Source organism: Arvicanthis niloticus, chromosome 14, assembly GCF_011762505.2.
Source record: "Arvicanthis niloticus isolate mArvNil1 chromosome 14, mArvNil1.pat.X, whole genome shotgun sequence".
In the NCBI taxonomy this organism is placed as follows: domain Eukaryota; kingdom Metazoa; phylum Chordata; class Mammalia; order Rodentia; family Muridae; genus Arvicanthis; species Arvicanthis niloticus.
Genome location: NC_047671.1, coordinates 9,378,026 through 9,521,379, shown reverse-complemented (window position 1 = coordinate 9,521,379; position 143,354 = coordinate 9,378,026). Strand labels below are relative to the sequence as shown.

The window sequence follows — 143,354 nt, the reverse complement described above, 5'->3', positions numbered from 1 at the left end:
AGAGACACCATGACACAGCAGCTCTTACAAAGGAAAGCATTTAATTGGGGCTGGCTTACATTTCAGAGGTGTAGTCCATTATCAGCAAGGTGGTGCGCAGGCAGACTTAGTGCTTGAGGGAAGCTGAGAGTTCTATGTCTAGCAGAAAGTGACTGTGACACACTGGCCAGGCTTGAACTTCTGAGAGTTAAAAGCCCACCCCCAGTGACACACCTCCCCTAACAAAGCCACACCCCTTCCAACAAGGCCACACCTCCTCCAGCAAAGTCACACCTCTTCCAACAAGGCCACACCTCTTCTAACAAAGCCACACTTTTTCCAATAAGGCCACACCCCCTCTAGCAAAGCCACACTTCTTCCAACAAGGCCAATACCTAAGAGCCTCTGGTGGCCTTTTTATTCAAATCACCATACCTACCCTTAAGAGAACAATGTAACAACCAACCTCACCCTGAATTTCTCATGGAATCAGTTTTCACAACCTAAGCTAAAAAATAGCTTTAATCTTTTGTTGGTTTTGTTTTTCAAGACAGGGTCTCTATGTAGCTCTCTGGGTGTTCCATATCTCACTATCTAGATAAGGCTAGCCTCAAACTCACAGAAAGATATACCTGCTTCTGCCTCTTAAGTATGGGATCTGCTGGACAGTGGTGGCACATGCCTTTAATCCCAGCACCTGGGAGGCAGAGAGAGGCAGATTTCTGAGTTCAAGGCCAGCCGGGTCTACAGAGTGAGTTCCAGGACAGCCAGGGCTATACAGAGAAACCCTGTCTCAAAAAACCAAAACCAAAACCAAAGGTGTGGGGATTAAAGACATGTGCCACCACACCCAGTTTTAATCTTAGATTACATCCTTCATGTCCTTCCCCCACCATGTCCATCACCCAGAGTAATGCATGTGTTTATGAATGTGCTGTAGTGACAGGGATGTTGTAGAGCCAGTAAGCTGAAAGCAACCTAATACAGTAAATATCCACCATAAATGCTGGAAACAGCATACAGATGCATTTTACAGCGCTGTTTGTAATAGTTTGCTGTCTGGGTCAGTTGGGGTCAGTAAAGTTTCATTTCTTGTAAAACCCTGTTAAGGACTTCCCATAAGTGGGCTAGAGAGATGGCTCAGTGATTAAGAGCACTGCTCTTCCAGAGGACCCAGGTTGAATTCCTAGTGCCTACATGGTGACTAAGAACTGTCTGTAACGTCCAGTTTCTAGGGGATCCAGTACCCTTGTCTGGACTCCTCAGGCATTACTCACACATGGCTCATAGGCATACGTGCAGGCAAAACACCCATGCACATAAAATAAAAATAAATAAAACTAAAACATGTTTATATAATGCATCTCTTATTCTTTTCCCATGTAATTCTTATATGTAGGGCAAAAGCCCTTTGTTAGGGACAGACTCAGAGAGTCACAAGACAGGATTCATGTGGGCACGGAGTCAGATTCATACAACAGCAGACAGGAGAGAGGAAAGACATGGGGAGAGAAGTAGAGAACTCAAATCTGGGCTTGCTCCTGGCCAGACTTCTCCAAAGGAAAATGCTCTGACTTCTCCCCTTAACACAGCACTGAAGGGCTGGCACAGGCCCGAGCATGGCACACATTGCTGACAGGTTCTGCCCTTTTACCTCTTTTCCTCTCCCTTGCTAAACACACACACACACACACACTAAAGCTCGCCCCCAAGGTCTAGGCCCTTATTTGTCCACTGCCTCATTCCTGAGACAAAACATTAAAGTCCAATAATCAGAATTCATTCTTTGGATAACCTGTCCAATCAGGATTCACCAACTCACCCTAGCACAGACTCGCCCTTCTCCCCTTAAAAAGCCCACTCCTGCAGAAATACCCTCTCCTGTTCTTGCTTTTGGTCTCTTGCTTTTCTTGCTTGCACTTGCTGCCTTTCAGCTACCACCCCTCATGTCCCCTCACCTGGCTCTCGGGGGTAATAAATCTTTGTACCGAGAATTTGGTGTCTGGGTAAGTCCTGTACTGATTCAGGATAGAGAAGGGCTGACTTCCCTTCCAAACACTGATGAATTTTGGATACTGTAACATTCATGTCATTATAGCACCAGTGTGCATGTCTGGCCTTGCAGGTGTTTATCATAGCTTGCAGGATTCATAACACTATGAATACTAGCCAGCAGGGATGAAGCTTCCGACAGCTAGATTCTTTATGTTCTATGACATGAGTGTGTGGTATCTTACTACTAAGTTCTGGAGGGTAGCCAATAGTATCAGAAACAGCCTTTAATGTAGGTGGAGGGTGTCTACAGGATCATATTGGCCAACAACTCAAAAAGAAGTAACAAATTCCTGGGAATTAGAGTTTTGTTTTGTAGTGTATAATGTCTAGTTGGAGTATTGAAGCACCATTATAGGGTAACTTCATTTAAGTTTTTCTCTATGTACACATTTTAGGAAGCGTCTATACTCCAGTAAGTTTCCACATGACTTTTCAAAAGGCCTTTAGCGTTCCCTTCCCTATGTTTCCCTCTTCCACCCTGCCCTCCCATCCTCTCTTGCTATCTTCTTTTTCTATCTCTGTGTTATTGAAAATCATCACTCAAAAGTTCCGGAAGAGAACTCTTTTGGGGGCGAATATTTGAAAGTGTAGATTTAAGTAATTTTGTTTTATTTATCCTAAAACAGTTGAAATACCTTCATAATGTATGTCTGTTTTATTTATTTATTTATTTATTTTTGATTTTTCAAGACAGGGTTTCTCTGTGTGGCTTTGGTTGTTTTGGTACTCACACTGTAGATCAGGTTGACCTAGAACTCACAGAGATCCATCTGCCTCTGCCTCCCAGGTGCTAGGGTTAAAGGTGTGAGCCACCATCCGTTTTACTACTCAAGATTTTTCCTACAAGAAAGTGACACTTGGGATAGTGTACACACACACACACACACACACACACACACACACACACACATACATCTGGGTGGCTTTTCCTTCAGCGACTGCCCAGTTCCATTTATCGTTTAAGAGTGCTCACACCTCACATGCTCACTCTCTTACTATGACACAAAGGAATAAAGGTGGGGTACCCAATGCCAGCCCAAGGCAAGGTCTTTGGCCCACTTGCCCTGGGTTCTAGCTTTTCTCTGATTCTCACACAGGATGGGTATAGCTACCGAATGTGTATAGCCTTGGTTTGTGACTGGAGGCAGAGAAATAGCTCAGAGCCCAGGCATGGAATGGCAAGTGAACTGAAGAAAGCTCAGGGTTACCTGAACAGTGCCAGGCAACAGACACTTGCTAAACAGGTACCAGAGACAAGGTTTGTCTTTGCTGGGAGAAGAAACTACAAAACTACAGTAGCCCAACTTCCTTTCTGTTGTCATGGAGCATAGCATGGCGATGTCAGCCAAGAAACCAGGGGTCAGAGAGCAAAAAGCCCAAAGCAACCACAAATTAGCAAAAGAGTAAAGAAGAGGAGGAAACAGGTGGTAAGGGAATCTCTCTCTCTCTCTCTCTCTCTCTCTCTCTCTCTCTCTCTCTCTCTCTCTCTCTCTCTCTCTCTCTCTCTCTCTCCCATCTTCACTGGCTTTCTCTTCTGTGTGTCCTTAAGTCTGTTCTCTCCAGTGAAGACGCTTGTGGTTGTTCTTAAAGGCTCCCTGGATGGTACCCAGTCTTGAGTACCCAGTCTTGAGTGGGCCCAGCTCAAGGTGCTTAATGCAATCACATCTGCAAAACCGAGATTTTCCCCCCACATATGATAGCATGCCCAACTGTCAGAAATTAGGGAAAAGCATCTCTGGAGGCCGTTCTTCCACCTGGCACAGCTTTGTTGGCATCCTTCTTTGGGAACGTGGGGATTCTGGTGCTAGTGGGGCATCTGTGAAGAACTGAAGGTCCTCGCACAACAGCTAGAGTCTAGACCAAGGCTCAGAACCCAGATTCGGTGATGTTAAAGTAGCTATCGCTCTAGAGATGGTAGCTTGCCTTACCAGAGATTACCATGGTGTGCAGTACCAGACCAGAAAATGCAGGGCTGTGTGCACTGGTCTGGGCTCCTGGAGGTGCCTCTGGTATATGCTGAGTGCAAAGCTCCCATTTGTGTACCCACAACCCATCTAGTATTCAGGACAAGCGAGGTGGCCATACGTCACTCTTAACATGCATCATGAGAGCCAGGAGAGGCAATGGGATCCTGGAGACTCTAGAGCCTTGGGCTGGGGTGTGGGTGTGGGTGGGGTGGGGTGTGTAAGAGGGTGGGGGTGTGTGCTAAACGGGAGCACCTCCTTCGCCTTCACCCAGTCTTGCAATAGCGTCCTTGTGTTTATTCATCTTCCTGTTGCTTCCTGGTATTGAGCCTTGAATGTGTTGATTCAGGAAGTGGCTAGGGGGGCTGTGGGCTCCGCTGGAGGATAAGCGCTTCCTGTCGTTTCCAGGCCCCTGGATAATCAAGGTTGTTTGGAATTTATCTTAGGTGAGTCTTAAAATAATTTCCTGCAAAACGACCCAGGTGGGAAACAGGGCCAGACCTGGTGAGATGGGCGATACCTGGTGAGATGGGTGGGGGTCTCGGGCCGGGCGGGGGTTGCTCTGCCCACGTCCTTCTGCTTAGGAGAATGCCAGGCAGAGTTCGATGTGCTTCCTTATTGTTGTCACCTCGCCTGGCACCTCACTGCATAGGTCCCTACTGACAGGTAGAGCCGCTCGTTCTTCTGGTTCAACTTGCTCAGCCCACCAGGGTCTATCTGAGGTTAGAGATGTACTCGGGAATTCCTATGTTCTTTTTCTGTAAATGAGCACCCAGGGGAGCACTGACCTCACAAATGGAGGAGGCGGCTCAGCAACTGTGGCGTGCTGACGCCAGCCCTGTAGTCGCCTAGGGCAGTCAGTGAGTAGTTCAGAGAACTCTCAAGCTCCAGTTCTTGGTAAGGGTTGCCAGCTCCTCATAGGCTTGTTCAAAGACTTTCAAAGACCCGGGGGTTCCAGGGGCGTCCAAGGCCTAGAGCTGGCCGCTGTAACAGCTTTTTACATCTTCAGCAGCTAGTGGCTCCGTAAGGCATCTACCCTGAGCCCAGCGCGCGGCGCTACCTAGAGACGGTTCACGTGGTCACTTGGCCTGAAAGCGCCTCCCCGTAGGTTTTTCCTAATCTGGGACACACAGCAGAACAGAGATGAGTGCCCGCCACCTCTTCCGTCCCACCCGGTCGTGAACGCGCGGGCGCGCGGGCGCGTTAGGACCCAGCGGGGTAGCCGCGGGACCCCGGAGTGGGCGTGACCTCCATTGTGACGCCATGGGGCGGGGCTTCCTCTGGCTGGGACTGAGGGACAGAAAGACCGACTGGCGCGGCGTGGCTGGTAAGGGACGCGGATTCAGCTTACTTTGGTTGCTCTTCGCTGTCGGGCGGAGCCTCCCTGGGGAACCTGAGGACTTGGGGTCCGGGTTGCTGTGCTTCCCTCTGGGCCACGCGTCCACCCCTCCCCCACTAGCTGAACCCGTTTTGGGGCGGTGTCACCCCCCACAGCTATCGCGCCGGAGCCGTGCACCCCTTCCTTCCCCTTAACCTGGTGGGGTGCACTCCTCCCTGCACCTGGGCGGCCGGCAGAGGGCCAGTTGCGCGTCGCCAGCTCCCTAGCCTTCCTGGGAGCAGGACCGGTCCTGGCTCTGTGGGGAACCCCCGCCGCGCGCCCGGGGAGCCTGGGCTTCTGAAGCTGTGGGTGCGGAACGCTGCGCTCCCAGGCCCTGCCTAGACTTCAGGTTCGGCACAGGTACGCCTTGGTCCAGCTCCTGTCACTGCTTTACCTTTGTTCCCCTTTCCAGGTCGGGACGGTGGCTGACTGCGCAGGATAGCGGCGGCCATGTGGAGGTGACAGTCAGCTTGAGGACTCAGAGAGCCCAAAGGAGCTTGGCCCAGGTGGACATCTCTGGCTGGCAGCGCGGCCTCGGTGCTGGCGATGGAAGCGGAAGGCTTGGATTGGCTTCTGGTCCCGCTGCACCAGCTGGTTTCCTGGGTGGCCGCTGGGGCCATGGTCTTCGGAGGGGTGGTACCGTACATACCCCAATACAGGGACATCCGGAGGACTCAGAACGCCGATGGTTTCTCCACCCACGTGTGCCTGGTGCTATTGGTGGCCAATATTTTACGGATACTCTTCTGGTAAGTTCAGTCTTTTCTACCTGGGAGTGCTGCTGGAGAGATAGATGGCTTTGTTCTCAGGGTTTTCAAGTGGCAGCGACTGGAGCTATCATCTACTCCGGAAAGATCTCTGGAAGAGCAGGCTTATTCTTCAACGGTGGTTGCGTAGCCCGAGCCATTACTGAATTTACTTGGATACGGCATTTCCACGAAGACTGGCAGGGCTGGAGCAGAGAACCAAATATAATCTCCAGATCTGCTTGTTCATTTACTGTGTCTTTACCTTTGTTAACATCCAGGAGCCTCTCCGCGGGCACAGTTTCTGGATCCCTGCCTTTTCTTTCTAGTGTGTGGAGTAGGGTGTCAGGGTAAGAAAGTAATAAATTGAGCTAGTAGAAGGTTCTCCTGGCTTGCTTGTGTGGAGAGCCTCTTTTTCCTGACTTTGTTTCGACATAAGGTTTCTTCTCTAGGTAGCCCTAGCTGTCCTAAAGCACAGCTTTGTAGACCAGGCTGGCCTCAAACTCACAGAGAGCCACCTTCCTTTGCCTCCCGAGCGCGCTGGCATCAAATGCATGCACCACCACTGAGAGCTTCTTCTGGACTTATGTGGCTTGTGTCTTCTTAGGTGGGAAGTTAGACTTTTCCCTGTAAACTCAAGCAGAGCCTGTTTTTCTGACCCTTCCAGGGTCAACTTCCTCTTTTTCGTTTGCATTCTGTTGAGGAAGTAGAAGTTTATTTTAACTATTGTTGAAACCATACATACCTGAGGGTTTTGTTCTTGTTTTGAGACTGGGTTACACTGTAGCTCTAGCGTCCTGGAGCCCACTATGTAGACCAAGTTGTCTTCAAACTCAAAGAGATCCTCCTGCCTCTGCCTCCCGAGTGCTCAGGCACCACCATGGTCGGATGAATTTTCAAAGGAAATTTTTAAAAAAGGCTTCCTCACTGCATGCTAAGATAAGACATGTAATTTTGTCTTCTGGGCCAATCCCAAGACTTCTTTGAACACAGGAAGGCTGTTGATGGAGTTCTCCTGAAGGTAGCTAGCTGCCTGCAGAAGCCAGGGAGAAGGGATCCAGAGAGCTGGTGTTAGAGTTCTTTGCTTTTGACTGTTTTGTTTTGTTTACTGGTGGAAATGGCCTCAGTTTTTACTAACTAGTGTTAAAATCAACTTGATTGATGGGCCAGCAAGATGGCTCAAAGGGAAAAGGAGCTTGCTGTCAATCAACCCTGAGTTCAGTCTCATGATAGGAGAGAATCAACTCCTGTTGGATTTCCTCTGACCTCCACACATGCACCACGACACCTGTGCACATACACATACAGAAAGAAATGTAGTAGATCTCCATTAAATAAAACACACCCACTTTGTCCAGTTTAGTGAGCTGTGTCAAGCTGAGTAGGGAATTCTCTCTGCACTTTTGTGTTCTGTCCCAGTGCTGGCCCCCTTTGTCTCAGGAGTGGGTTCTTGCCTGCGTCACTTAGGAGGTTGACTAGTTGAGCTGACTCTGAAGTGGAGTAAGCTGGCAGCATTGAACGATGCCACCTTGCTGTTTGCCTGGGATCAGGTGACTTCTGAGGAGAAGGACATTGAGATCTCACTTAAAAAAAAAAAAAAAAAGCTGGGGGCTTGCATTTCAAAGATTCCATTTCCTTGCTTTGTCCTGAGAGGAAGGTGGAAGTCCCCAGCTGGGCTGTGACTGTGGCTAGGCTCCGGGAAGGAGCCTTAATGAAATCTAAGGTTGAATGGAAGCAGATCCTTCATTATAAGTGTGCCCATACTATTGATTGCTCTGGGTGCCCAGGATAGACCTTTGATTTCAGGCAGGCTGCCCAGTGTAGCCCAGCCTTACTGTTTAACTTACATACGGCCAGGGTGTTCACTTTTAGGATTGAGGAACACATTTTCCCCCAAGTTCTAAAGTTAAGGACTATTGACATGGTTTGAAGATATCAGAAGTGAGGCCATTTTCCTTGTGTGCACTAGCGGAGGGGGAAGCCAAGATTGGTCTCCTTGCCCTCTGTGCTGGGGCCTCTGAGAAGACCTCAAATACTTTTCACTGTGGGGGCTGGGCTACCTTCTGTGTATGCCAGGCCTTGTCCACAAATGGTCTCTTCGGTACAACCCATGTCCCAAAATGTCCTGTGCCACCCAGGGCTCCCGTGGGCACTGTACACAGGGGCTCAGTTTCCCCGTGCATTCTAGAAGCCTGTGAGGAAGGGAGGAGCTGAGGGTCACGGCCCTCCTGAGCGTTTCCATTTGGGAAGTATCTTTCCAGATCTTCACAGGATAAAAGCCAGAGGTCTGGACAGTGTCTGGGACATGGCTGCCTATCTGTAGAGACCCTGATGCTCCAAAATGATGTGATGGTCCTTCTGTGCTTCTCCACAATGCCTTCCACAGCCTCTGTCTAGGCTTCTCTCTCAAGGTTCCACAACTCAGCATCTTCTTAGATTTCACATAGCCAAAGGCTGTAGTGTTGGTGCTTCATTGGGACTGGAGGATACAACCCTTCCCCATTTACACAACTCCTCCCCCAGTGTGGAGAGCAGGTCCTGGCCGTGGCAGGCTCCAGGTGAGATGGGAGCCTTCCAGACTATGAAAGGGCTGGAGATAGAATCCTCAGCAGTTTTCCAGTGCTAACTGGGACACAGATCTCTGAACTCATTAGAGGTTTGTGGTAGTTCGTCCGTCCGTCCATCTGTCCGTCCGTCCTTTCTTCCTTCCTTTCTTTCTAAAACTGGAAAGTCCTGCAGGAAGAGACTGATTTCACTGTAAACCTAGGGATTCTGAAGCCTGTGAAACTCTCACGTGAAACCCTTATTTCTTACAATCCTCACCATGTTACAGAGCTCACCTTTAGCAGGCCGCTCTCAATAGAATGCGGGTTACAGGATTTTGCAACTTTTGATGTTGGAAGCTGGGGCGGAGTGACCCTTTATCTAATGTTTGCAGGCTTTTTTATCTAAGAAGGGCCAGAGTGGGGCTGCAAGGCTGGTGCCCAGGTTCCACTTGAGCAGCGTTCTCCACCCAGACCTGGAGATGCTCAGCCGCTGCCAGTGCTGGCAGCAGGTCTTGGCTGTGATCTTGAAACACTGTATCTGAGAGGTGGTAACATTACGGTGATAAGTTTTCTTTGGTATGTAGGAAGTAGTTATAGAGGTGTGCATCCTCCTCCGGAGGGGCTTCTCTGTTACTCCGGGACTTGGAGAACTTGTCCATAGAACTAGTTGTTGAACTTGGCCAACCTTGTGTGCCCCACTCCTGCACATGTCTCTCATGATGCGTACTGGCTCTCATTCCTATGAGAATCCTTGGACACACCACCCATAGCTGTGTGGTGGCAGTTGCCACTTCTCCTCAGAAGAATTCTGCTAACCTACAGTCTCCAGCAGGAGAGGAACCATATACCCAATAGCAGATTTCCACAAGGATATCTAGTTATTATTTCTTCTTCTCCTCCTTCTCCTCCTCCTCCTCTTCTTCCTCCTCCTCTTCTAATTCTTCTTTCTTCTCCTTCTCCTTCTCCTCCCCCTCCTCCCCCTCCTCTTCCTTTTCCTCCTCTTCCTCCTCCTAGCATGACTATTTAACAAACTATGACCAGCAGCAACTAACCAACAACCTATCTTAATTCTCGGGGCCCTAGTATTTATATACCCTCTGAAAAGTCCCCAGAATTCTAAATGTCACAGAATCACAGAAAATGATCTTCTGTTGCCAAAAATCATGCCTGAGGCCAGTCAGTTGCTGTGGGCAATCCGAAGCATCCTCATATCCCACACCTGGGATTAAAACAAAAACATATTCTTATATTATTTCTGTGTTTTTTTTTAAACCAAAATTCCAAAATTGTCACTACAGCAGACTGTTGATATTATTATTATTATTATTATTATTATTATTATTATTATTATTATTTTTTAGTTTTTTGAGACAAGGTTTCTCTATATAGCCTTGGCTGTCCTTGATATTAATTTTTAAAAAAAGAAATGGCACTTTTTAAAAATAGTTTTAAAAATTGATTATGTTATACGTTGTTTTTTATTTATTTTGTCCCTTATGTCATTCAAAGTTGTGCTTTTTGAAAGTTTGTGTCCTGTTTTGGCTTCCTATAAAACAAAGCCAGCCCAGTCCCCAGTTCTGTTTTTTGGTTCTCTGTCAGCACCTCCCTTATTGTGACCATCCAGCTCGTAAGGATTGATTATGATGTGGTATACGGGAACTTAAACCTGGACTTTTTTTTCTCTGCAGTCTTCTTCCGAGTAACAGGTGTCAGTTTGTTTGGGAAGCTATGCCTTCAGCCTCACAGCTTTATGACACTGAGGTGGCACTTTGCCGTGTTCATCTCCCCACGTAATCTCTGTGAGCAGATTACCAGCTAGATAACCAAAGAGGAAGAATGGTTTCTAGGAGCCGAGCAACTGAGGGCTTGGTTCTGTCTACCAGGAGCTCTGGGGTTATGATTTACACTTTTCACAGGAAAACACCGAGGTTCCAAGATGGTGGGGGCTCATGATTTGGGCTCAGTGTGGTAACTACAGGATCCAGGGACATATCCTAGGAACAGAGCTTGTCTGCCTGTGCCAGTTCCTGTCCCCACTCCTAGGCCCACCCTTTCCTTTGTCTTCTCACTTGCTAAGCTACCTCACGCAGCTGCTTAGTCTGTGGAGCTTATGAACTCACAGGGACATCTGAGCCTTGAAACCTGCACAGAGGACTTATCCTGCACTTGGAATTTCCAGTCTTGGCTTGCCACCCCACAGGAAGCCGAGCCTTGCCCTGATTCCAGAGGGGAGCCTCACCTGCAGCGTGCCTTCCCTTGTGTAACACCTTACTGCCGTCTCTGCTTATCTGGGCAGTGGCATACCCCATGGGCATCTGTTTAGAAAATGTCAAGAGCTCTCTGAAGGCCCTCAAGCTGGTCAGGATTCTGTCTGACTGTGAATTGTTTGTAGACAGGAACTAAAGGTGGCTTTCAGGTTAGTTAAAGGGCTCGTCAGCGCGACACCCCTCACAGAATGCGCAGGCCTGGCAGAAACACCCTTTGAGACACAGGCGAGGTTGTTTCCCTGTCTCCAGCCGGGTCTTTGACTAATTGCTGTCACACTAGAGTTCTGTGAAATGCTTTTCTCTTAAAACTTTATTGACGGACCTGGCTCGGAACTTGCTGTGTAGAACAAGCCAGCCATGACCTTATGATCCTCCCCGCTTCAGTGTGCCAAGTGTGGGTGTGTAGGAGTGCACCGTCACCCCGCATGTGAAATACTGCTTGGTTTTCATTTGTGAATTGATTTATAGCAAGTTCCTACTGTAGTAGCAACTACATGGATGCTAGAATGTGTCCTGAGCAGACTTGGTGCTGACTATGAATCAGTACTACCTGTGTCCCTCCTGCAAGTTTTACTGGCTGCCCTCCTCAGCCCTGGAGGTAACTGCTGTCCCGGGAGATCCATGTCGTGAGGGGCCACAGACATAGGAGAGAAGGCTGGGAAGGTTGCTTACACTCAACAGCTTTCAGGAGGTAGAGCTGTTAAACTGCTGTGTAGAATCTTTTGAATTTCATGTGCTAACCACCAATTAAAGTCTTGGAAATAACTTTCAGGCCAAACAAACTCTGTGGCCAATTCCAGCCTGCATTTGTGCATTACTGTGCTGGGGTTAAGGCTGCGCTGGGACCTGCCTCTGGAGATGAGCTATGTCAGCTTGTCTGTGTGCTACAGTCTGGTCGTATTCTCATCTGCCGAGGGTGTTATCCACAGACCTTGTTGGTTGCTGAATTGCAGTTCTGCCCTCCAAAGCTTCTGGTCCCAGTTGATGAAATATTCAACACTAGTGGGAACCACTAGAGTGGCTGGGGGAGGGGTAGCCAGGGAGGGAAAGCCGACCTGGGCTAGGAGGCCTGGGGTGGAGGAAGGCTCTTTGGTGGGGCTAGCTCTGGCTGCCCTTTCCTGTTAGTGGAAGATGTGTATAAAGCTTGAGCACCAGGCTGCATGTCTTCCACAGGTGTTTCCTCACCAGGCAGAAAGCAGAGTTACTGTGGTCTGGAAATAGTCTCTTGCCTGGCTGAGATTAGACGTTGACAGGAGGGTAGGTATGTAGGGTCCTTTCATAGCAATATGTGGCCCTGAGTGAGGGGGCTGTGACTAGGTCACAGAGTCCATAGAGGGGGGACATGGGCTTTGGAAAAGCCTCAGGTGAGCTTAGCGTTCCAGGGTCCTTGCTGAGTCTGACCTGGGCCCTTCCCCATTCTAGCCCCGTCCCACACAAACCCTGAAAGACTAGGGCCAGCAAGTACCAGGACTGTGATGCATGCACGAGGCCCTTCCCTGGACTCCTTTGCATTTTCCAGGCCCTGGCAGAGGCTGGTATGTGCGCCCTTCCTGATGCGGGCTCTTTCTCCCTCCCTTAGGTTCGGAAGGCACTTCGAGTCCCCGCTGCTGTGGCAGAGCGTAGTCATGATCCTTACGATGCTGCTGATGCTGAAACTCTGCACCGAGGTCCGCGTGGCCAACGAGCTGAACATCAAGCGCCGCTCCTTTGCAGGTGGGTGGAACATCTAGAAAGTCTCGCTTAGCCATTGGGCAAAGCTTAGCTCTCGGGAAGCCGAAACCACTTCCCTGTTAACCTAGGCAGCTTTTCATTTCACTGGCTAGCGGCGACGATCTGCAATGGATAGTAGTATTTTTCCATATTTGTAACTGAATAAGCATTTCACAGCTTCAAACAGTTAAGGACTTCTTTCCTGGAATATGGGTGAGGTTTTTAACTCGTCTTCTGGACTCTTTTGTGCTCACATTCCTGTAACTGCGTGTTGTCACAAGACCCAGAGAAGGGAGAGTCATTGCTCTGTGCCCTGCCAGGTGACTCAAGCCCCAGTGGTGTGCCTTTTAGCCATGCTTCGCACTCGCAGTCACCCAGCTAAGCTGTAACACGCCTGGGTCTGTGTGTTCTGTGGTCTGAGGATCCCTGGGGTAACATCCATCACATCCTTGACCCTGGACAGCTCAGAAAACACTAACCACTTGCTGTCTTGGCCTCTCCTTTCACAGAAGCTTATGGTATTCTGTGGTCAGTGGGCTTGCAGGAGAGTTAAATTCCACCTCCTCCTCATTCTAATTTTCTTCCTCCTCCTCTCTCTTTTTCCTTTCTTTAACACTAATTCTGTCTTCATAACTCATGCTGGCCTTTGAACTCTCAATCCTCCTGCATCCGCTTCCTTGGTGCTAAGTAGGCACACACCTTCATTCCCAGCAAGAACCTTACTTACTTTTATCTTTCCATTAATAAACTAGCAGAGGTCTCTGGATTTGTCTGAAGTGTGTGTGTGTGTGTGTGTGTGTGTGTGTGTGTGTGTGTGTGATCTTGCATATTATAGAAGTATTTAGTGCTTAGTTTGGGGGCTACTCAGGAGGTGGTTTTACTGTATCTTTGATCATTATTTTTTTTCTCCATTAACCAGATCCTTCTAGATCCTTCTGTGTTTCTGTTCCCACCTGGTTTTAGTTAAACAGGTGATACCATCCTGATTGTCTTAGAGAGTGGCTACACCTGGTTTTGGGGAGAAGCCTATAAGAATAATAGCTCATGTATATTTTCTGGTGCGTTCTCATCCATTCTTCCCCTTGGTATCATCATCCCTAACCTCCCCCGAATGTCTGTTCCTCGTCCTCCCGGTGTCAACTCAAACAACACCAGCACTGGTGCAGATAATACTGAGAATCCTACCAAGACAGGGTATTGTAGAGGAGCTGAGGCTTTATGCTTGGTACTATGGGCTTGCCTCCTAGAAGCATGGCCTGTCATTTCCCTATGCTCCAAGCTTCCACACAGCAAGCTATGAGCCTCAGCCTGCACTGGATGTCATCCTGACTGCAGCATGGTGGGTCCCTCACCACGCTGTCACACATTGGGATACCGAAAGGCTAAGGAGACAGTTGGACACAGGATGCCAAGGCTAAGGAGACAGTTGTACACAGGATGCCAGAGACTCCCTGTAGGTTTGTGCTGCTTCTGTGCTGTAAATATGAGGACAGGTTTGTGACTTCCATTGCCCTGGGTGTTGGTTCTGATGGTGGCCCATGTCAGCTGTCAGGTACAGAGGGTTTGTACACGGTGCAGCAGCCTTAGAGCATGGTGTTCATTTATTGAGAACCGCATTGTCCCTTCACCTCAGGTGATGGCAAGCTGTAAGGTCAGACCTGAGTGCCGTATCACAGCATGGTCTAGACCAGAGAGCATGTGGGTCGTGGAGTCCCAGCTGTTCTCTCTTGTGCGGTGTTGTTCTATGTAAATTTTCCAAGGCACTACTTATATGTTGGTAACTAGGATTGAGCTAAAATAGTGAATCAAACAGTTTGCACGGTTAGGACTGGGATATGAGTTTTTATCAGGGGCTCTTTAAGGGCATAGTAATGACCCAGCGATGTCCTCTAATTTAGGAAGGACCTCTGCAAATATGATTAAGATTGGTGATCTTGGGGAAGAACATTATTCATGGTCCCTTTGTGGCTAATTTAATTTCAAGGGATAGAGCAGGACTCATCCCTGGCCCCAAGAGTCACTGGGCCTTAGACCTCTCCACCTATCATGGGACAGTGGTGTTTGTTGGAGACTTATTTATTTATGCTGTTGTTGTTATTGTTGTTATTATTATTAGATAGGTTTTCGGATGTCTTAGAACTCACCATGTAGGCCAGGCTAGCCTAGAACTCACAGAGATCCTCCTGCCTTTGCCTCCCAAATGTTGGAACTAAAGGCATGTGCTACCACACACTCCTGAGAATTCTTGATATTTACATCTTTTAGTTTTGAGTCCAGTTCATATTTACACGGCTTCGTGTCTGCTTTGTTTAAGACTCTGGTCTTAGTGTATTCCTGAGAATAGCTTTAATGAAATGCGTGGGTCCATTTCCTCCCATCTGTCAGAAGACTGACGGGCGTGGTGTGTATGGAAAAAAACAGAAATGCACTCTGGTACCAGCCCACAGTCACCCAGTCCTGCAGCTGCTGAGGTCCTGGGGCCCAGGAGCTACCTCGCTTTCTTGCCAGCAGCTATATTTTACACAGAAGGTTGGTGACTTCTAACAGACCTTTGGGCACCATCCCAAGAATAAATACGGACTGGCAGTACCGTGAGTCTCATAAGGCACAATTCAGATAGTTTATGATTGTAGAGTTAATTTATGAACAGCTAGTAATAAGGCACTTTCTGTCAACCTTGGCAGTGGGAGTTTGATCCCTGGGGCCCATATGGCAGGAGGAAAGGACTGACTCCTGTATAGGGTCCTCTGAATTCTGCATGTATGCCATACTGTGCATATGCATAAATGTACACAGATGAACAAATGTTAAAAAGTTGGGCCTGGAGAGATGGCTCAGCGGTTAAGAGCACTGATTGCTCTTCCAGAGGTCCTGAGTTCAATTCCCAGCAAACACACAGTGGCTCACAACCATCTGTAATGGGATCCAATGCCCTCTTCTGGTGTCTAAAGACAATGACAGTGTCCTCAAATACATAAAATAAATAAATCTTTTAAAAAAAGTTTTAAAAAGTTGAAAAACTTTGCATATGTGTTGTGTGTATGAGTACACATGTGTAATAGGTGCATACCATGCAGAGGTGAGCGGAGGACTTTGGGTGTTGTCTTAGTTAAGGTTATTATTGCTGTGATGAAACACCATGACCAAAAAGCAAAGGAAGGAAAGGTTTATTCTTCATCACAGTTTACTGTCAGAGGAAGTCAGGACAGGAATTCAAGCAGGGCAGGAACCTGGAAGCAGGAGCTGATACGGAGACCATGGAAGGGTGTTACTCACTGTCCTGCTCCCTGCCGCTTGCTCAACCTGCTTTCTAACAGAACCCAAGACTACCAGCCAGGGATGGCACCACCCACAGTGTGGACCCTCCCCAATCCATCGCTAATTAAGAAATTGCCCTACAGCCAGATCTTAAGGAGGCATTGTCTCAGTTGAGGCTCCTCCTTTCGGAAGACTCTAGCTTGTGTCAAGTTGACGTAAAAGAAGCTAGGGCAGGTGTCCTCTGTTGTGCTTGGCTTTACTACCTTGAGGCAGGTGTCCCAGTGGACCTGAAGCTAGCCTTTTTCAGCTCGGCTGTCACAGCCATGGCATCTTTCTGTGTGTGCCGGGGAGCAGCACTCAGGCACAGCAAATGCTTGTACCCACTGGGCCATCTCCCTAGTCGTATGAAGATATTTTTAGTTTGATACAGAATCTCTCTGTGTAGTTTTGGCTGCTTTGGAACTCACTGTGTAGCCTAGGCTGGCCTTGAACTTAGAGAGCCTTCTGCCTCTCCTTCCTAAGAAAGGCATGTGCTACTACTATCTGGATGAGGATGTTTTAAAATAGTTCTAACTTAATGTTCCTATTAAAAAATAAAAGCTTAAAATTTTTTCTAGTTTTCTTAATATTATACTTTTAATTTTAGTGGTAACTAATTCAGTTTGCCAGTTAAGATTAAAAGCAAAGCAAAACAAACAAATAAAAGAAGCTGGACAGGGCTGGAGAGATGGCTCACTGGTTAAGAGCACTGATTGCTCTTCCAGAGGTCCTGAGTTCAATTCCCAGCAACCACACAGTGGCTCACAACCATCTGTAATGGGATCCAGTGCCCCCTTCTGGTGTGTCTGAAGACAGCTATAATGTATTCATATAAATAAAATAAATAAATTTTAAAGAAAGAAAGAAACTGGACATGCCTTCAATCCCTCCACTTGGGAAGCTAAGTCAGGTAAATCTCTGAGTTCAAGGCCAGCTTGGTCTAAGTAGCAAATTGTAGGCCAGCCAAGACTACACAGTAAACACCTTAATCAAAACATTAAAAAAGGAAGGGAGGGAGGGAGGGAGGGAGGGAGAAAAGAAGGAAAGAAGGGACTGAAGGAAGGAAAGGAAAGAGAGCCATCTCAAACATCAAATAAAAGATCTGTTGTCTTGCTGTAAAGAACATGCCGTGTAGACTCACGGTAGACTTTGAGGAAGCCAGAGGGTAAATAAAGTCGCGCTCACCCCGTGACTGTTTTGAGCATTTTGGTATACTTTCCAAGTTTTTTCCTTTACTGTCAGTGGCTTATCACAAAATCTGTGTAATTTCCAAAAGTAGAATCAAGCTTAAAAATTCCACACATTCCATGAGACTTTTTTTCCTAGCCTCCCTCTGCTCATTAGAATGAGGGCTCTAAGTACTGAATCTGGGGGAGGCAGGGAGCAAGGGTAGTCCTGTGGGACAGTGTGAAGTCTCTGCCAGGCATGTGCTCTGTGCTTCTGGGGCCCGTGGGTAGTGGGCGTGTTCTGTGGGTGCTGGGCGTGTTCTGGTTTTCAGTTTCAGCTTTTAGTATGTAAAATCACTAACATTTATAAAATTGGGAGAAAGTCTAAAGCTGCTTTTATGATTGAGCCCATACCGTGAACCTACCCTGACCCCTCATTTGAGTCTTCACCCTGACCCCCCAACCCCAGTAGGATTGTGACCCAAGTCTGCTCATGCTAGACAGATCCTCTACTATTAAGTGGCTTCTTAGCTCAGTCTAGCATGTTTTGAGGCAAACCCCAGACATCACTGCGTTTATAAATGGCTCAAAGGTATCTCTAGAAGAGCAGTTCTGAACCTGTGGCTTATGACTCCCTTGGTGGGGTCAAAGGACCTTTTCACAGGAGCTGCCTGAGACCGTTGGAAAACACAGATATTTACATTACAATTTATAACCATAGCAAAATTACAGTTATGAAGTAACAACGAAGATAATGTGTTGGGGGGTCACCTTGATATAAGGAACTGTATTAAAGGGTCTTAGCATTAGGAAGGTTGAGAACCACCGCTCTAAAAGGTAATGTGGGAAACAACCAGAATACCCACGCCATTCGTACAAGTGCACAGTTCCATGTAACCAAACATTTACTTTGCGTGGAAGTTTCTGGTGGTTTGTTCTGACTTTTGGCTACTTGGTTCTCTTGAATCAGGGTCTGAGCCTGGGCATTCTGTGAGGGCTGGGGGCCTGTGTTGCTCATAGGTTGGGCTGATGTGTCTTTCTCTTCTTTTTAACATTAATTACTCTTGATTTAGAAACCCTCCCCAGCCCCCTTTCTCCCTGCTCTGATCACCATGAACGGTGGTTTATCTGTTGGTGTCCAACTCCGTGTGAACCTCCAGCATTCTGCAGCAACAGCAGGCCAGAGCTGGAGACTCCTGAGGGCCTCCTGGAGGCTCTGAGGCAGATACTTCAGTAGGCATCCATAGTAATTGAGGCCTCTCTGTCCTTTTTGCCCTGGAAAAGAATTTTAAAGGTAACTGGATCCAGAGGTTGGCCCCAGGAGGTCTTTCTGGGCTTTCAGGACACAGACTGTCAGGATTGTTGGCACCGGAGGAGATCCTTTATCATGGAGGACTGCACTGGGTTTGTGTATGTGTTTGCTAGAGCACCTCTGGGCAGAGGCTCCATGTCTAGTGACTGAGTTATCAGGGGGTTGATGTGTGGAGGAAATGGAAGTCTCCATCAGTGTGCAGCTGACTTCCTAGGTTCTCTTGAATCAGGGACTGAGCCTGGGCATTCTATGAGGGCTGCAATGATGACTTTAAGTTGACATATACATTCCAGCGTGGTTGGCGTCATGATGGGCTTCACTTGGCTGCTTGTATTATATGTGTTGGTGTCCACTTGTTCAGTGGGAGCCCTTGGGTGGAAGCGCTAGGTCTTTGGACTGCAGGACTACTGCTCTGGACTGTAGTGGACTGTGTCTTAGCAGGGCTCTAGTACTGGATTTCTGTCACTGGCACAGGTCATGGGTGTCATCTGGCTTTTTCAGTGGTTGAAAGTGGGAGGTCTCTTTTGGACTTGGAGCCCCTCATTTCTGTACACATTCTTCCTACTGAGCCTTTGTGGTGGCGAGAGCAGCTGAGCTTTAAACATGGTCTGTTTCCACCACCCATATCCCAACCGTGTTTCTCAGGAACCCAGAGTACAATGGTATGTGTGCCATGACCCACGCTGCTTTCACAAGTGGGAATAACAATGCCAGCAGTGTGATTGCTAGAACTGTGGGTAGCTTGGAGGATTACACACTCAGGGTTGAGTGATCTTAGGCTGTGTTCTGGCAGAGAAGAGCCCCAGAGTCCCCATGAGCGGTGCCTTTTCCCAGATGCTCCACCGACTAGATAGGTATGTTCATTTGAGTAATTTTGTTTCTAGTTTACTTCAGTGTTTTTTTTTTTTATAGTTTCAATTTTTTCTTTGTAGTGTATTTTCCATTTTAAATTTCCCTTAGTAGTTATTTGACAGAATTGTGCCTCAGAGTCAGGTTGAATTTATCTGACATGTGTCTCAACTCTTAATACCCTAGAGCTCCAGATTGGGACTTTCTGGGGTAGATGGGTAGTATCTATTTATGGGTAAAGGTTTCTTTCATTGTGATGAAAATGTTCTAAATTGGTAGTCATGGTGATGGCCCATCTGTGAGTGTGTAAGAGCCATCAGGCTGTAAACCTTACAAGGTAAATTGTCACAGAGTGTTGTGTGAGAGGGTTGTCTTTGCCAAGGCTTTGCTGCTGTGCTGCCCGTCTGGGCAGGAGCTTGTGTGTCTGCATCTCAATCCAGTTCTGAGTTTGGCTCACCTCAGTTTTATCTCCTGAGCTGCCCTTGCCATCCATCCCACATCCAGACATTGTCTACAGCCTGTCATGCACAAGTCAACTTGGGTGGTCCTGCTGTGCAGATCTGTCTTCCCTGAGCCTTGGGAAACAGGACACACCTGGATGAGCTTCTTCAGAATTCCCACGTGAGCACTAGGCCTCACCTTCAGGTTACCCTAAATCCGAGGTAGGGAGAAAACAACCTGGGCTGTGTCTTTCTTGCACTTTCTTGCAATCTGACCTTAGAAGTCATGGAGCCATCTGAGGATCTGGGCAGGGGTGGGCGGTGGGGTGGGAGGAGGGGGGGAGGAACCCCCCCAAAACAACTCAGTCTCTCAAGTCACACCCAACACAAGTTACATTAGGGCCCAAGTTACATTTCCTGATGCAGAGCATCCAGCCATTTCTGGGGCCACATCCAGACCCCCCCTCCCCCCCCCCAGTGCCTGTAGAGAACGGAACAAATCTGTGGAGATGAGTGATGGTTGCAGATGTCTCATGCTTTCCTCAGCGTGGACTTTCTCCTGCCTGCCTGCTCTGTACACAGCAGTTTTCAACCCTAAGCCTGGCTGACTGTGGAGACAGGAGACCATAGGAGCTTCAGGTGCCCAGTGGCATGACAGGTCTTGCACAACTCTGCACAGGGTCACTGATGGGCCTTTGCTCTGCCCACACTTTGTGTCTAAATGTTTCAGCATGTTCTCTCTCTCTCTCTGCATTCATGGGTCTTGATCTTTAAAAGGAGACATGGGTAAAATTGGCCCAAATCACAGTCTGTGGTGCCAGGAGGCCTGCAAACCACAGACTCAGTGACAGCAGCACCTCACAGGGAGAGATAGATCCTCTACTGTCAGCTCTGAGTTGTTTACTTCCACAGAATGCTGGTAGGGGCACAGCCTGTGACCTCAGATCTGCTTCAACAATTTAAACCCCAGAAAGGGAGAGTCTGCCAGCTGACCCGAGGCGCCCTGGCGTGAGGTGCTGTGGGCTGTTGACCTGGTGCAGTGCTAGCTGGAAGTTTAGAGTATAACCTGTTGATAGTTTCTGATGTTCTGCCGGTTCCAGGGGAGATGTCTCCCTAGGCAGGCTGAGTGTCTTCATCACGAGGTTCCTGCAACACACCCATCACATTCACTGTTAAACTGCCTGGCCTTTGGCAGTGGACCCGTTGCTGTGTGAACTCCAGAACGACTGTGCCTTGCAGCTCTGGATTAACTGTTCTCAACCCAGACTGCCTGAGCTTCTGGGGACCTGAGAATTGGAGCCTCTCCTAAAGCAGTAGTTAATGTCCCCTGACTGTAGGAAAGAAGTGAGAATGTGTGGGTTTAAATTTTGGTGGGGTTTCTCCCCTCCTCTCCCCTTCCCCTCCCCCTCTCCTTCCTCTCCCCCTGCCCCTCCCCCCTCCTATACTTCTGTTCACTGTCCCAGGATATTACTAGAAGAGGGTAGATTGGAGAGCAGTTCAGCAAGAGGATTTTTGAAAGCAAAGTAACAAAAATCTTCCTCCCCGCTCTGATGTTGTTTTGATGTTGTCATTTGTTTGTTTGTTTATTTGTTTGTTTTAAGAATTACAACAGCACAATTAGGAAATCCCCGCTTCCCAGTGTTAAAACCAGTCTGTTTTTGTCTCCTTTCTTTGTTTTTTTCTCTCTCTAAATGTAGCCACAGACAGTAAGGACGAAGAACTCAGAGTTCCCCCCAGGCGGCCCTACCTGGGTATGTACTACTGAGACCCTGGTTCCATTTCGCCCTACAGCCTGTCCCTCTGTCAACACGTCTGCACTTACCTGTGACCTCACGAGTCCCTTCACCATGCATGGCCTGTTCGAAGCAGGACACACTTAGCCTACAGCCCGCTGCTCTGCCTGGACTATCTAGAACCTGCTGGTTTCACCTGGACTATTTAGAACCTGCTGGTTTCAGGGGAGGGGTGGACCAAAGGGAAGGAAGAACGGATGTGGGAAATTCAAGATCACAAGCTTCGCACTTATCACAAGCTATTCCTATTGCTGGCATGCCAGTGGAGTTACTGCGCTCACCCCCACTTCACGTGTTCACTGCTACTCTGTGGAAGGAACACTGGCTTTGCCTTACTGAACTCTGTCAGCTCTGTCACAGTTCCTGTACTTCTAGACTTCTAGAGATTGTCCACCTGAAAGGTCACATCACCTGCAAGAAGGGACAGCAGTTTGCCTCTTCCTTCCAGTCTTCCCGACACCCTGACTGGACAGAGACGGGACAAGACATGTGCGTTCTGCTTTTAGCTTTACTGAGGACTTCTGGTTTTTTGCAGTTGACTTTAATGCTCACGTGAGCTGAGGGGCTTTGCTTTGCTGTCATGAATGGCACTGACCCTGGCTCAGCGCTGTGCTGTGCCTTTTATTCTGTTTTTATGGGGCTTTGTGGGGGTCGACATTTGTGTGTTGAGCTAAGTTCCATTGATTATGGTGTCTAGTTACCTCTTAACTGCTGGGCGCTGTTTGCTGGTATTATGCTGAGGACTTTTAATGTCTATACTCATGAAAAGTTTTGATCTGGAGTCCTTTTTTTCTTGATGGCTTTGGTTTTAGAATATCCTATATATAGGCCAGTATTATTCTGAATACCAGGTAATGAAGTAAGTTCCTGAGTGTTTGTAAAGGGTCACCATCAATTCCTCTGAAAATTTTGGTTTGGTTTCCTTGTACAGCTGGTTCCAGCTGGGGTCCTGCTCTAACAGCCTCAGCCCCACCTTGTTCTGAACCAATCTTCTGTTCTTTCCTTCACCCATCTCGGCTCATCGGTACTGTGTCCCGACAACCGTCTCCAGTTGTGGGGAGATCACTCTTCTCAGTGTTCTTTTTATTCCGTTTTCTGGTCCTGGGTACTGGTCCTTTTACTCATTATTCTGATTTTAGTCCCATGTCTATCCTTTGCTTCTCTCCTTACAGCTTTGTCGATTTTACTGATCTTTTCGGAGAACTAACTTCTGGTTTTGTTGATTTTTCTCTATCTAGTTTCCTTAATTCCACTTCAACCCCTCCCTTTTGGTGGTTTTTGTTTGTTTGTTTGTTTTGTTTGTTTGTTTTTGTTTTCTGCCTGCTTTTGCCTTAGTTAGCACTTTCTTCTGGTTCCTTTGCATGGAGGAGTGTTGATTTCAGTTTTTTTTTTCCTATTGTACTTTGAAACATCTGTGCTTACAGCCGTGAATCTACTCTGCGAGGGTGGACTGACCTCCTGTGTGTTTTGGTCTGCTGTGCCTTTTTTTTTTTTTTTTTCTGTCTTAAAGTGTTTTCTCGTTTTCTTCAAATTTTCTTGGACCCACCTACTGTTGAAGAATACATGGCAAACTTTGTGTTTGTGACTCCCTCAAATCTCTCCATCGGCTTCTGTTATAATCTACAGTAACTGCAGAGAATGCTTCCATTCAGATACTCTGATGTAAAGCTTATTCTGGGACCTCTCCTGAGGGGTCTCTCCAGGAGCTGGTCCTTCTGCTATAGGAGTGTCTCACTGTTGAGGGGAGGCGGGGTGAGGTTTACAGCAGTGCATGGTTTTCTCTTAGCTCCTGTTTTGTCTGCTCAGTTGTATCCACTTTGAAAGCTGGTATTGAAGCTTCCAAATACCTGTTAATTCTTTCATTTCTGTCAGGTATCACTTTCTTGATTTCAGAGCAGTTGTTAGGTGAATATGTGGTTGTTAGAGACTGGCCCTTTTGTTATTACAGATTGTCTCCTATGACATTTTTGTTGTTTGAAGGCCGCCTGCCTGCCTGGTATTGAATCCAGGCATGGGGCACACTACCACCAAGTTACCTCCCCAGCCTTCTTACTTTTTCTCTTGAGATTGGGTTTACTATGTTGGTTAGGCCTTGAACTGACTCTGCAGCCCAAGCAGGTCTGGAAGGTTTGACCCTTTGCCTCAGTCTCCCAAGGTGCTGAGTAGCTGGCCTACCCCACAGCTGTGTGTGTAGCTTACTCTAATATTAGCATAGCCTCTGTGGGTACCTATGGTTATGCTCTCAATAGAAGGCAGATAGCAAGTTCAAGGCCACCCTGGGCTACAATGCAAGATCTTGTCTCATAACAATAAAAACCCACCACAGGGCCAGTGAGATGGTTAAGCTGGGATTAGGTGTTTCTGTTGAGCCTAGCAACCTGAGTTTGATCCTCAGAACCCATGAGATGGAAGGAAAAGAACCAACTCCAACATTACTGACAGCCGATCCTCACGGGGGCACCATTGCACTCACAGGAGTAGATAAACGGCGTTCTAAAATCAAAACAATCTCTGCCCTATTATCTGACTAACGTTTGCTGTTTTTAATCTACGTTTGTCATCCTTTTTGTTGTTTGTGTGTACCTGCTTTTTTTTTTTTTTTTTTACAATTTTTAATATTAAGTGAACATTTTAATACTGTGGTGTTTTAATTCCTTTAGTGATTTTTAACTATGTAGTTTAAATAACTATGTAGTTTAAATAGTCTAGTGATAACTATTTTTCTTAGTAGTTTTTTTCCCCCGAGGCTAACAATACAGATTTTAACTTATCAGAATCTTTTAAATTTGTACTAACTTCCTTTTTGGTGAGATACAGAAATCCTTGTATAATTCCTCCTCTCCTGTTGGCGTGAGGACTGCGTGTACATTTTGTTGACGGGTGTTACAAGTCTAACCCTGTGTCTTTGAATTGTTAGTTTGTATAGCTTTTACTCCTAGAGAGGATGAGGGAAGAAAGGAGAAGAGTTACCGTGTGGTGTGTGTGTGTGTGTGTGTGTGTGTGTGTGTGTGTGTGTGTACCTTCTTGATGAGTCTTGGCTATCCTCTTTTCTCTGTGGATTTGAGTTACTACGGCAGGCCTTACACTCCTCCTGTGTTGTTTTGGTGACTGTATGATGGAGGGCATGTTTAAACACCCCAAATAGCGCTATAACATACTGTTTTTCTGTAGTTCCTTTATAAGTCAGTTAAGAAAGGTAGGTGTGTGTGTGTGTACATGTGTATATAGGGAATGTTTTTTTTTTTTCTTGAAACATTGCTTTCCAATGCAGTCCAGGCTGTCCTCGGCATCTTACCCTGCCCTCAGTGCTAGAATTACAGGTGGGAGCCACCATGCCCAACTCCCTCATAGTTTTTGGAGTAATCTACATAACTTCTTTTATGCACACTTCATTCTTGTTATATGGATTCACATGACCTCTGATGTCACCTGATTTCCACATGGAAAGAAACAGTTTCCTAGTTCTTGTTTATCTGGGGACTTTGTTTTCTCCTTGTGTAAAAAAACTTTCTTAGGAGCTGCCTCCCTGTTGACAGTTGTTTTTCCTTTCAGCGCTTTGAATGTTATCCCTCTGCCGTCTGAACTCCATTGTGTCTGAAGAAGTCAGTGGCTCCTCTTACTGGGGGTCCCCTTGTGAATGACTTCATTGTTGTCCTGCTGCTTCTAAGATTTTGTCTTTGTCTCTGACATTCAGCCATAAATTGGTGAGGTGTTGGGATCTGTTTCTGTACTTGGAGGTCATGGAGCTTCTTGGATAGGCAGGTCTGTTTGGAACCTGGGGTCCCAGTCTCTGAGTCCTTTGCCCATTTCTTTCTCGGAAGCACTGTTGATTTTCCTTCTTTAGGCAGCATAATCTCCATGGAAGTGTCTCGAAGTTCGCTGACCATTCCATCGGCTCAGATTTCTTGTTGAGCACCAATAATGGCTCTTACTTCAGACACAGCCTGCAGCTGGCTCCAGGTTCTCCTAGTTGTTCTCAAGTGATTGCTTTCCCTTTAGAATCATTCTTCTCTTGGGTGAGATGATTTCCTCATATCTCTGTTGGGTCTTTATATATATTCCTTGGATTCTTTTAGTTCTCACCATATATTTACAATGTTATTTTGAAGTTTTGTTTTACTTTGTTTTTCCCGTGTAGTCTAACATCTCTTTACAAATAGTTTCTTGCTTTTTGTTGTTGTTACACCCTCTGTGTAAAGGCTGCATTTCCATTTGTTTGCATGCTGGACACTGAAAATTAATACTGTGACAGCCATGGCACTGATCTCATGCCTGGGGGAGGAGGGTGTCTTATTTGCCGGTATCCTGCTTTGGTTGAATGGGGCAGCCTGAGCTCACCCTCTTGTAGGGGTGATGCTTACATCATTGCTTACATCATTGCTTACATCATTGCTTACATCATTGCTTACATCATTGGCTTCTATCTGGTCAGCTTTGAGCTCTTAAATGTCCTGCCCTCCCTGGACCACACTTGGCTTCCACTACCTGCAGTGCTGGCTCTGTTGGTGTAACATTCTGGTGATGCTACACCAGCAGCTGGCACGGGGGTCAGTAAGGCCGGTCTAAAAATTGCTCTGCTTTCAGGAGAGCTCTTAGCTGCCTGCTTCTTTCTCCTCAGCTGTCCATGGAGCCACTAGCTGCTGCTTCTTTCTTGTTGCTTCTCCTCTTCTTCCAAACAGGGTCTGGTTATGTAGCCCAGGCTAGCCTGATATCTTCCTGTCTCAGTTTCCAAGAGTAAAAATCATGGGTGTCCAGCCGTTCCTGACTCAGCTTCCACCTGGTCCCAGGTCTTCATTCTTGTGCTAGGACTCCTAAGCCCAAGCTTCCCTATGCTCTGTTCTGAGCATCTGTCTCGTAGGGAAGGCTTTGAAGTCTCTGCTCCCACACTTGTCCCTGGGACAGAACCTCAGATGCTGCTCTGAGCTGGTGGCAACAACTTGCTCTGAGGACAGGACCTGGAAGGTGACCTCTGCTCTTCTCAGCCTTCTCCCTCTGGGATGGAGTCCGTACCCTGTGTAAGGTGCCATAGTGTCACCCAGGATTCTCAGCCTTGCCCCTCTGTGGAGCCCCAACCCTGAGTGGGCTGTCTGGGGTGGAGCCCAAGTCAGAGGAGCTCAGAAGGTGAAGGGCATGCTGACTGTGGCAGGTTAGCCCTCATCTGTCACCTGTGCTGGGAGCATAGCCCCCGACCCTTCCCCCCTGTGAATTTCTGCTATGGTTCCCCAAGGGCTCCTGCTGTGTTTCTAGCTTTTCTGTAAGTGCTTACCTGACTCTTCTGTTTACCTTGAACCCCCGGGGCTAGAATTAGGGAGGATGGTTCATAAAGGCCTACGCATGTTTCAGTGTTGTTCTCTGTCAGTGGTGTTGAGGAATAAACTTGGGATCCATGTGTGGTACTCAGAGTGTTCCATGGTGACTTACTGTTGGAACTGAGCACAGCATTCCTAAGACTGCTGGGAAAGCAGGAACCTTAACACCGCTTTCAAATGAAGGCGCCATTTTGGATGGGAAAACCATTCATTCTGGTGCTCTCTGGGCCCGAGCTTTGCTGGGTCCTTTGTGTTTTTTTTTTTTTTTTTGTTTTTGTTTTTGTTTTTTGTTTTTGTTTTTGTTTTTTTTTTTTGAGCTGTGCTGTTGTGAATTTGAGCGGAACTCTTCAGAACAGAGGTTGCTATCCAATCAGCTACAATGATGGTGACACTGAAGAGAGCTCTGCAGGGTGACATGACAGGTGTGGGCCGCTGTACCCCCATCTTTCCTGGCTCATCTCTCCACTGAAGGGAACGGTGCTAAGGAAAAATGTTGCAGGCCAGGCTGACCTCCATGTCATCGATGGAGAAAGTTGGAGTTGAGTGTTCAATCCTTTGTTGGTATGTTGGTAGGAGAGTCAGAAAGGACTCCTGAAATGAGAGACAGAGGATCAACAGCACTGATAGCCCACACATAATAAACACTACTCACCCCTTCCCTGGCTCTCAGAGTAGCTGCCACAGGGATGTGGTACCTACCATAGTAGCAGCAGTGCCATAACAGCCTCATTTGTATAACCTCAAATCTGAGTTGGGATGCTGGCCTCGGCGGTTGCTTGTTTTGTTTTGGTCAAGCAGTGAGTGTTCCCAGCCAGTTTCCTGGAGTACCCTGTCCGGAAGCTGGGAGAGGGGACCTAACATGTACAGCACCAGCGCTGCTACCCAGCTTCCGAGCCATCCTCTGGCTGAGCGACAGGCTATCCTATCCCTTGTCTATTGGGCAGCGCTGGGTGAGTAGGGACCACTGGTCTGGTCTGGAAGGCCAGGAAGATCATTTCAGCGCTTGCAGGAGGTCTTGGCTGTTCTCTTAAAGTCTGTTGATGCATCTGACCTTCAGTTAGACTGGAAGCTGGTCCTGCGTGGGTCATGTGATTCCTGCCATCTCTCCAGGTGAGCTGCCATGCCCTGGAGGCTTGTACAGGTTTCCTGGGACTTGGGGTTCTGCCTCTTACCTCGAAGTCTGAATTCCTATGAGCATTAGGTACAGGAAGGAGGGCTGTGCGTGAATCTGAACCAGGTTGGCCAGGATTAGACCTGTTTGTTTTCTCATGCAGGGTTAATTTTTTGTATAGATATCATCACCAAGTTAAATTTGGACCACGATGATTGTTTCATTGAGGCATTTGAGGTTGGGTATATTTTCCATAACTACCTAGAATGTTGCTGTCAGCAGGCCTCAGTGTCCTCCAGACAGACAGGCCAAATAAGTTGCAGAGAACATTATTGTCTTACCTCCAGGAGCACCCTGGTCTGTTCTTGACTTTGGTAAACGTGCTGGGGTGTGCTTTTGGCCTTCCTCTGTGCCTGACCTGGGAGGCTCTGGCTCAATTGGTTTTCTGACTAGGGATCTGGCCAGGCTGAGGGTTAGGGGCTGGCCTGGGGCCCTCAGGACAGACAGTCTGAGGAAGATAACTGTCTCAGAACCTCAGGTCATCCGGGCAGATAGTCCTGCTAGGCAGTAGTGAAAGTCAGACATTGCTGCTGAAGAAACAGTGCAGCCAGTGTGTGAGCCATACAGAGAAGTATGGAGTTTTAAACAGTTTGTCAGAAAAGATAAAAGAGCCAGGTGCAGGAGGCCATACCTGAAGCCCCACTATTCAGGAGGCCCAGGAGTCTGAGAGCAACCTGGATCAAACCCCCGTCTCCCAGACAAGTGAAACCAGTGAAGTTACCCTTTATGTTTATTTTTATAAAACATCCTTCCAGTGCAGTCGACACAGACATTGTAGACCTATTCTTTGTACTGAGCCTTTGGAGTCAGGCATGTGCCGTGTTCCACGCCTGTTGGGATGTGTGGCGTAGCATGCTGGTGGGACCCTGGGGGAAGGAGTGGGAAGCAGCTCTGTCATAGCTGTCTAAGAAGGGCCTTTGGGGTTGAAAATGAGCGTGTTTATCTGACTCATGAGGAAGGGGCATGGGAGGTGGCTCTGCCCTTGTGCTGCTGAGACCAATTCTTCATGAGTTCCTGTGCAGAGCCCTGCTCTGGCCTTGACTTGCCCAGCTAGGGGCAGGGTACTGTGTTTCCTGTTTCTTCTGATTGGTTTAAGGAGATCACCCTTGATGCTGGTGTCCCCCCAAGGATGGTGAGAGCTGTTCTGGATTGCTGACCCAGAGGTCTGATGACTGCATGGAATGCACATTCTGTGGCCTCCCTGTGTGGCCTCCCTGTGTGGCCTTGCTCAGTGGTGCTCGGGGAAAGAGTGATCAGTGCTGGTTGCATCTGATGTGAATTCCTCTCTGCTCTCTCAGCTTCACAGACTAAGGAATTCATTCTGGGTGGCCATCTGGGTTCCAGCCATTTCTGGTCTACAGTCTTGACTTGTGTCTCTGCCACTAGGGCACATGGAACAGCATGAGAGCCACAAGAAACCTCTCTGGAGCTCGGAGGCTGTGGCCGTGGCTCCCCCAAGGTAGTGCTGAGTAATTTAGGGAGCTGGAGAGAAGCATTCTGTACTCCCACTTGCAGGAGTCATGAAGTGTTCCATGTTCTGCCGTACTGTCCCTGGGGTGGTCTGTCCTTACCTAGCTCACCAGTTCTAGCAGCTCAGTCTCCTGAGCCCCTACTTCATGTTGGTGCCAAGCATCAGCTGCCTGTGCATCTTCTCAGAGGTGAGTCGTGGGTCCTACTGCTGGTCCAGGTAGGACCCTGGCCCGATATCCTGGAGCACAGCTGTCATTTCTAAGGACTCATTTCTAAGGTAGAGAGCTCTGTATCTTATTCCTCACTGGTTCTGGGGTTCGCTCTGGCTTTTCAGGGGCTGATTGTCATTGGCTTAAACTCTCTCGGGCAGCTGAGAGAGCTCAGACCCTAACTGCCAGGGTTCCTGACACTGCAGAGTTCAGGGTCTGTTCTCTGGAGAATGTGATTTCTTCTTCCCTTGCTTCTAAGGGAGGGGGAAGGCTTTGCCTGAATTGGCACAGACAAGCCACACGAGGGTGCTGGCGGGCTGCCGTAGGAACACAGATGGTACACCACAGGTGGCAAAGCAGTCCCAGGTAACTGTGGGGCCTCAAGGTGGTATCCACCACTGCCCTAGAGATGGGCTGTTAAAGGAGAAACCAAAACCAAAACCAAAACCCTAGCCTGGACTTGGTTTCTTTCTGCTGTAAATGCTGTGAGGCACTCAGGGCCTTTTTCTCCCCATAGCAGCGTTAGGGCTACCTGACCTCAGGGGGTCCAGGAAGACTTGACCTTAAGACTTGAGGATGTTGGGTTTTCTTCCATGTGTTTTGTGACTGCTTTCTGTCTATTCCTTTTGCCTGTTTATGTACTGGGTCGTCCATCCTGTTGTACATCATAGATTCAGAAGGACAGTGGGCGTTCAGACGTGTCCATCTTAGGTTATTAATGTGTAAGTGTCCTGCAGGGCTCTCTATCTTTCTGTCTTCAGGAGGAAACTTGGGGTGCCTTGTCTTCCCCGTTATATCTCTGTATCTTCTCACTGCCTTTCAGGAACCAGCTCTCCTGGGAGCCATGCTTGTCCCTCATGTGACTCTTGCTACCTGCTATTGAAGGGCTGCCCCTAGCCTCCAGGTCCCAGCTACTACACGCCACGTGTGACGATGTTGCATAGGGCTGATGGCCTCTTCCCTGTGCTCCGTTGGGAATCTGTTTGTCTCTGAGGGTCAGATTAGCACTCCTTGAAGGTGCTAGAACACAGAGAGAGTCAGTGTATGGACCCTTGTAGTGCAGGCCAGCTCTGCTTGCCCCTGCTCCCCCAAAGAAGGCTCCTTTCAGGATTGGGCTTCTCATCTGAGAGGCCTGCTCCTTAGGCCATGATCAGGATGCATTGGAACTGTGAATGAGTCCAGGCTAGACCGTCATCAAGAAGGCTCTAGAACGGACCGAGTGGAGATAAAGCTAAGCATAGTCCGTGGGCAGCTAACACTTGGCCTTAGCTGTAGATGGTGACGGTGACGTCTCCATTTCCTCTCAATGGCTTTAGCCCTGTAGAAGGCTCTGAGTCAGATTTCACTGGTGTATTGATAACACATTTAGGCCTTTGGGTCACATGCCTGTTGCTGAGGCTGGGGATGGGAAGACCCCAGAGACCCAAACACAGGAAGGCACCTTTTGTTGTAGAGTTTCTCCTGGGTCCAGGCTTTAATGAGACTTATAGTCTCTGTCAGAGTGACTCCTTTGTGTCTCTGATCCCAGTAAGTGAAGTGGGCATAGGGCAACATCCTCCTGGACTAGATAGTATGTGACTCACATAAAATGCCATTGATAGAGGTAACCTGGTTTCTGCTCTCTGGGGTTTCCCTAGGCTACTCCTTGTTGTCCTGGCCTACTCCCTAGAAACAGAAAAATCGCTTCCTTAGATAAGTAAAATCCTAGAGTAGTATTAGAAATGGCCTTATGTGCTTGTGTTGTCTGAGTAATTGGAAGTTCAACACTCCCCCCCACCCCCAACACACACAACACTGTTTAATGAGTGCCACACCAGCACTGTCCTGATTTCTTCTGGAGCAGAGGGAGATGGCAACCTGCTCAGTCAGATGCAAAAATGCTGATGTAGGGCCTGCCGAGCCTCAGAAAAGCCCAGGGCTGCAGATTTACTGCAATGTGCGTATTAAAGTGGGTCCAGTTTTCATTACAAACCGGGATACCAGGCCCATGATGTGTTAGCTGTTTTCCTCACTACAGAATGTATCCAGTGGGCTGGGGTGTAGCTCATCGGTAGGATGTGTGAAGACTTTTTCTTTCCCAGCCCCAAGAATAAAATAATAAAAATAGAAAGGAAAACAAATCTCACCTCCCTCTCAAAACAGCCATACTTAGAGGAGCTTAGCCTCTCTGGCATCTCTTGGCCCTGCCCACCTACACCTGCTGGAATTTCCTGTCTTGGACTTGTGATGTAAGAGCCAGGTCAGGCCTAGCCACACCTCGTCCTCTCCATAAGTAGGTTCCCTTCTCTTCGGAAGCTTCCACGGTCTCCGGTGAAGTATTTAATTCATTCATGTCATTGCTTGTGAATATTCCACAGAATCCATCATCAAACAGCATGGGCTATTGTGCTGGTGACCAAGTATGTAGAAATACTACTGTGTGCTGACTGAATCCCTCTCATGGGAAAAGAACAGCTAAGACTTGCAGAATGGATTCGTTAACTATTAGATCAGTCCCAGTGGGTTCATTAACCCGAGTGAATGGAGACACATAGTTAACCAGAGTTACAGAGGGCGGAGCTGTCCCTCTGACCCAGGAGTCGGATTCCAGAGTCTGTGTGCTCCTTCCTAGAACCATTGGAATTAATGTAAAGGACTTAATGTTTGGTACCCAGTCCCTAGGATAGTTTCTGTTGGGATGCTCTCATCTGCCCATGCTGACTGCCTTGCTCCCGTCTCTCCTCACTGAATTGAACTATCCACATCTCCCACACTGACTTCCACCCACTCGATTTCCCCCCACACTGACCTTGCCCTGGTCATGTCTCCTCTCACTGATCTTGCCTTGTTTGTACTTCTTCACCACACTAACCTTGGCTGGCCCCATGCATTTCCCCTCACAGTGACTTTGCCTTGTCCCACGGTTCAGCTCCCTTACACTGACTGGACCTGCCTATGCCTCGTTGCTGTATCTCCCCATGAACTCCGGTTTGCTCACCCGACTGAGGCACCTCTCTCCCTCTCCCTCTAGACTTTGATCCTCATCATTTCTGGCACTGGAGCAGCTTTGCAGACTATGTGCAGTGTGTCCTGGCCTTCACAGGTGTGGCGGGCTATATCACCTACCTGTCCATCGACTCGGCTCTGTTTGTGGAGACATTGGGCTTCCTGGCCGTGCTGACGGAAGCCATGCTGGGTGTGCCACAGCTGTATCGAAACTACCGCCACCGCTCCACGGAAGGCATGAGGTAGGGGTGCTCCTGTGGAAGTTCCCACTGAGGCCATTGAGCTCTGACAGGATGGGGAAAATCACGCTGCTTTAAACACATCAGGCCTTTGACTCTTGTCTGAGAAGATATGTTTAGATGGGGCTGGGGAGGGAGGCAGAAACCTTCTGTGGAGGCCATGGCCCATCAGGAGCTGCACAGCTTTCAAGCAGGACCAGGGGTTGAGGAACATGGTACCTATACTACTGGATATGGCGGGGCATATGACCCTGCCAAAGGTACCCCAACTATGGCTTCTTCACAGTGGGACTCGCCATGGCCTACCAAAGCTACAGTGTTTGGCAGACGAGGATAGACTGTTGTCAGGATCATACTAAGAAGTGTCTGGAGACGTCTGTCTAGCGCAGGACGGTTCCCATAGTCCATTGGAAAGTCTTGAAGAGAACACATTTACTCAGCACAGGTCAGCTGGTGAGGAGGAGGGAAGAACACAGCCATGCGTTTAATTTGGCACCATCCTTAAGGAAGCCGTCTGACTCCACACTGAGAGCCTGTCTGCCTCTCAGAGACCCCAAGCACTTCTGAGACTCCATCCTCCTTCTCCCCGAGACCCTGCCCACTTCTCCCTACCCACTCCTCGCTCAAGTTCATCCCACCACTTTTGGCCCCCTTTCTCTGAAGGTTCTTGACACCCTTGTGCACCCCTGTGTATCCTGGTGATACTTTGTCAACAGTAGAATCACAGGGTCCTGTTTTGTTGAGAAAAGCAAGTCCTGGTAAGAAGGGACAGGCAGTGGATAGTGCAGAGGGTTGGGGTCATGCCGGATACCAGGTTTTAATATCCCTCAGTAGTTCTTTTTTATTGGATGCAGGGTTGAAGGGATGGTGCTTGTGTGCACTCTTAGAGTATAGATACAAGTGTGAGGTGTAGAAGTTAGTACAAAGTAGGCTTGAACGTGATGCTCGCATAGGAAGGGCAGAGATAGGCTGGCAGTTGTGACCACAGAGGATCACGTTTCCTTAGTGAGGATGGGTGGAGCCCTGCATTCTGTCTGGATTATTTATTTATTTTTTACGTTTGGTGGAGCTCTGGTTTGGGGCTGGTGGATGTGTAGGAAAGCACCAGCTCTGGGTCCACGTCAGTGCAGATCATGGAGGAAAGCCACAGGGTGGTGTCTGGAGGCCATTAATTTCTTGTTCCAAAACTCAAGTGTTGGGTGAGCCATTTTCAACTGAGAGCAGAGAGATTTTAGAGTTGGTGGTGTGGAGCCAAGGAGAGGAACCAATGTGTGGAGATACTAGGGCTTTCTGCTGGGGCATCTTCTAGGGCAGGGTGCTAGGCTCCTTCATATGCACAGAGGCATTTGCTGACCATGTCCCCAATACTGCAGGGCTGGCGCCCTTATTATTAGGATTTCCCACCAGGAATCCTGGTTGGGGATGTCGCAGGTCCTACTGTGTCCTGCCTTCTCAGTGGAGTGCTGGGCTACCATGGATCTATAGGATTGTGACCCTAGAAGCCATGGAAAGTGCCATTTCAGATCAGTTAGACAGAGTGCAGGTACTTCATGTGATTGGTTGAAAATGGGCTTAAGACATGTATGTGCACACGCACAGACACTTCAACACACGTAAGAATCAGAGGCCGCTGAGAGATGGAAACAAGACCGTGTAGCCTTTATCCCTTGTCTCTAAGGACCTGCCCACACCATTGCCCCATAGCATGGGAAAAATCTACATTAGGACTTCAGTCCAGTTGTACTTTACGTTTGGATTCCTGGGGCTGGGAGTGGGGGAGGGAGGTTGGTGGTGCGGGGGGGAATGGTTAAGAATTGAAAAGAACTTGCCTTCATTCCTTTTTGGCTAATTTAGTAGCCTCTGAGCAGATTTCCTGGAAAGTCTTACTCTACTGTACACATGTGTACAGATTTGTGCACACACTCTCTCTCTCACACACACACTCAACCCCACAGGCACATATACATTTCTTATCTTGGAGCTACTGCTCAAGATACTTTTGAGTGGCTTCCCTCTTGAAAAATATTAACCGGCTGCTGCTTCAGAGCCGGTATGAATGATGACGCTTTGGAATAACTTTACTAATTAATGCAGCAGACCTCTGCAAGGCAGATCCTGTATGTGTGTGGGGGTGGGTGGGTGGGGGTGTTTGCATTCTTCTCCTCCAGGTTTTACTAGAATCGAAGATTGTTCCCTAACAAGTAATTACTGGAGGGTGCGGGTGGCTGTAAACGAGGGAGGAAGCCAAGCCTTTAGCAGCCTTCAACAGCATGGAACAGGAGAGAATAGTTGGGGAAGGCATTGGAAGCACAGAATGGGGAGGGAGAGGCTTGGCAAAGTCTGAAGAATCTAGCAAGGAAGGGTTAGCAAGGAAGGCAGGGCCCTCGGGAGTAAGGATGAAGGCTGTGTGGGAACAGGATGACAGAGAGGCAGGTAAGCTTAGCCCATGGACAGAGGCCGAGCTTCAGGCCCCCGAACCAGGCCACCCTGCAGGATCCGTTGGGACTCTTGGGCTCTCTTGCCATAGTGAGATGCTCCCAGAAACTGGGCTTTGCTTAACCTATGATCATACAGGTCTAGTGTGGTTCCTGGAGCAAGCCCCTCACGTTCATAGCCTTTTGGGAAAGCCAGCATGCTTCTTCTGGGACATGTCTTGGTCACTACCAGACCTCTATGGTCAACCTGTGCTGTTTGCTCTGTGAGAAGACAAAATGCTTCTCATAGTGCCGAGAGCAGAAAGGCCAGGTACCACCCTGGCTAGGTACTCTGTTTACAGTGGAGCACATTAGTGCGTGCTCAGGCTCTGGGGTAGCAGTATGTTCTAATTTCAGACTCATCTCTCCATAGAGGTTGGGAAACTTGAACCCATTAGCAGCCTTGCCTGTCTGACCCAGACTCCTTCACACTGCTTGCTTGTTTTCTGTCTTCCCTGATGTGCCTGCCCTGGTCATTACGTGTCTGTGGAATCATATACTGTGTGGCCTTCTGGGTCTGGCCACATCATTCCTTTCTACGACTTCATGATGTGGATGTTTCAGATGTTTGTCTTCAGTTGACTCATGCTGTCCCAATTTCATAGATAATTTCTTCTGGACATACTGTGTTTGCCTTTATAGAGAAAGCATGTTGGTATAGAATGGCCAGGTCACATGATAGCTTGGGGTGTGATCTTCTGTGGAACTGCTGGCCTATATTCCAGGGAGCACATTTTCACATCCTACTAGTTGTACAGGGCGGGAGGTTGGAAGGTAGGGTTGCGGGGTAGGGACCAACACTCAAGCTTCAACTCTAGGGGTGGGATGGCTCAGTGGGTAGAGCATGCTTTCCTGGCATTCTTTGGAGGTTCGATCCTCAGCACCACATAAACTGTGCCTAGGGATACGCACTGGTAATCCTAGAATTTAAGAGGTAGAGACAGGAGGATTATGAATTCACGGTCATCCCCAGCTATGTTGGGAATGTAATGTCAGCCTAGGATACTTAAGACGCTATCTTAAACAAACAAAAAGCTTTCAGCTCTGAAGACATTGCGTGTATCTGTTTCCCTTTTTTGCTTTTGTTTTTGGTGTCTTGTCTAGGAGAACGTTGCCTAACCCAGGTTACCAAGGGGACAAAATTTGGGTGGGCTTTTGGCCTTGGGGGTGTGGCTTTTGTGTGGTAGTGGTGACTTGGTCCTGGGCTGAGGTCAGCATGGGCAGCGTGTGAGTGGACTGAAGCTGGAAGGCAAGCTAAGCAGGTGCAGCAGTTGGCTTTCCTGTCCTGGGTGCCAGAGAGAGGCATTCCTGTCGGCTGCCAGGACAAGGATGAGGTGAGGAGGTATTTTAAGAGCAGTGATCTGGCAGCCTGGTTGGGAAGAGAAATGCTGGAGCCAAGAGTGAGGTAATGGGAGCCTAGATTAAAACAGTGGGGAGATAGAAGGTCAGGTCAGGAGGCCCGCTGAAGAGACAGCAGTCAGCACCGGGCAGAGGCAGAGGAGAGCGACAAAAGAGGGAGCCACAGCCATGCCTAGGCCACCAGCTACAGTATGATCTTGACGCAGAAAATCCAGGCCTCTGCGATGACAGTCTGCTCCACACCCACACTGACTCCACTGCAAGGCACACAGCTGGGAGAGCAGATATCCTGTCCTGTGGGAATCTCTCCGTTAGAGACCCTAGGCAGGCTGTTTTCTCCTTTCAAGGACAAGGGAAGAACTTGTTGGTATTTCTACCACACTCTCTCACACCCCCTAGAATGCCCTTGAACTCTTCTTTCTTTTTTTTGAGACAGAGTCTCTCTATATAGTCCTAGAACTTGATAATGTAGACCAGGCTAGCCTTGAACTCACAGAGATCCACTTGCCTCTGCCTCCCAAGTACTGGGATTAAAAGCATATGCCATCATGCCTGGCCCAATGAGCATTTGATCCTCCTGCCTGGGCCTCCTGAGTGCTGGGATTTCAGGGGTGGTGCTCCCTGTTTACTCATGAAGATGGTGTTAACTAGGGGCATCCTGGTGTGGAGGAAAACTAGCACCCATTGCCTCAGAGCAAACAAACCAGTAACAGTCCCAGGAAACTGATTTGAGTTTGTCCTGTGTACAGAAGCCCTGTAGCCTCTGATGTGCGGTGTGTGTGTGTGTGTGTGTGTGTGTGTGTGTGTGTGTGTGTGTGTGACAGACACTCTGGTCTTCTTTCCCTCTGTTAACTCCCTGAGCAATTCAGAGCATGTCAGGACCTCAGCATGGTTAGATTCCTGTCCCGGGAACAGAATGATGTTGACGTTACCAACGAGCTATCTTTCCTGGAGGTGGAGGCTGTCCGTCCAAAGGAAGGATCCAGGTGGCTAAGAATATCCCCCAGCACTGGGTGGTGCCATGCTCCAGCAATTACTTCATGTCTCCATTTGCTGCTACAGACACAACTATGTACTTGAGGCCAATGGGATGTTAACAGTGAAGGGTCCTGGGCAGGTGGCCTGGACAAGGGACAGGTGCTTGGGGACACAGGGCTGCAGCTGTATGGCCTGTGCTGCAGACCTGTCTCTGACAGATTTTAGAGTCAAGCCCAAGGGATCCCACACCCACTTAGTGTGACCCTGGATGAGTTATTGAAGCACCCTCTCCCTGTGTCTAACTGGGTCACGTAGGTCACCTCTACATGTTTGCCCCAGCAAATGCTCACCGGGATTCTGTGACTTTGAGGGGCAAGTTGGTCACCTTTGCCTGCAGGTCTTTCTTGGTTTGTTGGTTTCTTTCAAACCCACATGACTCACAGCTAGGTCCAGTTTCTTCTTAGACCGTGATATGTCCTTGTACAGTCCACCTGCTGTCTGACCAGGGCTTTGAGCCACTGACTGTAAGGCTGGAACCTGAGTCCAGCACCTGCTTTCTGTTTATGATAAGTGTACAGACATGACTGTCCAGGCATTTCCTGAGACCTGGACAGTCATGACTGTCCCAGAGGCCTTCTGGAGGTTGGTGGGTATGCCTGTGTGTCCTAGGGGAATCCTGGGCTCTGTCTGAGAGGTAATGAATCAGATGCAGCCCTACCTAAGCAGTGGAGGAACCCAGCCCTCCCTATACTCTCTGCTCCCCTGTTGAAGAACTGAAGCTCAGGTGTGAGGTTGTTGCACGGGTGAGAACCTTGGCTGTGATGGTTAACACGGTCAGCTAGACAGGGTCACGAGGGGATGATGTGCCTGCTTATAAGGGAGTTGCTAGATTGGTTAATTGGAATAGAGAGACCCACCCTGAGACGGTGGACAACTGGGGCCTGGGCAGGATAAAAAAGAAGCAAACTGAGGACAGGCATCTCTCTCCTGTTTCCTGACAGGGTCAGCGGCTAGCTGTGTCTCTCTCTTGCTGCTCTGCCCTCCCCAAACTGTGAGACAAACAAACTGTCCTGTGTATTGCTCTCAGTGGGTACTTTATCACAGTAGTGGGAAGAGTACAGTGTCTAACATAAGCCACTGAGCGGGCTAGCCCAGCTCTTCCCCATCTAAGAGTTTCCTTAGGGCACACTCCTCAGATCCCTGTCTCCAGGAAGGCCTGGGGCAGGCACTTCTCCTAACCCCAGGTTTGCAGATGCAGGACCATGAGATGAGGGTTTGCTGCTCCCCTTGTTCTGGGGCCTCTGAGCTATAGCACTGGGATTGGCATAAAGAGCGAGCCATTCCAGGGAGAAGTGAGCTGGTGGCCCCAAGAGGAAAGGAAGCTTGGGTACTGCAGAGAGGTGGCCAAAGAAAGTGGCTGTGACTTCAGCATGTGGGACTTCTCTGCATTGTGCCATCGGCTGTCTGCCTGGTGCCATCAGCTGCAGCCCCCACACTTGGGCTACATGTCGTTTTAAAGTACTACAGGCTTATTCTGCCAAGAGAGCTAGGTTTCTTTGCACCTATGATGCAAGAAAAGAGTTATGTCTGTGGCCCCTAACACCGTGTGAGAACAAGTGATATGTGGGACAGTAAGAGTGATTCTGCTTCTCTTAGAACTCTCTCTTGAAGGGAAGTCCCAGGACAGCCGCTTTCTGCTTTGTGTGTTGTCTCTCCCTTCTCCATTCCCCTCCCACGTCTGCAGAACCCAGAGTGAGGACCTACTAGGCCAGACTGAAGAACCCTGGGGTCCTGGCTTCCCCGGATACCAACCTTTGTGGCTGTCTGTAATCAGACCATTCTTGGGGCCTTGTCAGAGTCATGGTCTGACTCATGGGGGTCAGAACTGCCAAGTCCTGGTGTGAGGGTAGACTGTCCTTTCTGGGACCAGAGAAAGGCACAAGGTGGTAGGTTGGATAGGCCTGGGTCAGGGTGTTAGATCTCCTTCTGTGGTCTCCATCTCTTAGTGTGCCCGCAAATCCTTTGGGTCACACTACTGACCTCTATACATACCCTCTTCTTGGGTCAACACTGACTGTCCCTTTCTGCTCTTGCAGCCTCAAGATGGTGCTCATGTGGACGAGTGGTGACACCTTCAAGACAGCCTACTTCTTGCTCAACGGTGCACCTCTTCAGTTCTCAGTCTGTGGGCTACTACAGGTCATGGTGGACCTGGCCATCCTGGGGCAGGCCTATGCCTTTGCTCACCACCCCCAGAAGCCAGCAGCCCATGCAGTGCACCCTGCCAGTGCCAAGGCTCTCTGAGGAATCTAGGGAGGGCAAGGACACGTGACCGACCAGCCGTGGGTGCTGAGTCCCAGTCTATGCTTCTGCACCAGGGAGACTGGCCCTGTGCACTCCACAGATGGGCCAGGTGTAGGCAGAGATTAACTTGAGTGCTGTGTCCCCATCAGCCTTCTGGTGGGGGACTCAGGGTCAGGGTCAGTGGAGCTAGGGCTGGCTCTGTGGTGTTTTCAAGGTGATTGAAAAGGCAGGTGTCTTTTCTTACCTCCTCCAGAAAAACTCTGGGCTGATCCTGAAATAGGTTCATGCCACTAAGTGAGATGGCAGACAGGGGCAAGCAGCTAAGTTCCTTCCTCTCAGCCATCTCTCAGTGAGCCTCTGGTCTCCTAGCAGAGCCTGTGGCATTCTAGATAGTATGTAGTCATGGCTGCAGGCAGCTTGTCTGTCCTTAAGTTCTGCCCTGTCCTGCCCTAGTATGCCACGGGTATGTCTACTGCACCTCGGGGAGATAGAGGCTGCTGGCCTGACACTGGTCACTGTATTTTGCTCCTCTCTGAGCTCATCATGAGATCATGGTGTGCTTGGCAGCATTGTGCTGACCTGGCTGGCTCCTGGGTCCAGAATGTTCTAGATGCTTCTATATAACAGTATCTTCCCTTCTGCTGGGCAGAAGAACTTCTTGTGCACACGATGATGCCATCCGGTTAGCACAATAGCTCTGACAGTCATGGTGGCTCACCAGATGGCCAAAGAGTCCACACTGTGCCACCTTCAAGCTTCCCTTGGATAATTTAAGTGTGTGAGCAAGATTCTTGCTTACTCTCTGGCCTGTAAGATGCTTGTAAGATGTTTATTTTTTAAAAATGAAGGGAGAGATGTCTGTAGTGGTAATTACCTCCAAAATAAATGCCATCGATGGCAGCCCCAGCTGCTGAATAAACACGTTCCGTGTGGTGTATGTAAGTCAGTAAACAGCATGCGGGTCCAGGAGGGAGGGTTGATCACAGCTGGTGGACAGGGCAGGAGGCGGAGAGATGTCGGGTGGAGGGTGGCGGTACAAGTCAGGGGGGAAGGTAACTTGTAGAAGTTGCAGAAATGGAAGCTGGCACAGGTTCTGGTGGGGGATTTGGGGTTGTATTGGGTTGGAAGGCTCATGTAGCTTTTAGGGATGTGACCCAGGTCTGGGTGGATGAGGGCATCTCTCTAGCACTTGAGGGTATGGCTATCTGAGATGAATGGACTCAGATTGTCCTCCATGAGTACCACAGAGGGTACCAGGTAAGCCACAGAGACACAGTCATGACTGGGTTATAGTTCCTAAGCTGTTGAAGCAGGGGGTTTGGGGATCACTCTGGACCAACAGGGAGGAAACAGAAGTAGTGAGACAGTGACTGGCTCAGGCTTCCAAGAGACAGTAACCTGGAATTTCCTTCTGGGATCTTCAGGGAGGAAGCTACCTAGCTTCCTAGCAGGTATCCACCATGCCTAGCAGGTGTCCATACCATTCCTTGAGAGAAGGGGTCCACCTTGAATGTCAGTCTGACACAGAGCCACCTCTGGCTGGATCTCTGTCTGCTGGCACCAAAATCCCTGTTGGGACCTAAACAAGCCTGAGGCCATTCCTACACAAAGGGCGGTTCACCTTGTTCACCTTGGAAGTCTCCGGTCAGTCTTCAGTGTGTGGTCAGGGTCTACCCTTGTTGTTACATATGCTGGTGAGGCAGGCCTGAGCCCAAGGTACACTGGGTAACTTCTAGCTCTGCCTCCTGTTAGAGGAAAGCTCTGGCTTTTCTCATCCCTGCACTTCCTCGTTCCTCCACTATAAGTGCCTTAAAAGACCCTGCTGGCCTTGACCTTGCTGGATGTGGGCCCAGCATTAAGGAAGCTCAGGTCTCAGGAGAGCTGCAGGAAAGGGCTCAGCACACCTCATACCAGGCTCCCGGTTTCAGCCAGGCTTGGCCAGGCCCATCCTCAGTAGTTGTTTCTACACCTGAAAGAACATTCTTTTTGCTCCAAGGAGCTTGTGCAAAAATCCCAGGAAAGGGTGAATACACAAGAGGAACACAGGAAAAACGGGAGATTTTCTTGCTTAGTTCACTGGCCTCCACCTCTTGCTTGGTCTAGGAAGATTGCTGCTGGTGAACCCAGGTTACCTGTTTACTTCCCAGGATCATCCTCCTCATACTGTGCCTTGACAGGTGAAGCCCATTTGTGTGCATGTCCGCCACTCCATGTCACCCTTATCCTCAGGGACATGTCGTGGATATCTAAGCCCTGAGTCCTGCATTCAGTTCTCGACCTGCCACCCTGAAACTACCCACCTGCCCTGGGAGTGAGGACCATGTGATGCTGCTCTTACTGAACTGTCGGGGCAAGGGTGTTAGCAAAGTAGGGTTGGGGTGCTCTCTTCTCCTGCGTGTTCTGTGGGCCTCCCAGATCACAGGAACCCCGTTTCTAGCTCTAGAAGCTCGAGGCTCAGTATGGATCTCACAAAAACATAAATGACACCTAACCGAGGGACTCAGCCTAAGGCCATGAGGAGGGGCTGGCAGCTTTTTATTTGGTTGCAGTAAATTCTTGCAAAGCCTGTGGTGCAAGGGCCCCAAATGGGCCTGTGCTGAGCTCACATAGGGGCCTTGCCGAAAGCTACTATGTAGTAGGTGATGATGGTGGCCTGCAGACTGAGGGCCTTACTTCTTCTGATGGACAGGTCTGTGTAGTGGTGTAGTGGTGGGGCTCACTGAGCTTCTGATTTTCCTGTATCCACATCCCAAGGGCCGCAGTTGCAGGCATATGCCACCACCTGTGGGCTTGGTGAAATAGGGCAAAGCAACACAGTTTGGGAGGTTCCATTTCCCTTGCCTCCAGGGAGTAGAGAAAAGCCGCTCTTTCTCCTGGTGGTGCCCTCGCTGTCTTCTCCCTGAACCGCCTCCTCACCCCACTAGGCTTGCTCAAGGTTTTTGGTTTCCACTTGAGCCACGTCTGAAGGAAACATCCCAACAGACAAGTCACCAACATCCCCTGGAGACTGGTGACCTTCCTGTAGACCAAGGGAGGGCAGGGAAAGGGTTAAAAGGCCACTATGCAAGTGATCTGATTGAGATGGTTTGGAGGAACAGAGGTCAACTCTTGAGATTTCTTTCTCCCTGCAAAGGGTGGATAGGCAGAACTAGGGGGCTAAGTGTCCCGTCAACTACCCCAACACTTGGCAGGTGATGTGGACGCTGGCAGTGACAGATGCCAGCTGCCGCCCTCTTTTATATGGGGTATTGCCCACCAAGGATCACAAGGTAGATGACATCCTCTGTTCCTTGGGGCTACCCTAGATTTAGAGCAAAGGGCAAAATTTAGTCCAGGGTGGCTGGTATTTGCTTCAGACTTGAAATTGCTGGGACTCAATTATTTTTAATTAACCATAGAAAATTTAAAACTGGAGGAAAAATAAAAGCAACAAAGAAAGACCAGGTTGCTATATCCTCCAGGCTACGCGAAGCTCGGGGGTTGCTTGGGGAGCTGAGCCAGCTGCAACGACATGCCAGGCCAAGTTTGCGACTCCTGGGTCAGCCAGCGCTTGGTGTCCTCCGAGGCTTTGACTCTCTGAAGCTCTCAGTAAGAGCTCAGGGTCCCACCCGGCCCGGTGAGCTCCCTGCCGCGCCCGCGGTCTCCTGAGAGCTGTCCTCGGTGGCGCTGGCCGAACGCGTGCTGTCGTCGCGTGTGCTGTCCTCGCGCAGGGCCGGTTCGGGGCTGGCCGCGCGCTGTTGCTGCTCCTTGAGCTCCGAGTAGGAACGCGAGAAGGTGTGGAAGATGGAGGTGACAGGGAAGGCCATGAGCAGGATACCGCTGAGGATGCTGCTCAGCGCCACCACCTGGCCCGGAAGGCTGCGCGGCACCATGTCTCCATAGCCCACGGTGGTCATGGAGATGACTGCCCACCAGTAGCTGGCGGGGACGCTGGAGAAGTCGCGGTGAGCGCCCAGCTCGCGCTCAGCCAGGTGCACGAGCGGCGCGAAGAGCGCCATGGCCACGCAGAGGAAGAGCAGCAACAGTCCGAACTCGCGCGCGCAGCGACGCACGGTGAGGCCGAGCGAGCGCAGCCCCAGCGAGTGGCGCGCCAGGCGCATCACATAGAGCACGCGCAGCGCCCGCAGCAGCCGCAGCACCAGCCCCGCGCGCTCCAGCATCTTGCTGCCCGTGGGCCCTGCCGCCAGTCCCGCGAGCAGCGACACGTAGAAGGGCAGGATGGCCAGGATGTCGATGATGGCAAGCGGCGTCCGGAGGAAGGCGCACTTGCTCTCAGCCTGCAGGGAGCGAAGCAGGAACTCGAAGGAGAACCAGGCCACGCACACCGTCTCCAGCACGAACAGGTTGCGACACTTTGTGGAGCACTCGCCCTATGGAGGAGAGGAACACCGGGTTGGCGGATGGGCAGTGGCCACGAGAAAATCAGGAAGGGAAGCAGGATGTCACACAGACACGCACCAGGGACATCTGGGAGTGGGGAAAGGGTATAATAGAATGTGGCTGAAAAGGCCCAATTCTACTGCTCCCACCCCGTTCTTTTGAAGATGTATTTGACACCATTTTTGTACGTGAGCTGATGAGCAGGCTGACTCAGGAAACTGGAAATGCATTTAAAACTTGGGATCACTGACCACGGAGCATCTCTGACTTGATCTGTGAGATGTCCACAAAAAAAGTTCTGGCTGAGACTCTGATTCTTTTTAAAAAGACCAAAATCGACACATTTCACACAACTAGAACAGGAAATACAGGTGGGGGCACGGCTACTGCCACCAACAAGGAAAAGGATATAGGACACATTGCGATGTATATAATGTGCCTCCAACTTGGATAACTTGGATGCAATGGACAAATTCTAGAACGGTAAAACAGAAAGGGACCTGGGAAGAAAAGAGCGTCTGAGGCAACCTGGAGACAAGAGTCAGAGGCCAGGAGGTTAAACAGCAGTGAGCCCACACAGAGATCAGCGGCCCAGACAGCCCTATATGGCATCCCACAATGTCCAAGTATTAACACCGAGTTATTAACACCAACCACGACAAAACAAGAGTGAAGGAACACCTCTGAGCGACACAAAACTCAGACAGAGTCATCTCCAGAAAACTACAGAAGCATAAGAAAAACAGGGTCTCTGGTCTGCCCTCTAACCCCAGCCGCTGGAAGATAGAGGCAGGAGAATCAGGAATTCAAGCCCATCTTCAACTGTATATTGAGTTGAGGCTAGAATCAGCTACCCTAGGCCATCTCAGAAACAAAAGTGAAAACAGCAACAATAAAGTTTAAAGTAGTAACAGAAGCCAGCAGCAGACAGAAGACTTAGAAACCACGGTGGAGGCCCTCCGAGACGGGTCAGCAGGCACACACACTGGTGTAGGCCCTCTGAGACAGGTCAGCAGGCACACACACTGGTGTAGGCCCTCTGAGACAGGTCAGCAGGCACACACACTACCTCTGAGATGGGTCAGCAGGTGCACACACTGGTGGAGGACCTCTGAGACGGTCAGCAGGTACACACACTACCTCTGAGATGGTCAGCAGGTACACACACTAAGCAACAAGGCTTAAAACCTGAGTTTGATTCCTAAGAGCTACATGGTGGAAGGAGAGAACCCACTTCTGCAAGTTGACTCCACATGTGGGTCATGGCATACGCAGGTCCTTCTAATAAATAGATACATGAAATAATTTTTAAAAATCAAGATGGAGAAAGGTTTTTGCCAGGGAAGCAGGGCTGACTTAGCACTTGGAACTGATTAATTCATAATAAAAGCATCAATAAAAAATCAGATAATCAGGTCTTGTTACTCCTAGCCAAGGAGTTCAAGCCAGGACAGCTAGACTCCTCCCATCCACCTCCTAAAAACCCTCTAGTGTAGAAAAGAAAGAATAACCCTATGTTTACAGGTGAAATGCTCTTGTATAGAGAAAAGCCCTAAGAATCCACTAAAATATCACATTAGAGCTGATATTAATTAGCTGAACTAATTCAGTAATATTGAAGGATATACAAAAGTCAATTTTATCTCTATATAAACTTGCAATAAATAATATGAAAATAAAAATCCCATTCACAGTACCATGAAAGTATACAAATAGCTCATACACACATATACTCACACATGCACATATACACATATATACACATACACACATACACATACATATACACACAAATACATACACACATATACATACACATATACACACACATGCACACATGTGTGCATGCATGCACAAAGATATCTGATACCATTATTTCTGAAGGAAATGCCACAAAATAAGATAAAGTCAATGAGTCTGAAGCAACAAGTGTCGGTGAGAATACGGAGAGACTGGAACTCTCACACACTGCTGATGGGAATACAAAACGGTCCAGTCACTCTAGAGATCATTCTGGCAGCTCCTCAGATAAGTACAGTGATCAGACTCCACAGTGCTACTCATGGGTCCCTGCTGGAGAACACACGTCTCCATAGAACTTGTACACGACTTTACATCAGGAGGCAAAGTACTCCAAATGTGAGTGGATGGCTGAAGGATAAACAAAATGTACTTGTTCACATGTCGGAATATTTAGTCATCAGCTGACCCCAGCGTAAGTGGACCCTGAACACGTGATGTAAGAGAAGGCAGGCACAGAAGACATACTTGATACTTACTCCATATCAAAGTTCAAGATAGGGAAATCTACAGGAAAGTGGATTAGTGGGTGACAGGGGTTGGGGTAACAGGCATGGTTTGGGGGACATGTCATTTCTCTGTGATGATGCAATTACTGCTGGGAATAATGGAATAGGAAGATACTACAGGCATGTTACAGGTATGGTATGTGAATTATATATGTGGGATATTTTCACTGAAAATACTTAATCTCTAAGAAAACCCAAGAGATTGTGGCTAGCTGGGCTACAGAAAACAAACGCATAGCAACAAGTTGTGATGGCCATCCTACTGTTGGGATATATTCTGGGGCTCATAGCTGCATCTTTCTATGAGAAGATGGCAGAGAAGACAGCCATCTTGCTGGGAAGTGGGGCAGAGATAGCAGCCATGCACAACCTCAAGGCTGCCACGTCTTGCCTGATGATTCCCCACCACAAAACCACGCAGCTCACTGCCCATCCTTGTTCAGAGTATTTGACTCTATGATAGACTCTGTCACCAGGTCACCTCCACTATGGAGGAAGTATGCACGGTGATGCTTGCACGACTCTGTGCCCTTTTATTCTAGGCTCTGGTTTCACCTCTTGCAAGGAGCCTCTGGGTCCACGTGAGCATCTGGAGACAGGAGCTTTGTGTCTAAGGCCCAGTGGCAGAGTGATAAGGCCTACAGCCTTTGTCTCTAGTGAAACCTCTACTCAGAAGGGGGCTCAGTGGTCATCAGGTCTTGGCTTAGCAATGACTTGCAGGTATACACCAACAATGACTGCTGTGTACAGAGGGATGTGGGTAGGTGGGACACTCAGGGATGTGCAGGCCATCCTGTGTGTGTAGCTGGGACTCTAGTCGGTGTCTAGAGAGCTGGCACCCAGACATCTCTGCTCAATTCTTCAAACTCTAGTGTGCCGCGTGTAACTGGCCGTCCGTATCTAAGGTACTATGTGCAGAGCCCTCTGCTTCATCCACTCTCTTCAGCATTAACGAGCTGCCAGGGCCCCCACCTTGACCTAGACATCCGCCACCATCCTGTTGTGAGTCTGGAAATGCCACCCTTATACCCAAATTCCAGCCAATGAGATGGGTGGAGGCTGCACTGAAGCCCAAGAAAGCTCTGGCCCTGGCCCCACAGACTGCTGCTCATTGAGACCAGAGTCCCTATTTCCAGACATCTAGGGCAGGAGAGACTCTAGCTTCAGCCTTGTTCAAGGAAACACCGATGGAGATTTCAGTTAAGACACTGGGTGTTCATGAAGGTCTTCTGTCTGTCTTTGTCTCCATGTCCCGTTCCCTGGGTTCTTTGGGAAGCTTGCCCAGGTCACACAATGGAATCTGAATTGGGCACTCAAGGACACTACCCTAAAGTCATTCTGGAGTCATGGCTGCTCCCACAGAGCAGAAGGAAACAAACCCTGTGCCCCCGATGAGTTTAAAACCACAAAACGGGGGGTGGGGGGGGCACCAGAGGCCAAATCACATCCTCTGAGTCCCCACAGATCACTGTGCCCTCACCCCCTGCTGGAGGAAGATTCAGATGCTGCAACCAGGGATCCAGCTCACCTTCCTGGCTAGAAATTACCAGATAGAGAGCCAAGGGTGGTGGTATCTTCCAGCCTGACGTTAGTGTAAGGGAGCAGTTTCTGGGAGAGCTTTCAACCCAGAAGGCAGGCCTCGATTCACCATGAGACGACATATCTGCCCTACTTGGAAAAAAAATAAAATAAAATAAAAATAAAAACAGGCCAGATCATCTCCACTGCCCCCTGGAGAGCGTCCCTCTCACTGTGTAATTTTATTTGACTTTTGCTTGTACTTTTCCTCCTTCACGTTCTGATTATTCTGCAAGCTGCCAATGTCCGCATGCAGTTCAAGCTTCGAAGGCCTGAGGGGGAAGGCTGGATGGAGCCACAGTCGGAACAGCAAACACGCAGTGTCCAGGTGGAGTCAGCATGGGCAGCTCTGTCACCAGGACTAGCCGTACTCCAGTGTCCCTAGCAGCAAGAGCACTGACCAGCTTTCATACAGCAAACAACAGTAAAAGAAATTCCAGATTCCAGATTCTAGATTTCTCTTTCTCTTCACCGATGGTCTCCACTAGGCTACAGTCCTGTCCTGCCCTGTCTCTGGAACCCCCTTGGCCCCTTCAGAGGTTAGCTCCTTCAGTCAGGGGAGACCAGGACAGAAAAAGAGCTATGGGATGTCTGTATGAAGAGGCCAGGCACTAGGCTAAGGAGCACAGAAGGGGCTTCTCACTGAACTCAAATGTAGAAAGGAATTAAAGCTGAGTGCACACTGTTAAGTGTGGTCAGCCGTATCTGGATGGGTGAGAACAGATACGTCTCATAGTTTTCATATCCATGTCAGGAAGAGGGTCGTGGCTGCACTCAGCCACTTAGCTGGAGTTGGGGGCTCACATAGTTGCAGCCTCCGTACACCAGAGCTCAGTCTACCTGGGCTTGCTCCTGGGCTAGCCAGTGCAAGCTCTGCATGGGCCTGATAGCAGTGGGTACCTGGCATCTTCTCTCTTTTCTCTACCTGATTTACCTGTTTGGACTCTGGAAATGATAACTGTATTTGAATATTTGGTTGTATGAGCAAACCCCCTCTCCAGGAAAAGTCACTGTGAGTCCTTCCCTGGTGACAACTTCCCAGGTGACAGATTCTGGGGTTACTTGGCTAAGGAAACCAAGGTCAGCCGTCTCCCAGGGAAGCAGTTCCGTGATCTGTAAATCAGACTAGACACTTGTGAGACCATGGGAAGCAAGGTCTACTTAGGCACCTTTTCCTCTGTGTGTAAGAAACACTGAGCTGAGTTTCAATTTGGTGCATTTAATTAAGCCTCATGTGGAATCATCCACTGTCAGGCCATGGAAGGGTATCCTGTCTTGGGTTGTGGGTTCGGCCACGCCCCCAGAACCCAGGCTCCTGACACGAGGTTTAATCTCCATTCAACCTGTACCCTTCAGTCACACACACAGGTGGAGGGCGTGATAAACAGGCCCCAGGCTCTAGAGAAATTTACATACTAATGAGGTACCTGAAGGCCAGAGGGTGGAGTCAATTAAGCATTCCTCCCCAGCCCCTCCCCCCTCTTCCCCTCCCTATTTAACTCAGGACTGCCCTGAGTTTTGGGGGCACACATCCAGATCCATCCACCATCTGCCATGCCAATAAACCCGTTTTGGAAACCCATGGACTTTCTTGTATGTTGGGGCCGTGCCGTGAGGAACCGTGGAGAGGCCTTTAGTGAGCAGCTGGGCCTAACTTCCAGCTGGAGGAACCCAGGGCATTCCCAGCCAATTACATACAGCCTGGTGTGAGGAACCCTGGGTTCCCCAGCCACTTTTACCTACAGCTGGCACCCAACGTAGGGCACGGACACCCATGAGTCTACAGGAACTGTCCTGGCCGAGTCTGCTAAGCAGGTATACTTCCCATGAGGCTTGATGCCAGAGCTCTCCCTTCACAGTGTGCGCCATGTGCTCCCCGCCTCCATCCTCCCATGTGTCCAAAGACCCCAAGATGGTGGCCAATCTTGGCACATGGACCCGTTGCCATGCTCCCCCACAGTCTTCATCCTGCTTTGCGCCCAACCCCGCAACGGCTGGGGCCCAGAAAGGAGATTCTCACTGAGAGCCCTGTGCCTACCTTTCCTACCCTGAGACGTCCACCTCTGACAAAAGATGGCTCGACCAATGTGGGACTCGATCACCCATGCAACCAAGCAAGTACAGTAACATTTCTTCTGTGGGGTGCTGCCAGAGCCTCTTTCTTCTCCCCTCTCTCTCATTTCTCTCAGCTGTAGGCTAGCCGGTGGAGCTCCCACATGCCCCCTTGTCTCGGTCCTTCTGCAGCCTCTCAGCGGTCTGAGAGCCCAAGGGCTTGAGACCAGTCGGTCACCTCCAGGGATCCCCAATCCAAGAGCTCTGCACCCCATGGAACTTCAGACTGAGTAAAAACTTCCCCCACCAAATGGGGCCCATAGCTTCCTCCAGTGTGTTGTGGAACCAACTCAGTAAAAGCTCCCACACTTCTGCTCCTGCCATGCTGAGCCACAGTTCCAGTCAACTGAGCTGTGACATACCCACGGACCCACAAGACAACACAGACTCACACCCACACACGAGCCTACATCATTCCCTACAGGTGGCAGAGGACATGGGAAGAGCCAACTCCAAAAGCCCTCCTCTTCCCCCTCCCCCCCCCCACTGGTGCCCACAAAAAATCTCCCCACGAAACTCCAGGACAGTGAGTAACCCCCAGCCTAGTTCACAAGACTAGGCAGGCTTCTTTCTGTCTCCCCCCTCTCTTTCTCTCTCTCCAGGTGTTTCTTGCTAACATCTTCTCTCTAACTCCTAGCTACCTCTAGCTCCTGCCTAGTTCAAAAAGACCAGGTCCCTCTCCTTCTCTCTCCATGTGTTCCTGGTCAGCTTCTCTGCTTTAACTCCTCTCTCTTCCTCTTTCTGTCTGTCTCCCCCTCTCCACATGCTCTCCAGGTCAAGGGCAAGATGGCGGACTCCCTAGCTTCCACTTTGCCCATCCCCCCAGCTCCACAGAGAGGGCTCCTTCACAGCTAACAGCTGTCTTTCAAGTTACAGCGCCTGCTGTGACCCTCCTTCTAAGACTCTTTCCTTAGGTGAGAGATTCCCCTTTCGTTTTGAGCTCTCAGGAGTGCAGTCTTCAGTCTTTGCACACTGCCTACTAACATAAGTTTCTTTCTCTCTTTCTCCCCAGGAGTTCTCCAACTCAACAAGATGGCATTGACTTCCTAATTTTTGCTCTCTGCCCCTCCCCCCAGGGGTGCCTGCTAGCTTTTCAAGAGCACTGCCTCTAAACTCTAGTCCCCAGTGTTTTCCCCCCAGGGAGTCACACAGCCTGCTAACCTAGGCTAACATAGGCTTTTCCCCTTCGCCTCCTCGTCATTTGCAGCCAACTGTGACCATTTAGTTCAGCCGGTTTGCTTGAAAAGCAGCGGGTCCAGGACCCTGCTTGTTCCCTTCCCCACCCCTGCCTTTCTTCCTCTCAGCTAAAAACACCAGGCCAGGCCTGGTTGCCATGTGTCTCTCCCATAGACACAGCCTTTCACTCTCTCTGACTCTTGGCTCTCCTATCAAGCCTATGTGTCTCTTCCTCTAAACTTTCTTCAAGTTAGCCTTTTGATCCTTCTCTACATTTAAGATTTCTAAGAAAGAAAAAAAAGAGGGAATACAGGACCTCTCTGCCAGAGCACCCAGACGCCACATGGCAGAGCAAGGCCCTCCCACACTGCTTCTAAACCCGCCATTACTGTTTCTTCTCCACAACAGGAAGACCTAATGAAGAATGAAAAATTATTAAAAATCATTTTTATAGAATATATACATATATAGATGCCTTTTAAGTTCTTTTAGGGACATGGAAACTTTTCTCTGAAACAAGCCAGGCCAGTTTCAGGAACTGGCTGTAAAGAATGAAAGTCATTCAGGTGGTGAAACACAATGACAGGGCTGTGGCTCTACGGCTGGAGCTAGTGAGAAATAGTTAATAGATAGTTGACAGGGTAGGGCAGTGATATGGTAAAACCACATTTTTGAGAAGAATGAGTGTACTGAGTAATTTCCATGGCTATTAGCCTTTCAGGGTGGGTTTCTCTGGAATGTTTTGCTATTCTCATGTATCCTTGTCAACCCCTCACCCCCTTCCCACTTCCCTGGTTTGTGGTTTTTCCCTTTAAAACCTTCCTCGGACTGGCTGGCGGGGGTCGAACTCTACTCCTGCTCGAGTATGTAGTCAGACCGCTGGCTGCCAGCTCTCTTCCCTAATAAACCTCTGCTGATTGCATCCAGGTATGGTTTCTTGTGGTTTTTGGGTGGTCGTGATTTCTTGAGACTTGAGGAAGGGTCTCCCGAGTATGGGGGTCTTCACTACAACACTGTTCCTGTTTTTCAAGCAAAAATTTTAAAGGTTTCCTTTTTCTCCCTAACAGGAACACCTACAGCAACAATGTTCGTTCTTCTCAACCAAAAAACATTCTTGTTTTTTGTTTAAATGTCTCCTTTTCTCTCTAACACTCGTGATATATGTCCAAAATTTTCACTAAAAGAGAGTGAGACATTGGGCTGTGAAGAGATGGTTTGGTCTCCCCAGTAGAGCACTGGGTTTGAGGTAGCCAGGGACCCAACAGGACCATGGCCTGTCAGGGATGGCATATATCTCCCCATGCTCCCGGATTCCAGACTCCTCCATGTGGTCCACATCTCTCATTAACCTGCACCTTGCAGACTACAGATGATGCAGAGTTGCCCCTCCTTTTATGAAAGAAAAGAGAGTGGGATGTCGGCCGTGGAAGGGTATCCTCGTTCTTGGTTTGAGTGTCCGGCCACGCCCCCAGAACCAGGCTCCTGACACGAGGTCTGATCTCCATTCAACCTGTGCACTTCAGTCACGTAGGGCACAGGTGGAGGGCGTGATTAACAGGTCTCCACTTCCAGAGATTAAAATATTAATGAGTTATCTAAAGGCTGGGGGCGGAGCTAATTAAGTTATTCCCTCCCATTTTCCCCCTCCCTATAAAAGCCAGGCTCCCCTGGCTTTTGGGGGGAAGCGAGAATCATCTATACCCATCCACGACACCATGAACAATAAAAGCTTTCTAAAACTGGACTCCACGTGTCTCCTGGGCCTGAACCTTCCTGAGGCAGCCGCCGGCCCGCCCACTGCAGCTTCATGAATGTGGGACCCTCTGCCAGTGGTGTGGAAAGCTCGCCCAGGACCCTGCTGCTGGACCACTGTGGGACCCCACCGCCAGACTCCCCCCCAAGGTTTTTTTCCCCACAATCCACAATTACTAAAACCAAACCAAACAACAACAAATAAAAACACCCCCTCCCCCAACAAAACAACTTACAAAAGCAAACCTGCTGGGCATGTCCTGTGGCCACACATTAGGGGTTCTCAAGGGTTGTTGGGACTGAGCTTTACACAATCACCTTTGTTAGAAACGTCCGAGTTGTTCCCTTAGCCTGTCCATTCCCTGTCACACGTGGGTCAGCTAGATCTGAGGTGACAGTTTTAGACTAGGGCAGTCCAGGTGATGTCTAGACTGCTGGACAAAACGTGTAACGACATAAACCCTGCAAAGATATACTTCGAAAGCTGTCAAACACTGTCCACTTTGACCTGAAAATTCCATCTGGGGACCACTCTCTTAGGGAATGTCAGAAATGGGTCCGCAGACTTCTGCACAAGGAGAGCCCCACATCCCAGAGTGTAGGTCTGTGAACTTAGTACATGAAGGCAGCTTCCAGGAGGAAGACTCATAATGATCACAACCAACAGAGATTCCTCAGGGATGGCCAGTCCTTCCAAGCCTGATGACCCTGCCGGCTCCAGATAGGCACGTGGCTGGCATCCAGACCTTGGCCCACGTTCCTGTTCAGGGAGGTCTGTGGCTCACTTGTGTTACCCTGTTAACCTCTGTTCTTTTTTTGCTATTGGCTGATGGATCCCATTCTATGATTGTGTCAGAAGATGTCCACTGTCCATTTGTGGATACGCATTTGCGTCCTGGGGGCTTTTGCAAATAAAGCTGGCACGAAATGTTAATGAGTCAGTCTCTGTGCGCATTTGCTTTTCTTTGGGGCAAATCCTAGAGTACATTGTCAGACCATGTACATCAGAGCACACTACTTCCCAAGAGTCATGTCACTTGCCTTTCCACAGAGCGTCTGGGGATCCAGTGCTCCGATTTGTTCCAGATTGTTTGTTTGCTTTTTCAAATCACAGCCCACCTACACGCGAGTTCTAATTCTCTCTCCCCCTCATCGCCCTTATAAATAAAGTGTGTGGTCTCGCACGGTCATTTAGTTTGTATATCCCTAGCAGTGAACAGCATCCAGGATCTTCTCATGTGGTGTCATTTATGTCTTGTCAGTGAGTATCTGCTCGAATCCTTGGTTCCTTTGTTACAGCTGAGTTTGTACAGCTCTTTGTATCATCTAATTGCTAAGGCTTTTGTCAGATCTGCGATTTGCAAACATTTCTCCCAGTCTGAGCTGAGCCTTTTCATTCCCTTAGCAGTCTTTCACAGGCAAAGTGTTTAACTCTGATGAAGTGCAATTTACCAGCTTTTTCCCCCTGTAGAGGGCTTTTGATATAACATCTGAAGCCTCCAATCTAGGCAAGCAAAGATGGTTTCCCAGGTTTTCCTGTAGAAGTCCCACATTTTATGTTTTATGTTTATATCTGCTGTCCATTTTGAGTTGACTTTTTGTGTAAATATAAGGCAAGAAGCTGGAGAGATGTCTCAGAGGTTACGAATACTTTCAGCTGTTCCAGAGGACACAGGTTCAATTCCTAGTGCCCACCTGGTGGCTCACACGCATCTGTAACTCCAGTCCCAGGGCATCTGATGCCCTCTTCTGGCTTTCTCCGGCACTGCCTGAACATTGCACACACACACACACAAGCGAAACATACACATAAAAATATAAAGATTCAGATGACCTTATGCATGCATGTCTGCTCTCTGTGTTGACTGCAGACTGCAGGTCTCACCTCTCTCACAGTGCTACAAAGTCTGACTGGAGCTTGGTAGGATATCCTGAAGTTAGGAGGTGTGACTATTCTATTTAGTTCTTTAAAATGCCTCCACTGTTGTCCCACAAATATTTTATAATCAGCTTGATGATATTTACAAGTACCAGGTTTGGAATGAGAGTCCACAGACCCTACAACTCAGCTACGATGAACCCCAAAGCATCTGATCTCCCAGTTCATGGCAAGCATGTATCTCTCTTCACTTTGGTCATAGATGTCTCATCAGTGGTGTTCCTCTGCCTCTACCCCTGCCCCTGCTTCTGTTTCTCCTCTTCTTCCTCCTTCCCCTTTCTTCTTCTTCCTATGTCTTCTGTCTTCTTATCTTCTTCTTTTAGACAGAATCACATAGCCCATGTTGGCCTTGAACTCTTAACCTTCCTGCCTTTACCTTTCAAGTGTTATAATTATAGGCATGTGCACTAGCTTGGCTGTTTTGTAACTTTTGGTACATAGGAAATCCACACATCCATCCTTAGGCTCCTGGCTCCCTGACAGGTCTGTTGACATGCTCAGTGCAACTTAAGCACAATTTCCAGTCCCATTTGTTCATTGTTCATTTGTGGTCACACAGTTGGATTTATCTGTTAATCTGAGTTCTGTGGTTGTACTAACTCATTAACCTGCTCTCTAGGCTTTCTGTGGATTGCTTGGGTCTCAAATCACATGCTTTCCATTTTCTTGCTTCAATTCCCTGAAGAGAATATCTAGTATATCATAGCCGGGAAGGAGAGCAGGCATCCAGGAGGCGACTATTCCATCTTTCATGTTTACCTAGTCTTAAGTTCTCCGTGGAAAGATGAGAAATGATGCAGAAGACTTTCCTGGCTAAGCCAGGCAATGGTCTACTTTTTCCCTTATGAGGTGTGACATTTTTTGGCTTTATTATAAAATTGTAAGTCCTGGCACGTCTTTTCTAAGTGTGCTTGCACACAAGACAGCAGGAGCTCCTCATCCCATCTTCTTTCTCTCTGCTGTGGTCCTGGGGATTTGACCTTTGTGCAGGGCACTGAGAGACATCCCCAGTCCTTTATTTTAGAGATAGGGTTTCAACTAGGTTACTTAGGTTAGAGTCGAATTTTCTCTCTTCCTGTTGCAATTCTCTGACTAGTGGCTTATAGGAACGTGCCAGGAGACAGACCTGCCTGACCTACAGCGTCCCCCTCCAGCTTTGGATTCTTGGTTCTTACGTTTCGGTTGGAGAATCTCTCTCTCACTGGTCATTTCGTTGAAGCCTGCCCTCCAGCAGCTTAAAAAACAGAGGTGCGGTAGATTTCTTTTAGACTCTGCACATCTGGAAAAGTCTTTCTTCTCATTTTGCTTGCTGAGCAGAAAACAATTCTCACTCAGAAGGCTGCTGATGCCAACTAGGCCCCAACTTTTGATTCTGCTGTTGGATTTCAACATTCACGTTAATAAACAAAACTCAAGTATGTTGCCCACACTTCCCACATCAACTAGGTGACCAGAAAAGAATGTGGCTAATGTCTTACCCATCCTGGCAACAGAGGAAAGAAAAAGGGCCACATCACCTCTATAGTGGGTTGGCCTAATGCTGTTTGTATTCTAAGGCTAATTTGGGGCCCCCAAGACTGGTTTCCCTGACACACACACACACACACACACACACACACACACACACACCATGATACTGAGTGACCCTACCCTGTTAATTGTGATTGGTAAATAAACATGCCAACAGCCAATAGCTTGGCAGAAGAAACATAGGTGAGAGTTAGATTTCCTGGGCTTGGGACCAGGAGGGAGAAGAACTTGCAGGAGGAGGAAGGGCCATGGGTTAAGAGAGAGGCAAGCATGGCCCTGAGGGCTGTCCAATTGGAGCTAAGAGCAGCCCAGATGAAACATAGTAAGTAATAACTTGGATTATCGATAGGAAATAGATTCTAACAACACAGAGGGTAGGCAGCTGCCCAGCTATCGTACTGCTTAAGGCATATTGTAAATATAAAGGTTGTGAGTGTGTCTTTCATCTGGGAACTGAGTAACCAAAGGTGGGGTAGAAACCTTGGGTCAGCTTTTAATAATGTCTGCTACACAGCTCTCAACTAGTGAACCGAACAGGCTCACTCTTTACAACCAAACACTTCAAAAAACAAGGTCTATGGACATGGGGGTCCATGCTGGCACTGGTCTCCTTCACTTTCTAGTAGAAATAAAAGAATGAGTTCAGTTTGCACCTCGGTGAGATGTCAATCAGCAGGGGATGTGCCACTAAGCCACTGCCCCACGCAGGCTCATTTTTGTCCTTGTGTGTGATTAAAAATTAGTGACGGTAGCTTGCCAAGGAGCCCTGCAACTACTGTGTATTTCACTCTCTGTAAATTAAACATATCCCGCAGATGAGGAGACAGGAGGAGGCACAGGAAGGCAGGTGTATCTTAAGACTGCGTCTTCCTTGGTGGGTGTCTGAAAGCCTACTTGGTGGGTGATTAAATTTCTTCCCGTGCCTCTTACTACAGCTTGTGTACCACCTGAACTTACTCCCAGCTCCTCAACAGTCCTGCCATCTGTTTTAGGTAGCTAGCTGGAATCGTGTTCAGGATTACTTATCTTCCTGCAGTTAGCAGTCTTAGCTTGGGGTTGGCCACAGGCAGGCGCCGTGATGGCTGGGCCCACAGCAAAGCCCGTTCTTGTTAAAGAGTGTGCTGACTTCACCTTCTCTCTCAGAAGACCCAGAACAAGATGTTTGTTAACTCATTTCACCAACTCCAAATTGGACTTTGAACTCACTTGAGGTTTTTTCCTTAATTCTTCCAAGAGAGCTCTCACAGAGTCAGATTTGGTGGTGCAAGCAGAGGGAGATCAGATCTACTCAGGAGAAGCGCTCACTCAAAACCATCACTGTAGCCATTTAAACAGAATTGAGTTGCTCATTTCAGATGGTCTGCGCTGAGGCAGGCTTGTCAACCCACTCTCCTGCAGACACCTTGCTACCTAGTGTGTGTTATGCTGCAGAAACAAATTCTTCAAGGGCCCTGACCCCAAGTGTTGCTGGTTTCTTCTGAGAGACATTCATAGTCGGCAAGGACATGAGGTTGGGGGCTGCTAGCATCATGAGGTGGCACACTAAGCCTTCCTGCAGATGCAGGCTCTGCTGTGCCCTTGGGCATGTGAAGCATACTCTCACTCAGCTTTGAGCAGTGCATTGAGGTTCTATGTACAGACGAAATCAGTAGGATGGGGACAGACAGGACATGCGGAGTCCAGGATCATGTACCATTTGGTCCAACAATGGTGCAAAATGATCAGCCATTTTTCTTCATTGCGCTGTTAATTTTAGCTGTTTCCTGAAGGCCGTACCCCACAGCTGCAGCTCTATTTGAGGACGAGGAGGGTCTTGTGGCTCTGTGACTGGTTCAGCCCTCTGAGTGCTTTGTGGCAGGTGGGTTGGTTTGAATTAACTCAACTGCCATTACTGGAAACTATCTCTCTCACTAAAATTTTACCTACTACAAACAATGCACCAGGGAACATTCTAAGCATGCAAAGCCTCTGGCTTCTTAGGCAGAGTTCCCAGAAACAGGCTTCCTGTTTTTATTGAATCCAGAGCTTTACACATGCTAGGTCTGCCACTGAACTAGATCGACCCTCAGTCTTCCTACTAGAGACTCACTCTCTCTTGATAGGCTCACCTGTGATGCCCCCTCCTCTGCATTCATTCGGTGTTTGTGGGAGGCACAGGATTTGAGTTTCTGCCAACCCAAAAGCAGGACCTTCTCCATCCTCTTTTTGCCACAGAGAACATCTGCTACAGTTTCCAGCACTGCTAACCTTCATGGCTGGCTCACAGGTGTAGTCTCCTTCTCCCTGAGGTAGTATTTTTCTTATAAATGCATTTGAACTTTTTCTATATGAAGATTAGAAGCCTATTGTCACATACAGTATAATTTTATGAACCTTATAGTTTCTGGGAGTTTTTGGAGGCTAAAACAATGTCCCCACACACATGTTATTTACTCACATTTTCATTTGCTAATTATATAGGTTTGGGATTTTTCCTGTGGTCTCCTACATATTTAGAATTTATTTAAATAGATGCTTCCAGGTAGCATCTATTAAGACAACCACTCTTTGGTTTAGGACGGCTTCATCTTCTACACTAAGTTGTCACACTGCTTTGTTCTATTTCTGTGTGATCGTCTCCAAACTGCAAGGGTGAGCACGCTGCTGTTACTAAGTATATGCTTGTTTAATTTTACTTACTACACTTTCCAATGTGGGTCTCACTAAGAACATATTTAATTTTGCATATAGTATCTCTAAGATCTGTTACTAAGTATATAATTGTTTAATCTTATTTACACTGTGTTCCTACATCTGATAAAGTGTGAAACATTAAGATGGTATGCCCACAGACCCCCGTCTTCGTACATATCTCAGTGCTGGTGTTAGATATGCCTGTTCCCATCAAGGCTGTGGAGAAAACATGTTCTGCTTAGCCATGAGATCTTCTTACTGGCTAGCTACCTGGAAGATGAGACCAAAGATGTGTTAGGTTCCCATGAGCCAGAGACACGGTGTGGGCACAGCTGACTTCGGCTGAATACCAGCCACAGCCACTAGTAAGTGTGTGTCTCCATTCACACACTCCAACTCTGGGAAGCTGTTAGACACCAAAGAGGACCCAGCCTCCTGCTCAGCTGACTTCCATATTCTCCTCACCTCACAGCTAGTTGAACACATATATGAAGAGGAAACGTCTGGTTTCTTTGGAAAGTCAGTTATGTCAAACGATGGTTTGCTGGGGCACACAGGTGAAACGATGTTTTGTGAAAGTAGACACATGAGACAATGTTTCACTGAAGCAGACACAGGTGAAGGGATGTTTTGCTAAAGTGGACACAGGTGAAAAACTGTTTTGCTAAACCAAACACATGAAAGGACTTACTATGTTAAGAAAGAATAGAAATTTAGCCCAACAGACCGTGGGCAACACTGGATGGTAATGGTATTCTTTGTCATTCCTTACTGGTCACTGTTTGTGATGACTTCATAGAAAGAAATGCATCAAAAAACTTCTGGTGGTGTTCTGGCAGCTTCTTGCCACTTCCTCAGACTCAGGCTGATTGGCAGAATGAAGTGGAAATTTCTGGACATGTCAGCTGATACAGACTCACGTGGAGTCTTGCTAAGAGAGACTCATGTGGCGTTTTGCTGAGGTAAGACACGAGGGAGGACAGGTGATATTTGGAGGAAGTATTAATTGGACAGTGATGGCGGGCTTCATAGTTAGCTTTGCAATGCTTTGTTGGTCTTGCGTCTTCATCTTTGCTGATCTTCACTGCGTTGAGAGAGGCAGAGAACTTCTCCTGGCATCCCTGCTGGTCCTGGCCACTCCTGCTGACTTGTGCTGACAGAGGCCTGGCTGTTTCTGCTGGGTCATGCCACCGCTGCTGATACGTATTTGCTATCCTGCCACTACTGAACTGGACCACTGATATCCTGACAATTGGAGACTGAAATCACCTCAAGGAACTACTTCTAAACAGCATACAGCAGAGCCTCATGGCTTCTTTTGGATCAACCTGCTGCTGCTGATTCGTGAACGGTGTTTGCGAGTGGATAGGGCTGCTGCTGCTGATTGGTGTGAACTGAACTACTGATATCTTGATGGTGCAGATTGGATTTGCTCCGAAGAACTATTTCTAAACAGGTCCACATACCCCATACCCTAATAACCTTTCTTTTCCACTACCTTTGCTGGGTGGTGGGCTAGAAGGGAGGTTAAAGCATTTATAAACCCTTATTAAAAGTAGGTTTTGAAAAATCAGAGCCTACACATGTGTGTCTCTAGGTCCTTAAGAGCATCCTGTAGAACATCCAAGAACACTCTCTGGGCTTGTGACCCACAGCATCATGTACATGTATCGACTGGGGGTGGGGGGCTCTTCTCCCATCCAAGCACAGAGCATGCTGCCTCCACCTGCTCTTTCTATGCCTCACGCAGCCTTGTGCTGGCTTCTCTTTTTAACACCGAGCCTGTTGCTAAGTATAACCCTAGGCACTTCACATCTTTATTCTAATACCAACAGAATGGTTTCCCCACTATTTTTTTTTTAAACTCCTCTGATTGCAGAGACGAGTCTGAACTCTGTTTATTTTATAGCCAGCCGCCTTGGCAAATTCACTCATCTCAAACACACTTGCTTCTAGTTCTCTTGGATTTGCAGTAAAATCCACAGAGAAGGTGGCTGCTGTCTGCAAGGAGGAAGCCTGTGTCTGTTGTCTTTGGAATGCAATCACTCCCCAGGAATCAGAAACTAGAATGAGAGGATCTGGCAAAATAGCACTTCCTGCTCGGGGTGCATCCCAACAAACAGAAGGACCTGCCCCAAACTGGTTGACTCAGGGGTAATGACTGCTGGTTTTCGGTCAGTGCTTACACTGAATCTCATACCTGGACAATCAGAGTTGTAGGAGAGCAGCAACATTTACATTTATTTAGCTGACCATATTTTACCATACTATGCTAAGTGAAGAACTTATTTATGGCAGCCTATAAAGACTAATTAGAAACAATGCTAAGTTTTAGGAAATGCTCCCATTAGGCATAATTAAGTTGCTTCTGGTTTTCTTGTTCAGTGCGCTGAGCCGCAGCACAGGGCAGAGAGACTCTTTCGGCCTCCACGGGAGGCGGGAACACACTCAGCACTTCTCTCTGAGATACAAAGTGCTGATTCAACAGACATCCACCGAGGGTCAGGCTCACTGTGGATACAAGGCCAGCAAGACAGTGAGCTTCTTATCCAAGATTGTAAATGGGAGGGCACCAGCATCTAGGCCCAGGTGGGCCCACCCCTGGCTTAAAAGGGCACACAGGCAAAGCACTATCTGTTTACTGAATTCAGTCGGTTTGGCATTGCAGGAGGAGCTGAGAGTTCTACATCTTCATCTGAAGGCTGCTACCAGAATACTGCTTCCAGGAAGCTATGAATACTGCTCCAGGAAGCTAGGATGAGGGTCTTAAAGCCCACACTCACAGTGACACACCTACTCCAACAGGGCCACATCCACTCCAATAAGACCACACCCACTCCAACAGGGCCACACCTTCTAATAGTGGCATTCCCTGGGCCAAGCATATACAAACCACCACAGGTCCTTGCACTGGTTTGGCCCCCACAACCTTGGATGGATGAATAGTCCCAAGGTCATTGGCCTGACCTCTGAGGAACATGATGTGGAGCCACCACAGGGCCCACTGAGAAGCAGCAACACACCACACGATGACACTCCTCAAAGTTGTATGTGGGCAAGAATGGTCATTCCAGAATAAGTTGCAACAAGGAGCTAGGGAACACTTAGCACTGCATTCCCCATGCTGTGCAGACAGGTGCAGGGATGATCAGAGAGGACTCTGGCAATGATGCTGGGAGACAAGATGGCTGCCCTGCTGTATGGGTCACTATTCTCGCAGAAAAGGGGGTTGCTGGGAGGGTGGCAAAGAGACACCTATTGGCCTAGATGGCCCTCTGGTTAAATCCCCTGCTGTTTTGGGGACAGCTCTACATTTTGCAACTGTCCTTAGAAACAAATGCTCACGGTGGGCATCAGGATGTGCGGCTTCAGTGATCCGCACCCACGGAGGTGGCAGCCTTATTTTTTAAGACACCTGAGGGCTGGAGAGAGCTCAGTGGTTAAGAGCACTGACTACTCTTCCAGAGGTCCTGCACAGCTGAGGTCAATTCCCAGCAACCACATGGTGGCTCACAACCATCTGTAGTGGGATCTGATGCCTTTATCTGGTGTGTCTGAAGACAGAGTACTCATATACATAAAATAAATAAATCTATAAAAAAAGATGTGCAAGTCCATGTGTAATAAAGAAAACTGACTCTCAGTTCAGGAAGGTGCGCTTTTCCAGAGTGGTTTCTGTGGAAGGACAGGCTTCTCCTAGCAGACAGGGAACCAGAGGATGCAGGCTTGCCTGGGTCCTCGATGTGGAGTTCTGCTGCAAACCACAGCAGAGCTTTCCATGAAGCCTCATGGGGGAACAGTTTTGGTAAAATAATGTAAGCTGGCTATGGCTGACTTGGTGAATTCTGATAACATCCCCTTTGTGCTACACCTCAATATTTCAAGCTCAGCTGGAGTCAAAAACAAAATCAACTCAGTTCCAGCTTCTCAGATGTGTTCTCCCATCTGGGTAGTGCCTGATGAATTTAAGCTTGGGTGAACCGAGTTCCCTTCAAAAATACAGCTTATCTGTCAAAATAATTCAGTCCTATTTAGGGAAGTGCTGGGAGGCCATGAACTCATGCACACTTGGAAAAGTCTCTTATTTCGCTCAGTTCTGGTGAGCCCTCAGCACTGCAGCTGCGCTCACTGGCTGATGCGAGGTCAGTGGAGCAGAATGACCCCTACACAGAGATGGTCAACAGAGACCAGGGCACTAGCACAGAACTGCTGGTCTTTGTGTGTCAACCCTGCCACCAGAGGAGCTGGAGGGGCTTCCTGGTCCTCCATTCTCATCCAGCTCTGCTGTGTCTGCATACCAACAACCCTGGATACTTATCAGAACCTTCTGGTGTCAGTCAGAGGGGGAGGCCCACTTCATGGGGCTGGGGTCCACCTGTACCACACAAATCCCCTCTTACAGCACGTGCTACCATGGCCCTTCCAGGTATGCTTGTATTCTTGTTTCCCACAAGAATAAGGAACTTGAGTCCCTTAATTCTCATGAATCACTGAGTCTGCTCTTCTCCTGCATTGCTTTCATGGAGAAATTGAGGCCTTGGAGGAGAAACAAATGTTTAAAGGTCCCAGAAGAGTCAGAATAGGCATTTAGGGGCTGGAGAGATGACACAGTGGTTAAGAGCACTTGATGCTCTTCCAGAAGACCCCAGATCAACTCGCAGCGTCCATGTCAGGCAGCTCATAACTGTTCATAAGTCCAGCTCTAGGGGATCCAACACTTCCGGCTTCCACATGTGTGCATGCACATATACTCACGATTATAAAAATTATTCTCTTGTGGTGGCAGAAGAGAGATGAAAGGCCTAGGATAGACACTGGAGGGAAGCGTCTTGATCTTGTGGTGTCTCTTCTGGGCATTTAGGTATATCTTTAATATAATGTTTTCCAAACCAAGGCAAGAATTCAAAACACAAATCTAGACTTTCTCTGCCATATCTGTATGAGAATCTGAGAAAGACAAATGCCCTCATTTTATCTTTTTAGCCAGTGTCCACCAAAGTGACCAGGTCCCACTTGTCCCCATGCCTCTAAAAGCTCCCACAGGGCCTCACACGGAAATAGGCAGCAATCTTGGCCATGGACTCCCACACCAGCAGTGTGGGTTGGCCATAACAGGAATGGTGGCTGCACTGTATAAGGCACGAGGCCACGAAGCAGGCGCACATCACAGTCCCAGCAATCTCAGGAACAAGAGAAATGCAAACAGACCTGACTCACACCCCTGACTGCCGCTCAACACCATGCTGACTCACAGGGTAATGCCACTGCTTGTTTGCCAAAAGACAGACCTGCAAGCAGGCAAATAAATCAACCGAGCACACTGCTGGCTAGACAGGACACACGGAATCCTGGCTCACCAACCTAACAACATAGTGGCCCTGTAGTGGTCTGGCCTCAGGCAAGGCGAAGTCTCTACCCCTAAGTTCTTGGTCTGTGACAGGACCTGGTGACACTCCCTAGTGTGGGTACCCCAGAGAGGTTCTGGGCAGTGGTATTTCACCGTCACCAAAGGTAAAAGCTACTGACCAGGTTATGCCTCTCCTCTCAGTGAAGAGCAACCGAGGCTTTCTTTCCCCGGGTTCTTAGCTGCCTGGTCATGACAATTCCACCCGGCCCCTATGCACTAGTGCACTGCAGATATCAACAGGCCCAGCCGTTTGCCTCTAGCCTCATCCAAAGCCATCTGTTCTACATTCTTTTGCCCTTATTAGGTGGGTCGAGCGGTCTTAGAGCCTCTTGGGGACATAGAAACCAGGCTGACAGCCATGCTGGGACAATGGAAGGAGCCTTGATGTTGAGACTCAGGAGTGTGGCTCAGTGTCACATGTAACAACCGTTCTCATACCAACGTGGATTGGGAGCCCAGTGCTGAAGCTCCCCTGGTAGTTCCTCTGCAACCTCTTCTTAAGCAAGAGCCCCCACCTCAGCTCTGCCCTGAGGTTCTGAGATGAGGTTCTCATGCTTCAGACTTCACATCCCATGAAACCAGTTAGAGAGGTTCCCAGAGATGGTCCAGAGGCAAGAACTACAAATGCATAGTATATTTGTGTCAGAGGCAAGGACGACAAATACACAGTGTGTCTGTGTCTGTGCTGGAAGTGCAGTTTGCTCTCTGGCAGGGCTCTCGTGAGGTACCAGTGAACGGAGAATCTCCAGTCATAGGCACTAGGGTGGGCTTGCGGCAAAGGCCAGGACTCACGTGATAGGGAGCTTTGTATGTATGTATGGGCTCTGGGGTGGCCCGGGTTGGTGCCAGATGTGCCTGTGAGGGTGTCTCGATAAAACTGCAGATGTTCCTCCTCTGTGACATACCCAGTCATATGGAAGCATGAATGGTACAGAAGGCCTCCCTCCTGGGTGACAGAGAGTCCTACATGTCCATGGGGACAGGGTCTCAATTTCTACACTAAGCCTGTGCCTAGGCCCTCTGGGATTCTGGTAGAAGCTTCAGGTCTAGGATAGCTTAGCTAGAGACTGTGTACATTGAGTCCATACAGTGAACCCTCTGCACATATGTCCTTTCACTAACATCTCTGGGGAACCCTGACTAACTGGCCCAGAGACCGCTGAACCCTCACTCTGCCAGAAGGTGGCAGAGCTCTGTGTTTGCCCGTATGTGTCTTTGCAGCAGAAACTTTTGTCACCAGATTTTCAGGCTGCTGCAGAAATAATCTTAGTAAATTCAAAGCTGAAATCCCAGGCATGAAATCCATAGCTCATTACAAGAGCCGTAAATTAAGTCACGTGAGCAAAAGGAAACACTGACTGGCGCAGCCACACAGCCCAGTGCAAAAGGAAATGATGGATTTTGAAAAGCACCCTGCACCCCATGGGTCTTCAGCAGCGACAGGCTGTTCCCGGGCAGGCTGGCAAGCACAGCCCGTCCCCGCTGTGTGCCAGGGCTCAGGCAAGCGCTTAGCTCTGTCTCCAGGCAACACAGCAGCCACCACCGCAGAGAAGGAACCTTGCAGCTATCTGTTGGCATAAAATTCTCTGTGCACCGTCTCTCCACACATTTGAACCCCTCAAAACAGATACTGCAACATACCTCCCTAGCCCAAAGCCTGACTCTGGGCATTTCCTACCAACAACAGCACCTTCAAACCCAAGAGAAGAGCACATTTCCACGGTCACCTTGACTCCATAGATAAGTTCTCAGAAGACATCTACTTTTGAATGACTCCATATTAGTCGGGACCAGTCATGGTCAGGGCCTGTGTTGCTTATAGATTTCTGTAGCACTACTGTCCTGGTAATCCCTAAGGATTCTGATATTATGTAGCTATTTCCTCTCAACTGAAACATTGTTTCCTAGAGTGGAGGGGCAGGCTAATAAGATTCAGGAAGTAGTTTACTTACAAGGCTCAGGAAGCTCCTGAAATTTATAGGATTCACTAAGTTCTTTTCTAATGCTATATGAGATTAGTAACTGTTTGGAACAGGAGAATTTGTTTGTTTGTTTATTGTATGTGGGTGTTTTGCCTGGATCATATATGTGTAGCACATGCATGTGGTGTCTTCAGAAGCCAGAAGGTCTCTGATCCCTTGGGGTGGTTGTTACAGATGGTTGGGATCTGTCATGTGAGTTCTGGGAATTGGAGCGCAGGTCCTCTGGAAGAGCAGCTAGAGCTCTTAACTGCTGAACCATCTCTTCAGATCTCAAAGCTGCCTGTAATCTAGAGATGCAGCTTTCATGAGTTCTCGTCCATGCTATGTGAGCTTTTCAGTAACAGCGCTGCCTAAGTGGTCACTCATGGTCCTGTAAGTACACACAATACACTCACTGGGTAATCATTTCCTTGGTGTCTATCTGAACAGATGTTTGTTCATGTCTCCCCAGGAAAAGGCATGTAATACTGAGCATACACATTAACACTGGCCTGCAGCATGGGGAAGGTAGAGGAGCCATATCTCCCACCCCAACCTAGTAAAGGCTATAGAGCCATTGGAGACTTTCTGAAGATATCGCCGTGCTGGAGACTCCTGTTTCCTCTGCAGGTTTCCCACACAAAAGGTCAAGAGCTTAGAGAGACACAGTACCGATCTCAATCTCCATCTGCAAGACCTACTCCAGGCCCTGGCTTCCCAATCCTTCCAACCTCCTTCAGCACCTGCTGCTGAGACACTGATTAGTGACCCCAGGGTCACAATTTAGTATACAAAACATGGGAACTCTGCACATTGCCATGGGGTGTCCACTTGGGGATTTAGGAAACAGGTATGATGGTATTTACCCCAGAATGTACTTTTTAAGAGTCAAAAAATTTACATCAGCCATTGTGGCCATATATTTTCAGGCTATTGGTTGGTAACTCTGTTTTTACGGCATGAAAATACACGGTAGGTTTGAAAGCAATGACTGTTCTTCTCTAAAAGACACAGCTACTGAGTGAATGCTCTCCCAGGGATTAGGTTAAGGGCACAGCCTACTGGGACCAGGAGACTGGGAGCCAGGTGTGGCAGAGGCACAATGTCACAACACAATTCCCTAGGGAAAGGTTGTAGGATACCTGTGTAGTGTGCGGTTATGAACACAACACAAGAAATATGAGAAAGAACTGATTCCATGAGAACAGCAGTTTACAACCAACAGGTGTGAGGAGCTGAAAGCTTGCAGGCTGGTAGACGATGTGACTGCAATAGAAAGGCCGTGTGCAAACACACACACATCTGCACAGTCACTGTGCAAACACACACACATCTGCACGGTCACTGTAGTGAGCACTGGTCCCTTGGTATTGGTGCAGACCCAGGTCACACAGCCTGAACTGGGTACCAGGTCCACCGGTGCCTGCTGAACTCTGGGGCCAGCAGGCAGGTGTGGCTCCTAACCTAGACAAGGCACACGGCAGACCTTAAGATACTCTGTCTGGAGAACAAGGCAGCAGGCCTACGTGGAATGCACCATGATTTTGCTTGCTACCAAGAAACTGTCTGAGAAAATGCATGAGGCAAAAGGAATTTGCAGTGTGATAAAGTTACAGGCTCTGAGAAGGGACTCGCCAGTTACCCAGGCGAGCTTGATAAGGGTCTAGGGTTTGCACACACAGGAGACTGAGGTCCATAAGACAAGACCTGTGAAAGTGAACGTCACAGTGATGAAGGATTGAGAAGCCGTGGCCTGTAGCTAAAAGGCAAGGATAGACCCAACAGCCTCAGGAAGGGGCCAACCCTGCTCTACATTGGCCAATCCCAGGGAAACATTCCACTTTCTACTGGGCTGAGATGTGCCACAGTAAGGCAGGCAGGCTGTGGTTTCTGCATCAGTGGCTTACAGAACAAGTGCACCAGTCCCTGATGGAGCTCCCAGCCAGTGTTATTAATGGTGCCCTGTGGCAGAAATTTCCTGCCCAATGTATTTGCAGCACAGCCCTGTCATTGGACAGGGTAGAGGGAGGCGAGGCTAGGAGTTGGGAGGAGAGAAAAGCACAGGGAAAGAGGAGGAGGAAGAAGAGGAGGAGGCAAGATGGCTGCTGATGTCACCCTCGTGTCTCTAGCAGTCTCAGGTACTTATTCATATCAAGGTTAGATAATTGAGATAACAATTCTAATTGTGTGGGCATCTTGTGTATTGAGTATTTGCTAATATATAAATCCATTGATAATCTTTAAGCATTAAGAGTCTTATTTCTAACGGGTACTGCGAATTGTGATATCTACCCGAGGATGGTGGTTATTGTCTGGGGTTTAGCCGAGCCCTATGGGGATGGCAGAGTTGGCTCAGGGGCCATGTCTAGAGCCATGGAGGCCACGGAGCTGACCAGCAGAGGCAGCAGCCATGCCAACATTTTGTAGGTCCTGTGCCAGTGCCACTGGCCAGCTGGTGCCACCATTAGTGTGGGAACTTAGAGCCAGCAGCCAGGCGGCTGCTGTCATTTCAAATATCTCCTGCTACAGTGCCTGGTCAACTTTATTTGTTCAACTCTTCCTGCTAACCAGGCTTGGTACTTTCTGTTGTTCTTGAGGTGGAGAGTCCTGGAGATGGGTGGGTAAAATCTAACACCTGTGAATATGCACGGCATTACTGCTGCATGCTGCACTGTGGCAAGATGGCAAGTTTCATGTATGTTTGACTAAACATAAAACAGCTGATGGGATATAAGGCTTTTTCCTGGGACATGCTCACAACACTGCCTACTTACGTGTACCTAAAGCATGCAGGGGACAGACATTTCTTGGACATCTAAAGACCCCAGAGGACCATTCTCTGCAGCTTCTGGATCAAGGTATCCTAAGGTGTGCCAGAGAACATGGTGTAGGAGCAGCTATGGCTTCCCATTGCCTAACCAACATATCCAGAGAGAGCTCTGTGGATACAGAAGTCCCTCAAAGGTATCCCTTACATGTGTCAAAAACTACTTTTCATAAAAATTAATGTTTCTGGACCCAGGGGCGCTCACAGAGACTGAACCACCAACCAAAGAGCATGGGCTGGACCCAGGTCCCTACACAGATGTAGCAGATGTGCAGCTTGGTCTTGGTCCCTAACAATTGGAGCCGGGGCTGTCTCTTACTCTTCTTACTCTTATGGCTGCCTTTGGATCCCTTTCTCCTGCCGTGGCTGCTTTGTTTGGCCTCAGTGGAAGAGGATGTACGTATTCCTATTTGGACTTGATGTGTTAGGAGTGGGTTGGTATTCCCTTCTCCTTAGAGTAGGAAAGGAGGAAGGGGTACGTGAGGGTGAGACTGGGTAGGAGTGTGGACACATCTTGGAAGACCTCTCTCTACAGGGGTCACCACTGTTTAATTGTAATTGAAATTGGAAGATGATTCTTGGATGTGTCCACAGCTGGAGCAACTGGGGGTGAGCAGGTGTTTCTAGGGGATCTGGGGCTTGGGCTTTTCCAGATCTGTCATCTTTAGCTGAGGCACCCCTGACTTCTATAGGACAATTTTTTCCCAAATGCCTTTCTTCCTGAGCAGTATATGGAGTGATTACTATGCAAAAACTCAACACTTTGAAAGTCTCTTCCTCAACCCACCTCCACTGTATAAGCCAGCCAAATGCTTTACAACTGAGCCAAACATCCTGCCACAAGTATCACAGCAGAACCAGAAACTCATGACTACTTAAAATGACTGAACTTGGCTCATGCTCGGATGCCCAGTGGTGAAGCAAGCCAAGCCGATTTCCTTAAGTTTACATTTTAGTTTAATTTGCAGCCAGGGCTGCCAAGCTCTTGGTAAATTCTTGTTCTCTGAATGTGTTGATCGCATTAGGTCAGAATTGGGCATGGGCAGGGACAGGACAGGACTCTAAGAAGCTGGCCTGTGAGCTCTGCCCAAGGAAGGTGTGTCTGTGAGGAAGTTGGAAGTGTCTGCTCAGAGGGACAGGACCGTGCCTAGGGAAGAGACTGGAAGGACTTGGGGTAGCACTGAGCGAAATTCAAGTGTAGAATGTCTTCTTCTGCAGGAATCTCAGTATCCCCAAACACAGACCCCAGTTGGTTACATAATATCTTTCCCCAGTTGTTTGCAGAACTTTCCATGATGGTCAATGTGACAAATGCTTTTAAGTTGGTTTGTTTTGTTTTATTTCCTCTTGCCGGTCACTAGAATCTGCTAACCACAAATAACAAATCTGTCTCCTGTGCTGGCATTCTAGGATTGGTGGACAAGGCAGAAAAGAGAACCCTTTAATACAGTTCCTCATGTTCTGGTGACCCCCAACCATAAAATCATTTTCGTTGCTACTTCATAACTGTAATGTTGCTACTGTTATGAATCATAATGTAAATATTTGATATACAGCCCCCGTGAAAGGATCGTTTAACCCCCAGGTTGAGAACTGCCCCTCTAGACCCTTAAGATACCGGGTACATTTTTAGCTCTGTCTTGTCTAGATTTTGTAGGTACCGCCTGCTGAGCTGTTGAAGATACAGAGAGGGCCCCAGAAGAAAAGCTGTGCGTCCTTGTCCTGGAATTTAACGAAATTTGGAGGCTCAACTCAGTGGACCCTCACTCCTGATCACTCAACTAGCATGGAAAAGGGGTGTGGAGCCTGGAGCTCTAGCCACTGCCGGGGGCAGAGTGGACAACCCTAAAAAGTAACCTGCACACCCCGTCCATGTGGCCTTTTGGCCACACCTCCCTGATGCTGGCTCCCCCTCTGTCCCGTAGGCCCTGCAGGCTGCGCCCACGCTCACCCGTTCCTCCTCTGCGCGGACGTCAGGCATGGTGCTCAGGCACAGGCCGACGGCCGTGACGGCCACGAAGGCCACGGAGACGTAGGCGAAGAGCTTGCCCGCCAGGCCGGAGTGCGGGTTCTCCACCACGTCGCGCAGGCGCCGTCGGCCTCGCTCCAGCCGCCCGCTGCCCCGGGCTCGGCCCGGGCTGCTCGGCGGCCCTCGGGCGGGCGGCGCGGCGCTCGCCTCGGCGGCCTCCTCCTCGCGGCGGCGCAGGCGGCGCAGGCAGCAGCGCTCCAGCCGCGCCTCGTCGATGCCCCAGTAGGCCAGCTCGTCGCGGAAGGCCAGGGCGCACGGGCCGCGCAGCAGCCTCAGCTTGCCGGCGCGCAGCAGCGCCACGATGGCGCGGAAAGCGCACGGGCTGCGGTCGAAGAAGAACTCGTCGCGGCTCACGTCGTAGTCGTCACACACGCGCAGCAGCTCGTCGTGGCCGCGGCAGGCTCGCAGGCGCTCGAGGCGCGCCAGGGGACAGCGGGCCAGCGCGGCCCAGGCCAGACGCACCCTGCAGCCCCCGACGTTGATAATGACGTGGCGCGCCCGGGCCCCGCGGCCGCCTCGGGCCCCTCGGCCTGCGCTGCCAGGCTCCGCGCCGGGGGCCTCCGGGTGCCCCGGGAGCCGGGCCATGGCCCCATATGCCGGCCGCGATCAGGAGACTGGGCCTGCAAAAGGAATCGCACTGTTAGGACTGCGGCCATCCATCCGAGAAGACCGCCTAGCCAAAGATCCCGGTTGGGGGACGGGCAGGAACTTCCTAGCCCAGCTTCACCCCTAATTCTGGCACTCCTGCAGGCCCCGCCATATCCAGATTTGGGATCCCCCCCCACCCCCAAATACTGTATCCTTACCTACTTCACCTCCTAGAATGCAGGGACACAGAAAAAAATTCCCAGGCAAGGAAGGGTCGTGGGCAGAAACTCGACTCAAGTAGGGTTTGTGCCACGTATCTGTCAGGATAAGGCTTCTTACAACCCCATGTCTGGTCTGCCCCGGGCAGGTCTGTATTTAGAAAGAGCTCAGTTACCCCACCCTCCCACGAAGTTAATGAGGAAAATAAAGGTGAGGTGGGGCTTGCCGTAAGGTAGAAACAGACTTACAAAATTCTAGCAAATGCTCCGTGTGGACACTGCTCTAGACTGGATTTAAAGGAACCAATTATAAAGAGACATTTAAAGCCAAATGAGAAACACTGAGCACAACGTAGGAAGTAAAGAAAAATGTAAAGAAAGATATGATAATTATATATGAGAAACCAGGGCAGTTTTTCTTAGAGGTCCCGCCTGCATCTTCACAGATGAGGAGGGGTCCGGTACTCTGGTGGTCGTAGAGGAAACTGCCTGCATCTCACAAATATTTGTATCGCGCCAGGCCTTTTTATGCTTCATGCATCTTTGACATCTCTATGATGGCAGAGGTCCGCTCTGCTCGCAGCAAAGCTTCCAGGTAATTTTGCTGCACAGCTGGGGTTGAGAATCACCAATCAAGGAAGACGGAAACCCACAGTGCCCGATTTTTCAACCAGCCTTGGTTTCTAAGTCAGAGGAACTGTTGGGTACCCACAGAAATTATTCAGATGCTCTGTGAGCCTTCTAGGTTTCTATGCCAACTGTTTGGCATACACATTTTTTTCCTCCACTGGGCTCACTTGTCCTAGAGGATTCTATATATATATATAAAAGGGGGGGGGTATTACTAACATCAAAGACTTTGACTGCACAGAGACTTCTGCTGTTTTTCTAGAGGATTCCCTGCTCCCTCCAATTTACTGTTTACAGTGGTGCTTCTTTGCTTCCTGGAATGGAAAAGCCAGACATTCACCAGAGGCACTCAGAGCTATGGTAACAGTAACAAGAGAAAGGCTGACAGGCAAGTCCCAGTTGGTCCAGGTTAGACCAACCTGCCAGCAAGGACACTTTGGTTGTCTCTTGGGGGACATTTCCTCCCCCCTCCATATTGTCATAGTGACAGACAGACGGATGGACAGACAAATGATTCTTGTCAGCACACCTGCTAGGAAAGAATTTTCTCAGCCTTAACCTCAGCATCCTATGTGAAAATACATTGCACAATAAAGCACTCTTGAATCCTTCCTCAAGGTAATGAAACACAGGTAAAAAGTTTCAGAGCTAACTTTTGTGGGACTTTAGCACTAATCCCAAAACTGTCAGTGGCCATGAGGACCTTAAGAGAAAGCAACTGGGGCTGGAGAGATGGCTCAGTGGTTAAGAGCACTGTCTGCTCTTCCAGAGGTCCTGAGTTCAATTCCCAGCAACCACATGGTGACTCACAACCATCTGTGATGAGGTCTGGTGCCTTCTCCTGGCTTGCAAGGCATAAATGCAGGCAGAACACTATATACGAGAGAGAGAGAGAGAGAGAGAGAGAGAGAGAGAGAGAGAGAGAGAGAGAGAGAGAGAGAGAACTGAATCTTAGTAACAATGGTTGCAGCAACTGGATTTTCTCTGTGTCTTTTCTATACCAGAGGAAGTTACCCCATAGCCACTCCTGATCCCAGCTCAGGGAAGTCACCCCACATCTACCCCTGATCAATGCTTAGGAGACTCATCTTGTCCATGTCCTGCGCCTAGTTTAGAGATGTTATTCTGTCTACCCCATGCTCTCAACCCAATGGTGTCCTTGAAAAACACAGCCTGCACTACTGACACCTGCACTTTCACCAGAAAAACATACCTCACCAGGCCTCGCCATTCCCTAAAGTTCCTGCCAACCTCTGAGAAGACCGACCCAAAGGCTTTGCTGTTATCTCTCATACCAGGAACCTGCTTGGAGCCAATGCAGCCAGCTTAAGACTGTCTGTCAAAGCATTCATAGGAGGATATAGCGGTTGTTGCCTGAGGCGGTGGATGGCATTGGATGGAGAAGCGCTCTGGAGGGCAGGAGGTGCTCAGGGAATAAGGAATTAGAAGATGCTTTGGGACTGGAGATGCTGCACATATGCCAGGGATGTGTTAATTCAGTAAATATCAAAGACGCCTCCAAGGCTGTCCCTGGCTGAACTTTAGGGACAGAGGCAGGTGAGCAGAAGGGTTATATCGGCTGCCTGGCTGAGGGCTGGCAAGGTCCCCGCTCACACAGCCCATCTGCAAACACTGGGTTTGCTTTTCTTTCTGTGGATCTAATGGAGCAGAGCCATTATGACCACATAGGGAAAGGCATACAGGACTTACAAACTTGATCTTTTAAACCATGAGCTGTGCAAACAAGCATCACTAAGTATGGCCAATCACTGGTTGGGGATCTGATTTCTATAACTGTTGCTTACGCTGTTTAGAATGTCCAGTTTCAACAACAAAAATTATGAAGAATATGAAGTATAAAAAAGAATAGCCTCCTCACAGAAAGAGAACAACTAAGACAAACTGTCCCTGAGGGGGCCTGTACACTGCTCCACCAGAAGAGACTAAATAAACTAAATTAAATATGTTCAAGAAATATCCTGAGGTAATGATGCATGCCCATAATCCCAGCTCTTGGGAAACTAGACAAAGAGAATAGTCACGAGTTTGAGGCTAGCCTGGGCTACAGAGTAAGTTCCAGGTTGTTCAGGATATAGTGTGAGATCCTGTCTCAAACACAAAAATCAACAAATAAAAAAGCTAAAGGAAGCCATACCAAGGGATCTTCATTAGGGCGAACTGCCAGTGTTCCACCAGATGCCTTGTGGCCAGCAGGTGGAGGGATGGCACCGCCGCCCAGTGAGATGGAGATAGCTCAGTGTACAAGTTATCTGTGATAGTCACAAATGACTGTTAGTGTGTTTAAAAAGACTGACTCGCATACTCTATGATGATTAAAATATTGAGTATAATTCTATGTAGTTTTATTTCAATAGGAAAGCATTCTGACTTCTTGGGTCTGGGTGAGATAACACTTTTTGTGCACTTTGCCAGATAAAATTGAGGACCTGAGTCCAGTTCCCAACACCCATGTAAAAATCCAGGAATAGAGGTGAGTGCTTTTAATCCCAGGTCTGAGAAGATGGAGACAGGTTGATCTTTGGGGCTCACCACAGCCAGCCCAGATAAACTGTCGAGCCCTAGGTTCCAGTAAGAGACCTCTTCTCAAAAATCAAGATGATGGATCCTGAAGAATGACCCCTGAGGTTGACCTCGGTTTCCACACATATGTACACGTATGTGCATATGCATAAAACACATACACTTACACACCAAACAGATAGTAAAACCAGTGTCAGCCAAGATATAGAAACACAAGAACCTCAGACGTGGTGGGGGACAATGACGAGCACAGCCTCACAGAGAAGAGTTGGCAGTGACCCCAAGATCAGGTAGTGTCAGGGCTGGAGAGATCGGGGATAGAGAGATGGCTCAGTGGTTAAGAGCACTGACTGCTCTTCCAGAGGTCCTGAGTTCAATTCCTAGCAACCACATGGTGGCTCACAACCATCTATAATGGGATCCGATACCCTCTTCTGGTGTGTCTGAAGATAGCTACAGTGTATTCATGTATATAAATAAATCTTTAAAAAAAATAATCAGGTGGAGGCACCTTACCACACCGGTGACTCAGTGGTTTACTCCTACATAAGTACCTGAGAGGAATGAAAACACACAAACTAAGATGTATACAAACATGCGTATACAGTGTTCAAAATAGCCAAAGGATGAGTCCAACCAAAGTCCCATCAAGTTGTGAATGAGGAACCAGAGCCTGGTACATTCTGGAGACAAAAACCATGGAGTATTACTACCACAGGAACAAAACTTGAGCATGGTCTGCCAGGTGTAAAAGGCTCTGTAGAAAAGGTCACATGGCATGAGCCCACGGATGTGAAATGTCCACGGTAAGGTCATTCACAGAGACAAAGAGAGGTATGGTGCATAAATGTAGGAGGAGCTAAGGTGGGAGGAGTAAGGAAAGGAAGAGGAGGAGTAAGGAGAGAAAGAGGAGAAGAGGAGGAGCTAGGAGAGAGAGACCAGAGAGAGGAGAATATGGAAGCAGATGTGTGCGTGTCTCTAGCAGTCAAAGGTAGTTGGTATATCTATGTGGGGTATTAAATTACACGTCTAATGATATGGTCATATTGTTATTGAGCATTACCAAACATATAAAGCCTTTGATTAATATTTAAGCATTAGAGTCTCATTTTCTTACTGGGCCTGCATGGATGGTGGGATGGTCTGGGCAATGCCCAGCCTTGCGGAGACAGCGTGGAAGATTGGCAGAGCCATCTCCCATACTTGTGGCATCTTGTGGGTGGCAGGGCTGGTGTTTCTGGCTGGCTGTTTCTAGCTTCCTCGAACATGTGGCCTCTGGCCTCGGACATGGCGGCTGAGCTAAGCAGAGCCGCAGCAGCTTAGATAGTGGGCTTGACTACGGGCCGATTTAAATATCTCCCGCAATACATAAGCACTTAGTAGGATTTCCTCTGACATGATGAAGATGGCCCCAAACCACACAGTGGTGACGGCTCTACAACCTTGTTAACAGATTTTTAAGAACCCACCAAACTGTATACTTTGAAATGATCAAAATGATAAGTATAATGCTGTGTGATTTTATCCCAATGGAAAAAATTCCAAGTGGTGGGTCCAGGTGAGATCCAGCGCTGTCCACGGGAACAGTGTATAAGCCCTGACAATCACTACCTTTGGTGGTCAACGCTAGGGCCTTCCCTCAGTGTTAACAGTTTGTTTCCCTAAGCACTGCCCAGCAAAACAAACTTCTCACTGAGACAACATAGGAATTGAAAACACACATGTCCAGGTGGGTGTTCAGCATGTGGTTTTGTGGGGCCAGATATGAGTCACCTGATGCATGACAGGAAATGTGACAAGCAGAGGGAAGGACACAGAGAGAAGGGTGATGATGTACGGTTCACGCACTATGATGCTTCATCTTGATTGTCAGCTTGACAGGATGTAGAACCATGCCTGAGTCACGGCTCTAGGTGTATCTTCGTGAGAGATTCCAGAGGGGTTTCACTGAGGTTGAAACACCCTTCCTGAATGTGGGTGCACCATTCCATGGGTTAGCATCTCAGATCGATTAAAAAGGAAAGCACCAAACAGAACCAGAATTCATCTCTCTCTGCTTCCTGTCTGTGGATGTCATGTATGGCAGTTTGAATGAGAACAGTCCCCATAGGCTCATGGATTTGAATGCTTGGTCACCAGGGAGTGGCACTACTTGAAAGGTTTAGGAGGTGTGCTCTTGTTGGAGGAAGTGTGTCACTGGGGGTGGGCTTTGAGGTTTCAAAGAGCCCACAGTCTCTCTCTTCTCGCTGCCTTCAGATCTGATGTAGAAGTCCCAGCTACTTCTCCAGCACCATGCCATGCCTTCCTGTGTGCTGCCATACTTCTGTCATGATGACAACGGGTTAAACTTCCAAAACTTTAAGCCAGCCCCATTTAAATGCTTTCTGTTATAAGAGTTGCTGTGGTCATGGTGTCTTTTCATAGCAATAGAACACCGACTAAGACACCAAGTAACCAGGATCCTCACATTCCTACCAGGACAAGCTGTGCCTTCTAACTGTGAGCTGAACCAAATCCCTTCTCTCTTAAACTGCCTTTCACATACGCTTTGTCACAGAAAGAGAGAGAGAGAGAGAGAGAGAGAGAGAGAGAGAGAGAGAGAGAAGGGGGAAAGAAGGAAGAAAGTGTCCATGCTTGCTAGTAAGTTCTATGTGACAGTGAGGAATTGAGAAGTGTCTCCTGAACATGAGCAGTTACTTTAGTAGGATTGTGTGGGGGAGGGGAGGGGAGGGGAACTTCTGAGAGTCGCCAAGAGTGAGTGTGTTGTAACCCCCAAGAACTCAAGGCCAACACCAAGCTCCCGCCCCAGGATGTACTCATTTTTATCTCCCTGTACCAGACATGAGACACCAAGAATCCCACACTGGTTTGTTCTGCACTTCGAGGATGGTGTGCCAGAGAAGTGGAGCACAGCCAGGCACTTGCTTCCCAGAGCAGGGCAGTGGCCCACAACATTGAGGAATCTGGAAGGGTTGGGGCTGGGCAGTCTGACTGACTGAACAGCCATCTGCTGTGGAGACTCAGCAGTGGGGATTCGGTTGGAGACAGAGCTTACTAATGGACAGGAAGATGAGCGGTGAGGAGGAAGGACAACTGCCCTGATTGGTCCAGCAAGGGCAGCATCTGAACCTAGCATTCTGGTTTGTATACAGTCCTGCCACCTGCCCTGTCCTTGAGGACCTGATTTGTCCTAGGTTGCAGATAAGGTTCTCTGAAGGCACCACACCCACGTGCCTAATGCCCTGGCAAATGTGTGTCAGCATCTCATCCTGTCCATCACTTTAATTCCCAGAATTAAAGAACATCCACTCCAGGATGCTGAGCTTTCCCGCCAGGTCCTATGAGACCCAAGTTTGCAAAGCCTGGTGTGTGTATACAGCACATTCTCTCTACCCACCCAAATCAGAGCCAAGTCCACGTTGCTACCTGAGAACTGGAGGGGACACCTGGTCTCTTCCATGGGGACATCACATCTCCAGAGAGGCCCTGCCTCTGCCTGCCTTCTGCCCCCATGTCTTCCAACCCCCACCCCTCGTCTTCTGCCATGGCAGGATGGCCTGGCTCCTTCTGTCAAATCCAAGTGTTTATACGGAAGGATGAGTAATAAGTGTAACTGGGTAATCGCTGAGGAACTTCTGCTGGGATGAGTTTTCTTCCCCCAGAATCTTCATCTTCAGACACGAACAGTAATTACATGTTGTAAGTGTTTTTAAGACAATTTCCTTTTGAATTGAGATTGTAGAGTCGAGTGCTCTGAGAGCGCTGGAGATCTTGCCCACCCTTCGTATGGAACAGAGCAGACGGCTTACAGGTTCTGCAATCATCGAGGAAACCTGACAGCTCTGTAGGAAAAAAAAAAAAGAGAGAGAAAGGAAATTCCATCCAACACCCAGTCAAGGCAAAGAGGCCTCGGGGTGGATGAGGACCACTCGGTGCACTCCATCAGAGCAAAACCAAACACTTAGGGACCGGAAGGCACTGCAGCAAGACAGAGCCACAGGCTAAACTCCATAGGGACTGGAGTATAAAAGGCAGGTTGCTAGCTCCTCAGAGCATGAAGGGAAGAGTTAAAGAGAGACCTTTACAGCCACAGCAGTAACAAAAGGGGCATCTAAAGAAAAAAATCAATCCATAAAGAAAGTGATGTGATTTCTCTGGTTCAAGTTTAAAAAAACAAAACAACAACAAACAAACAAGGTTGTCTCAGAAGCCAGGCAAACCATGTGAAGCTAGACTTGTATCTGTGAAACTCAAAGCTCTTAGGCCACCTCGAGCAGAAGGTTGCTGGGAGTGGTGATGTCCCTGAGGTATAAGTGGAAAATGGAGCATCATTAATTAGAGATATCTCCATGACTCTGCCCCAGGATGCTTGGCTAGATCAGGAGTCATGGTGGATACCGTTATGTTTAGAAGCCAGGAATGAAAAGAGGTGTCAGTAGGATGGAAGCCATCTTGGAGCATTCAGCCCTGTTGTGCCCTACGTGGTACCCAGAAAGGGGTCCCAAATCAGAAACAATATGAGTCCTATAGGGAAAAGGTGGAGTCCCACACTGTTGGGAGCAAAAGGATCCTATTCTGAGACAGCAAGTTCTGGCCGCTCTCTTGTCTCTGGCAGGATGCCACAGGCTTCTGCTCATTTCCCTGTCAACATGTTAAGAGTCCAGCTCTGGCTTTCTTTAGTGTCACTCTGGCTTGAGGATGGCAGATGTGATAACTATCCATGGATATCAGCAATTCTGTGAGGAATGCAGCTGTCACTTATATGGGAAAAAAAAAAAAAAAAAAAAAAAAACAAGGAGGAACCAGGGCAGTGAAGGTCACTAAGCCCCAAAAGGAGTGGCCCTGACCCTCTCAAGGACAACAGATCGGATGTAAACTTCTCCCAGGCATGTGTGGTCTGATTCCTGGTGTGGGCCTGTTATGGGCAGCTTCTCCTTTGGTTTACTGGGATCTAAATCTGCAGTGAATATATTCTGACAGCCCTGGGCTTTTTGGATGGATTTGATAACACAGACATAAAGCAAAGACCAAGTTGGATACAGAATGTTCCGGAGGGGGCTGCGTATTCCAGCGCCAGTCTCTCTCAGCGCTGCTGGAGATTAATGGCACATTATCAGAAGTGTCGATGCTGACATTATCATCTCCCTGGGGCAGAGCACTTATGAAAACAGAGAGAGCTTGCTTGAAAGGAGGCCATTGGGAGGGAACACAGTTCGTTGGTGGTAATTAAACATTACGTATGTGTACCATGGTGACTTTGAGTCCCCACAATGCTAGCTTCAACCCAAGGTGTCTCGGGACACTTGAAAAGCCAGTTAAAGGTAAGAAAACCTGAGCTCCCATCTGTTGGCCTCATGACCTTGTGAAAGTGACGTCAAAGAGTGAATAAGGGACAGCATAGATGTTCCTCCACCCACAGGGGCTACAGATGGGCTCATTATAAGCTGACAGTTGACAGTCTATTTAGAACACCAAGCAGCGATGGCAGAAGAGCTCAGCCCCACCCACCTCAGTGTGCTCAGAAACCAGCAGCAGCCATAGTGGGGCAAATTCATCTAACACAAAGGTGGTTTTATTAGAAAATGTTGATGACACCAGCTAATTTCCTGGGTACTGTGCAGAAAATGAAGAATGGTGGTAAGGGTCACTCTGAACCGTTAACTAATACTCAACGCAGTCTCCACCAAGAGCGTGTGGTGTTCAGGCCACTGAAGATTTAAAATGTCCGGAGTCAACCATCAATCACCACTGGGACTGGAATCCTGCCTGTCCTACGAGGCAGGGTGGTTGGTTTTGACTGTCAACTGGTTGGCTCAGGAAGCACTCCAGAGTGTGTCTGTGAGAGAGACAATTAGATCACAAAGGTGCTGAACTAGTCAATGGATTCATTCCCGATGGATTTACGATAGGGTGACATTATTGGAAGGTGGCAACATGTAGAAGGTTGGGACTGAGCTGAAAGAAGTATCACTGGGAGACTGTTCTTGGGAGCCTTCCTGTATTTTTTTGTTTCCTGGCTACCATATGTGAGCTATTCTGCTCACATGCATACATACACACACACAGAGTGTCACACACACATAAACACATGTGCATACACACACAGTCTCTCTCTCTCTCTCTCTCTCTCTCTCTCTCTCTCTCTCTCTCTCACACACACACACACACACACACACGTGCACACACACTCACTAAAAGCCGTGGGCTGCTACTCAGGCTTCCAGGCCAGTGTCTAACACAGACTGTTGGAGTAGTGCACACACCACTGTCTGTTCCCAAGGCCACATGCTTTGTGATTTTGGGAGCAGGGCTGGAATAGAGCTGGCTCCATCCATACCTCAGTGGACTGACAGTGCCTTGTCCAGAGTTTACTGGAATTCCTCTAAGCACTCTTTCTCCTGATTTCAAACAATACTTGAAGTGGGGCTGAGGAGATGGCTGTCAGTGAGGTGCCTGCTATCCAAGTGTGAGGGAGGACCCAATGTAACAACTCCAGAATAAGAAAAAAAAAAAAAAAAGAGCTAGGAGATGCCAGATCCCTGGAATTCACTGAAGCCAGTCTAATCAAATTGATAAGCTTCTGATTCAGTGAGAGACTCTGTCTCAAACAGAGAGTGGGGAGGGAGAGGGAGGGAGGAAGAGAGAGAGAGAGAGAGAGAGAGAGAGAGAGAGAGAGAGGAAGAGAGGGAGGGTGGGGGAAAGGGAGAGAAAGAGGAAGAGAGAGGGAGGGGGAGAGGGAGAGGGGGAGGGAGATGGAGATGGAGATGAAGGGGGAGAGGGAGATGGAGAGGGAGACGGAGGGGGAGAGGGAGAGGGAGAGGCTGGTCTTATCATGGGCTTCTGAAATCTCAAAGCCAGCTCCAATGACACACGTCCTCCAACAAGGTCACACTTCCCAGTCCTTCTCAAACAGTTCTGCTAACTGGGGAACAAACTTTCAACCGTGGGAGCCTATGGGGTCATTCTCATTCAAACCACCACACATTCACATACCATACACATACATACCATATATATCCATCACACACACACACACACACACACACACACACACACACACACACACACACCACTATCACCACCACTAAAGCCCCAAGGGAAAAAGTAATGCATAGACAAAGGTTTTGAGCTTAATTACACTGTACAGAAAGCTAATCACAAAGCATGTTAGAAGAGTCTCTCATTGTAAAGCCCCAAGGAGAAGCATAAAAGCAATGTTAAGTTCTAACGCTTATCCAAACAGAAAAAGTCAACACTGGAGGGTTAATGAAGAAGAGAAATGAGAAGCTGGGCCTGAAAGAGACATGGCCATAGATCCAGCAGGGACCAACACACCGTGAAGAAATGCAATGATAACTCTCTGCTCCTAGGGAGAAAAGGAGAAAGAAAGAAACATCTCAAAACAAAAACACACAGCCTGAAAATTGATTGCAGAAGCAGGAACCCAGAGGGTGTGGTGAGACACATTAGCTGAGGCAAGAGGATCACTCAAGCCCAGGAGTTCAAGACCGCTGTGTAGCACCACTCCCATGCACGTCAGAAAAGAACAAAGAAATAGGAACCCTGAATGCATCTACAACCACAGGAAAAAATGGAAGCAGTAATTAAATATCTACTTTCCGTCTAAAATCATCAAATGATTTTATTGAGAGTTCTACCAAACAGTGAAGGATTAGAACAAATCAACCTTGTATGAACCCAAATTGCCTTCCGGCAGGGAGAGATGACAGTGGGCTTACAGAGATGGGGGAGGGGCATTGTCTAGATGGTGAGTTATTCTTTATTTCCATGTGTCTGTGGGTGCACGCATATGTGAGAGCATAGAAGTATGCAGGAGAGTATGTGACAAAGTAGTCAGGGGCATTGAGGCTGCAACAAGGATGCAGTCTGTAGAGTTTAAACAGGGCATCACCCTCCGACACTCAGCACAGACTATTGCTCCACTCAAAACAGCCTGACATAGACAATGGTTTGTAAAATAGCTGAACATAGACCCAGGGGCTCAGGAAGGACCCTAGGAGAAAGGTACCCTGGAACATGAGAGGTCCAAGCAGAGGCACCAGCATCCTTGATAGACTGGAGTGACAGTTGTGTTGTGAGGGCTACCAAAGGAAGGAGGATGGGGAGGATGGGGGAGGATGGGGGAGGATGGGGAGGATGGGGGAGGATGGGGAGGATGGGGAGGATGGGGGAGGATGGGGAGGATGGGGAGGATAGGGGAGGATGGGGAGGATGGGGAGGATGGGGGAGGATGGGGAGGATGGGAAGGATGGGGGAGGATGGGGAGGGTGGGGAGGATGGGGGAGGATGGGGAGGATGGGGGAGGATGGGGAGGGTGGGGAGGATGGGGAGGATGGGGAGGATAGGGGAGGATAGGGGAGGATGGGGAGGATGGGGAGGATGGGGGAGGATGGGGAGGATGGGGGAGGATGGGGAGGATGGGGGAGGATGGGGAGGATAGGGGAGGATGGGGAGGATAGGGGAGGATGGGGAGGATGGGGGAGGATGGGGAGGATGGGGGAGGATGGGGAGGATAGGGGAGGATGGGGAGGATAGGGGAGGATGGGGAGGATGGGGAGGATGGGGGAGGATAGGGGAGGATGGGGAGGATGGGGAGGATGGGGAGGATAGGGGAGGATAGGGGAGGATGGGGAGGATGGGGAGGATATGAGGCAAGTGAGCCACATCAGAGCAGGGAGAACCAGAAACAAGTGTTCCCTTCGCACTAAAGAGCCCTGCTCCTTGTTTGCTAAAGATAGCCCAATGCCTTCCAGACCCCGTTCATGGGGAACTCACTGCTAGCCCTGCTCTCCAGGGGACACACACAGAGACTTCCACAGGCATTTCTATTGGTCACTATAGAAGTACTTCTCAAACCAAGTGGTAGTCGAGGAAGCTGGTCCACATTCGTCACTCCCAGGGTGGATACAAACAACATCCAACACAAAGTGTCACAGCGCCAACGGCTAGAACACACTCAGTCTTATCAAGTGAACAACCTTGAAAATAGCCAATACCAGGAATGATTGAGCCCAGGGCAGGTTCTGATGTCAGAGGTCTCATCATGCCAAGCTGGAGGACCCCAAGGGGGAGAGGGTCTAAGCTTAAGCTTCACCATTTAAGGATTTAAAGACTTTTTACTGCCAAGATGTTGTTAGGGTATACCCAGATAAATAAAGCTCTCTCTGTCTCTGTCTCTGTCTCTGTCTCTGTCTCTGTCTCTGTCTCTCTCTCTCTCTCTCTCTCTCTCTCTCTCTGTGTGTGTGTGTGTGTGTGTGTGTGTGTGTGTGTGTATGTATGTGAAGGCCAGAGGTCAACCTCTGGTGTCATTTGTGTGTATGTGTTTTAAATATTTGTTTATTTTATGTATATGTGTACACTGTAGTTGTCTACAAACACTCCGGTGCCATTTTTCAGGTACTGTTTTCTTTGTTTCTTGAGGCAGGGTATCTCACTTGGCCTGGAGAGAACAAGCAGGCTGCGCTAGCTGACCAGTGAGCCCCAGAGGTCTGCTTGTCTCTGACTTCACAGCTCTGGGATTATAAGAATGTGCCATTATGGTTGGCTTTTTATACGGTTTTGGGCGATTGAAGTCAGGTCTTTACCCTTGTGTGGCTAGCACTCTAGTGACTGGACTATCTTCCTCGCAGTCTCATGCAAAGGTTCTGATGGGTGGTTCCCCATCTGTGTGGCTCTGGTATTATCATAAATCTGGCTCAAGGAGAATGGGTCACATCTGCAGACTCTCAGGGAAACATTCCCGGCTCTTCCGTTGGGCTTGTCAGTTTTTACAAGCAGAGAGCTCTGAGGGGATGGGTTCTCACAAGTGTGCAGGCCATGTGTGACCTCAAAAGATTCACTTTCCCTCAGTCAACTCCTGAATGACTGCAGCTGATAAATGTTTAAAATTAAAACGTGTCTGACCATGACAACCAGGAGGCATTGCTTAACACTTGCCTGGCTAGTGTTCAAACTTCCTGTTCTACCAAGAAAAGCATCGTATGAACTGAGGTAACCATTACTTATGGATTGAGAAAGAAGCTAAAACAAGACATTTTTATTTGTTTGTTTCTTTATTGTCATTGTTTGAGACAGGGTCTCACTATGTTGGGAGACTCACTTGTCCAGGCTAATCTTGAACTTGAAACTATCTTCTTGCTTCAGCCCCTCGGGTGCTGATGTTAGAGGCATGCGACACTGTACTTGGCTTTAAAGTAAACAGTTTAAGTAAAATGTGACCCAGGAGATGTCTGCTATAAAATGGTGAGGCGGACCTGCAATTTCTTTCCGATTGCTAAGCTCATATGTGAGTTCAGTCATTTTATTTTGAAATGGGTTTGTTTTCTGCGTCAAAGGGACACAATTACCAAGCGTTAATTATCAGACATACGAAAGAGTGTGTAATGAGCCAGACTGAAAACTTGCTAATTAGATCCATTTTTTTAGCCATGATGTTGACAGAGAAATTGACAAGTGCTTTTCATTTATGATTTATGAGACATAATCTCCAAATCTATAGATGTGCGGGAACCTGGTGACTAATGGCCCTTATGCACAAGGCAAGGTGCAAGCAAGGCTACCGTCATTGCCCTGGAGACTTCTAGAACTGTACTTCTTGTGTTGAGATCCCCACAGACTCACACACAGTCATCAGTATAACACAGAGAGATCCTGCTGCTCCTCATCTCAGTCCTACGGCAGACACCTCCTGAAAACCACTCTCTGTAGCAGGTCACAACAGAACACAGCTTGACTGCCACAGAGCAACCAGCTTACCTGTATGTGTCCCCACCCCACCCCCAGCCCCAGCCATATCCATATCTCCTATCATATTCACCTTCTACCCCTGATGTCACCAGCCTGCTCTCTACCCCACAGTCAAGCCATTCTGGGATGCTGAGAAAACAGACTCAGAAGTCTGATTATGTTGAGGTCTACTCATCACTGCACGTGGCTCCCTGGAGACGACGTGGTCCTCTGTGTGCAGGGCATCTTTCTCACACCAAGCGGCATGGTGAACTATAGTTTGTTCAACCATTCAGAAGCTGAATGGCATTTCGCTTATTTCCAGGATTTTGCAATTATGAACAAGGCTGCTATAAACATCTCTGCATGTTCCCCCTATACACACACACACACACACACACACACACACACACACACACACACACACGTTCTGGGCAGAATAGAAGTTTTAAATTTGACCAAAGTCCAATTTATCATTTTTTTTCTTAGATTGGCTGACTGTTGCAAGTTTATTTCTGAAAAAGATTGCCAAAGTGTCTTTCAGAGTAGCTGGGCCATTCGTATCCCAACAGCACTGTGGGCAAGCTGGGCCCTTGGCACTGCTGGTACTGAAGATCACCCTGGATTTGTGTTGTAGCTGAAGAGCACACTCAAGGGCTCACTCTGCTGCTCTGCCTGCCTCACTGCCTCGCATCCTGGCTTCACCGCCTCTCATCAGGTACTCCGACCACCACCGAGCCCATCCATGGAGAATCCCACTTAATTTCTTGTGTTTCTCGGCTCTAAAATGTTCAGTTAGTTTTTATTTACGTACACTCTGTTCCATTGCAGAGCCTCAACTCGCTCACACCCTCACCACATTTCTGGCTGTTCACGGGGGCACCTCCATAATAGTGTCTCTGTCCAGTAATTCTAGTGCCTGGCCCTCTTGACTGTGTATCTCCTGACTGTCCTTCCTTACTTGGAGATCTTTCTGATTCTCTGTTCGGTGGCAGAGTGTTCTGCTGGAATCTGGACTCTGTATCCCTTGTTGTCAGACTCTCCACTGTGGCTAAGTCCTGTTGATTCCAGGCTACAAGGCATTGGACAGCACTAGTGACTGGAAGGTGGGAGGAGCTCAGGTTTCCCATGTGGCCTCTACCTACGCCCAAGGGTGGTACTTTATGGCTCAGGGTGGGAGCTTCCCATAGGCACCCATGCCTGGCAGGGTGGGGATCTGTGATGCTTCTCGATTGCCCAACCCCTGAAATGCATGGGGGAGGGGTGCATCTTCTTGCTCTTTAGTAGGGCAGACACCAGGCTTCCTACCCACACTGGCTCCAGCCTGACACAATGCTGGGATGCCCCACCACACAGGTGGAGTCCTCTGGTCCTCTCTCTACCGGTTCACACAACCCACTGACTTCCTCAGCTGTGACTGTCATTGAGACCAACATCTGAGGGGAAAGTTTGCTTCTTTTAGACTATTGTGGCCAAACAAATTTGGGTTTTGTTCTGTAACTCACACTTTCTGATTTCTCACTTCCCAAACACAGTACTAACAGCGTGGGTGTTGAAAGAAAAACAACAATTAGAATCTCAATGAAAACCCCCAGCAATGGTAACACAGTCAACAAACGGCAGTGAAGGGACTCAGGTTAGACATCATGACATCTTTAACCACTGACTTGAAGAACGTTGAGATACACAGCAGAGGAAATTATAAAACTTTCTTCCTTCATAGCCAGAGTTTAGTGAAATTATGCTCTATCCCGCCCCACACATCTGGGGGCTGTGCTAACAGAGACATTAAAGCGGGCGACACAGAGCACCCCACCAAAGCACATCTGCATCAGCCTGCAGATTTGGCAATTTAAGGACAGAAAGTATGAGCGGTGCGGAGCAAGGCTTCAGGGAAGATGCTATCCTCATCCTCTCTTGAATGGCCCCACCAGTGTGCAGAAGAGGACTCTACAGTTCATGGATGGAGGACCAGGGATGAGTGGGAAGAGCAGGGTCCAGGCTTAGCCACATCATGTCTGTCTTCACCTGTCGTGTCCATTTTTCTTGTCCACATATGGGGTATCTGAAAACACCCAGGAAGAGCACACAGAACAAAATTCAGAGAGACCGGCGAGATGGGGAAGAAAGGGGAAGATGCTGAAGGAAAGGTGGTTAAAGTGAGGGGAGCGGGTAAAGCGTGGGTGAGAAGAGAGGTTACAAGGAGAAAGAAGGGAGAAAGAAGGGAGGGAGGAGGGAGAGTGGGCAGGAAAGTTGAGAAAGAGAAAATGAATAGATGGGGGTCAGGGGGGAGGTGTGGAGAGGAGGGAAGTGTGAGGAGAAGTAGAAGGAAAGCGGAGGGAGGGAGGGAATGGAAGAAGGCAGGTGAGGAGAGCCTAGTACTGAGCAGAGTGTGGCATGCAGGAAGAGACTCAGGAAGCAGACTGAAGTGGGCTTGCTTGAGAAGAGCAAGTGGACATCTTCCCAGCCAGCAGTGGATAAGGCCACCAGAGGCTCAGAGCTCGCCTGCCCAGTACCTCCCTAACCCTCTTCCCTGATGTGAAACTGCTCTTTCAGCAGCAGCTGGAGGTGACAGCAGCTGAAGGTGACCCTAGGACGCATATCCCTGTAGGGAGAAGACGGAAGCTTCCAGCTCCAGACTTCACAAGTTAATCACCTGCCCCCCACAAGGCAGGCAGGTAAGAGTGAAGCAGGTTGAGGAGGCTTCGAGACCTCTGAAGGACCATCGTGCCCTCCTACACACACCCATAATGCAGGCTTTTAATCTACAAAGCAGTGTTATCTCCAAAACCAGCTCCCTCATGCTAGCTTCCCCAGCCCATAACCAGGCAGAGTGTTCCCAGAACACCACAGGGGATCCACAGTTGATTCTTCATCCTTAGCTTCTTCCCCCACATTATATCTTCTGCCTGATTGTAATGTGATCTGCCATCTAATGTTGCCTTGGGGCTGTACAGACCACTTCCTTCTTCCAGGCAATAAAGCCCCTACTCAACACTCACACTCCTGACCCTGGATCTCAGTTTCCAAGTGAGGGCTCACCCTAGATACCCCTTTTCATCTGGTGCCATCTCATGAGATCTCTGTCAACACCTCTCAAACCCCTGAAACAATATGACAAATTCCATGTTTAGTACAGGGCCATCCAGCCCTTGGAGAAGTCAGAAAAGGGCCCATTCCTCACAGCAGGTAGGTAGCCACTCACTGTCTTGGATTCCCCCCACTTAGGGCTTTGGAATCCCACAGAGTTATTCGGTGCTGCACTGGCTTCTGGTTAAGAGCCATTTCAGAGACATTTATATCCATCCTGGCAGCATTTAACTGAATCACTGTGGTTTGTGCTTTTACCCAACAAACTGTGCAAATGAGTCTCTCTGTGCAGAGTTCTGACAAGACAAATGAAAACGTAACAGCTTTTCAGAACTGGCTCCTCTTTCTTAGCGTTCTGTCCTCCCTTCATTAACAAATTAGAAAGTTATTCGTCGGGAACATGGCACCAGAGAAGGCAAGAACCATCTCCCAAAGCTCAGACCCAAAGCCCTGTCTTCCCCGTCCTTCTTTTTTCAAGAAAAGCAGACAGCTCTGTGCCCTTGTTCTGGATCTCACCCACCCACATCGAGAGAAATGACTTCTCACGGCCTCTCTCACCAGCTCCCCTGCCACACCCTGCTTCTCTTCCAGGCTCTCCCTTCTCCACATAGAAACAGAGCCTCCACCCACCACTGTTACAGTGGCTTCCCACGCCAGGCTCACAGGACTTGTGGGCCGTGCATCTAAGGGTCCCAACCAAACAGAATACCCTTCCAGAACCCTCTCTGCCTCCTTCTCTGTTCATTCCATGTGTTCTGTTCCTCCATGCCCTTCCTTTTGAAGGCTGACCTTCATCCCTGGGATCCCACACACTCACAGGCCCTACCTTGCTGCTCCTTGAACAGTCAGCTGGTCCTCTGTTGAGTTTGGCTGGATCCCTGACTTAGAAAAGTGCTCTCTGTTCAGCCCAGCTGCTGTGGCCACAACGGGATAAAAACGAAACAGGATGTTCATTCTCGGCTGTTTCCAAGACTTTTCACTTCCGTGGAAGGATGCAATTTTCTCTCAGTACAATCTGGTTTTCCAGCAAACTCCATAGCAAATCAGTCCCTGACATCGTTCCCCTAACACCAGGAGTTTTTATTAAGTTGCTGTGGCAGTGACACCCTTCCAGTGACTAGGTTGGAGTTCATCAGGATCACCAGCCACAGTCTCTTCTGCCTTCCATAAGCCACCATGAACAACCTCCCCCCATGAAGCAACGGACCATGTGGCAGTGAGGTTGAAGTGGGTGCCAATGCAAGGCAAGACCCAGAACCTCATGATTCTGTTTCAGAAACAGTCTACAGATAGCTATACCACTCTGAATATGCCTGATCTAGTCATCTATTTCAGAAATATAAAATTATCCTACCCTAACACACGGGAACTAATAACCACAAAAACTGACCAAACACAAAGATGCTCAGAATGGTTCTGATATGAAATGTTCCCCTAAACTCATGTGCTGAATGCTTTGTCTCCAATGCGCAATGTCCCCACTGTACACATGGGCACATAGACACACACACATGTATGCACACGGACCCAAAGACTCATACACGCACAGGTCTGAATGTGCAGACCCAAGAACCTACACAGATATAACACAGAGATATACAAGACACACATGCACACACATGTTCACACAGACACATCCAAACATACATGCACACAGAGACAGATATACACATGGGTATATATGCACACACAGATACGTACACAGACAGATGTAAAGTGTGCATTCATATGCATGTGCAAACAAATGCATTTCCATGTGTACGTAGGCATCTCTGCATGCCTGTATGCCTACAGATTTTAAGAATATTGTGTTCCAAAATAGCTGTAACTGCTAATTCAGTTCCAGCACATAGGAAGAGGAGTATAATTAGTGTATTTGTATGCAAATGTACTGTTAAGGCCATTTCCCCCCCCTCAGAAGTGGTTATTTACGTCAGCATTTTTGCTGTGGAGCCCAGAGAAGAGGGACTGAGGTCCAGCCCACGGAGCTATCCGGGAGCTGCAGGCAGTTGGAGATAACACTGTACCTCTTCTCCTACCACCCTGCTGATTTTGAGAGCCCTTCTTCTCTGGACCTTAAATGCCATTCCTCCTTTCATGAACAAAAGTCCCAAGAGTCCTGGGTCCTCCCAAGGCTTCACATCTGAGAGTCATGGTTGTCAGCTACCAAGTCCTGGCCTCCTGTTCCACTAAGGGTTAGACTGAAACCCTCTCTAGGTTAAGGCAACTGTCTACCTGGGAATTATTTACCCTGGATGACAAACAGTAAGCAGACAGTTTAGGGGTAGAGACGCTTTCAGTGATGGGGAAACTGAGGATCTGATTTGGAATTCTACTGGCTGTTTAGGGAAAGGCCCCTGTTCCTACCTCTTCATGGGTTGAGGAGTGTGTCACTATGATGCCATGTCCTATACTATACAAGGCCTGCAGAGGGGACACGGGGAGCAAGTGTGGCCACACACTATGATTCAAGGTGGATGTACTCCAAAGGTCAGGGGTCAAACAGATTGGCTGAGGATTTAGTGAGTATACACCTGTGGGTCAGGGGTGGACACAGATCTGCTAATAGCCATGGATGAATTTAGAACCATTGGGAGCCAGATATAGACACAGATCAACTGAGGATCAAGGGTGCACACAGATCTATTGGGGATTAGGGATAAATGTAGACACAGTGACGGCCAGAGATCAAGATAGATCTACTGAGAGTCAGGGATGGATGCAGACACACTGAAAGCCTGGGGTGAACACAGATCCACTGAGGGCTAGGGGTGGGTGTAGATCCACTGATGATCATGGATAAACACAGATCCACTAAGAGTCAAGGTTGGACACAGATCCACAGAGGATCATGGGTAAACACAGATCCATTGACAGTCAAGGTTGGACACAGATCCACAGAGGATCATGGGTAAATATGGATCCACCAAGGATCAAGGTTGGACACAGATCCACTGAGGGTCAAGGTTGGACACGGATCCACTGAGGGTCAAGGTTGGACACGGATCCACTGAGGGTCAAGGTTGGACACGGATCCACTGAGGGTCAAGGTTGGACACGGATCCACTGAGGGTCAAGGTTGGACACGGATCCACTGAGGGTCAAGGTTGGACACGGACCCACTGAGGGTCAAGGTTGGACACGGATCCACTGAGGGTCAAGGTTGGACATGGATCCCGAGGAGCAAGATTAGACAAGATCCACCAAGAATTAAGAATGAATAGCGATCTACTGAGGGTCAGCCATCAAGGGTGAGGGCAGACGTAGAAGCACTAATGGCCATTGACTGCCAGGCTAGAACAGAGCCATCGAGGGCTGGGGGTGGACACACCAAAGCTTGGGGTGGTCTGAACTGGCTACAGAAGCCCTCAAGCTTCAGCTCTGCTCCCAGGAGTTTCTGCTGTAGTCAGCAACCTGCCCCTGGAGAGAGGGTGGGATTTCACCAGCAGAGGCCAGTGCCTGGCATCCACAGGTTAAGCCACCTTCCCCAGAAATAGCAGAAAGACATCGAGTCCTGCATGGGAAGTGACCAGAAACCAGACACATCTCAGATAATTACGTTTTCTTTTTAAAGTTTTGTCTATTATTTTTATGGATGTGGGAGTGTGAGGTGTTTGTGTGGATGTGTGCACATGTGCTTTGCAGGTATTTATGTGTGTGTGCACATGTGCTTTGCAGGTGTTTGTGTGTGTGTGTGAACATGTGCTTTGCAGGTGTTTGTGTGTGTGTATGTGTGTGTGCACATGTGCTTTGCAGGTGTTTATGTGTGTGTGTGTGCGCGTGTGTGCACATGTGCTTTGCAGGTGTTGTGTATGTGCACATGGGCTTTGCAGGTGCACATGTCTTTGGAGGTCAGAGGTTAGCATCAGTATCCAGTGATGTCTTTTATTGATGTCCAGTTTGCTTATAAAGTTTAAAAAATATTTATTTTATCTTATGTATATGAGTGTTTTGCCTATACGCATGCATGTATGTGAACCACATTCATGCCTGGTGCATGTGGAAGTCAGAAGAGGGCACTGGGTACTGGAGTGACAGATGGTTCCCACCCATCTTGTTGTTGCTGGAAACTGAACCCAGGTCCTCTGCAAGAGCAACAGGTGGTCTTCACCACTGAGCCTTCTCTCCAGCTCCCCTGACTGCCACTCCACATTCTGAATCAGGGTCTCTCACTGATCCAGGCACTCATCAATTCCACTAGGCTGACTCACCGATGAGCTCCAGAGAGACACTTTGCTCTGTAGTGCTGGGATTACAGGTGTTTGCTGCTGTGAACAGCTCTGCATGGATTCTAGGCATCTGAACCCAGGTCCTTGTGCTTGTATGCCAACACTTTGCCAACTGCATCATCCTCCCGGCCTCTCCATTCTACTTTATAATCATTCTGGTTTTTATCTGGTGATTTCTTTTCCAATTTTACCAAATAATTGACTAATCATGTCAGACCTTTCACCACATGCAAGGCACAACTCTGGGATTATCTGCTGCTTCAGTGTGAAGGTCACACTGTGCTACTGAGGGCAGCTATGTATTATAGCCAATGTTGGCCCCTCAAAGCCCTGTCAGCATGGTTTCCAGGTGACACTCTTTGGGGGTTATGCATGGTCCCCAGACCTGGAGCTGCTAGCCTTTCCCTTAGAGCATCAGCCTCCCTCACTTCACTGGATGCTCAGAAAAACCCTTCTCGGTTTGGCACCAATGTTTTTGGATTTTCCAATAGTGACTCACCCCTTCCTTGTGCTCCTGCACCCCAAGACCACAGGCAGCCCACTGGCTGGACTCCCTCCTGATAATAGTTGAGGGAAGTTCAGGGGACAAGCCTATGGAGTTGTAATGGACTCACAAACCCAAGTGCCTTTGGACTGTGTATTTTCTGCAGTCTTTCCATTGTTCTAGCAGGAACAGTGTCCTGAAATAGCGTTGGGAAGACAGATCAGGTCTCGGGGTGCAATAAACAGCAGGGCCGCCCCAAAGACACCTCAGTGGTACAAAGATCGGGCGACATTTTAGACAACTTTCACGTCTTCCTTAGTTGCATTTAGTTCCTGTTGCATTTTTTTCCCTTTAAGATTCTTTTGAACAAAAGATACTGGTAATTTTAGTAACTAGAAAAAGGAATGAAAGTATTCCAATTTTATGAGAGAAACTATCATCTCACAGCATTTTTATAGGAGAACGTGGTCCTGTGAAATGATAACGTACTGTTTTCCAGCATCTTAACTCTCATGGACATCCTGGAGATGAGGTCTGTGAACAGTCTGAGGTCATCAGAGTCAGGGCTTTTCAGGACCTCTGTGGCCCTAGGCCTGTTCCCTTCGTCTACAGTCCAGGCAACGAAGATGTTATTCGTGCAGCAAATGTTGAATCCCAGGGCAGAAGAACAAAAACACGCTCTTGGACATATCCATCAGCGTCTGCCAGCTGAGTGTGAGCAACACACTGTGAGTTGCTACATAGGATCATCTCCACAGAAGCCAAGAGAGCCCTCTCCAAATACGCTGGGAGTCTAGGGTCAAAATGAATTAACTGCTGGGCTGGGTCTGAAGCCACTCTTGTGTTTAATGGGAGGAGAATGAAGGCCAGGAGCAAGTGTATCAGTGGTACAGTGTTGGCCCCATTTGGCACTACCTGAGAGGCACCAGCCAAGCTAGTAGACAGAGAGCAGCCAGTGGCGCCGGGAGGGCAGGAGTAGCATGAGCAGACAAAACTGTACGTGAGTGCAGACCTCCAGAGATGCCTCAAATGAACAAAGGAATTTATAAAAAAATAGCTGGCCATAAAACCAACAAACAGAGGGCAGGAGACTAAAAAAAGTCTGCTTAAAATAGCAACAGAAAAAGAGGAGGAGGAGGAAGAAGAGGAAGAGGAGGAAGAAGAGGAGGAGGAAGTTGTTTCACAAGGCAGGTGTACAATTTTTACAAGAAAAGTTGACAGTACTCTGGAAACACAGAAGCAGATTTGAACTGGATGAGGGGTGTGGCTCAGTGGTCAAGCACTAGCTTAGCGTATGCAAGGCCCAGCTTCCATCCACAGAATCAGGACAGTTAGCTTGGACACATGGGGCACAAGCCTCTGTTTTTGAACAAGACAACTTAACATTGTGATGCCTACTGCCCTACTGCTGTGTATGTCTGTGGGGAGTGTGTGTGGATGCGTGTGTGTGTGTGTGTGTGTGTGTGTGTGTGTGTGTGTATGCGCACGCATGTATATATCTGTGGGGTTTGTATGTATGTGTGTGTGTTTGTGTGTATGTATGTGTGCGTGTGTGTATGTCTGTGCAGTCTGTATATGTGTGTGTCTGTGTGTGTGTCTGTGTGTGTGTTGATTCATGTTTATGCACATATGGCAGACGAGGATGCTGGGTATCCTAGTCCATCACTTCCCCACCATATTCGCTTGAGACAGGGTCTCATTGAACCTGGAACTCTCCATTTTCACCTTGACTGGCCAACGAGCAAACCTCAACAGTTCTCCTGTCTCTGCGTCCCCAGGTCTGGGGTTTCAGACACGCATGAACATGCCCAGCTTTTCACTGGGTGCTGTTGGTCCAAACTCAGCATTACTCACTGAACCAACTCCCCAGCCCATGATACTCTCCTTTGGCATTAATTTATAAATCAAATCCAGCCCCCTTCCCCCTAAGACAAAATATGCTAATTTTAGATGATGACACCTTAATAATAAAGTATGAACATTGAAGAAGCTTGAGGAGAAACGTGAACACGGAATTCTTGGTAACTGAATGACAAAGAATCAAAATGCGCAGAGAAAGAGGGAAGTCAGAGGATACAAGTGTCCCTCAAAGGTATCGGGAAAATGTCTGTGCTCACCTCTAGTTAGACACATGCCAACTGGAACAGCACCAGGAGCCCCTTGTCACTATGGGATGGCATCCCTTTAGCTGTGAGGTCACTCTGTGCCCTGTGTCCTCAGCCCTTCCAACTCTAGGATTTCGCTACAAAGAAACTTAAAACGCACAGGCAGGGCTCCTCACTGCAGAGTGGTTCGGGCTGGCAAACAGTAGGAAGGTCCTGGCAGGAAAGACGCTGGATAAACATGTGCTTCCACAGGAGCACAGTGCATCCATCGAAGGAGGGTCTGGCCACCCTAGAGCAAATCTCAGGAAATATTACTTAAGATGGAAGCCTCAGTGGGTGGACCAGGGCTGTGACACCACACACACTGGTCTTGAGGCACAGGTAAGAGGGAATTTTAAAAAGGACCCAAAGGGCGTCCTGAGCTCCAATACCATTCCCCATCCCACAGACAGAGCCACATACATGTGAACACACACAGCTACGAAAGGACAGATCCCACTAAGGTAAATAAAAAGCCCCAGGACGTGAGAGCAGAACACCATGCAAGTTACCAGAAGACGGCCATTCCAACTGTGGGCATGGAGTCAAAGATCTGTGGGTAAAAGGCTTCATCTAGTCCCAATGACTCACAGCTCAGAACAACATTTCTTTAAAGTGTCAGGATCAAAAAAACCCAGGCAAATCTGCAGAGCCATTGCAGAAGGAGGGGGACCAAGAAGTATGAAGTCCTGGACAGAGCCTCACAGCGTGGCAGTAGAGGGACAGGCAGTGATGGAGTGAGATCTAATTCCACTGAGAGACACCAACAATGGTGGACACTGACTTAGGAAAAAACTGCGCAAATTCCCCAATTCTTCTGCAAGTCTAAAAATAGCTCAGATAAAAAGTGTTTAAAACCTTGACTTTTTCTGCTTAAACCCTGGGGTCCTGGAAAGAAAAGCACCCTGAGTCAGAGTTTGATGTGTTAAATGAAGTCTTCACACCCCAAACACTCATGCTGGGACTTCCTCGGAAGCATACCCCTTCTAGAACAGCCTATCAAAATCTCAGAGAGTTTTGTAGAGACAGAAAACGCTCATCTTAATTCATATGGAGTCACAATGCCTGTGGGTAGTCCACATAATCTGGCATGGAAGGACCACATCAGAGCCCTAACCAATTGCCAAAGGATCTAAAAGACTACAGCAGTTAAGACAGAGTGGTGCAGGATATATTATTCAACAAAATAGAATGAAGAGTCCAGACATAGATCCTGGTGTCTATGGGGACAGACTATCTAGACAAGTCACTGAGAAGTCCTCCTCTCAGGTGGTGCTGAGAAAGGGGACATCCACATGCAGGAGGCCCAGCCTCATACCACATAGGATGCTATGACATAGGTGAACTGCATTGCACAATTACAGGACACCTAGCGCCCAGCTTCTTTAATTGAGAATCTTAGTTTTTCATGTAACAATGTGTGTATGTTGGAAGGAGGGGGATCACGAGACGTTTGACAATGATGGGTTGTTTCTGAATCCAGGATGACAAACGTGAACAAAGTCAAATATGTAACAAATCCAAGTTATTCTTGGCATGGCTCACTTCTGTTGCATCGCGCAGCCTTACTGCAGCCCTTGGCTTGAAACACTCAGCATATGCACCTTGCACCAGGCATGCATGCTATTATGCCATGTACTACCAACCAACCAACATGCCCTAAAACCCCTAGGCTCAGATTCAAGACCATCCTATGCTACGAAATGCAGGGCTTTAAGTATCTAGACCAAGCTTTCCACCTTACAGAAATACAATGGCTTAATCACAGAAAACACTTTTAATATATTCCTGCCATTATTCCTGAGCATGGTAGAACATCCTTGTGCTGAATTGTGTTAGACTCTTTAATTTACAAAGTCAGCATTTGAGCTACTGACTTAAATTTCATATATATATATATATATATATATATATATATATATATATATATATATATATGTGTATGTATATACATACATACACATATACACACACACATATATGTATATATATGCGTTAAATGACTTTTGGCTTGAGATTAGCACAAAGTTTGCAACAACTTTTGAATGGTTCCTAAACGTGTCTGCCATTTTGTACAAAACGCTTACGCTAAGCAGCAGTGCCGATGTTATTGATTATAAAAATCAAGCATTAGGCGGCCCTGAGAGATGCTGAAGGTGCCCTGCAGCCCACAGAACCATCTTCAGCCAAGATGTAATCTTTATGTAAAAACAAATAATACATATATCTCAATGCTATAAAATCTTGCCTTAGCCTTTAGTTAAGGGTAAAAATTAGATCTATATACCAAGGAATCTTTTTAAAAGTTCAGCATTATTATCAATAAATGTTTGATCTTCATATATATGGTCACATAAATAAATTTCAGTTGAAAAGGTATCTCAAATGATAAAAGCTTAAGCCTTGAACTAGACCAGGCAGTTATAAAGATGGAAAGTAGATTAGAATGCATGTCGTGTGTGTGTGTGTGTGTGTGTGTGTGTGTGTGTGTGAGAGAGAGAGAGAGAGAGAGAGAGAGAGAGAGAGAGATTTCTATTGGGAGTAATACAATTTTGGAACATTGGTAATGGTTACATGACATGATAAATGTAAGGGTGCCACTAAATTATACATCAAGATGGCTAAAGGCACATTCTGTCAGACACACACACACACACACACACACACACACACACACACACACAGTGTTTTGCTGTAAAGAAGCACAGAAGAGCCAAGCTCTAAAGCTACAGTCTTTGCTAGTCGGACTCTGAGGCTCTATTCTGGCAGCTCCTGGAACAGTGTAAGGCACTTCCAGGGCTGGGGGTGGGTTGCCTGACAGAGGCTCGGGCCCAGGACCACTGCCAGAGCTGAGTTCTGCTGGGCCCTGCAGCGCTCACCACAGAGGCACCTGACACTCCTCCATGCTGCACGGTATAATTAGGGCCCCAGTGGAACTCCTGCCCACGCCTTTCGGTAATTTGTGTGTGGGCTGCTTAGATGTTCGGGACTAGAAAACACATTTTCTGGAAGCTGTGCTGTTTCCTGTGGGGATGGGCGTCCCGGCTTGTGTGACTGTGCCATGCGTCCCTCTCATCACTCGAGCCTTTTACAGCTGAAGGTGGTCCAGGTGTGCCAGGTTAGAGCCGTGGGGATGGAGCATAGGATCTCCTGGACACCATGGGCTAACCATCTTCAGGTGGAAGCCAGATGCTTCCACAGATGGATCCCTTCCCGGAACATGCTTCAACTATACTTTCTTCTGTGAGAAGCTGATTCTATGGTGGCCCATGAGGTCTCTTTGGCCTCATTATATACCCAACTGGAGAAGGGGCACAATTGGCCTTGGTGGAACTGAGCATAGCCCTGAGAACGGAGCTCGTAAGCACAGCGGGGAGAGTCCAGAAGTCTGTGGGCCCGGAACGGCTCAGGCTCCCTCCCGCTTCTGTTGCCCCATGCCTTCCAGGAAAGAACTGGAAAGAACTGGAGATGAGCAGCTGCTGCTGACCTGAAGCCACCTGGCCCTGCACTGCTTTTAACAGGCTCACAACTAGAAACAAGATCCAGGGTCTTGGTTAAGCATTATGAGGTAAGCACAGAGGTCTCAGGATGGGAGAGAGAGGGCAGTTATCCAAAATAGGCCAAGGAGCACGGGAGCTGCCGAGCCAATGGAATGATCACTGCTGGTGACCCTCAGCCGGGTGTGAGTGGTCTGGGGACAGCCCGGGAACACTGTGACACTGTGTGACAACTTATGACAAGAGCGACGTCCTGTGACAAGGTATGCCAGTCTGCTGAGAGTCGGTAACAATAAGAGTGTCATCAGAATGTGACAACAGGATTGGGTGACGACTGTGTTGCAGTGGGCAACACTCATGATCACCAGGTGACAAGAGGCCTTTTACTTCCTCCCTGAAAGCCTTTGGGCAATTTCTCTGCTGGGGATACACCATCTAACTCTGGATGTGTGACCTGGCTATGGGTGAGTCCTCCTCACCTCCCTACTGGTCCAAACGCCACCAGGGCTACTGTGTCTCCCTTGGCTCACATGCAGTGGGCACTCCAAGGGTTCCATGGTCTTATGAAAGGGTCAGGGACCATTTCTTTATATCTCACTGGTCAGGCCCCCACCAAATCTTTATAGGAACAAGAGAGAGAGACAGAGACAGAGACAGAGAGAGACAGAGAGAGACAGAGAGACAGAGACAGAGAAAGACACACACACACACAGAGAGAGAGAGAGAGAGAGAGAGAGAGAGAGAAGTAAAAGGCACATTGCTCTCCTCCCTGTGTCTGCACGTGTGTTAATTATCTATTAATTCAATTTGAAACGAGCCCATTATCCATTTCTGGAAGAAAAACAGTGTGAAGGAGTTACATAAATGCCTCATTCCCACACCAATTTTTGCTCGGAAAATTGATTCTGAAAGAATTTTAATTAATAATCTCCAGGAGATGGAAATGGAGAACCAGAGATGAAGTGAGCTGCTGCAGGAGGATTCTTGGAGGGCGGGAAAGGAGAGGCAGGAAGGGGTCACTGCATCACCCACGGATGGGGTCTGGCCCGCAGTGGGCCCATGCTCACAATGGCTTTTGGGCCTCATGTCTGAGTTCCTCTGAGAGAAAAAGGGCCCTCCCTGCCCAGCCTTTGCAGAGCAACAAACGTGTGGCCACAGTCTTCCCTCCAAAGTCCAGTCCCTTCTCTACTGGACACTGCTTTGAAGGTAATTCTATCTAGGCAGAACTTTTTACTAAACCCATGTGTGGTATACGGACACACAAAGTTTGTACATCACTCTCTGCAGGCTGAGATTTCCCACACCTATCATGGAGAGGGCCCTGCACCCTCTGGCCAGTTCTCACAAGGGTCACTTCCTGCAAATCCATAGAATACTTTTACCATTAGGAGGTGACAGAGCCACCAGCATGCTCCTGTTACTCACCGCCTCCTTCCTGGCACCACCAGGCTACCCCACAGTTCAGCTATTCTGATGCTGTGAAAATGGAAAATGGAATCGTGGGATCTGATAACCGTGAGATCTGTTCTTCACTCTGCGCAGAACTCATACATGGTATGTTCTCGATAATTCTCTCTCAGAGGTGTGTTCCACCACAGAGAAGCATCTCTGGTTAACAGTCACAGACATCTGGGTCCTGTCTCGTCTGGGCCTCCTAGGAACATTTTTGGTACTGTGGAAACCTATGATGAGGCTTTGTATGGCTGTCCCCTCTTACGACATTTTAAAAATCGTGTTTGTGTGTGTGAGCATGCACACACATGCATGCGTGTTTGCATGCCCATGCTACTGCAAGCTGGTGCGGTCACCCGTGAGTCTGTTCTTTCCTTTCCCTGTGCGAGTCCTGGAGAGCCGCTCAGATTATCATGCTTGGCCGGAAGTGCCTTCACCCACTGAACCGTCCCCTTGGTCCTGTTTCAACTTCTTTAGGACAGTGACTACAGTGTTGAGTCATATTGTAGTTGGGTGTAGTGGTTTTCTATAGGCGCTGAACCAGCCTGTGTGAGCAATGGCTCCCCTGCTGTTTTGTCAGCACTTGGTGTTACCAAGTAATTTTTAAAGTAGCCATTTTGATAGACAGAACATGATATCTCACTGTAGTTTAATTTACACATTCCTAAAGATTAATGGCCTGGACTATGTTTTCACGACTGTTTATTATCTGGATTTTCTCGTTAGTGTCTGTTCTCATACTCTCGTAGTTTTAATTGGGGTTCCTTGTATCAGGTGGTATTTAGAAAACCGTGGCGCAGGCCAGCTATCTAATCTATCTAATCAGCGGGGCAGCTCTGCTTAGCTCCTGCCGCCATGCTCTGAACTAGAAGCTACCAGAAGCCAAACACGCCACAGCCAGAAGCAGACACGCTCCACAACACACGAGACACCAGCGTGGTGGCTGGTTCTGCCAATCCACCATGCTGTCCACAATGCTTGGCTGAGCCCAGACCATTCCCACTATGCCTGCAGTACCCAGTAGAATGATGACTCTTAATGCTTAAAGATTATCTGAAGGATTTATATATTTAGACATGCTCAATCAACAAGATGCCCATACAATTAGAGTTGTTAGTATCTAACTTTTTGATAAAAGTTGCTACCCAGGACAGCTTTCGGCCCACCCGTGGTTCTCCATGGCTGCTCCCTCTCTCCTCCTCCTCCCCTTCCTCTCCTTCTCTCCTCCCAACTCCTCATGCTTTCTACCTTTCGTACTGCCCAATCACCGAGCTTTATTGCAAACGTAGCAAGAACACATCCTGCTACAGTTCCTTGACAGACTATTGAGTCTTCATATTCTTGTTTTCCTTCTTGAATGTATGGTTTGCAAATATATCCTTCTGTTCTGTAGTTTCCTTTCACGCCGTTAAAAGGCCATTGTAGAGTAGCTTTGGATTCTGATGAGGTCCTGTGAATCAAGTTTGTCTTTCATGTCTTTTATAACCTTGGTTTCAAATCTAAGAGCTTTTTGCCTGCCTTAGATCAGAATGATTTTCCCAGGCTTACATTTTACATATACTGTGCTTCTGTTGCCCCATGCCTTCCTGGAAAGAACTGGAAAGAACTGGAAATGAGCAGCTGCTGCTGACCTGAAGCCACCTTGCCCTTCACTGCTTTCTGCTGCTGTGCTAGAATACATTAACTGCTTTTTAAATGTAAGCCAGGCAGCCTTGCTCGTGAGTGGTATAGCTGGGTCGTATGGTAGACCTGCCGACCGTTTCCTGAGGAACTGCCAGACTGGTTTCCATAGCGTCCGCGCCAATTTGTACTCTGCATGTAGTGACTCAGTTTCCCCAACATCATTTGGTCAAGACACTGTCTTTTGTTCGATGGGTGTTTTCGTCATCCTTGTCAAAATGTGAGTAATCGGGAACTTCTAACCGAGTCTTTAGCTGTGTTCCACCGATGAATGTGTCCATCCTGTGCTCGTAGCATGGGCTTTTTATTACTATGGCTTTGTAGTGTAACTCAGAACTGGGTATGACGATACCTTCTGCTATGTTTTTATTGTTCGGGATTGTTTATTGTTGTTTGTTTTATTGTTTTTTTGTTGTTGTTGTTGTTCATGTGCTTGCTATCTGGAGTCACTTGTGCCTCCATATGAATTTTACAACTTTAAAAAATTCCCATGAAGAATTGCATTGGAAATTTGATGGGAATTACTTTCAATCTATAGATTGCTTTTGGGAAGACTAGCTGCTTTGACAACATTGCTGAAGACAATACATGCAATGGTCCAAAGATGTGGAGAGGTCTAGTCGGTACTAACCTAGAAGTGTTTCCTGTTGACTAGCTTGCACAGTACTAGAAGGTGCTATTCGCAGGCAGCTGTGGGGGAAGCCCTCAATAGTCTTGCCCCATTGTGAATGATGTGAACAATAATAATGGTTTATGACCACAGGTAACAAAACAACAGTGGCACAAATGTCATGAGGGTAACCAGCCACATTCTGATTGGATCTAAGGCCTACTCCACAAGAGGAAACACATGCCTGGCATTATAATCTGCTCAAGAACCTACGGTTGAGGATGTCATAGGCTCCTGGGTGAGCCAACTGCTATTATTCTGCTAAATCGCCGTAGTATCGAAGTTTCTGGTATATTCATTTATCTCTCCCCGTATATTAGCACAGATCTCATACCTCATCAGAGAAGTTTCTTCTGAAGCTGAAGGTGGTTAACAGAGACAGACACTTACTGATCCAAGTCCAGAGAAGGGTCTGTGGCATGCTCAGCTACAAATGGGACATTTACCTCACGCCTCCTCCTCAAGGCTCAGGGACTACAGAAGAGGGGCTGGCAGACTGTAAGAGCCAGAGGTCAAGGATAGTGGGGTGAACAGTGTCTTCTGACACACAGGACTGCTGACCTCATGAGCCCTGCTGCTGTGTTTGCCTGTACAAGACCAAAACAATCAACATTCTAGCATGGAGTGGGAGGTGGTTCCTGATCTCCTGGCTCAGTGCTATGGACCGTTGATAGTTCTGAGAAGAGGGATGTGGTTTTCTTTAGTGTGTGGTTCTTAGCAGGTTGACCACACTCTAGGAGCATATGAACAACACAAATTGGAGTCGATAGATTATTAAAATTGAAAAGAAAAAAAAAAGAGGGCACTAAGTTTGGGAGACTATTCTGGGAGGAGGAAGGGCAGGGAAGCGGATATGATCAAGCTATACAGTATGAAATTCTCAGAATTAATAACGAGATTATTTTAAGGTCATTTTCATGTTTAGCTGCTGTCTTTCTGTTCTTCTGGCTTCTGTACGCTTGAGTCTGTTAACCGGCCTCGAGGTCTGTAGGCATTACTTCTGTACTCCTCTACGACCATTATTTTTAGGACCAAATGATAAAATAGTATGAGTGTTGATAGTTTTGACACTGTTACATGGTCTCTGTAACTAAACATTTGTTTTCAAGTCTATTTTTCTTCTTTTTTTTGTTTTGAGACCTCATGTGTTCCAGGTTAGCCTTTAGCTCACTACTTAGTCAAGGGTGACCTTGAACTCCTGATCCTTCTGCCCTCTCCTATGTCATCCCTCTCTCTTTTCAAGTATCCCTTTAAAAGTTTCCCTTTGTCTTCTTTGTGCCATCTTTTATCTCGGGCTATTTCTAAGTTTCTTCTCTTCCTCCTCCTCCTGCTCTCCCCTCCCCTACCTCCTCCTCTTCTTCACCCCCTTCTCCTCCCCTACCCCTTTTCTTCCTCACCCCTCCTCCCCTCCTTCTCTCCTCCTCTTCCTACTAGTCTCTTTCTTCTCCTCCTCCTTCTCCTCCCCTCCTCCTCTTCTTCCCCTCCTCTTCCTAGTCTTTTCCTCCTCTTCCTCCTCCCCTCTTCCTCTACTCCCCTCCTCTTCTTCTTCCTCTTCCTCTTCTTTAAAAACCAAAACCTCAGGTTGGATAGATTTAAAACAAAGAAGACATGAAAGGAGAAAGACTATTTAGGAAGAGAAAAGGGACCAGATGGGGAGATGCAAGATGGGGTAATTGGGAGCTGAGTGTATGACTAAGACACATTACACATGTAGGCAACTGTCATAATAAACCCATTAGTACACTTATTATATGCTAACAAAACTAGACACAAACCATCAGACAGACAGAACGTCTTCCCGTATGAGATCAGGGACCCATTAAATCCCGGAATCTTATGGATGAAAAGTGTAAAACTTTCATAAAGGAAGCTTCCAGAAACACAGAAGCTATGCATCCAGTTAAATTCTGGACTAGGTGATCCCACTTGCTCTCTCACTCTTTGGAATACTATTTTCAGGAACCACAAGGACCTGAGTCAGGAAGAAAGGGCTGGTGTTCACTTAGATGTGGGATCTGGATACCCCTTAATATCATGGCTTCTCTTCTGTAGATAAACATCCCAACCTTGGGATTTGATGACATCTTAGTATGAGGATATTCAGAGAGACACATGTGCTTTCTGAGTGTTGAGTGTGCAAATATTTCACAGCCAACCCTGGGACCAACCTGGGCAGGAGACCTCTGTACTTGAGTGGGCACCTAACCTCCGAGACCTCTCCAGGTCTGAGGGCAGAGTTTTAAGATTTTACTCATATTCACACACAGTCACAGAGGAGGGGGTGTGTCCCCGCTGCCACTCTGAGGCCCTGCACAGGTTCTGGGTATGTGAGGATGTCAGGGAAGAAAACAGTAGAAACATTCCACTTAATTAATTTTGTCATTCTAGCCCTGGGCGAGGCGCATTGTTGATAACTGACTTCCCTGCACCGCAAAAGAAGACAGGGACATGTTCTCCTCCTTATTAATTTGCCAGGAGAGATGTGTGTGACTGGCCTCTGTGTCAGCCTAAAGAGAGCCACAGCACAGTCTAAAGGCTGTTCCCATGAGACAGAGCGAGACGCTGCTCTATCACTAAATTAACGCTCTGAGGGAGAAATAGCCAGTGTTCTTCAGCTCCTTCCTAGCAAGGATGGATTCTGCCAGCACTTTTCTTGAAAGCATCAGGAAGCTGAAGAGAGGGCTCAGTGGATAAAGTGTTGTTGTACCAGCATAAGGACCTGAGTTTGGATCCCCAGCTCCCGTGCAAAATCGAGGGCTGTACCTGTAGCCCTAACACAGGCTGGAGGAAGGCTACAGTCAAAACAAACACTAGGGCTTTGCTGGCCAGTCAGTCTATCTGTCCCCCACCCCCAATGCAAACAGCATGACAGAGGAAGACACTTGATGTTACCTTCTGGCCTTCCCCAACAAGAAACCTGCTCATACCCCCCATACACACACATGCAATTTGCGAGATCAGGTCTCTGACCAGCAAACATTTCTCACAAGGCCTGGCTAGAGTTTAATGAGTGTCTGAAAGTTCCAAATCATTCCATTAAAGCTCTGAAGAAAAGAGCAAGGTCATGCCTCCCTCTGCCCCAAGACAGACCCACAAGACCATCCCTGCTGATGTACAACGGACGAACACTACATTTCCTCCCGCTTCCCGACTCCCACGGTTGTTCTATAGTGAAGTCACCAGGCACTGAAGTGTCTGGTACGGTACTGAAAGACGGGAAGCATGTGGACAGCCATGTTGGGTGCAGAAGCTGACGACAAAGAAAATAGATGGCAGAGATATAAAGACCATCACAGGAAAACAGATGACGGAGAGAGGAGGCGACAAATGAGAAGGTCCTCCAAGGGCACCAAGTTCAGTGACATCAAACAACTAGTCAGCAACAGAAGCCTGTCTGTGCTAACACAGGGGGACTCTCTGACCAGCACAACCACGGCAGCACAGTGAACAACCGAGCCTGTCTCAAACAAGGAAGAAGGTGCGGACTGATACTCAAGGGCTGACCTCTACACATATGCTCTGGCACACTTAGGTGCACGTGTGCACACGTACACACACACACACATGCACACACATGGTGGGGGGGGACTCACATCCAGAATCCTCATTTCCAGGTCCCACCTTCACTACCCAACTTGAGTCCCTGAGGGCAAGGCCTGAGATGCAACTACCAAGTGATCTATATGCAAGGATGCCAGGATGTCTGGAGGACCCTTGGACGCCCCTTCCTTGGGAGGTAGAATAGTACACAGTAGACCCAGAAACCCAACAAACCCACCCGACCGAAGAAGTTCCCAGAGCTGGGGAAGTCACAGGGAGAGCAGAGCCAAGAGTCAGGCACAAGTGGATCCCACAGCCCTTCCCACCACAGCTAAACCTTGACAAAAATAAATCTGCCTCTTAGAGATGGAATTTAGCTAAAACTGCCCCCGTATTCACAACAGCCAGACGGTTTGGAGGCCTAGCGAAGCCTCCGAATTCTAGCCTTTGATTTCAAGGCACCACTCAGGTCTACGCTAACATTTTAACGCCACCATTTAAATGTCTAAGGTTAAGAATATCCAGGAGAGCCTCTGAGTTCCCGAACCATAGCCTGAATCCTGACTTCCTCCCTGGAGCCTAGATCCCGGGGAGCTACCTTGATGGAGGAAGAGGAAATGTGCCATGGTTCATCAGTGACAGTAACAGAGAGGTGCTGTGCCGAAGGCCCAAGAGCCACTGGAGCCTTTTCTGGTGTGTCTGTTATTCTACATAATCCCTCTCTTACAAAGGGTTTCTGCACCCATTCACATTTCCATTAGTCGTTTTCTAAACTCATGCTCAAATTAAAATGGGTATTTCTAATGGAACGTGGTTTGTGGTTTACTCTATGAACATATCTCTCCAAAGCTAGAACTCAGGGATGTCATTGGTCAGCCTTCTCACATGACTTTGGGACTAAGGTCTATATGAACGCTGCAGTCTGCCCCACATCTGTGGACACCGAGACCCAGGTTTGCTGATCCTGTGTCCAATGTCACCATTGGCCGGATGATGTCACCATTGGCTGGATGATGTCACCATTGGCTGGATGATGGATGGCTACTTCTCAGGTGTCTCCCTCAGCTTTCTCTTATGTACTGAGCTGTTTAGAAAAGGGGGAAAGATGACCCCCCCAACCCACCTCATATCTGCTCCTCCAACTCGGAGATGCTAGGGCCTACAGGTAATTCCTGGAGGGTAAGAGATTGTTCCCTCCCCAGCTTGACTGAGCCTCTCTGGAAAAAAGAACCCTTGGAGTTCTGCTTAAGAAAGTTGATGGGCTTGGGAGACTCATGCAGTTTCTTTGCAACAGATAAGGGATCCTAAGTACCTTCAAGCTCTGGAATATGAAAACGAGACCCTGTTAAAGGCAGTTCTAGTTTAGCCTCTCTGGGGCGGGGGTGCTGCAAGCCAACTGTGGTGCCTTCTATTCTGTCAGACACTGTGGGGGCTTCAGTGAAGCGGATCTTAGCAACATGGTGGCTCTCCTCATGGTGGGTACAGGGGCCAACTGAAGGTGGTCTCTATTCAGGAAGACACTGCCATTCTAGCAGTGGAGAGCTCTGTGGACCCCCATCCTTTAGATGTCCCCTGATAGTGTTATCTCTGAATGTTCCTGTTCCTCACCATCTGTGAGCAGGCACTCCGCTTCAGACCCAAAGGGCCATTTTGGACCAGAGGCCAGCCTCATCATTCAGATCTGACTTCAGCACACACACACTCAGTGCCACACATCTGCTCCCCTCAGGCTGCCCACACATATTTGTGTAGGATTTCTGAGCTGACAGCACCTCCCACTCCAGACACCCCTGGGCTCATCCTGCCCTCTGCGTACCTGGTGAGACACACTTCTTTCAGAAAAAAACAAGCCCAGAACTAGGGGTGAAGAGGACCTCAAGCCTCATCTGCCTCTGCCCATCCCCCTCCACCTCTGAAACACTTAAGACACTTGCCAGGGCAAACCCCAACATTTTATCATTTCCTACCAACCTATGTGTTTTACAGGACCTACTAATTACTGCATACACACCTGTAATTACAATAACGCTGCTCCCAGCCATACACTAGGTAGAAACTCTTAATTATAACTCAAACAATTAATCAACCAGCACACGTTTTCTGAGCATCTGGCCCACGCAGGGCTGTGCTAGGCACTGGGAAAAGAAAACCACACAGCTCCAACCCGTGTCAGCCTGGAGCTCACCCCCCTCTCTTCCCTTGCCTCCACAAACACCCAACTTCTTTCTGCTTGTTTTGTTTTTAATTATGGCAACCCCAAGGCTGGGGGAACGACTCAAATGGAATCTATAAACTGGCCTTGGAAAGCTGTCATCAGTCTCCCCCAAAGAGACCCAGAAACCACAGCCTTCTTTGGACAACACTGCATGTGCCTGTTGTCTGTGTCGGGTACAGAGTGGGGACCTCCAGGCGAGTGGGCTTGACCCCTGCATGTGCCACAACACCCTCGAGACTCACAGCCCAAGAGAGCAGAACCTACCCAAGGCAGCTAGAGGACAGCAAAAGTCCTACACAGCCCAAGAGGGAAGGAAAGACTGGAGAGAGTGAGAGGACAGCCATTGCCTCTGGGGCTTGTGGATCCCTGCCGGCACTGGTAGAAATGAAAACCACGGCTGAGGGCAAATCCCTGCCTGGGTGGGTTTACTTAACTGACCCAAGGGCAGGGCCACAATGTGATCCACTGCTTAATCACTCTCAGAGTTCCAGACTCGATGAAAATCCATTATTCACAGCATGCTTTTGCTCCAAATGCTGTCCTGGCCTTTTTTAGCCAAGGGCAAAGGAGGGGACAAAGGAGACCAGAGGTTGTGACAGGGAGTTCTAGGACCTCCCCGGTGGGGGCCAAGAAGAAGGCTGAATCTGAGCTCCTAATCTCTGGGGCCCAGGAGCAGGAGAATTTGGACTTGATCAAAAGGGTCCCCAGGACAGCACATGAGCCCAATGCTTCCTTGCGGGGCAGCGCTTCAAGGGTCAGAAGTCTTGGAACGGAGAAGGTTCCACACTCTAAAACCATTCGATGGCAAACATGCGTAGGATCCCCCAAGAGTCACGAGGTTGGACAATCATCTCGGGCGCATAGGAGGCAGCTCACCTTCCGCACAGGCCAGCCCAGACTCAGACCCCCTCAGCACCCAGCACTCCTCACTCCCGGCGCCACTGTCCCGACCAGATGTTGCTGTCCAAGCCAGGGAGGACAGAGAGTTTGCAGAATTCAGAACGCGGGAGCCAGAACCCACAGCAGATTCACCCCCGCGCCCTGGGAGGTTAGAGAAGACAAGGTGGCAGGACACCCGTGTGTGCAAAGCGCGTGAGCGCGCGACTGCGCGTGTAAAAGGTGGGTGGGTGGGGGCATTCACTATCTCGGACCAGAAAGGGAACCAGAGCCACGGATTCGCCCCAGTCACTTGTCCACTGAAACCGGTGCGCACAACCTTCAAGCCGGGTCCTGTCCGATCCGATCCGGGAGAGCCTCGGTCGCTTCCCGGGGACCCTGGGCCCCGCCGCCGGAGGCGAACCTCCTTCGCCCTCCTCTCTCCTTCTTACCCAGGCTCCGGTAGAACCGACGCGGGCAGACGGGGCGGCAGCAAGACCCAGCCTCCAGAAGCTCCATGAAAGCGCAGCGCGCGGCCAAGCCCGATCCTCTGGCTTCCAGCGCGGGCGGCCCCTCTCCACTTGCCCCAGCCCAGCCCGACCCCTCGAGCGCCCCTCCGTGGGCTACGGCGCCCGCAGCGCGGCCAGCCACCCAAGCCGAGCTGCGTTCCCGCCGGTGACCGCCCGCGGACAGGTGTCCACGCTCCGCTCGGACCCGGGCCCCGCGGCACAGACCTTCTTTGGCAGCTATGCCCCTGTCTCCGAAAGGTCCCAGGGACTCTCAGAACTGACTCGGGTCACACACTGTAAATTCAACTTTACCTCCTGCCCGGGCTCCCGGCTGCTTGCTCCGCGTGTCGGGTCGTGGCTCTCCTCCGGGTGGAGTGCGGCGTCCCCAGAGCCCACAGCTCAGAGTCCGGCACCGCCCCGTGAGCCGCCCCCAGGCCGCCCCGGCCAGCGCGTCCGGGCTACGGTAGCGCGGCGCCCCCTCGTGCCCAGCGGGTCCCAGGACGAGGCCCCCACTGTGGCTTGGGGAGCTCCAGGCTGGGTTCTTTGGGCACTGTATAAGAGCATGGAGTGACAAAGGCATGGCTTCCGCACCCAGGTACCCAAACACATGGGTTTTTACACTCACATTCAACCGCACTCAAAAAGGCACACATAGCTGCTACACTGGTGCACACACATGAACTCACATGCTCATTAGAACTTACATTCACCACCCATACACACCTAAGGGCACTCATAGAATCACACAGGCGCGCACACACACATGGTTTATGCATAAGCACTTGGCTCACACACTCATGGGAGCTAGCTGCGCGCTCACACACACACACACACACACACACACACACACACACTGGTATGCACACTCACACACACCTACAGACTCATGCCAAGTAAGGAACTCAACTGAATTCAGACCCCATGCCATTTGAGATGCGCGGACTGACACACCCCCCCCCCCCCCAGAGCCATTCTCCAGAAGGAAACAAGCTCTTTCAAACAAACTCCAGCGGCATCGGAAGGATGGGATGTAGGTTTCCAGTCTATGGACAAGTTCCAACTGTGCGATCTGGAGACACGAGCCAAGCAGAAGGTCTGTGATTCTTCCTATGACAGGGGCCTTGTATGGATCAGGTGGCAGGAGGCCTCTTGTGGCCACTCTGTCATTGTTTGCATGAAGATGGCAATGTTCTTTTCCAGCTTCTGTCCTACTTTAGGCCTGGAAAAGAGGTGTTTTCTCCTTGGAAACCGTTCATTGGATTTAGAGCCCAGGAGCCCAGGAACTACTAACTACCGAGAGCCCAGACCACCATGTTCCTTCCACAGGAAATGACTGCTTCTGGGAACCTGGGATCTGTGCCCTTTGAGGCAGTTCTGTTTGTCAACACAATCTGTCTCAGGGACAGATGTTCCTGGCCAGCCCTGTGGATACTCAGAGTGACAGAGACAGAGCAAACGGGGAATGCCTCTGATGCATTGATAAGCAGATTGATAAGCAAGGCAACTCTCAGGAAGCTCTCAGCCAGTGCCCAGCTGCTCATGTTTCCACAGACATAGAGAGATCCAGGTGATTCCTGGACCTCTTATTGTCTGGCCCTGGACTGTTCTTCTTGAAAGGAAATGGCCAGGTCCAGCTACACCCTAGCCACCCCTTTTAGACCCTTACCTTGTGCCAAGACTCTGGGTCACAGTGACCAAGCAATGGAACTGGCCTGTCTCCCTCCCTCCCCTTTGCAGGTTGTACCTGTGCGTATTCAGCCAGAGTACTCATTATTCTTTTTCCTGGAGCCCAGCACATCTGCAGACAACCCTGGCTCCAAGTCTCCAAGTCTTTACATCCATCTGGGCAGTTGTTGGGATTTGTTTCCCTGATCTGATGCAATCTTCATGGTTTTATTATTATTATTATTATTATTATTATTATTATTATTATTATTATTGTAGATTGCAATTTGTTCCTATTAGATTTCACCTCTTTCATTTTTATTTCCCCTTTTTGTGAGCCGGTCAGATGCTTTAGAATCTTAGATTTACTCTGTTCCCTTATCTCCTTGGACAGATACAAACTTGACTGGTTGTGTGCCTCATCCTCAGTATGGGTCTTGTTTTTACAAACACACACACACACACACACGTGCTGCAACAAGGCACTGCACTGCAGAGTGAAGTCAGTGTTTCTGACAAGACCTGTGGGTCCAGGTGTCACGCTAGCGCCAGTGCTGGTCCTCACTTGGCTATTCTATCCGTCCAGTACGTCCTATATGTTTTTAGAAGGCTGCCAGCATTGATTTATTGGCCTTTGAAGTTGAAATATAATTGATGGCACACTCAAACTGGTGAGTCTACAACCAGTATCACACACACACACCAAAACAGAACAGGAAATATACCCCACTGTGACTTCATCATCAGTATCCACCACTCCAATCGGTTTGTTTGGAGATCAGTGCAAGTAAGCTCCTCTGCCTGGGTTGCAAGGAGTCTGTGTATCCTTTACCTCTTCCTGAGTGTGCTTGTGCATAGACTCAGAAGAATGATACGAACTCCCTGTTGTTCCTTTTGGAAATCTAATGAGTTAGTGGGAATGTCAGGCCCACTGGCAACAGAAAAAGAAAAAGAAAAAAAAAAAAAACCATTAAAGCTTACCAAAACACTGAAACGAAAAGTTACGTGTATTGTAACAATGTTTCAAGAAGATTGACATACATTGCTACACCTGCTGGATCTTGAGATGCAGGATCCTGTAGCTGAGAGGCTACCAGTCCAGCTTCCTGCCCTAGATCTCATTGTATCTTAGTTAGGCAGCTTCACAGAGAGCAATTAGGGAGGACATAGAACACTCTGTTGGCTGAGTAGTCTTGAGAAGTTGATGGGAGGTGACAACATGGGCTTATGCCCCTTGGTTTGGTTTGGTTTTCCTAAATGATATGAAGTTGATATCTAGGTGAGGTTTGTGCTTTGGGGTAACCACTGTTTTATGAAGGAGTAATGTTTCAGAATGGTTTCTGTCTATAGAACATAGTTATTATAGAAAAAAATTCAATCTGTGAAAACAAAAAACAAAAAACAAAAGGGAACCTAGCAAACTTCCTGTAGTTCCATCATCCAAACTCCACTACTGTTAACATTTTGGCACCAATTTTGACACCAAAACATCTTGGTAATTTTTATGTAAAGAATACTTTGGGTGCATTAATATAAAAATAATATTATATCATATGCTGAAGTTTTACCACCAAGCAGGTGACACATGTTCCTGATGTTTCCACTGTCCCACATAAAAGTTAAGAGTTACTTAAACAGAATTCCAGTCTGTGGCTTGTACCATGCCTTATTAATTGACATGGTATTCTTTCCAACTTTCCACTCTCAAAGAACTTTACCTTCATAGACATATTTGGGTCCCTTTCATGACTACGTTAACATATTACCAAATTCCAACTGGTGTATTGTTAGCAGAAAATTCCAGAAGTAAATGTTGCCTGGACCTGTAATTGAAAATTGATTTCTTTGAAGAAACAGAAAACTCTGAACATGTTTGCCTCTCCATCTTTGCAAATACTGGCCCGTGGGGCAGGGGCATATTTTATTTTTATGTCATTGGTCCTTTGCGGTGTGAGCTTGTAAGTTAATACACGTTTACTGTTTGCATCAGTGAGGAGGAAGAGGAGGAGAAGTGGATACTATTGTAAGATGCGTGTCATAAAGTAAATAGAGGCACAATAAACTTTTAGAAACACTGAGCCCATAAAGATTAGCATACCAGGGGGCTGCAACCTGGAAGTTGCTCAGGAACCAGGGAAGGCTGTCACAAGATCAGTACAGTGCAGCAAACAACAGAAGTCTGAGTGGTTGTGATGGTGGAACTGCATAGACAGCGTCTCTCTCTCTGCCGGAAAGCACTTGTTACATAACATGACTGCCAGAGCCTGGGTTCTGTTTCTCTTTAACACAGGCATTTACAAGCCATAGCCAAGAGTTCTTGGTGTTTGCAAACCAAGTGTGCTGGGTCACTTCAGAGGCCTGCGGGGCTCCATCTGCTCAGGATTCTTCAGGCTTGGAACTCCATTTTTATCTCACATGGGCACATATCAAGTTACTTTCATTGCTGGCATTTTCTAAGTCAGTGGTTTTTCTCCTAGATATTTAACTATACTTTTCATTCCCTGGCTGCTTTTCAAAGGAAGATGATATATTTCATTCTGTTGCTATTAACAGTCTCAATGAGATCCAATTAGACACTGTGCACTTTACAGTGGGCAGTTCTACGGCTCTTACCATATTCATAGCCATCTCTACGGTTTTTTCATGCCTGTCGTCCATAAAGGAACCCTGGACCCTTCCCCCACTCTCGGAACTTCTGGTTCTTTCTGCTCATCTTGCCTCTTTCTGGATCAGTGCTTGGGGGAACCTGAAGAAGCCTGGTGTTCCCTTGTGCCATGTGTGCAACCTGCTGTTGGCCATTTGTCCACTTCGGGTACCTGTGTTCTTTTGTAAGCCTGCCTTTCTCTGGAGTCCTCATAGTTCTAGAGCCTGAGCCCCCTCTGCCACTGCCCTCTGGAGTGCAGAGCAGAGTTCTCTGTGAGCCTCAGTATCCCACAGCCAGCCTTTCCCCCGAGCGTTCCGTGGATGTGTGCGATCATCTGTTGTTCTAGTCTCTGGTTTTTCTTTCCGTCAGTTGTTTGCAGCTTTCCGTTACACAATTGTTCCAATGCTCGCAGACCTGCGCCTCTCCCATCCGAGCGCTTGTCTGCCAACCACGCCCGTTCCTTCTCTCTACCATCCAGCTTTTGATGGATCAAACGGTCTTCATCCTAGGGAATTTTGTTCTCTCTTTGAGCTTTCTCAAGTTCCCACCTTTGTTCACTACTTTGAATCCTATAGCTTAGACTCCCCACCTCCACGTTCATCTTCACCCTGTGTCCTTAGTCCTTACCTCAACTGGGCTCCAAAGGGAGGCAACCAAACTCATCACTGCAGCATAGCTCCCCATCCCTGAACATGGACTTTGCAAGGCAGAGCTCACTCTGTCCTCTGTGCACGTGCCTGCAGGCAGAAGCAGTATGCAGTCTCACTTATGAAACCCATGTGCTCCAGAAGTTAGTGGAAACTGAAATTCCGTCTGTGGATTTGCATGAGAGTCCTCCTGCAGAGAGGAGAGTCCTCCATGTGCCGCTCCTGCAGAGAGGTCCTGTCTTTCCTCTTCCCAGGGATAAGCAGCTAGTTTCTCACTTACCTTTTGCAAGGGAAGGGTTTCTCCCCTTGAATTTTCTTATCCAGTGGGCAAGGAAAGAGTCACCTGCTTCATCTGTGACAGGGTCCCTATCCTCCTGCAATGTGCAGCTATGTGTGTGGCTGAAGCCAGCCAGCCTTTCTGTATGGTGTTAAGCTTGTGAATTCACATGATCAAGGTCCAGGGAAGGAATCACACAACATTCACAACATAGCTCAAGTTTATGTATATGAGTAAGTTCCTGCTTGTACAGATGTGCACCACATGTGTGCCTGGTACCCACAGATGTGAGAAGGGGCCAGATCCCCTGGAACTGGAGTTATGAATGGTTATAAGTCACCTGGTAGGTTCTGGGAACTGAACCCAGGTCCTCTACAGGAGCAACAAATGCTCTTAACCACTGAGCCATCTCGTCAGCCTTACAACACAGCTTTTGGTATTCAGAACTGTGCCCAGCAAGCTTCTGGAGTTTTTTCTCCAGCATCCTGTTGATCTCTGGTGGAACACAGGACCTTCACCATCAGTGAAGTGATGCTGACCAGCTGGCATTCAGAATTTCCAGTGCTTAGAAGCAGTCTCAAGACAGAATCACATGTTGAAGGATTTGCTCTGCCTCATGCTGACTGCTAAGTGAATGAGGTTCTGGGTGACAGGCATCTGCTTATCCCACATCCCATGGTAATAGAGACTTTCTAAAGACAGCCTCCTGCCTTGTACATAATGGAACCCCATTCTCCACTTGGGGATAGATCATTAACTGTCTTCTGTCTAATAAATGTACCTGCTTACCTGTCACATCAAGAGACACCCTCCAAGTCAGATGTTCTGGGCACAGATGTTTCAAACAGTTATTGTTATTGAGAAGCTTGAGGCTAGAAAATTGTCAAAGAAGAGAACATTTTAGGTATTCAGCCTTATGAAAAGTTAAATTCAGTGGACAGTTAAAAAACAAGCCAGAGAGAGAGAGAGAGAGAGAGAGAGAGAGAGAGAGAGAGAGAGAGAGAGAGAACCGTACCTGTAGGCTTCTGCTCCTCCCTTAAAATGAGCTCTAGACTCAGTCACAGAACATAGACCCAGCACCTGAGGAGAGCCAGGACTGTGGGAACACAGCTGTCTCACCCCTAGAACCCAATTAGAACATAACCATTCTCCATGAGTGAACAGCGACCAGCAGGGGTTTTCTGCCTGTGAGGGAGATGGTCACCTTCCTGTGGAGACTAATGAATCTGCAGAACTATAGGGAAGGCCAGTCCTTCCTGAAGTAAGGTTGAGGTACAGAAGGGTCTGAAAAAGATTAGGCAGAAACAAGAGAGGTGCAGACAGCTGAACCCAGGTCCTCTGCAGGAGCAACAAATGCTCTTAACCACTGAGCCATCTCAGCTCAGGCTACAGGGCTGCAGGGGTGAGGAGCGGCTATCCCAGGCTTGCCCCTAAACTCCCAGCCTGCTGCTGAAGTGCTGTCAGCTAAAATTTCCAAGCTAAAACATCCCAGCTTCCTCACCTTGCTCCGGAAATCATCAATGTATACAGAGCTGCTTTCAAATCACTGAGAGGTCAGAACCATCGAAACCAATTCAGTAGGTTGACTTGATAGATTATGTGATAGCCATATACTACACAGAAATGTGCAGCCATTAAAAGTATTCCCAGAAGTTGGACATAGTAGAGCATACCGATGATTTCAGTGCTTGGAATGTGGGAACGGGGATCAGGAGTTTAAGGTCACTGTCAGCTACATAATAAGTTCAAGGGCAGCCTGGGCTACACGAGACCTGATCTCAAAAGGACCCAAAACCAAACATTAACAACAAAATCCAAATAATGTTTTATAACACTGGCGTGATGCATGACACTCTGGCAAAGTGCATGCGTGGTCTGAGGGCTACTGCACGGTAGAGTAGACCTCAAGTCTGGATAGAACAGGCACAGTTGATAAGTTGATGGAGTACCTCACCTGCTGGCTCACTTCAACACCTCTGGGAACTACTGGACTGTTGAACCATCCCTCTCCTGGTCTGTGACCCTGAGCTTTGTGCAATTGTCCAGCGCAGGTGCTGTGCACCTGAGGGATTCTAGAAGTACTTGGTAGCACCCGGCCACCCCATGTGGATAAGCACACAGGGCAGGAATCTGTGCCCTGGTGGACCCTTCAGGATAATGGATTTGACAGATTCTGTTTCCTTTTGACTTTTCTGTGTCTCTTGTATTTTCTACAGAAAACTTTTGTAACATCTGTAGTGAGAAGTGTTCAACAATGGGAAGGTCACCCCATTTCCGCACCCAGTGCTAGACCCACCCTGCAGTTGACTTTTGTGGGTTATCCTGTGGTTTTCTCTTCTGATGGGCAGAATAAACCCCAATGCATGGAGGCCTCAGTAATGTTTTATTAACAGACTGTCTCGTAATTTAGTAAAATACTAAGAATTTAAAATAATATTCTCAATCATGGAACAATTGAATGACTATAAAACAACAACAAAAACAACAGGAAAAAAAACCCACCCTAATTTATCAGACTTCCTCACACTGTTTTAAAAAAGGAACCACATTAAACCAACACCAGGCTTTCTGAAACCATCTTGTCTGCCCCCTGAGGTATTAACTGTGGTTTCATATTTCATTGCAACATCTTGTCTTTCACTAACAGCATCTGTCAGAGGAGTGTGTCTGCCGGACTCTTAGTTGAAATTGACAAACACTTCGAGTTCATATGACATGTGCAGAGAGCTCCATCACCGTAAACCCGGGTCTCAGTCATGCTGGCTTTCCTTCACCCTTGCCCTGGCTCTGTGGTCCAATGCTCCCATGCAGGGAGGAGGCCCAGTGACTCTGGGCTTTGTTGGAATAAGTCTACTCAAGTAAATGTTCTGGTGGGACTCTCAGGGAGGCTCTGACTGGGGTTCACATGCTCTGTCCAGAAGCACAGGGGACACAGAGATGTTGGGGAAATAAGTTGGCTCAGCAGAACCATATGCTTCTGGTTCCTGAGGAAATGAGATCTGATGGGGACTAAGGCTGTTGTGGGACCAGTGAGGGTGGTCCAGGTCAGCACAGCGCTGCTGAATTCCAGTGATGACTACACCTGGCTCTCGGTCTCCACTGGAAGGACCATTGGGGTGGGGCTGCTGTCAGGGGTGTCTTCTGCCCTGATTATCTTTGAGGGGGCTCTACATTGTGCAGCGTGCCTTCCCCAAATTCTCTATTAGTGTGTGTGTGTGTATACTGCACACTAGAGCTGAGCTGAAATTTGATGTTACTTAAATTAATGTTAGCAACTACTTGGCCCTGCTCTCATTTCGCAGGTGAGGAAAGTTTAGAATCCTCCCAAATATAATTGAGAGAAAGAACAAGACAAAGCCCTCTTTTGTACCGATGGTTTCAGACCTGACTATTCATTACAATGAAAGAAAACATGATCCTGACCATGTCCACAGGAGCAAACGGGCTAAGAAGGGACCGAAGGCAAGCAAGGACATACAGTCCCCTTCCTGGCCCGTGGGCTGGCCTAGCAGTGTTAGCCAGTGACTGCCCTGATAGTCTTCAAATTCCCCAACCTGCAATACGGGGATTGCAGGAGCCAAAAATAGAGCCGTGAAGAGCTGCAGGGCGATGACTGCAGCCTGCCTTCTCCCTGCTCGGAGCTAAATAGTTCCAATTCCGTTAGCAATTTTTCTTAGGATATATCTGCCAGCAGTCTAATCGCCTGTGTGGCTGTGGATTACCCACGCCGAGTCTTCCCCCTTCTCTTGCGTTGTGGTTTCAGAGCGCAACCCAGCCCTGGATCTGTCAGAATCAAGGCTGGATACTGGGGAGGGAGCAGGCATGTTCCCGAAGAAATGTCTGTCTGTAGAGGAACAGAGTTTCAGCCAGCATGTCTCAGAGAAAGCCTTCTTTCTCATCAAGCAAGAGTGTGTGTCTCTGTCTGCCTGTCCTCCACAGACACTTTACTGAAGCTTAATTGCTGTGACTCAGGGTATCGGGCCCAAATTTACCTGAGGCATCCTGTACTTATTGTGTCTAACTGACCTGTCAACATCCAAGGAGCATCTGCTTGTGTAGACAGGGAAGCTGGCGAGTTGATCTCCCTTATTGTAAAATAACTACATTAGTTCCAGAACTTCCCTTAACTCTACACAGCAGTTGGTGCTTTGTTGGGGGTCTATTTTTGAGAAACTGCTGTTCCCAAAGGCAAGAAAGTTTTCTAGACAAGTGTCAGGTGGGACTGAAGAAACGCCCCTTCAGGACGGTTCCTCCTTTGCTATACTCAGGTTTGGTTCTTGTCCCTCTCCTCCAGGGTGGGCTTCCTGTTGTCTTGAAACCTACAGGCCCACATGATCTGAAGGAGGGAACCAACGTCAAGGGGCCTTTTGGGTGCCTTCACTCTGAGTGACTTCAAAGGTGGGCCCAGGGGCAAATCCCTAGATGTACAGTTGGCCTTCCACTCCCCCCCCCCCCACTTATCTCTCCCCATTGCTGCAACACTCAATTGTTTCCACAAGCCCAGAGGCTTTCTGGCATTCTGCCTCATATTTCCTGAGGCCCTGACCCGTCTTCAGCAACCTTTACCCATCAATTCCCTGCCTTTCTAGAAATCTCCCTGGCCATCGCTTACTTCCTATCCAGAAAGTGCTGAGTAATGTCACGCCCAATGACAGCTTCTCCATGCCTGTGCCCCAGTTTGCAAAGTGACAGCTCACCGGAAAGGTCAACTCTGAACTTGTGAGTTTCTCCCAACTCTCTTCCCGCCTGGAGGGAGTCAATCGAGGACCCTTTGTTTCTACACTGCCTAGGACCGACTCCGGCTGCTCTCCAGCTCAGCTCGCTCAGAGCTGGGTCACCTGGCTTTTGGGCCCATCCATTTTCAAGCCTTGAAGAAGAGATAAACTGACAGCCAAAATATTAATAATTTAGGCTGTCGTGGACCAGCTTGCTTCATAAATAAATGCTGCTGACTCCAATATTCATACCAACCCTCAGCTCCGCTGGCTTATGGGAATTCAGGTGACACTTAGCGTGTGGCACATAACCTGTCCCTCACGTAGCAGTCAAGTATTGGCATGAGGGAAATGCTTAAATAGCCTCATGTTTTTAAATATATCTCTTGCCTCATCCTTCCTCCACCCCCACCAGCCCACACTGCCATCTTGGGCTCCTCCTGAAGCCTGTAGATCCTTCTAGTGGGTTACATCTCTCGGAAGCAAACGGAATGTACATCTCGGCCTACATGTGTATGTATGCATATATTTACACAGCTTATTGTCTGAAAGCAGTCTATATTACGGCTGACTCATATTTGAGGGGGAAAAAATCCAAATTTGTAACTAACTTCTGTTTTTACTATGCCACCCTTGGAAAGGAAATGTGGAGCCCGTTCATCTGTAGCTGCAATCCAGGTTGGCTAAGCCCTAACAGGACAGGGTTTTCTTGTCTCTCAAAAGGCAGAAGGGTTACCTCCCCTGGGTTAGGCAGTAGATGCACTGTGTGGCAACAGACAAGTCCTGCTGCCCTCTCACATGTGAGAAGCCCATCGGCCGAGAACTGGCACCAGGACCCTCAGTGCAGTGTGGCAGCGCTTCGGTCTGACCCTGAGCCCTGGAGTCAACTTTGGCTTCAGACGCATCACATACAGTCTCACCCCATCGCCATCATTAGCTCTGGATCTTCAGTCACTTAGAAAGTGCAACAGTGTGGTTTACGGAGGGCCTGGGGTCCTTATATAAATCTGTGGGTCCTCGCCCAGCTGGGCTCCCTGGAGAAAGCCCACCATGTTGTTACCGCAGATCGTGACAGGAATTGCACCTGCTGGGTTCCCTCATTAGGCATTGTCTGCCCTTCTGACGTGAGTACAAGACAGTCCATGAGCTCTACCTCACCCTGATGAATTTCCTCTCTGAGGATCTTGGGAACCTGACTTGGAAATGGTATTGGGAGAGCAGATGGTTCTGCTTCAGCCGGCAGCTCTGCTAAGTGACCTAGTCTGTCCTCTATGCTTGCAGACATATGGAGATGTGGTCACTACATCAGACCTTTCACATTCCATATCACTATCTATAACCCCTGTACCCTAAAGCAAGGACTTTGGCCAGGTGCGCTGACTATAGTATCAAGAACGCAATCTTGAATTCACAGCACAGGGGCCTGAGGCTTGTTGGGAGCAGAGCACACAGTAGGACAGCTTTCTCTTGCTCTGTGGCATCCCCTATGTATCTTCCCTCTTTAGTCACTCATCATGTCTGTTGGCCTGACCGGAATGTTCTCCCCATGTTACCTCCAGGTGTTCACGTAGCAGCCACACAACCCTGTCTGTGTATCCTCTGCACACAAGCCTTGACCCAGGAGCAAAGAGAGCCAAGGGGATGAAGAGGCTGTGAAGGAAGAGACAAGGCTTTGCCCAGCTCCTCTGTTGGCTGGTGTTCCCTTATGCTTCCCTCATCTTGTTCCTTCCCATCAGGATACTTGAGAGCAACTGGAGGTCTGAACTCTGAGTTTAGGTAGACAGTGACGATGGCCACTGGTCACTTCAGAGTGACAGGGCAAATCTGACAGGCTCCAGAGCACCAGAAACATTGTGTCTAGAGCTGGAAGGCCAGGATAGAGTGGTACAGGGACTTGGGGGGACTTCTGAGATTCCCCTGGGCCCTCTCACCTGCTAAGGTCCTTCTGTTCTTCTCACTATCTGACAGATTACAACCAAAGCACTGGACAATGGACATCTGTGTGTCATCACCTATATCATGCCATATGACACCATCAGTTATGCCATCACTCATGTGATGCTACCTCCCATGATGCCATTATGTGTGGTGCTGTACCATTTGATATCGTCTCCATGACAACACCCTGTGTGATGCCATCACTTGTCATGTGATGTTATTTCCATGTTTGGTGCTGTTTGTGTGATATCATCCTTTATGACATGACCAGATATTTCTGTGGGGTTCAGTCTGTCCTTGTGACTGTCGGATTTCTCCATACCCCAAATGGTTTCCATGAAACCCAAGGCCGGAGCTCTTTGGCTCTTTAAGGAAGTGACATCACCGATAGGTGTTAATATGAGGGTTGGCCTGGTGGCCCATGGACACACCCGAGAGCACACATTGTTGGATTAATGGATGGACTATGATTAAATCCGTTGAAGAGGTTTCTAAAGGGAAGATCTGAGGGGAAGGCTTTCAACAGGCAGGGAGCAGCATCTCTGACTAGTGTAAACCATGGTCAGTGGGACCTGTTGATTGGGGTCATCAGCCCCCAGGCCGCCTGTGGCCACAAACCCTGCACCAGCTGGGGCCTTGCCAGTCCCAACAATGCCACTTGAGGAATTAGCAACAGCAGTGATGGCTGTCTACTGGGCAGCTTCAGGTAGTTTGATTCTGACAGGCATTGCTACCACTACCACAATGGCCCCTTGGCTATGAATTTAGTTCATGCAACTGAGCCGCTGAGGCCTGGAGAAGCCAAAGAGCTGCCCACAGCTGACTGAGGGAGGAGGAACAACTCCACGCCGGAGAGTCCAGCTGCCATCAGCACGACGAAAGTCTTTGTTCAGATTGGCCAAGGATCTGTCAACTGCCTTCTTATTTACTCTTCTAGAAAATGGTAATCAAGGCCCCTTCCCTCACCATGCCAGCCCCTGTGTCACCTGCTGTGACTAGTTTGGCCACCAGAAGGCAGGCTGTGCGACCTTAAGGGCTTGGCCAACAATAGGTCAGTATGCAGTTCTGAAAATGTTTATTTGAAAGGAGTTATGCAGCGAGAGAGGCAGATTTCTATGAGAGAAAAAGCCCCGTGGCAGGAGGGTAGCGTTTAAGCGTGGATTCTGGCCCAGCTTAATTGTCCTGTATTTGCAGTGGAGTGACTGGAAAATTCCTTATCCCTCAACACCTACGAGCCCGAGATTACTAGGACCAAAAATAAAACGACACCCCACAGCTTTCCAAACAGGTACAACCTTGATTGAAGGCTCCCCCGAGACTCCCCCAGTGTGCCTGGCAGGAACTCCGAGAAGGCAGCCGCAATTACAGAAGCATTTGCTAGCGAGAGGGAAAAAAAAAAATCAAATGCTGCTGGCTTTAAAACGCTCTTGTCAGATTGGATTCGAGCCAAGTTATAAATGTGTGGATTTAGATTTTTAGAAGGAAATTCAACAGCCCATGGCTGCAAGAGTAATAGCTGGTCCCGCAAAAGGGAGAGTGTGGATATCAACAGGGAGAGAAGCCCCTGGGCAGAGCTGACACCCTGACATCTTTCCAGATATAACCAGTACACACACAGAGCCTTGAAACACTAAGGAGACTCTTCTCAATGGAAGATGGGTCCAGAAGCTGCATCTCCCCAGCCGGAGACAGACTGCTGATATTCCCAAAGGCCTCTGAGTTTCTCCAAGGTAGAACAAGAGATTGTCCCCAGCTGAGGTAATGCCTACCTCCTGCACTGCTGCAGAGGACAAGGCTGCTTGTGCCCCACCCAGGTGGAGGGGTGAGCCTGGTGTGCAGGCCTGGCTTCTTCTCAGCACAGGGACTCAGCCATCATCGCTGCTGCATGCTCTCTACACAGCCACACAACAGCATGGTGGAGAAGGGGCTACCTCCTGAGAGAGAAAAAAGAGTCAGAGGCCAAGCAGCCGAATTGCTAAGACAATGGTTCTCAACCTGTGGGTCTTGACCCCCATTCTGCATATCAGATGTCTACGTTATGGTTCATAACAGTAGCAAAATTACAGTTATGAAGTTGCAATGAGAATCACTTTATGGTTGGGGTCACCACAACATGAGGAACTGTGTTATAGGATCGCAGCATTAGGAAGGCTGGGAGACACTGCTTTGGAGAGGGGGGCTGAGCAGGGGTTTGGCATGTGGCATGGACAGAGACATGGTTTCATTGCCAGAACCCCTTACTATATTTTGGTGCCAGGCATCCATGAGGGATGTCGTCCTCCCAGTTCTGGAAGCAAAGACATTTTTCCAGTTTATTGGCCCTAGGTGACAGTGTGGCCAAAAATGGAGGCCAGAGGGCAGTGAGCCTTGGGATTGATAGCAGCTGTCTTAGAAGGGTCATGCAACACAGGACAAGGTTGATAGACACATGATGTCAGGTTCTCATTATCCGCAGAGGCCTGGAGACCCCGTGTCTGTAGGATGTGAGGCATGGGGGTTCACCCTCTTTAGCTGTTTTTAGATGTCTATTACCAAGTAATTAAGCAAATATTCTGGGGCATTTTGTCCATAGAGTGATTCTTTCTGGTTTATTTAACATGCATATCCACATGTGCATGGGAATGCAAGTCAGGGAAATCCCAGAGAACGTTCATCATCACATTCAATAGGAAGAAAGCTGCATGGTAGATTGATACAAGCAGACTGGACTCCGTGAGGAACAGTGGGTTAGCCAGGACTGCCTGTGGGCTGTGGAGGTTTGGGGACACCTTCCTGAATTAGGTTCTTTCTCCTCAATTGCAGACGTTTGGCTGGTTTCGCTCCTTGCGTTGTGGTCTGGCTGCTCCTGTGGGTAGCGTTAGGAACAGGCTGAGTCCCAGCCCACCATCCACAGATCAGGGTCTCCAGGTAATTCCACACAATCAAGGTGTGAGTAGCTAGAGCTCGGGCTCTCTGAGGCCTCATCTGAGTGCAGGTTCATTTTATTTCGGAGAGAGGAGGGGCAGGCTCTTAAAAAGACCATAAAGGGACCTCGACAAAGCTCCACAGAGATGCCCAGGCCAGTGAGCAGAGGGCTGTTACTATTGGATGCTAGCTCAGAAGAGATGCACGAGTCAGCACGGTGGGCAGCTGGGAGTTGTCAGAGTGCTGGAGGCTTTTCCAAGTCAGATAGCAGCTATTATTAAAAACAAACATTCATAAACTTCCAACTAAATATATTAAGAACAAGACTCATCAATTCCTAATTACTTCTCTAAACTTTCTTGTAGCTACACTCTGGGTGGCGGGGGGTGGGGGGGGTGCTCACTGAACAGTCACACCGGGCTTGAAAGCTATGGTGCACGAAGTTAGCTGCAGGACCCACGGGGGCCAACAGGCATGCAGGGTGCTGCCCAGCAACATTTGATGAGTGGATCTTGTGTATGCATCTCGTCATGCATACCTACGTCCAACATGAACAATGACCAGGCGCCCTGTGTATCCTCAGCATCCATGGGACATGCTTCTAGATAGACCTGCCAGAGGTTTTGTGTGTCAACTTGACACAAGCTGGAGTTACCACAGAGAAAGGAGTCTCCCTTGAGGAAATGCCTCCATGAGATCCAGTGGTAAGGCATTTTCTCAATTAATGATCAAGGGTGGGAGGGCCCATTGTGGGTGGTGCCATCCCTGGGCTGGTAGTCCTGGTTTCTATAAGAAAGCAAGCTGAGCAAACCAGGGGAAGCAAGCCAGTAAGTAACATCCCTCCATGGCCTCTGCATCAGCTCCTGCTTCCTGTCCTGCTTGAGTTCCTGACCTAACTTCCTTTGGTGATGAACAGCAATGTGGAAGTGTAAGCTAAATAAGCCCTTTCCTCCCCAACTTGCTTCTTGGTCATGATGTTTGTGCAGGAATACAAACCTTGACTAAGATACCCGGGGAAGGGAGAGATGCTTCCCTTTTACTGCTGAGGTCCCCAACCATGGTGTGGGCACATTACACAACCAAGAATGTTGTCAAAATACTTGAAAGGGTCCTGAGTACTTGAGAAGGTGTGTGGATGGCTACAGTAGAGCAATTCAGAGGTCACAGGGACAGGTCAGCATTATGGCCTGAGCTCTACAGGTGTAGGGTAGCATCAGGCACGGGACCCTCAGCCATCTACTGTTACATGTCCCCTCTTTCTATCAGTGTCACATACTCTCAACTCCATAGGTAAATATAAATGTCATGTTTCCACCTTTGATGGGCCATTCAGGTGATGTCCCCATGTCTAGAATGCCAATGACACAGGAAACAATTGGCCACTTGGACTCATGGGGACAGGCCTGCTCATGGGGATGGTGGTACTTCCCACACCGAGGGCTGAGTACTTCTGGAGCAGAGAAGCCAGGCTTGGGAGCATCCTCCCTTGTACCTGCTGGTGGGGGAGCCTGCTCACTCAGGCTGTGAATGAAGCATCCTTTGAGGGCTCATTATGTTTGTCCTGTGCCCCTCAGTGTCCTGTGCAGCTAGTCCCATCAGAACCTTTGACACAGCACCCTAAACACTGGCCCTGGCATGGTCCATTTCTGGAAATCATGTCCTGCAAATCCTGTGCCTGGAGTGACCTGGCTCCACTGGCAGCTGGAGCTCATCAGAATGACACAGCCCAGAGCCCAGCAGCTCTGAGAGCACCCAGGAACAGGGAGGACCACAGATCCCACCAGAAGCCAGAGGATTCTCTTTGCTTTGTGCCAGATACTAATAGCCCGAGCTGGCGAGGTGAGGGCAGGGAGTGAAGCTGTGCACTCACAAAAGCACATGGGCTTGTGGGCCTCCTGCATCTCCCAGTGGAAAGATCAAGATCAGAAGGATGTGTCTTCTGTCCCCTGATGTGCAACTAGGGTCAACTTCATAACCAGCACCAACTAAACCTGCATTAAACATGTTGAGGAATAAGACGGTAGCCTTCTTTAGATGCCAGAAACCTGTATATAATCTGGAGTACATCAGCTATTGAAATTAGAATGTATGTAGCACGCAATGCATAAAGCCACTGGCTTGGACTGCCGGTCGGGCAGGGTCTAACACTGTGAAATCCTGGCCAGAGCAGGCAATGGCTGCTGCTGACTCCAGGGACGCTGAGCACTGAGACGTAGGCTTCATGCAGTTCTCTTTCCTTCTGAATATCATCGCTGTTGAACTGGAACCCCAGTGTACTCCAGCAGGTACGGGGCTGTCCTCCAGGGCCTCTGGCTCTGTGTGTCCTGAAGTGGACTCCCTGTCTTTGATAAAGAGTAAACTCAGAATTTTCTCCCTTGGGGGCTCCTCTGAATTCCAAGGTTGGGTTGTGCAGAGTGGAGAGGGGAGAAACTGTTTTTCTGACCCCAAATCACATGTGTGGTAGTGTCTGCAGTACCCTAGGGAATCGAATCTCCAGCAAACTGTGTATTTACACTGGCAGAAAGACTCTCCTTCATGGGTGGGCAGGCTTATGGTCAAAGATCAGTCAATAGGTTTTTCACACCATCATCGCTGAGGAAGCAAACTGGATTCCTTTGTCAGAGTTAAGATGTCTACAGCCTTGGTCCTAGCTTATTCTACCCTGGAAGAAGTGGGGTAATGGAAAGAGAGGCAGATCCTATGCAGAGAGGCAAGGATGGTTGAGCTGGATATAGCCATTCCTGATGCCTACTCTCATTCTTTCTATTTCTGTCTCTTTTTAGCCCTACATAAAATAGGGGCTTCTCTTGGCTTAAACTAATTATAGTTGGGTGCTGGTTCATCATTTGGTGTCCTTCCTCCGAGGCTGGACAGCTGAGCACACATGTGGAATTAGCATTTGACACTATATTCAAATAATTTCTTTTGTCCCCAGCTCTCTACTCTGGCTAGTGTGTTTCTCTAGCTCTTAGCACGGTGCGTGATAGTCACCATTATCCAACAAACATTTTCTGAGTGTGTGGAACTCCCTGTGGAGATCATGGATCTGTGTCCAAGGAAGGTAAGAGGGCTTTGGAGTGACGACAGCCACCTCAATAGCCTCCTGGCTGTATTCAGTTTCAAATCTCAGGCCTTGGCTATGGTTCCTTCAGCATTGTGGGCCAATGGAGCTGAGGGTGCAGCCTCTTTGGCTCCTTCTCTCAGAGGCTATGTGATTCAGGACCACGCTGATTGACAGGCATGGACTCCACTTCCCATAAGGAGAGACTAGAGCCAGCTGCAAGGGGTGGGGAGTGGGCCTGTTATCCACAGTGGGGGATTCTGGGTCTTGTAGTCTGGTGTAGTGGCCATGACTGTACCCCATAGCTGTATCCCAGGCTTTATCCATCCACCATCTGAGTCTGGTGAACTGGGACACTTCAGAAGTGTGGGTCACAGTGAGAAGGAGGCCATGGAACTATACTTGCTGTGCTACTTATAGGGGGTGTTGTCCCCCAGCCCACCATGGTTTGTCTCCATAGCTGCCTCTCACACTGTTTCGCCGCCTACAGCCAGAGGCCTATCCACAGCCTGCAGAATGAAGGAATGGCACTGTATTTTAGTTCTACACTGTGTGAGATGACTGATCAATGTGGATAAAGTAACAGATCATATAAATGTTGTTGCTGGGCATGGCAGGATCCGGCGAATGCTTTTCTCTAAATGTACAAATGTGTTTACAATGAAATAAATGCAAACAAAAAGCCAAGTTCGTATGCGTGCGGATTTTGTATTTATATCTTTTTTTTCCCCCTGTGGCTGAAATGGAAAACCACAGCTAACTCTACATGTATGATTTGTGTTGCACACAGTGTATGTTTTTCACATTCAGTTTTCTAAACATGCTGCAAATATTGAACCTTTTCTCTGGCAAACGTTGGAATGAACCCTTCCTGTTCCTGCTGCTGCGGCTGCATTTCTTAGGGCTCATTCTCTCAGCTCCTGAGCATGTCAGCCTCGGATTCTGTCCCCCAACCCCCAGTTACCAGCTCCCGTGGTCCCCAGAGTGAACAAACACCTCCTCCATCTAAGGCTCACGGAGGGTGCAGCATTAGGCAGAAGTCTTTCCCTAAGGGGTGTTTTCAATAAGACCAATGGGCCACAGCTCCAGCCAGGATGGAGAAGCCACTGAGCCACCAGCTGCTGGGTGAAGTCTGCTGGAAGGAACAAGAAACTCAAACAGCTGGTAAATTCCGTGACCTGTAGGTGGCAGTCACCTGAGGATCCCTAATAAACAGCCTCAGCAGATTTAGACAGTGTGACCTAAAAGCTGATGCCATCTCACCCGTCTGCCCTTGGGTGATCCTCTTAGCTGCTCAGAACCCATAGTCACTTCAATATATAAAATTTACGGAAAGCAGAGACCGCTGTGTTGCACCATCCCTCCTGGAGGGTTTAATCCCCGGGTGAGCAAAGCCCTGAACGTGTGCTGTCAACATGGGCACAGCTATCTCAAGAATCCCATAACCTCAGACTCCACTGGCAAACGGCAGTCTACCCCATAGCGTGAGGCTCGGAAGTAGGACAAAGCTTTCCTTCAGCCCACGTGTGTATGTTGATAGCATGTGCAGAAACTGTCAGTGTAGCTTACCCTTCTGTGTTTACTGCCTCAAGAACGCTCCCCACAGAGACTGCTCCCGCACATGTTAGCTAAACTTGTCTCCTGACCCAGCTGTATACCACAAGCCCTGCCTTCTTGTTTATCAGTAATAACTAGCTTCCTTGTTCAACTGTGTTCAATAACTTCCCCACCCCCACACCTCTGTCCAACCGCCTATAATAAACACACTAAGCTTCTGGGGTTCCTCGGTTTCTCTAGCAAGGAGCCCAGAACCCGGGATTCCAATTTTTCTTTTCATGTGTCTGCCTTCGTTCCCTCCATACCCCAGTCAGGTCCATCCATGGTTAAGGACTCAGCAGGACTGTCAGCCCAGCAATGAAAAAACAGCTGCCCTAAGGATGCTGGCTATAAACCATGGAGGCTTACAGTGTGCAAAAAGACTGTGGGGTTGTGAAGTGGCCTGGAGTGGGCGGGGCAGGAATGAGGGGACAACAGTGCTTTCAGAGTGAACCAGGATCTCAGAGTGAGCTGTTCCACCTCTTCCTCTGCTTTAGTGCTGGGAGTCTCCAACCCTATACACCAATGGCAGGCAGGCAGGCAGGCAGACAGACAGCAGGCAGCAGGCAGCAGGCAGGCAGCAGGCAGGCAGCAGGCAGGCAGGCAGGCAGCAGGCAGCAGGCAGCAGGCGGCAGGCGGCAGGCGGCAGGCAGGCAGGCAGGCAGGCAGGCAGCAGGCAGGCAGCAGGCAGCAGGCAGCAGGCAGCAGGCAGGCAGGCAGGCAGGCAGGCAGGCAGCAGGCAGGCAGCAGGCAGGCAGCAGGCAGCAGGCAGCAGGCAGCAGGCAGCAGGCAGCAGGCAGCAGGCAGCAGGCAGCAGGCAGCAGGCAGCAGGCAGCAGGCAGCAGGCAGCAGGCAGGCAGGCAGGCAGGCAGCAGGCAGGCAGCAGGCAGGCAGGCAGGCATACAGGCAGGCAGGCAGCAGGCAGGCAGCAGGCAGCAGGCAGCAGGCAGCAGGCAGCAGGCAGCAGGCAGCAGGCAGCAGGCAGGCAGCAGGCAGCAGGCAGCAGGCAGCAGACAGGCAGGCAGGCAGGCAGCAGGCAGGCAGCAGGCAGCAGGCAGCAGGCAGCAGGCAGCAGGCAGCAGGCAGCAGGCAGCAGGCAGCAGGCAGCAGGCAGCAGGCAGCAGGCAGCAGGCAGCAGGCAGCAGGCAGCAGGCAGCAGGCAGGCAGGCAGGCAGGCAGCAGGCAGCAGGCAGCAGGCAGGCAGGCAGGCAGGCAGCAGGCAGGCAGGCAGGCAGGCAGCAGGCAGCAGGCAGCAGGCAGCAGGCAGCAGGCAGCAGGCAGCAGGCAGCAGGCAGGCAGGCAGGCAGGCAGGCAGCAGGCAGGCAGGCAGGCAGCAGGCAGCAGGCAGCAGGCAGCAGGCAGCAGGCAGCAGGCAGCAGGCAGCAGGCAGCAGGCAGCAGGCAGCAGGCAGGCAGGCAGGCAGGCAGCAGGCAGCAGGCAGCAGGCAGCAGGCAGCAGGCAGCAGGCAGCAGGCAGCAGGCAGCAGGCAGCAGGCAGCAGGCAGCAGGCAGCAGGCAGCAGGCAGCAGGCAGGCAGGCAGCAGGCAGGCAGGCAGGCAAACTAAAACACTCCAGATGTGCAGGCCAGTGCCTACCAACCCAGCACCGACCGATTCTAAAAGCTGAGCCTCTCAGACACTTCACTTCCTGGAATTTTATAGGACCCTCTTGTTTCTTCTGAGAGCTAATGTCCTGCTCATCTGTCAGAAGCCATAATGGGTCAAGCTAATAACTAGCAGGTGATTTCCTGAAATGGTTTGCCTTGGATTATTATATAATCTGTGACAAGTGAGCCCTTATTCAGCAAGGCTGTAAGGGACTCATTTTAGGAAGGATTCCTGCTATTAATATGCTTTTCCTATTATTATTAAACAAATATAACAATCACTAAGTAATAGCACATCCCTTTGGAGCAGATCTCTGCTGATCCATGAAGATGTACTGTCTTGTAGTGATGCTATATAGACAAATAGATGACTTCTTAAATCTTAATGATGATCCTATAAGAATCCCTAAAATTACATCAATGATTATTAAGCTCTTTTATAATGGGACTGCTATTAGGTCCCTTTCTGACAGTCAAAACTGCAACGAGAACTCTGCCAGTCTCCCAAGTGTCATCAGTTAATTGCTCTTAGTAACCAGACTTTTTCCTACTCAGAGCACATTCCAAGAGGTTGTAAAACAATTAACCAAAGATTATAAAAAGGGAACTAACGATTTATTATAGGTGCTAGGACAGAAGATAAAATATTGACTGGGTTTATCTATACAAAACTTCACTAATTTCTTATAGTTTTAAACCTTCAGTGAACCTGTGGAGCTAGACAGGTGATGGGTGTTTAGCCAGATAATTACTCCTAATGGATATGCATGAAAACATTCTGTGTTGTAAACTTCTGTTTCAATTTATGATTTGGTTTTTGGTGTGAACTTGTGATGAACTTTGTAACATGTGATCATGTACTCTGAAAGATGTGTGAGTACTGAAGACAAAGAGATGAGAGGCAGAGAGAATAGACATTTTTCCCTTTCCCTGCTTATGATTTTTCTGCTTTCCCCCTTAGATAGCTTTCATAGGAAACTTGTAACAACTTAGTAATAACGGCATCTCTAAGTGTCTTTTCTTCCTGTGACTTCAGACTAGTAGGTTGAAAGTTAGAGCCCAGCAGTTCCTGCTGAGATAAAACAAAGGCCACATTGCCTAATCCGCCACTGTTAGGCTACAGGTGTTAATCACCTAATCCTGCAGTCTCTTACCCTCAGAAGGAAGAAGGAATTGTTAGGACTTTTTAGAAGTTATCATTAGCATTTCAGTACAGGTCAGAGAGCCAGAAAGCCCTGAGACCATCAGACTTTAAAGCCATCACCAAAGTCCTACTCTGTGCCCCTGCCCACTACCCTCTCTGGGCCAGGAGGCTCCCAGCACTCATCTGTCCTGCAGTGTGCTTTCTAATGGTCTTAGGTGACCCCATATGAAAAGGTCCTTCAAATCCCCAAAGTGGCCATGAGAAACATTGTTCTAAACTGTCTACAGCCTAAATCTTTCTTCCACCTCTCCCTGGCCAGAAGCCCCCGTCCCCACTCAAGCCGGATCCATCTTCCTACACATCGCTTTCTTGGAAGCAGTGTCTCCCAGAAATGCCAAAGCCAATGCTCAGGTGTTGAATGGTTGAACGATGGACACAGCATAAAACTAAAGTCCATCAGTTACTCACCAGTGTGAAAGGCAGCAGGATGCATGGTCTGGTTTCTCTCTCTCTCTCTCTCTCTCTCTCTCTCTCTCTCTCTCTCTCTCTCTCTCTCTCTCTCTTTTACCCTTGGGTGTAGAGCCTAAAGGAGGGATCCAAGGTATGGAGAGCCCACTTGAGCTCTAGACTGTTTGGGAGTATGTTTAGCAAATGTGTGGAGAAGGACAAGCCATGCCATGCTGGGTTAAGGCATCATAGGTTGCTGTGTGCACCGGTCTCCAACCATGCTGGACTCGGTGAGAGTGAGAAATATGCCTTTTTCATTCTACCATGTAGATTTGTGCCTTATATCATACAGGTTTGTACATTATACCATGCAGATTTGTGCGTTGTCTTAGTTTGGGTTTTACTATTGTGAACAGACACCATGACCAAGGCAACTCTTATAAGGACAACATTTAATTGGGGCTGGCTTACAGGTTCAGAGGTTTAATCTATTATCATCAAGGTGGGAGCATGGCAGCATCCAAGCAGGCATGGTGCAGGAAGAGCTGAGAGTTCAACATCTTCATCTGAAGGCTGCTAGCAGAATACTTGCTCCCAGGCAGCTGGGATGAGGGTTTTAATGCTCACACCCACAAGGCCACGCCTCCCAACAGTGCCACTCCCTGGGCCAAACCATCACATGCACTAGGTAGATTTGTGCATTATACCATGTAGTAGCTTGTCATATGCTGCCACAGACTTGGTGAGGACTTAGGGTGGGGAGGTGAGGTTAAAGGGGGATTGTGGGAGAAGAGTCTATGCGTTTAACATAGCCTTTAATGTCCATCCCAGAAAATGTTCAGTGTTGACGACCATGACAGGTCTTGGGATCCAAGCTGATCTGTACCAGTGACCTGCTGAGGGAGGCCTCTTACACACGTGAGAATCCCATTGGCTTCCACAGGATGCAACAGACACACCATGTCCTAATTGCTCCAGCTGTTAACTCAACATGACCTAGAGTTGGCTGAAGGAGTCTCATTTGGGAGAGGGCCCAGATCATGTGGTCTTGTCTGTGAGGAATTGTCTTGATTGTCGATTGATGTGGGTAAAAAGGTCTAGCTCACTGTGAGTGATGAAATTCTTGAGTGTGCTGTCCAAAAAATTTAGCTGAATGTGAGCCTGGGAGAGAGCCAGTAAGAGCCATTCCTACATGGCTTTTACTTCAGCACCTGCCCTGACTTCCCTCAAGGATACTTAGATTATGTGAATGGCAAAATAAAAGTCTTCTATTTTATGGAGGCTATCTATTGCTGTGATGAAACACCATGACCAGAGGCAACTTGGGAAGGGGAGGGTTTATTTTGCCCCCCCCCCCACTTCCACATCACTGTCTATCATTAAAGGAAGTCAGGACAGAAACTCAAACAGGGCAGGAACCTGGAGGCAGGAGCTGATGCAGAGGCCATGGAGGAATGCTGCTTACTGGCTTGCTCCCATGACTTGCTCAGTCTGCTTTCTTATAGAACCCAGGACCACCAGCGCAGGGGTGACACCACCCATAATGAGGTGAGACCTCCCACATCAATCACTAATTAAGAAAATGCCTTACAGGCTTGCCTATAGCTTAATCTTATGGACACATTTCCTCAGTTGAGGTTCCTCCTTCTCAGATGACTCTATCTTGTGTCTGGCTGACATAGAAACTAGCCAGCACGCTCCTCAATTTGCTTTTAGTCATAGTGTTTACCACAGTATCATAGAGCAAACTAGAACAGATTGCTTTTATTCTCCAGTTAAGAAAAATGTAAGGCCAAAATATTTAACACTAGTGATACTCCTGTGGATTGTTATAATGTGCTGCAGATTTATCAAAATATTGCAAACAAACAATATTACTGATCACTATGGCTGGGCTGGTAGTGTGCAATCACAAACACAACATTAACTCTGTCACAGATGTCACAAGACTGCTCCAAGATGTGTAAAGACTCCTGCCTAGCATTTCAGATGTGAGGACTGAAGTTCTCAGAAAACACACACACACTCACCACACAGACACACTACACAATACCTACTACACACACACACTCACCACACAGACACACCTGTATGAAAGATTCCATGAGATCGATTAATTCATTAGAACTTTGTTGTTGTGGAGAGTTGGAATATTGCCACTCAGAACCAATTATCTTGGGCTATCTTTAGTCTGTTCATTGGACATCTAGGTGTCTGGCCTTTAAACTATCAGGTAAAACTTTTGGAATGTATTAACTTAGCAGTCCGCTAGCTTCAGCCAACTCAAACACTAAACTATCTTTACGTAGCACCTGAGACCTAAAGCAGTTTTCCCAGCTTGCTTGTAACCGGTCTACCTGATGTCCTCACAAACGCATTTGGAGAACACATTGATTTATGATGTTTTTTAGCCATGTAACTTCTTCCGTGTGGGAATGATGTACTGTTTGATACACTCTCATCCAGGTTCCTGGCCATGGCTACTCTCATTTGGCTTGAGATAAGCTGTCTTGCTCCCCTTGAGTGACAGCTGCACTTGGCATTGATACCTGAAAGCCGAGTCATCCTCACCGCAGAGAAAGCCATCTACCACCCAGCGCATGCTTTCGGGGCTGGAGGGTAGGGGGTTTTCAGAGCACGGCTCACTGCTATCCTGTAGCAGCAGTTCTAAAGCTCTGTTGAGTAGGTCAACCAGCAGGAAATAACTTACTTTTAAATATGAGTAGGTATAGATCAAGCCACAGGCCCTACATTCTCAAGCACAACAGGGGACGCTGTTCACAGTTAGAGTCCGCCTTAAAAGTCAGGACCCCTGTCTGTTTCTACAGCCCCTCCCACCCACCTCCCACTCACTCCACCCCTCCTATACTAACATGCAGATCCCTACTGCACAACCACAGACGCTCAGAGATTTGGGAGGAAGAGAGGTAGTGTGCATTTGCCCACTGCCCATCCTAGGGGTCCATCACCTTGCTGGAGCTGACCAGGCTTCTCAGCTGTGGTCATTGATATGTGGCATTCATCGAGAGGGTTGTTCTGTGCATGTTCAGTCGCACCCCTGCCTTGCACCCCAGAAGCTAGCAGCATCTCTCACCCCAAAATGAGGCCACCAGATATCTGCTCAGCAAACCAGCTGCCCCTGAGGAACAGATCACTCTAGGTAGAAGCTGCTGCTGGTAGCAGTCTCAAGGCTGGACAACTGGGCACATAGCTTAGCAGCAGGGTGTCTGCCCATCATATGTGAAGCTATGGCTTCGATCCCAGTACCCACTCCCCGCAAGGAGTTGTATGTGTATGTGTTTTGTGTGTATATCTGTGTGTATATGTGTATTTTGTTTGTATATCTGTGTGTATATGTGTATGTGTGTGTTTGTATGTGTGTTCTGTGTATATCTGTGTGTATATGTGTGTGTTTGTGTATGTGTGTTCTGTGTATATCTGTGTGTATATGTGTATTTTGTTTGTATATCTGTGTGTATATGTGTGTGTTTGTGTATGTGTGTTCTGTGTATATCTGTGTGTATATGTGTATGTGTGTGTGTGTATATCTGTTTGTATGTGTATATTTTTGTTTGTATATCTGTGTGTATATGTGTGTATTTGTATGTGTGTTCTGTGTATATCTGTGTGTGTATATCTGTGTGTATGTGTGTGTTTGTGTATATATTTGTGTGTGTGTGTGTGTGTGTGTATGTGTAAGATCATTTTCTTTTTCAGCTTTAGCAGTGCCCCATCGACTTTCCACGACTTGCTGCCTTCATCACTATTTTTTTTTATCTTCAAAGAAACTCTGTCAGATGTGGAAGTCCAGCATGTTACATAGAGCTGCCTCGGGGTGGAGTCTGAAGGGGATAAATAATGAGGCCCCTTCCAGCCCCATCTTCTTTCCTGCCTCATGCAGCCCCAAGGCTGTACCCACCATGTTCTCTTGCAGTCTGGAACACTTTAGCCCCTGACCATTCATGCATTTAAGGGTCAGCTGCTAGCACCTGCTGTGTGCAGGTCCAGAGAGGCCACCGTGGCTCACTCAGTAGGAAAGCAGGCCTGAAGATGAGCGCTGTGTGGAGTGGGGCTGCTCCAGTGAGGAGGCTGGGTCCCTCAGAAGACCGAGCCAGTGAGCTGCAGGAGCATACAGGGGCAGGCAAGTGATCCCCATCACTACAAACCTGTGCTTCCAGGGGCCTGCGGACTCTGGGTTAGCTGAGCTCTCTGCTGAGTCGTGGACCCGGCAGTCAGGGTCACATTGTTTGAATCCGTTTCAGTGCAGACACACCACTGCTGCATGCTGAAGCCTCCCTAGCTCTGAGCTTTTCCAGGAGAATGGCCTCAGTGGGTTCTTACAGCCCATGCTTTCTGTATCACACTAGGGTTGGACTCTGGCTGTGGATCCACTGCACAGGGACAGGCGTCATCCTTTTGTTCCAAGTTTAGAATCCGCCAATGGGAGTATTAGAGGAAGAATTAACCCTGTCCAATCAAATCTGCTCTAGTGTCAGCATCCCAGGCCACGGGATGGTAGGAAGCCCAGCCTTCAAGAATAAAAATGATCCAGTGGGCCCCAGCTACTCTTTTAAAAATTATTATTATTATTAATTTTATTTTTTACTTTTTTGCCAGGTAGTGGTGGCGCAGTCCCAGCACTGAAGAAGCAGAAGCAAGCAAATCTCTGAGTTCGAGGCCAGTCTGGTCTACAGAGTGAGTTCCAGGACTGCCAGGGCTATACAGAGAAACCCTGTCTCAAAAATTTGTTGTTGTTATTTTACAAGTATTGTGTGTGTGTGTGTGTGCTCACACCCACACACGCCACAGGACATACGTGGAGCTCAGAGAACAACTTGAGACAGTCAGTTCTTCCCTTGCATCATGTGGGCTCCAGGAATTAAACTCAGGTCATCAGGTTTGGCGGACAGTCCCTTTAGCATCTGTGCCATCTCACCTGGCCCCAAACTACTCTTTACCATGTGAACCGAGCCCTACCATTCAGTGAGGCTCTGAATTCTGGAGTTGTCTGGGGATCAAGTTAGGCTGGTGCCAGCCAGTCATGAACAATGAAAAGCTACCACCACTGCCATCAGTGCCAAGGTCAGTGAGTGGGAAGGAGATGAAACATTGGGCTTGAGACCTCTTGGACCCCTGCTGGGAAAAACCCTCATGGCTGTCCAATGTCTCAGAATTGTGTAGGGCTTCATATTAGAACAGACTAACATATTCAAAATCCTGTGACACCTTTTAAGATTATGACCACCAGCTTTGCAGGAGATCTGCACACAAAACTGGGCGCACGTTTCTTCGTGTTGAGTTCTTCTGTGTTATTATTCATTCCAGTAGGTCTGGGATTCAGGGCGTGTGTGAAAAGACACACAAACACATTTCCACTGGGGACATTAGGGCTAGCCAGCAGAGTGGGCCCATGATTGAGCTCTCTGTGCAGCCCACGGCCGGGAACAAATACCACCACATGGTGTTCTGTGAGCAAAGCTGACACATGGTGCAATCTGTAGTCTCTGGTGCCAGCACTAATTGAACGGTTCCTTTCCGAACACTTGTTCACGAGTCACAGATGCCACAGAAATACATTTTTTACACTTAGGCAGTGTCTTCATGATGCCTGGTTGGGGTGGGGGGGGTGGTCCTTAATCTGAGAACAGCCATTATGTCATCATCCCTTCACCTAGCCTTTGTGATGTCAAACAGCCACATAGGGTTTTAGTCTGAATTGTTCTTTGAATGAACTGCTTTGGTTCCCTGGCATGCTGGCTCCCGGGAGCTTTGGTATGTCTCTGGATGTAGTTCTTTTAGGGTCTTGGTGAAGGGAGCTTCCCTTCCTGGTGAGGGGATCTCTTCACAGATCTATCTCCCTTACTTGAACATTCAGCACTTGCTCTCCAAGAGACCCAATCCACATACCTCTCCTCACATCACCAGTAGTGGCTGCCTGCACAGATGGGTTCAAGGTGGAGACACACCATGCCTACTGGGTGACCAGGCACCTTGGGGGTATCTATAGATGGTTTCAGGCTGACTGTACACATGACCTGCCCTCCAGAAGAGGAGTAAGGGTGGCTTCCCCAAGGCCCCTGTCCTAGGGTGACATGAGGCCAGGCCTGATCCTTGGCTAGCCCTGGCCTTGAGGCCCAGGCAGCTAGGCCTGTGGTAAGCAGAAAGCCATGCCACACCGTCTCCTTGTTCCCCAGGTACAAATCTGGACTGATTTTTCTAGAACATGCTATCATCCCCCGGGAAATGGGAAGTCAGGAAGCAGCATCCTAGAAAGTGACCAGGATTCTCTAGTGTCTCTCCTGGGACAGGTTGATGGGGTATAGCTTGTCATCTCACACTGTGGTGAGTTCTCAGCCTAGCACTGGTCCAGGGGAGGTGTTCATTTTGTCACATGTTATTTCAGTGCAGAGAAAACCCAAGGTCAGCTCCAGGCTGTGTGTCCTGGGGAGGGACACTGGTTCGTCTATATCATGTCAGCATTGGCCACAGATCTAAAGCTCCACCAGACCTTCCTAGGTCAGAAGCCAAGAGCAATGTGAAAATGAAACTATCAGCACACACACACACACACACGTTGTATGCTGATTCCAAGAACAATGTCCCACTGGACGTTTCCTGAGCCAGAAACAAAAAAATAAGAGAATATAAAGCATAGAGACCAAGTTTGTATTTGCAGTCAACTTCAGTGGGCCAGGTTATAGGAAGAAAGTAGATGTCTGCGACCAGCATGCACCAAAGATGCTATGGTTTAGGTGGATGGAACCAGGACTTGAATTGTCCTTTGGGTCCTGGTCTCCCTGGGTGTCATGTGCCCTCCTGTGGCCAAGCTTTGTATCTTGTAGAGACCACAGAGTCTGCAGCTCCCTTGAGAAGGAGACCCACCTGTGGTGACAATTTTGGAGTTTGGGTTTCTTTAAAAAAAAAAAAAAACACAGAAATGTTATAAGAATATGTTTTCACCTTACTCCCAGGTGTGGGATATGGGGCTGCTTCAGACTGTCCACGGGAGCCATGATTTGCCTCGTGCTCTAGCAGGGGCGTGATTTTGCCAGCTGCAGACAGTTTCTGTGATTGCGTGACATTTGGAATTGTGGGACTTTTCAGAGGGTATATACATGCTAGGGCCCAGAGAATCATGGTGGGTTTTTGTTGGTTGCTGCTGGCTGTGGTTTGTTAAGTAAGTCATGCACAAAGAAGAATGAAGAAATTAGATATCCTGACGGCGAAGATCAAACTTGCCCCAAAGAACTCAATTCCCTGACTCATTCCTTTCCTATCTACTGTTAGGGGATTGAAAGGGTAGAAAAGGGGTGGAGAAGGGCGGGGTAAAAAAAGAACCTACAAAGAAGTAAAAGATGGACACACCCACCGTCTCTTGAAGTTACAGACCAACAACCTGCAGCCATTTGTTTCCTAACGGAATGTCCAGGTCCCATGGAGTCTCAGTGCAGCTGATCCAAGAGCTGGGACAGCCAGAGGCTCGATGTCTCTGGGTGGGGAGGTTTCAGATATGAAAACAGATTCCCTGAATCCTGTCCTGGGGGCTGTGTCCCTGGACTTAAGGTAGGTGTACATGGCAGGCATGCCTTCTGTCTGAGGGCTTTAGGACATGAGGAGTGGAAGAGGCCCTGCTTGATTTTGCCTAACTGGCCTTGTGGCTTAGGTGTTGATGATCAAAGACAAAAGAATCCTCACTCTGTTCCTTCAGGATGTTCTGTGTGAGCCCTGGTGCCACCTGAGTCCTCCTGAGGGGATACAAACCCTCCTCCTCACCTACTGATGATTCGTTCCTGCTCAGGCTTGAGAAGCCATGTTCTGTAACAAAGGCACAGACTGACATTTGAGGGAAAACATCTGTGGAGGCCAAGGTAAGCCGAGCCTCTCAGCTTTGCCTTGAGCACTCCACTCCTAGGGCCACATGGCACTCCTGGCTGGAGAGTGCAGTAACCTGAGTCCAGCCTGTACAATGATGCTGGTCTGAAGATCACAGATTCTCTGTAGTCTACCACAAAGTAGAGCACATCGCTGTGATGGCGGCTGTGTCTTGCTAGATGTGGCAGTAATGGGGACCAGCGTCCTTGACTCTGTAATCAGACTTCTAGGAGGCCGTCCACAGCGACTCTCTGCCCTCCTTGAAGTTACCTATCTCCTTCAGTTGTATGGCTCTTCCACTGGCCAGGCCTGTGGTTATCCTTTGGGGCAACCAAAACTGAAGTCCTGTGTGATTAAGAGGGAATAGCAACTTTCTCCTCATGGGGACATCCTGGTGTCCCTGGTACTCATGCTAACACAGCCTCTGATCAATGGTAGTGTGCTTACAGAGAGCTTTTGTAGAGAGGCACAATGTCTAGCCACAAGCCAAGCTCCCCTCACTGTCCCACCCTTGCTGTATGTTTAGTGAAGAGGGCAGTGATTTAACTGTGTGGTGTCACACGGCATACAGGCAGCATACTCTGGCCAACCATGCCCACTTCTAGAGTTTGGTGTGACTGGACTCAGACCAGTCCTGGCGAGGGCTGGCTGGCGATACCTGGCATGGGACAGTACTTGTCAACTGCTCCTGGGAACTTACGCTCCTGGTAGGTATAATGTAAGCCTTGAAGGGCATTCCTTGGGTGGATAAACTTATTTTAGTGTTACTTATCCAACAAGTCCTCTGCCTCCCAGGGACTGTGCTAACTACCTTGTGACCTATAAAATACTGTGCATGTGGTGTTCTGAATGGGAAAAGTTCCCATAGGCTCCTATAGCTTATACATCCGAAGGCTTAGTCTGAAGTTGGTGGAGCTGTTTTGGAAGGATTAGGAGGTGTGTCCTTGATGGATGAGGTGTCACTAGGTATGGGCTTTTGTAGTGGGTGTAGAGGTCAACCTTGTGAAGGAAAAAAGTGGGATGGAGAGCAAAGAGTCCTGATCCACCTGCCATCCATTATTAGATCTAAGATGGTTCCCGGAACACCAGTGAGACAGCAGAAGGGAACCGAGGCCAGGGCGGTGGCTGCTCCCTCATTTTTTCACAGATGTCCTCACAGGTGATGATACTCCCCCCCCCCCTTTTGAGTTACCTCATCTGGCAGGGCTTTGATTGTTAAGATACAATTGGCCAAGGATTTAGGGGCTTGGGATTGACTCAAACACTGGATATAAGCTTATGGGCTGGGCAATAAACGCAGATCTACATCTTGATGCTGGTCTCTGGAGTTGGGTTTCCCAGAATACATCACATGACTGCGTTCACATGACTCCGTTGACTTTCACCCTCTACCCTCTGTCCTGTTGTCACAGGCTTTGAGGTTCCAAGAGACCCTGTTGTTCCTTGTGAGCTCTCGTTCTCTGCCTCATGGCCTCGGCATGTCTGTTTTCAACTACTGTTCCAGTTCAATGCCTACTTGCCTGTTGCCATGCTGCTCACCATGATGGCATGGACCTTACTACCCTCTGGAATGGTCGGCTCCAACTGAATACTTTGTTGCTACTGTTGTTGTTGCCTTGGTGATGACATCTCTTTACAGCAACTGAAAAGTAAAGGCAGCCATTCTTAAATCACAGAAAATGGAGTCACCCCTTGTTCTTTGAGGCTCCTGGATGTCACCTGAAGTCAGATCCTGAAAGCCGAGCCATAGTTTTCCCAGCTGGAGAAGGATACCACATCTCAGTAGGTAACAGTGCACGCGAGAGTATGAACATGCAGAGCCGAGTGCCACTTCAGGGTACAGACCAGGGTATCAGGGGAGAAGGATGGAATGAGACAGAGGAGGTCTCAGGTGGTCTTATCTCTGCAGGAAGGGGACATGGAGCTGCTGAGGGATGACGGTATGGTATTAGTGACAATAGAATTAACAAGGGTAGTGGAAGCAGGTAACAGATCTGAAATATAAGAGACGTAAACTTTGCCTCATTAGGACCCAGACTCATAGCTGTCGACGTGGT

The 143,354-nt window shown here is 48.6% G+C and overlaps 2 protein-coding genes across 8 annotated transcripts; one reads left to right on the top strand and one right to left on the bottom strand.

Annotated features, from left to right (window-relative positions):
- Positions 1-4,308: 4,308 nt before the first annotated feature.
- Positions 4,309-40,921, top strand: Slc66a2 (solute carrier family 66 member 2). 6 transcript variants are annotated; one of them, XM_034518603.2, is made up of 6 exons: positions 4,309-4,444; positions 5,789-6,125; positions 12,515-12,648; positions 21,407-21,460; positions 32,672-32,888; positions 39,793-40,921. In XM_034518603.2, exons 2-6 carry the CDS (start codon positions 5,923-5,925, stop codon positions 39,998-40,000), a joined length of 816 nt encoding a protein of 271 aa, XP_034374494.1. In that variant the 5' UTR covers positions 4,309-4,444; positions 5,789-5,922; the 3' UTR covers positions 40,001-40,921. The 6 variants fall into 6 exon arrangements, with proteins under 6 accessions (XP_034374494.1, XP_034374493.1, XP_034374496.1 ...); XM_034518602.2 differs by lacking the exon at positions 4,309-4,444 and adding an exon at positions 5,179-5,325; XM_076912380.1 differs by lacking the exon at positions 4,309-4,444 and adding an exon at positions 5,332-5,685.
- A 2,443-nt stretch (positions 40,922-43,364) lies between these two features.
- Kcng2 (potassium voltage-gated channel modifier subfamily G member 2) lies at positions 43,365-112,620 on the bottom strand. 2 transcript variants are annotated; one of them, XM_034518285.2, is made up of 3 exons: positions 111,095-112,620; positions 71,596-72,293; positions 43,365-44,370 (listed from the first exon to the last, which is right to left on the bottom strand). In XM_034518285.2, the coding sequence occupies exons 2-3, from the start codon at positions 72,256-72,258 to the stop codon at positions 43,597-43,599; spliced, it is 1,437 nt and encodes a 478-aa protein (XP_034374176.1). In that variant the 5' UTR covers positions 72,259-72,293; positions 111,095-112,620; the 3' UTR covers positions 43,365-43,596. The 2 variants fall into 2 exon arrangements, with proteins under 2 accessions (XP_034374176.1, XP_076768494.1); XM_076912379.1 differs by lacking the exon at positions 111,095-112,620 and adding an exon at positions 110,726-110,854.
- Positions 112,621-143,354: the final 30,734 nt, after the last annotated feature.

Excerpts from the sequence above, each read along its gene's own strand:
- Kcng2 (XM_034518285.2), bottom strand. The coding sequence starts at position 72,258 with ATGGCCCGGCTCCCGGGGCACCCGGAGGCCCCCGGCGCGGAGCCTGGC. Across the intron at positions 44,371-71,595 it reads TCCGCGCAGAGGAGGAACGG|GGCGAGTGCTCCACAAAGTG; the intron begins GTGAGCGTGGGC and ends TCTCCTCCATAG.
- Slc66a2 (XM_034518603.2), top strand. The coding sequence starts at position 5,923 with ATGGAAGCGGAAGGCTTGGATTGGCTTCTGGTCCCGCTGCACCAGCTG. Across the intron at positions 6,126-12,514 it reads ATTTTACGGATACTCTTCTG|GTTCGGAAGGCACTTCGAGT; the intron begins GTAAGTTCAGTC and ends TCCCTCCCTTAG. Across the intron at positions 21,461-32,671 it reads CCCCAGGCGGCCCTACCTGG|ACTTTGATCCTCATCATTTC; the intron begins GTATGTACTACT and ends CTCTCCCTCTAG.